At 47.3% G+C, this 143,072-nt stretch overlaps 4 protein-coding genes across 9 annotated transcripts; 2 read left to right on the top strand and 2 right to left on the bottom strand.

The window, feature by feature from the left end:
• Positions 1-57,157: 57,157 nt before the first annotated feature.
• Positions 57,158-67,248, bottom strand: MRPL46 (mitochondrial ribosomal protein L46). 2 transcript variants are annotated; one of them, XM_066355630.1, is made up of 4 exons: positions 66,998-67,248; positions 65,205-65,394; positions 64,449-64,622; positions 57,158-57,543 (listed from the first exon to the last, which is right to left on the bottom strand). In XM_066355630.1, exons 1-4 carry the CDS (start codon positions 67,223-67,225, stop codon positions 57,293-57,295), a joined length of 843 nt encoding a protein of 280 aa, XP_066211727.1. In that variant the 5' UTR covers positions 67,226-67,248; the 3' UTR covers positions 57,158-57,292. The 2 variants fall into 2 exon arrangements, with proteins under 2 accessions (XP_066211727.1, XP_066211728.1); XM_066355631.1 differs by having other exon boundaries at positions 67,157-67,241.
• Positions 67,249-67,330: 82 nt separating this feature from the next.
• Positions 67,331-81,897, top strand: MRPS11 (mitochondrial ribosomal protein S11). 3 transcript variants are annotated; one of them, XM_066355633.1, is made up of 7 exons: positions 67,331-67,371; positions 67,531-67,648; positions 67,778-67,909; positions 76,828-76,926; positions 79,125-79,254; positions 80,545-80,610; positions 81,638-81,897. In XM_066355633.1, the coding sequence occupies exons 2-7, from the start codon at positions 67,584-67,586 to the stop codon at positions 81,743-81,745; spliced, it is 600 nt and encodes a 199-aa protein (XP_066211730.1). In that variant the 5' UTR covers positions 67,331-67,371; positions 67,531-67,583; the 3' UTR covers positions 81,746-81,897. The 3 variants fall into 3 exon arrangements, with proteins under 3 accessions (XP_066211730.1, XP_066211729.1, XP_066211731.1); XM_066355632.1 differs by having other exon boundaries at positions 67,338-67,361; XM_066355634.1 differs by lacking the exon at positions 67,331-67,371 and adding an exon at positions 67,374-67,438.
• An 8-nt stretch (positions 81,898-81,905) lies between these two features.
• DET1 (DET1 partner of COP1 E3 ubiquitin ligase) lies at positions 81,906-128,628 on the bottom strand. Of its 3 annotated transcripts, none has more exons than XM_066355628.1 (5): positions 128,504-128,628; positions 123,128-124,220; positions 118,111-118,298; positions 110,850-111,041; positions 81,906-82,087 (listed from the first exon to the last, which is right to left on the bottom strand). In XM_066355628.1, exons 2-5 carry the CDS (start codon positions 124,208-124,210, stop codon positions 81,913-81,915), a joined length of 1,638 nt encoding a protein of 545 aa, XP_066211725.1. In that variant the 5' UTR covers positions 124,211-124,220; positions 128,504-128,628; the 3' UTR covers positions 81,906-81,912. The 3 variants fall into 3 exon arrangements, with proteins under 3 accessions (XP_066211725.1, XP_066211726.1, XP_066211724.1); XM_066355629.1 differs by lacking the exon at positions 81,906-82,087 and adding an exon at positions 104,132-104,558; XM_066355627.1 differs by lacking the exon at positions 81,906-82,087 and adding an exon at positions 107,692-108,332.
• LOC136384901 (zinc finger and SCAN domain-containing protein 4-like) lies at positions 95,189-96,424 on the top strand. The gene is given in 1 exon segment (XM_066355553.1): positions 95,189-96,424. A coding segment is annotated over 1 exon segment (1,236 nt).
• Positions 128,629-143,072: the final 14,444 nt, after the last annotated feature.

Below are 143,072 nucleotides of genomic sequence, written 5' to 3'. Positions count from 1 at the left end.
AAGACTGCTGGAAGCGGACACCCAGAGCTGGTGCAGCCTCGGGTATCTCGGCAGGGCGGCAGGGGTGGGGCGGGAGAGCCCACCGGCCCTGGCACCGGGCGCAGGGGCTGTCCACCCCTTAGCATCTCCCTCATCACTCACAGCGAGCAGATCTGCCCCCGCAGGTCTGGGCTGGGCCCCCAGCACCTGCATTTTTAACAAGCCCCTCAGGAGATGCTGAGACAGCCAGTGCACCACTGTTTGGGAAGAGGCGGCTGGGTGTACTCCTTTCCTGATAAATGATTAACAGCCTAGAAACACCACGCGATGCAACACTGAGCACCGTGTCCCTCCCCGGCCCCTCTCCTCGTGTCAGGGGTGAGTGGCTCCCAGAGAGGGCACAGAGCTCCCTCCTCAAGTTGTCCCTGGCTGGGCAGGCGATACCCCGTAGAGAGATGGGGCAGGAGCCCCTCTGAAGCCAACCCAGGGTGACTGTGTCCCGGCTTCAATGCTTGGGGACTGTGCCCACTGCAACTCACACCCCCCCCCAAATGAGGAGGGCCTAGTCCAGTGTGAGGCCCCGCACTAGGCAGGGGGAAGGAAAGAGGGGGCCCTGCTAGGCCCTTCCACACTAGGTCTCAGGGAATATGGGACATCCTATGGGGTGGCTACTGTCACCCCCATTTCACAGATGAGGAAACTGAGGTTCTGAGAGACGCAGCAGCTCCCTGGTCATTCATCTGGTATATAGCACTGCCCAGAGCGTCGGACCCCAGGCTGGTGTTCTCAGCTTCTCCCCAAGCCCTGAGTCAGTGGTCAGCATCCTGACTGCAGATGGGGCTACAACGTCAATGTTTTCCTTTAAAGGGACAGCCCCATGGGCTGGGGGACAGCCAAGACAGGGGAAAGAAGGGCCGTGGGCGCTGACCCTAGAAGAGCCAGGGTGGGGCAGAGCCTAGACCACCCCCTCTGCTGTGGCCCTGCCAAGGGAAGGAGAAGGTTTTGCTGGTGTGGTGCTCCTCCCCACATCCGGCAGTGAACCAGGGAACAGACAGAGCCGGCAACCCTGAAGTGCTCAATGAAAGCCCATTAATAAAGCTCTTGGCAAGGCGCGGCCTGGGCAGCGCAGGGTGCACCAGCCATAAATCTCTGCCCGGGCTCAGCCTCTGCACCGCAGCTGTGGGGAGGGTGGCGGACTGAGCAGCCACAGGATAGGCCTGGGGAGGAGTAGGGTGTCCCGGCCCCTCGGAGAGGCCTCAGGGCCTCCGGCACCCCGAGTGCTTCTCTCCGGACTCAGCAGTAGTGACCGTGAGGGACACCTGGGCTGTTCTTACCCAGGGCATCTGGGGAAGCCACACCCCTCTCAGATAAAGACTGTCCCTGGCCTGGAGTGCTGGGACCTGAGGCAGGTGCTAGGCTGCTGTCATTCAGAAAATGGACCTGGTGACAGCTCAGGCCCTCCCGTTCCACCATTCTAGGAGACCCAGGAAAGCCTAATGGTGAGATTCCGCATCCCTCCAAAGAGTAGCAAACATCCCTAGGACAACTGCTGAGATCCGGGCAGCCTGTGTGCTCCACTCCAATGAAGCCCCTGAACAACCCGACCTGGCAAGTCTGATCATGAGCCCCATTTTGCAGAGGTGAATGTGGAGGCCCGCCAAAGTAAAACCATTTCCCCAGAATCACTGCTCTGCTCAGTGACAGACTTAGCTACTCAGATCCTTCTGGAATAAGACAGGATGTAAGTAAATAAAAATAACACAGACAAAGGTGGGAGTCAAACCCAGCGCGGTCCCATAATTTCCTCCTCCACTGCACTGGCTGTCAGAGGGGATGTCTGGCAACGTCTGGAGACAGTTTGGGCCGTCACAGCTGGGGGAAGTGGGATGCAGCTGGCGTCTAGTGGGTAGAAGCCAGGGATGCCGCTGAGCATCCAACAGTAAACAGGACAGCCCCCCACAACAAAGATTCTCTGGCCTGAAATGTAAATGGCGTCGCAGCTGAGACATGCTGACAAGAGCCACTGAAGACCAGACACACGCGTGTCCCCGCTCTCACCGCACAGCACCCCTGCGGCGGGGCCAGGCCAGAGTGTGAGCTGGCGAGGTCCAGAGTGTCCCGTGGGCACACTGGGTCTGCCTGGCGAGGTCCAGAGTGTCCCGTGGGCACACTGGGTCTGCCTGGCGAGGTCCAAAGTGTCCCGTGGGCACACTGGGTCTGCCTGGCGAGGTCCAAAGTGTCCCGTGGGCACACTGGGTCTGCCTGGCGAGGTCCAGAGTGTCCCGTGGGCACACTGGGTCTGCCTGGCGGTGTCCAAAGTGTCCCGTGGGCACACTGGGTCTGCCTGGCGCTGTGGACTGGCATGGAGGGGGTGTGGTTCTTGTTCGTGTAACTTTGGGGAAGAATGGGCTTACCAACACCAAGGTGGCTTCAGTGCAGGCCTCCTCGGCATGTTTATTCGTGGGGTCCATTTTCACAAGTCAACCAGCCTAGACTAAGTCCCCAATTATCCAAGCAAGCACTAATCCAAGTGTGACTGTGTACTGTAGGTATTACATAGATGTGGTTTAAATCCATAATCTGTGTCCTTTAAGTAAGAGAGATCACCCAGCGTGATCTGAGTGGGCTGGCTCCACGGGTCCACGGGGGGTGGGCTGGCTCCATGGGTCCACGGGGGGTGGGCTGGCTCCACGGGTCCACGGGGGGTGGGCTGGCTCCACGGGTCCACGGGGGGTGGGCTGGCTGCACGGGTCCACGGGGGGTGGGCTGGCTGCACGGGTCCACGGGGGGTGGGCTGGCTCCATGGGTCCACGGGGGGTGGGCTGGCTGCACGGGTCCACGGGGGGTGGGCTGGCTGCACGGGTCCACGGGGGGTGGGCTGGCTGCACGGGTCCACGGAGGGTGGGCTGGCTGCATGGGTCCACAGGCCTGAGGAGCAGAGCCCAGGCCCAGGCTTCCCTGAAGAAGGAACTCCGCCTGTGACCTGAACTTCACCTGCCCCCGCTCCGGAGCTCCAGCCCGCCCTCCCTGACGCCTGCCCTCAAGACTTCAGACTGGCCTGGCCAGCCTCCAAAATGTATAAGTTCCTTATGATGAATCTCTGTCCTGCTGGTTCTGTGTCTCGGGTTGAACTCTGCCTTATACAATTTGTATCATGATTCATAATCTCCAAAAGAATATAGCTTTATGACCATTCCTGAAAGGATTCGGTCCGTGGGGCCTTGACGCTGAGGAGCAGCTCATGGGACTTCTGCTGGGTTGATCTCTCTCTCTCTCTCTCTCTTGCTCTCTCTCTCACAAACTTTGATTTAGGAAAACTGGACAAGCTGATCATTAGGGATCATTAGCTCCTGTGACAGTAAGTGTGACCATGTGCTCCCCCTGAGGGTAGAGCGTCCTTACCACTACCATGTCAGCTGCCAGCTGCCGTCTTAGCTGCTCACTAGACATGTCCTCCACGTCATGTCAGGTGGCACTTACTGGGACATCTCTTAGGCCGAGATCCTAGTCTATAAAGCAGAGCTGACAAGGCCCAGCCCTTTGGGGAAGAGATGGTTCATGCAGAGTCCCAGCACACAGAGGGTGGGGGGTGTTCAGGCAGCACCAACCCTCCTCTCTCCTCCCCCAATGACAAGCTGTGCTAAAAGGTGTTCCTACTATCTAAGGTATGAACAATTTTTTAAAACCACTCAAAATGTTCGGCTGTTGCCAAAAGACGCTGTGGCACTCCCCTAGGCCCGTGCCCACACTAACCGTGACGGGCCCGTGTTTACAAACCCAAGTCCACGCAGCTCTGAGGCTCCCACCATATCCCAGCTGTCCTTCTCAAGAACTCCGTTTGGAGAGTCGCTGGCAGCTTCCCTGCCAGCTGGTGCCTCGCAGAGTGTTCACGACACTCAGCCTGGCCCAGGCAGCCACTCGTGGGTGGGAGAGAGGGGGACCCGGGAGACCCTTCTGCTCCCTCTGGACCACTGGGGTCCCAGGCTGCAGGGTTCACGGGGCTCTGAAACATGACGTGTGGGAAACTCTAGCAGCTAAGGAGAGAAGACATGTCTGTCTCTCTCTGGGCCGTGGCTTGTCTGTCTTTCTATCATTCACTCTCTCTTTCTGTATGCGTGCACACTCATGCGCACACGTGCACACACACACACACACCTTCCTAGGACTCAGCAATCTTGTCACAATCCAACCACACTGAACAACAGCTGAGAACCAAGAAGAAACACAAGGCCCCTGACAGAACACAGATCATGGCTGATGCAGGAAGGAGGTGCAGGCATTTGTACGGCAAAGAGCAACTCATCCTTCCTCACTGCCCTGGGTCTCAAACCTTAGGGCCCTGGAACACTGGAGCCGCTGGTGAATAGAAGGCACAGGCCCCGCCCACCCCAGCATTTCCCATTCAGCAGGTCTGGGATGGAGCCCAGGAATTTGCATATCTAACCAGTTCCCTAATGAGGTTGCTGCTGCTGGCCTAGGGGTCTCACTCTAAGGATCATCACTTAACAGTTGAGATAAGTTAACTGACACCCAAGCCATACTTGATCGAAATCCAATCGGGGAGCGTGTGTGCTGGGGGCGAGGCAGATGCTGAGTGCTGAGCCCTGCCAAAGCCAGGCTTTCTGACAGCTGCAGGAAGTGACAGTTGACAGCCCGGTAGCAAAGAGACAGCAAACTATAAAAAGCAGACATAAGAACTCAAAAAGCAAAGCAGTCTGAAGCCATCTCAGTTGGATAAAGTTATTATATACCCCTAAATAAACTCTGAGGAAGCTCTCTCTCGAAGTATCCGATACTCGTGATATTCATGGTGAAGGCCCTGAAATACGCAACTAGCCAGGCTCAGCCTGCTTAAGAGGGCAAGAAAACATAAAATTAATTTTGTAGAAAAAAATCAACATCTAATTGGTTGGCAATAAAATCATCTCGGTGCTCAATGGATTATAAACTTGGCAATCAGGAAAATTCCTCGCTGTGTACTAATTCGTTGCCCAGGGTTTTACTTTGCACGTGCACTTGTGTGTGCGTGCAGCCACACGCACGCGTCCGTACAAATCTTATGCAAATGCTATCCCAGCACCACCAGCTGCTGCCCATTCTCAGCTCTCAACTTAAACATCACCTCCTCCTTGACCCTCCAGTTTAAGTCCCCAGTGAAAGACCCCTTAGATGTAACTACGGCGTCATTCTTGTTCAAACTCCAATTCCTTGTTGGAGTGTGAGCACAGAGTGTGAGGGAACTGGGTTGTGACGGCCTTTTCTCTCGATGTTTCCATTTCCTAACAGAGTAGAGCATAGTAGGCGCTCCGAAAGTGGCGGTTGACTGCATGGATATCCCCGTTTGGGGCACTGTCGCTTCCTGCTCACGCGGAGCCCCACCCCCACCTCCTTTACAAAGACAGAAATGTAGGCCAAGGAACACGGAGCACACGCCTTTAGGCAGCCCCACATTCTGAACGCTTGTGTAACTTGTGCTTATTCCTGCCAGCCAGGGAGCACAGCGGTCCTCTGGAGAGACAGAACGGGGTCCCTCCCAGCGCCAGGGTTTAATCAGGAGTTGCATATTCTGGGTGAAGTGGGATGCAAACTCAATTAGATCGTTCCTCTCCAAGTCTCTCCACCCCTTGACTGTTTCTAATGAAGCCGTCCTCGAGCCCTCTGCCACCTCCCAGACCCCCACACACAGGCCCGTGGCATCCTCTGCTCCAGACTGCAAAGGACAGAGGGCTCAGCACCCCTGGCCCTGACACCAGCTGCTGGAATATGGAGCACAAAACTGACTATGAGGAGAAAACTGTGCTTTCCATAATTGATTCACTTGCCTGTAACTAAAGAGCATTAATGAGAATCAGCCTGAGCTAATCAGCAGCAGGACCCCCCCGTGGGCTGCTGGGGAAGTGGAGAACTGTTCCCTCCCCACGTAAGCGGCTGCATTAGCCACGCAGGATTCAAGGACATCAGAGGCCTCCCTGCCACACTCCCCAGCCTGACCACCCCATCTTCCCCTCCCAGCTTCATCACAGGCTATGAGCACATGAACCCCCTGCCTGAGAGCTCTGCAGGCTCCAGGGGTCAGGAGCTGGTGGAGAACCCCACGAACACAGACACGCGAGTGGGGAAAACCCAGCAGTTGCCTCAGCCCATGAAGATGGTTTTTCTTATTTCTTTTTGGGGCAGATCTAAATGGAGTATGATTATCCCGAAACTTCTAGCCAGAAGGTTTTTCCAAGGGAGAATATCACTTTTTAAGGCAGTAGTTTTCCCTGTTTACCACGAGTATCCCAAAGGCCCACTTCCTTCCTCCTGTATAAACTGGGATGTCCTAGGTTATGCTGTGGTGATCAACTCCCTAAAATCTTGCTGACTCCCACTCACAAAAGACTATTTCCCACTGGTGCTGCATGTCTGTTACAGGACAGTTACAATTCTGCCCCAGAACTTGCTGAAGGAGCGGCCTCCACTAGAGATCGCCAATCATCATGGCGGAAGGACAGGGAACTTGGCATTTACACACACTGACCTTTCCTGCTTCTTTATTGGCTCAAGCAAGTCACATGGCCATGCTCAGGTTCAAAAGGATGGGGATATATAACTCTTTCCCAGGGAAGGGTACTAAAGAAAAGAACATTGAATAGGAGTTGAATAGTTAGACAGCCCACTGTAACCCTTGACTGCCCAGCCTTCCATCATCCTTACAAGTCATCGCCCACACCGCCCACGCCGTCGCCACCCACAGAACCATCACCTTCACCAACCTCCTCACAACCACCTCCACAGCCTCATCAGCAACAGGACGGCGTCATTACTACCTTTCCCGACCCAGGTTCCCTGGGGAAGAGATCCGGCCTGGGAGCTAACGATTTTTGGAGACTGCAATCCCAGGGAAAAGGAGACTGAAGCCGGGAAAGAGGAAGAGCAAACAGAAGGGGATATTAAAGAAGCATGCCATTTTCACAACAAAAGCAACTGACTGTTCAGCATTGCACATTATCTTAAGATTTTTTTTTTAATTTTTATTTATTGATTTTAGGGAGAGAGGAAGAGAGTGAGAGAGAGAGATAGGAACATAGATCTGCCCTGACCAGGGATCAAACCAGCAACCTCTGTGCTTCAGATGATGCTCTAACCAACCAAGCTATCTGGCCAGGGCCATCTTAGGATCTTAATGGCTCACCTTCCGCAACTCGTTCTGGTCCATTTGTGGGAAGAAACGGAGAAGTTACCTGCTGACTCCTTCCTGGCTCCTCTCTCTCATTGGTCCAAGTCAGCTCTGTGGAGCACTGACTCCCTTTGCTCCTCTAAGATGTGTCACCTGATCTCCAGGGACGACCTCTAAAGAAGCCAGAGCTTCTGGAAGTCCAGGACCTGGCGGCCAGTCCCTTGTTATGCAGCATTGTCATCAAGAATCCTCCAATTTAGCGGGAGTGATGACACTGCTAGAGACCTGGCTTTTCTGCGGTGGGAATAACATGGTGAGCTCTTGCTAAGTCTGCTCAGTTGGAGAAAAAAGCAAGTGAGCAAGGCTAAGGCAGAGGGAGGGTGTGGCCACATGGACCTGGGTGGCACACCAATGGAGTCCAGTATAGTCCAACCCTGCACCTTTCAGGTCTACTCATTCCCACTCATATACTACACAAATCTCAGAACAAGACTCCTTCAATTCTTCGAGTCTTCTTCAAGAAGGGAGATGAGCCTAACCAAGCAGTGACACCGTGGATAGAGCATCGAACTAGGACACGGAGGACCCAGGTTTGAAACCCCAAGGTTGCCGGCTTGAGCACAGGCTCATCAGGCTTGAGCACGGGCTCACCAGCTTGAGCACGGGGGTCGCTAGCTTGAGCATGGGATCAAAGACATGACCACATGGTCGCTGGCTTGAGCCCGAAGGTCGCTGGCTTGAAGTCCAAGGTTGCTAGCTTGAACCCAAGGTCACTGGCTAGAGCAAGGGGTTACTTACTCCGCTGTAGCCCCCTGGTCAAGGCACATATGATAAAGCAATCCATGAACAACTAAAGAGCCACAACCAAGAGCTGCAATGAAGAATTGATGCTTCTCATCTCGCTCCCTTCCTGTCTGTCTGTCCCTATCTGTCCCTCTCTCTGTCTCTGTCAAAAAAAAAAAAAGAAGGGACATGAAAATCCAGTTCTTCAAGGTGATGCTTCTATGTATATAAAAACATAACAGTAACAGTTCATCTACCCTTCCCCCCATGCTGTTGTCATAAATTTGCCTTCTACACTATTATTTTCACTCTACAGAATTGTCTTTCAAATATTAAAAAAAAAAATCTTTCTCTCTCCCCTATATTTACCATTTTCAGCATTCTTTATTCCCTTCTGTAAGATTCAAGTGTCCAACAGGCATCGTTTCCTCTTTTCTTTAAGAACTTCAGTGAACATTTCATACAGTGCAGAGCTCTCAGCCTTTATTTATATGATAATACCTTTATTTTTTCCATCATTTAAAATATTTATTTACCCTTCATTTTTGAAAGATTTTTACACTGGATATGAAATTCTAAGTTGATGGGAAAAAAAATTTTTTTTAAGTGAGAGGATGGAAGATAAAGACACAGACTCCTGCATCGGCCCCAACAGGCATCCACCCGGCAGCCCCCATCTGGGGGCAATGTTTGAATCAACTGAGTTTTCCTCAGCACGCTCAAACCAATCAAGCCACTGGCTGTGGGGGACAGGGGTGGGGGAGAGAAGAGAAGGGGGAGAGGGAGGGAAAGAGAAGCAGATGGTTGCTTCTTCTGTGTGCCATGATTGGGAACTGAACCCAGGATGTCCACACACCAGGCTGACGCTCTCTCACTGAGCCAGCATTTTCTAATTTTAAATGTCATTCCATTTTCTTGAAATTTTTTTTGCAAAGCCAGCTGTTATTCTTATCATTAGTCTCCTGTATGTTGCCTTTTCTAGGTATTTTATCGGGCTGCCTCTGAGACTTTTTTCTTATATAAATAACACTTTCATTATTTCAATCATGTGTGATTTGTTTTTCTATTTATCTTCTTTGGGGTCTTGCTATCTTTTTTAGATCTGTAAATTGCTGTTTTGATCAAATTAGAAAATATTTGGTCAATATTTGTTCAAATATTTTTCCCACCCCATGCCCGCCCTTCCTTCCTTCCTCCCTCCCTCCCTCTGTTCCTTCCTTCTTCTTCTTTCTTTTTTTCTTTCTTTCTTTCTTTCTTTCTCTCTTTCTTTCTCTTTTCTTTCTTTCTTTCTTTCTTTCTTTCTTTCTTTTCTTTCTTTCCTCCTTCCCTCCCTCCCTCTTTCTCTTTTTTCTCTTTCTTTCTTTCTTTCTTTCTTTCTTTCTTTCTTTCTTTCTTTCTTTCTTTTTCTGAGACTCTAAGTACATGTATTCTAAATTCTTTATATTCCTTTCAAATGTTATTGACACTCTATTCTTTTATTTCCAACTTTTTTTTCCTCTCTGTTTCAGTTCAGATCATTGCTATTGACCTGTCTTGAAGGTCACTCATCCAATTTTCTGTTAACCTTGTGCAATAGAATTTTTAATTTGAATATTGCATATTTTGTGCGTTAGCATTTCCAATTGGTTTTGTTTTACAGTTTTCATATATCACTTGAAATTCCTCTTCTTCCTCACCCATTATATCATCTTTTCCCATAGACCCTAACATATTCATCACAATTATTTTAAAGTCTTGTCTGCTAAAACTGATATCTGGAGCAATTATAGGTCTGTTTCTGTTTACTTGTTTTTCTCTTGACTATAGGTCCCATTTTCCTGTTTCTTCTCAAGTCTAATAAATTTTTCATTATATGCTGGACATTGTGGTTGATATGTTATAGAGACTCTGGATGCTGTTGTCTTCTTAGAAGAGTATTATTTTTTGTTCCATCAAGTAGTTAAATTACTGACAGAAAACGTTGATCTTATGAAGACTTCATTTTAAGCTTTGTTAATATAGCTCACTTCAGTTTTTTCACTCTCCTAAGGATCAGTACTTAGGATCAGACCTTGTACATGGTCATTATTCCTAGAGTTTGGCCCTTCTGGCATTAAGCTGAGGTATCTGTTAGGCTCTTTAACTTGGCAGTATTTGAACTCTAATTTATGTGTCCATAGATAGCACCGGGAAGTTGCTGAAACATCGGCTTAGTAAGAGCCCTGGAGCTCTTTTCTGGTGTTCCTTGCAGTCTTGCCCTATGTCTTCACAGTTTAGGACTCAGTTATGAATTTGAGGGGAGAAACTATGCAGATTTGGGGTTTCCTTTCACACAAGTCCTTCTTTTTCTAGATATTCCCCTCTTCAATTTTCAGCCATTCTGGAAACCCTGAGCTCCAACCTCTGCCTCCTCAGTCCATTGGGAACTCTGTGTGAGCTATTTCCATACCTTGTGCAGACTGGGTAAATGTGGATCCCGTCTAGGGTGTTTCCCATCTTTCATGGGTTGTAGCCCCTCCATTTTCTATCTGCTTCTGATTACTCTACATGCTTTCAAATAATTACTATTTTTTACTTTTATTTATTTATTTATCTACCTATTTATTTATTCTAATTAAGTGAGAGGCTGGGAGGCAGAGAGACAGACTCCCACACGTGATCTGACCGAGATCCACCTGACAAACCCACTATGGAGTGTTGTTCTGCCTATTGGGGGCCATTGCTCTGTTGCTCAGCAACTAAGCTATTTTTATCACCTGAGGCAAGGCCTGGTGCCATCCTCAGCAGCTGGGCCAACTTGCTCAAATGAGCCATGGCCATGGTAGGGGGAAAGATAAAGAGAAGGAGAGGAAGGGGGAGGGGTGAAGAGAAGCAAGCAGATGTCACTTCTTCTGTGTTCCCTGACCGGGAATCAAACCTGGGACTTCCACATGACGGGCCAATGCTCTACTGCTGAGCCAACCGGCCAGGACCACTATTTTGTATTTTTGTCACGAATTTAAAATTACTGTCATTGGAAGAGTTAGTCTGATATAAGGTCCTCTACAATTATCTGAAACCAGAAATCTCTTAAAATATTTTTATTATACAAATTAAATAACATCCTAGTCAGTTGTCCAAGTATCTCACCACTTGAAACCCAGCCCTCCAGATTTTTGTCATTATTTGGTGAGCAACCCAATTAGCCAAAGCAAGTCCTGTTGTTTATAATCAAGGGCTGGGACTAATACATAGGGTTTATACTGACTGTATGTTGTTCAAATCATGACTTCATGAGTAGCTTCAAAGGCCTTTTGACAACCACTGGCCATCCATGACTCTCCCTTGGTGAAAAATATGACCCAGATGACTAACACCTTCAATTTTTTCACTTTTTAAATTAACTTGACTGAAAGTATTCTAGTTTTATAATGATTCTCTTTCTGCCCAGGGTTAAGTATATTCCTTCCTGATACTGCTAAGTTATTTTACCCCCTGGTCTAAATACTGCTTCACTGGCCTCTTCACTCTGCACCCTAGTGATCAGAATCCCTCTCCTCTACATCAATTCTAAGAATCTGCAACAACCTCACCAAACCATCTGCCTTATTCTCCACCCATGTGCACACATACACATGCTCACATACAAACACACACATCTTCCATAGCCAGTAAAGGCAGATGTTCCAAACTTTTTTTTTATAAATAAATTTTTATTAATTTTAATGGGGTGACATCAATAAATCAGGGTACATATATTCAAAGAAAACATGTCCAAGTTATCTTGTCATTCAATTATGTTGCATACTCATCACCCAAAGTCAGATTGTCCTCCGTCACCTTCTATCTAATTTTCTTTGTGCCCCTCCCCCCCTCTTCCTCCTTCCCTCCCCCCGCCCCTCGTAACCACCACACTCTTGTCCATGTCTCTTAGTCTCATTTTTATGTCCCACCAATGTATGGAATCCTGCAGTTCTTGTTTTTTTCTGATTTACTTATTTCACTCCGTATAATGTTATCAAGATCCCACATTTTTGTTGTAAATGAACTGATGTCATCATTTCTTATGGCTGAATAGTATACCATGGTGTATATGTGCCACATCTTCTTTATCCAGTCTTCTCTCTTTTTTTTTTTTTTTTTACAGTGATTAAAGCCTTTAAGCAAACTCTTGGCCAATACAGCAAGAATCCATAAAAGAGTAGTGTCCTTAACATGTTCACCAAGTCCAAGTTGGCACCAACACCATGCCAAATCCCTGAAAAATGCAACCCAACCCCAGTTAAGTCTGTTAGGAGCTGTCACAAGGAGCAGGAGTCTAGGAAAAGTCCACATCCAGGAAAAGTCCGCATGGCACTGGAATTATTGTCACAATTCTATACTTTGCAGCTCACGTCCAAGTCCCAATGACCGCTGCTTCTAGCTGGTAATGATTCAGGTAGACTGGAAAAGCCATCTACAGTATGTGTGTTCCAAACTTTTATACTCACTCCTCCCACTGACTGACGGAGAAGAATTCCAGACAGTCAGTGAAGGAGAAAGAAGATGTGTACTTAGAACAGGGTGCATGATGCCAGAAATCAGAAGAGAGAATCTTGCAAAAGCAGGAAAGCTGATCTTGGGAATTATATAAAGTCCTCATGAGCTCATTTGGTTGTACATTGCCCAGTTATTTTCAGAATTCCAAACAAAGTGCTGTACTTGTTAATGAGTATCTTAATGAGCCTTTAATTTACTTGGTGAAGACCAATTCATAAAACATTCATGTTCCATTATGCAGGATTTCCTCTGTCTTTTTATGTGAATCATTCTCTCCTGGGAGAGACTAAGAATGGGTATGGGCAAAGTTTTCTACAACTGGGTTCCTGGATTGCTCCTCCCACTAAAGTCAAGAGTGATGAAGAAGAGAATGGATGTTAGTAGTAAACAGACCTAAAGTTAAGCCTTTACTCAGCTTTTCACCAATCTTGTGGCCTTGGGCAAGTCATTCATGAATAATAACAGCTAACACAGAACATTAAAAGGTGTGCATTACTCAAATACTCTAAGTTTTATTTCACTTAATCCTTATAACCACCTATGGAGGTAGACAACAACATTATTACATGTTATCTGAGCCCTGCCGTAGTGAACAGCCTTTATTCGTGGTGTTTGAACCTTGGTTTATGGATGCTGCACATAAGATGGAAGCAGCAGCAGGTTTGCAGCTGTGAGTCTCATTATATGGCTGGGCTGTGTCTATATTCTGGCTTTGCAGCTTTCAAGCTTGGGTCCCAGACCTTTTAGAAATTACATAAGCTTGGCCCTGGCTGGTTGGCTCAGCGGTTGTGTGGAAGTCCCAGTTTTGATTCCCAGTCAGGGCACACAGGAGAAGCATCCATCTGCTTCTCTACCCTTCCCCCTCTCCTTTCTCTCTGTCTCTTTCTTACTCTCCTGCAGCCAAGCCTCCACTGGAGCAAAGTTGGCCCCAAGTGCTGAGAATGGCTCCATGGCCTCTGCCTCAGGAGCTAGAATGGCTCCAGTTGCAACAGAGCAACGGCCCAGATGGGCAGAGCATCGCCTCCTGGTAGGCATGCCAGGTAGATCCCAGTCAGGCGCATGCGGGAGCCTTGTCTCTCTGCCTCCTCGCTTCTCACTTCAGGAAAGCACTCACAAAAATAAATAAATAATAGTAATAATAGATAGAAATTACATAAGCTTGTTGGTACGCTATATTCATTGTCTATTGCTGTGTAATGCATTGCCACTAAGTGGCTTAAAATAGCACACATTTATTATCTCAGAATTTCCAGGCATCAAGAGTCCACCACATTTTAGCTAGGTGTCGGCCAGCAGTATCCTCCACAGGAGGCTTGATTAGAGAAAGATCTACTTCCAATCTCTCTCAGGCTGTTGGCAGAATTAATTTCCCTACAGCCATGTGAGTAAGGTCCTTGTTTCATTAACTGTCAGCTGGGGACCACTACTAGCTCCTGGAGACAGTGTTTAGGTCCTTGTCACATGGCCCACTGTACAACATGGCAGTTTGCTCCTTCCAGGCCAGCAGAAGGGCATCTGCTATTTCTTCTTATATTTTTAAAAGGATAATCTGATTAGGTCAGGCCCACCCATAATAATCCCACTTCTGATTAACTCAGAGTCAACTGATTATGGATCTTAATTACAGTGGCAAAATCCATTTTGCCATATAACATAACATAATCACATGAGTAATAGCCTGTCATAGTCAAAGTTTCTTCCCACACTCAGACAGGGGGATCACACAGGCATACTTACTAAGAAAAGAGGATCTTGGTGAGCAGCTTATAACTCTGTCTACCATGTTGCCAAAGACTGAATGTTCATGTGTCCCCTAAAATTCACATTGAAAACCTATGAAACCGAATCCCTAATGTGATGGTATTTGGAGGTGGAGGCTTTGAGGAGGTGATTAGGTCATGAGGGTGGAGCCCTGATGAATGGGATTAGTGTTTTTATAAAAGAAATTAGAGAGTCCTTTTGCTCCTTTTACCACGTGAGGACACAGTGAAAAGTTCAGTCTATGAACCAGAAAGCAGGTCCCCACTAGATATGGAATCAGCAGGAGCCTTTCTCTTGGACTTTCCAGCCTGCAGAACTATAAGAAATAGTTTCTGTCATTTATAAGCTAGCCTAGTCTGTGGTATTTTTGTTATAGCAGCCTGAGTAGACCAAGACACACATTGACTATTTTAGTTGCTTCATTTGCTCAAACCTGGCAAATGAATTCTGTCATCTGCAGATGAACCCTGAGCAAAATAGTAAGTAATACACAAAGCAATACATCTTTGAGGAAATAAAAATACAGGCCTAATGGGCTGTCTAACCTGATGGGCTAAGGACCCAGTGATCAATAAAGAATGTGATATTTCTAGTTTACAACGTTTAGTAAAAAAAATAATTTCTAAAATATAACCTGTGTCTCCCTAAAATGAAGAGCACGGGATGAAAACTTGGGTGGTCAGAGTGGCAGCAATAATGATAACACATTATCAGTGATGTGCAGAATACAAAAACCGGAGAGGACTAGGATTCATTGCTGCACTGGTGAACCTAGAGAATAAAAATTAAAAGGCCAGGGTTTTAAGTTTTCTGCTTCCAAGTATGTCAGAGAACCAAGGGGTTTCTATGACGACCCAGAAAGAATGAAGCTCTTATCTCAAGCAGGGCTGATGTAACTAAAAATCAAACTCAGAGTCTGCTGTAACTTGTCTAATCACATTGGAGCTTGAACTCAAAGCCCTATCACGTCTTTTGAAAGGGCAGTTGTTAGAATTACAGTAAGGTCTCAAGAACTAGAATAGCAATAAATGCCTGCCCTGGAAAAACAAGAAAAGTTGACACACACCAACAGTGTGACTAAATCACAAGTGCTTTGTGTTGAATGAACAAAGCAAGTCTCAGAAGGCTACATATACTATATGATTTTACATATATGACATTCTCAAAAAGACAAAACTATAATGATAGAGAACAAACAGATCAATGATTTCCGGGAGTTAGGAGTGGGGAAAGGGTATGAATACAAAGGGGCATTACAAGGAAGATTTTGAGCGTGATGAATTATACTGTAATTCGATTCTGGTGGCAATTACATGAATCTGTGTATCTTAAAACTCATAGAACTGCCCTGGCCACTTAGCTCTGTAGGTTAGTGTCATCCCAACACAACAAGGTTGTAGGTTCGACCCCGTCAGGGCACACACAGGAGGCAACCAATAAGTTCACAGGTAAGTGGAATAATGAATGGATGCTTCCCCCCCTTTCTCTCTCAATCTCCCCAAAATCAATCCGTAAATTAAAAAAACAAAAACTCATAGCACTATACGCCAAAAAAAAAAGTCAATTTTGCTGTATGTTAATTTAAATATTTTTTATTTGGAACATGTTTGGGAATGGAGTCTTGTGGACCTGGAACAGGGAGAGAGGAACATGAGTTTAGATCAAATCAAACTTTCAATATATGAATACCTGCCAGAGGTTCTAGATACAAAATATTGACTCAAGTACCTGGGAAGAACTGCATTTATTTGCTTGGTTGATAACCAACATTAGAGTCAACAGTAACCGAAGTGAATTTGAAATGCCAGAAAGAACTTGATAGAATATGGAGGAAAGAATTAAAAAGTAGAGAGATAACACTATACGAGCAGAGCTATCATGTGTTCACATCTTCCACGCCAAAATAATAATAGAGTTCAGAAGATAATCTCGTCACCATGGTATTGAGAAACACGCTGATGATAAGAGGCACCAACATCCTAAGATCAAGTTAGCAGCGATCCACTCCAGGTAGAGTATAACGGTGGGAAATGCTGCCATTATAATGAGTTCCTTGATTTAAGTGACTGATTGAAACTTAGGGGAACAAAGGTCCAGTAGACGTACTCAACGACCAGAGAGAAGGTAGCTGTAGTTATCATAACAGGCAGCAGAGCACAGTAACAAACAGAATGGTTATAGCTATTGGGATCTTTGGAGATAATTAGGCCTCTATGACTGAAATAAATGGGCTATTCCTAAGGTGTTACTTGATGTGCATGATGGCGGGGGGAGGCTTAGTAAACAGAGGAGATTGATTTGAGCCACAATTACAGAGACTCACTGCCCCTCGTGAGATTCCCAGGGCTAACTTAGTTCAAAGAGCCACAGCTTTCTGATTGAAAAGGAGACTGGGTACCCTTTAAAAAAATTATATAGCAACATCACAAGTACGTTACCGTAAAACTTTCACCTGATGGTTACCAAAGAAACATAAAATATAGCTCAGGGTAATTGTACCCTAGGGAAAAAGAGGAATTCCTAGGCCTTTGGGGGATTACGGGGCGCGGGCTCTGAGCTAACATGGGGCGTCACCATGGTGTGCGCCTGAGGCTTGTGGAAGCAGGGTTGGTGGAGCTGAATGTGAGTCCCTCCGGGTGACTCCACAGTTCATGACTGTGTAGCTGAAACAGATCCCACTCGCCCAAAGGCCGCCAGCTTGGTGTGGGGAGCACAGCAAGGGAAGGCCCTGGGGCAGGCCCCAGGTATAGTGCAAAGCTCTGCCAGAGGACTTCACGACTGGGTGGATCTGTGACTAAGAGCAGCATGGAGCCTGAGGCCTGCCCCAGTATGCAAACCACAGCTGAGGCATCTGGGGCTTGGAAACAAGGCCATGCCCTTTCAGTGGGTAAAAGTCCTCAACAAGTCATAGCTCGGACTGTACTGCTTCTCAGTGTCCTATCCAGCCTTTCTGCTCAGACCGGTCACGCTGCTCCGTGACCTGTCTCTGCAGATGAGCACAGCGTGGGCTGGGACTACTGTTGGGCCCTGCAGGTAGGAACTGGGTCTGCCTAGCTCTGAGTGCTGGTGGTGGCAAGCCCTCCCCCTTCTTTGTCACAATCAGATTCCCAGTGGGGGAGCTCTGCTGAGTCCCTTGCAGTTCCCAGGCGTGGCGTGGCGTGAGACTGGCGCGGGGCTCCCAAGAAGCAACCCACAATGGGGTGTTCCCCTCGGGCTCTCTTTTCCCATCTGAGGGAGCACAGGCTCCGGGCCGGCCTGGGGTGTGGTGTCGAGCGGCCTAGGGGTGGGGCAATGCACCCAGCACGGAGCCACACCTCACACCCTTCTTCTGCTGTCTGTCTGTCTGTCTGGGCCTCTGTGCTGCAGGGGGTGCTTCAGACTGACCCCCATGTTCTAGGGCTCTCTGTCTCAGTGGTGTCTTGTCCATGAATACATAAATGTAAGCTGTGCTCATGAGAGAGAGTGAAGCCAGTACCAACCAATGTCACCATCTTGGTGATGTCAACTCAACAGTTGGTGGCTTGTTATTTGCTGGCAGAGACAGGCTGTCCAGCCAGGGGAAGCTGGCGGCCTCGCGACTGAGTTGCCCCTGGTGAACTAGGGGTTGTCAGCCAGCACTAGGGCGTTTCCATAATTAGGTGGAAGTGGTGGGTAATAGACAAACTTAGCTGGTCCAAATCCAATAGACGTAAGAAACTTGCATAACTGATATTCCCAGGGTGTCAGCCCCCCCCCCCTTTCCATCCCTTCTTTAACTCACGCCTATAGCCTTAGAGGAGCTCCCTATGACTAGCTGACTGCAGAGGTGAAAACGAGAGAGCCTGGTTTCTAGGTGCTCTGCACAATATGCTGGCATCGGATGAAAATGGACCACCCCCCACACAGAGGCAGACCTACAGAACAGGGAGGAACAGAACCTCTCCCAGTGGATGGACTTGTAAGGGTGGATCTCGTGCTCCTCCCTGTTTGCCCTGGGGTGTGGATCTTGTAGTACTCGTGGGTTTGATCAGACCTGGAGGTAACAGATTGGAGGACCAGTGGCAAGCAGCACTGGACCAGAGGCATTGGATGGACCTCTCAGAATGGACAGTGTGAGAATGTTCTATGGTTCCCACTAAGGAAGAAGCTCACAATATCCAGGCAGATAAAACAAGCTGTTCTGTGGATTGTCAGGGCCTCTCTTTTCAGCCACCCCTGTGTTTGCTCAGTAGGCTCATAAAAAACATGGTCATAGTGACAGAGATGGACATTATGTTTGAGCTCAACCACAGGAACTTCCCCTGACCGGGCTACGCCGTGGTTAAGCACACAACTTGCCAGTGGTAATAACCACCTCTGATCCCTGGAGGAGTCACAGAGCACTGGGGGACCATCCTCCCACCTACAGGCAGGCTGTGGCATCAGTCCCTTCGCCATGGACGGGGCAGTGTTGTGTCTTACTGGAACAGACATTTGTTATAGGTATGAATTTAACTTCAGTTTTTTATTGAATTGTGTCCCCTCAAAATGTATACATTGGGACACTTACACCTAGTATCTCCAAATATGACTGTATTTGGAGACGGAGCCTTTAAAACAAGGATTAGGGTCAGCCCCTAATCCAACCTGACTGGTGTCACATAAGAAAAGGAAATTTGGACACACAGACAGACACCAGGGATGCATGAGTCTGGAGGGAAGTCCACGTGAAAACACAGCCAGAAGGCGGCCATCCGCAAGCCGAGGAGAGAGACCTCAGAATAAACCAAACTGGATGCCACTTTGATCTTGGACTCCTAATCTCCAAAACTGTGAGAAAATAAATTTCCATTGCTTACACCACCTGGTCTGTGGTATTTCGTTGCAGCAGCCCAAGCAAGCCAACACATCTCCCTTGCCCACGATGCTTCTGAACACCAGATGACTCATGGACTTACTGATGCCATATTCAGAATGTGGCATCTCTCAAAGACTGCTTCTGACCAGGGAATTCATGTCCAGACAGAGAGCTGCAGCGATGGGTGGATGTGTGTAACATTCACTGGTCCCCCCGCGAATTTCATCACCCAAAAGCAACTGGCCTTATAGAGCAGAGGAACAGCCTATTAAAATTATGGCACCAGTCCTGGGTTTGATTCCCAGTCAAGGCACACAGGAGAGGCAAACATCTGCTTCTCCACCCCCCTTTCTCCTTCTCTCTCTCTCTTTCTCTCTTCTCCTCCCACAGCCATGGCTTGATTGGTTCAAGCACATCAGCCCTGGGCACTGAGGATGGCTCCGTGGAGCCTTCGCTTCAGGTGCTAAAAATAGTTCAGTTGTAAGCATGGCCCTAATGGGCAGAGTATCTGCCCCTGACGGGGTTGCCGGGTGGACCCTGGTCGCGGTGCATGCAGGAATCTTTCTCTCTATCTCCCCTCCTCTCACTTGTAAAAGAAGGAAAAAAAATTATGGCACCAGCAAGAAACAAGACCTGGTGAGGTTGAGGTGTTGCCCCACAAAATGTAGGCTATGCTGTGAGATAGCAACTACTAAGCTCAGGGTGGTTCTCAAACCAAACTCACAATGCTACAGAAGGGAAAAAGCATGGATGCTGAGCAGACAGGAACAACAGCTGCTACTAGCCTGGAAGTTCTGGCTCCTCCTTCCTTCAGCTACAAATGGGACAGTGACTGGCACAGTCTGCAGGCTAAGACCCTGATTACTCTGACCTTTTGATCTCAGCAGCACGTTTGGTTTGCAGGACTAAAATTCAGGAGGCCCGGTTTCCAATTCTTCTGGCTGTAAACTTGGGAATCTCCTTGAATTTTTCTGGGCCTCCTTCCCCTTCTTTGCCAAGTAAAGAATTAATAAAACCTACCTTGTGAAGATTCAACAAGATAACATTCATAAAACTGCTTCGAAATCTGTAAAGTACTCCATGAATGTACTGGATCAACTTTATTGCTCCACCAAAAAACCAGGGATAATCTGAGCCTAGCTCCCCCTATTTGCAAATGACAGGGAAACTGACAGAGTCCCACCCCATCGCTTTCTAAGTTACTGCTCACAGTTTTCTGATCTCTTCCCCTTCCCTGGGCAAGAGTGAAAACAGCAGGTGACCTGTGACCACAGTCTTACACTAGAAGTTTGTTTGACACAGGATTCCTCATTGAGAACATTTCCTCTAGGAAAAGAATTGGACAGAAAAGCAAAGATTGGTACCAAAGGAAATTATCATCACGATTATTAGGATAACAAAGGTTTGCAAGTAAAGGCCGTGCAATAAAGGATTGATTATATAATTACACAAATGATGGCATTTATCCCTTCAGTGCCATACAGGAGGTCATGTAAAATGATGATGTGGCTATTATGGAGAATGCTATCCTGGATATAATAGCTGGAAAGAGCATATACAGTATGAGCCTGTTTCTATCAATCAATCACATAGTGTATTCACACTCAGACAAAGGCTGAAAAGACATACAGTGGAGCCGTACCATCCATGCACTTCACTTCTCTGCATCCAACTCTACACACTGCACAAGGGGTGGGGGGAGGACTACCATTGTGCAGATCTGACATGATGTTGCTCAAACATCAGTCTCTCTCAGTCCCATGTGCCTTCCAGAGAGTGAGCATCCTTCCATGCTGAGTGTGACTCTAATGTTTTTCTTTCCTTCCTTCCTTCCTTCCTTCCTTCCTTCCTTCCTTCCTTCCTTCCTTCCTTCCTTCCTTCCTCCCTCCCTCCCTCCCTCCCTCCCTCCCTTCCTTCCTTCCTTCCTTCCTTCTTTCCTTCCTTCCTTTCTTTCTTTCTAGTGAGAGGAAGGAAGACAGTGGGAGAGGCTCCCACATGTGCCCCAACCAGGATCCACCCAGCAACCATGTCTGGGGCCGATGCTCATGTACCAAGCTAGTTTTAGTGCCTGAGGCCAACAGTTGGACCAACCAAGCTATCCTCAGTGCCGGGGGCCAATGCTCAAACCAATCGAGCCACTGGCTACAAGAAGAAAAGAGAGAGAGAAGGGGGAGAAATTAGATGGACTCTTCTCATGTGTGCCCTGACCAGGATCAAAGCCAGGACATCTACATGCTGGGCCAACTTTCTATCCACTGAGCTAACCGGCCAGGGCCAACTATAATGTTTCAAAATGCTCATTTTTCATACTACCTGTCCCCTAAATGCAAGCAGTAGAAAAAGGGGCATGTGGATTGAGAGGTGGTAGATCTGCTCCCAATGTGACACATTCCTGAGGAATTGTCCAGGGTGGTATTTCTCCTCAGGGACCGACTTTAGATCCTGGCATCCATGTCAGGTCCTACCCAATAAAACCTGTAGAGTGGGGATCTTCAAGTGAAGCCGTTTCTCTTTCTCTTTATGATAACCTAAATCTCCAAGTCTCCTAAAATGAACAAGTAGTTTTGTAGTATATTTTTGAAGGTCAGTCCCCCTGTCCGAGCAGGTACCTGACCGAGAGCCCTCCAGGACGCTCCCCGGGAGGTCGGGCTTTGCCGGCCCTCAAAGGCAGCTTTCTGACGGGGCTCTGCGGAGCAGGCTGTCCTTCTGCAGCGGTGTGCAGAGCTGATCTCCCCCCTTCCTCAGCCTTATCGACGAGGATCTCCACGGGTTATAGCATTAGGCCAGGCTGGGCAGCATGGGCGGCTGCAGGGCCCAGGGTGCCAGGCAGCTCCGGGCCATCTCAGCCCATCGCTCCCGGGCTCCATCAACCCTTGTTAATCCTCATTACCAGCCTAAGCCCAGACAGGCTGCCTCCACGCTGGGGCCTTGATTTTTCTATTTTGAGAGGGTTACTCGGGCCAAATCATCAAATCAAGTTATGGCTCTGATGTCTTAGGTTTGCAGCACTCCGACAGTGCCCCATTCCCTGTCCCCATAAGCGAGGGACCATCCCCTGCAGCATGTAAACACTCACAAACCACACACCCACATGCTCACATACACACAAACACTGCCCACAGCGTCACAAACACAATCTTTCACCCCCACTCGTATAAATAAGCATCCTCGATCACAGGGACATAAGCACCCTGCTCCCGGCCCCTCAGAGGTCATGAGAGCCCCAGACCACTTGCAGCCTTGAGGCCTCCAGAATATTAAAGAATGAGGAATTGCTACAACCAAGTCCTCATATTCGCTGCTGTCCTAAATGTTTACATTTAACAAATTATCATCGTGTGTTTTAAATGCAGTTATAATTGTGTTATCCACAAAATAATGACAGGATTTATGAACTGTTAATTCTCGGGGCACTGCAGGCAGCACGCTCCGGTAATGCGATGTGCTTACAGCCGTGTGATGAATGTCTTTTCCTCTCCATCTTGTCAGTGTACCTCAGACTGCGCGTGTAACCACATTTGGAGATAATATCAAGAGCCCATTGTGAGTGTGAGGCCCAGCCGAATGGCTCCTGTCAGTTCCTGAATGCGCACACTGATGCCCGCAGCACCACCCATGCCTGCAGGGGAAAATCCACAGGCCCGTGGCTTGCTGGTCACCTCAGGTACCCCCGGACGGTCCTGGGGATGTCCCAGAGCTGAGAGGGATCCTCTGGGCCCTCTGATCCAGGGCCAGAGGCTTCTCCAGTCACCGCCTGCTAGCTGGCCACCCTGCCTCAACTCAGGCTCTTCGGGCTCATTGCTGACACAGCCCGGACCAGCCCGACTAGGAAGGAGCGTGAGGCCGGCCACTCGGCTACTTCCAGCATCAGCATTCTTCCACCGAGAAGCCCGAGACATGAATCCTTGCCACTCCAGCCAGGGCTTCTGTTCTGTCCCTGCCCCCGTGTCTGGGAAAAGTGCTGCATGCATACGCACACACTTGCTCATACACACAACCACATGCTCACACTCATACATGTGCACACACGCTTTAAAAGACAGCGTGGCGTTAGGGGACGATGCTGGCCTTTAGATGCAAACAAGCCACGGTTTGAAGCTCCCCTCCACCCCTTGGGAGCCGTCACTTTAAAAGTCATTTGTTCTCGCTAAGCCTTGGGTTTCTACGTCTTTGAAGCGGATCTAGGAAAAAACCTGCCTCATAAGCAAGTCATGAGCTGGCTGTCCCTGAGACGTCTGTAAAAGCACCCAGCAAAGTGCTTGTCAGATGATCTTTTCCATCAGTTCCTCTGCTTGGGACTGATGTTAAGAAAGACAACCTCTCTTGGCAGGGGAGGGGGGGGGGGAATGGATGTCCTAAATTCAAAGAAAAACTTGCTGTCTATGCAGTATGGAGCCAAGAGCATCAAAATGGGAATCCAATGTCTGAATTTTGGATTCAGTTCTGCCAAAAATGAGTTGTGTGCAATTGTCTAGGCATTAAATACACTCAGCCTCAGTTTTTCCATCTATGAAATGGGTACGCTGGAGTAAATCCCTTGGGTCCTTTTCAGACTCAGTTTTCAAGATCTCTTCTCCAAGGCAACTCTTTATCCAAAGTACACACCGACTTTCCCAAACTGGATTGCTAAAATTGTTAAATTAGACCTGATGCCCCACGTGTCCAATCCTGCCCATATTTCTAGCCCCTCAGAAAGCCCATGACTCTGTCATGATACAGGAAGCCTATTTCTTTCCATGTCCTGTCCCCTGAGCCAAAAGGAAGCTAGCAGGGGCAAAGGCCAGGGAGCGCTGGGTAGCGTGGGCAGCCAGAGGCAGGGTGGGCTGAGGAAAGAGGGAAGGTCGAGTTTGCAGACTTAGAAATGGGACCATCAGGAGTTGGGACAATCGGGAGTGAGGCAGCATGTGGCATGTGACGTGGCAAGGAAAACGGTTCCAACTGGTTTTAGGAGGTGCTAGCTGCACGGCCCAGGACAAGCCCCAAACTGTGTGTGGGGGGTGGGGGGGGTGTCGGCACAGCCTTGGCCAAGCCTGGGCATGAGCTTAGCTTGGTCTGAAACATACAGGCTGAGGCTGGGAAAGAGGCAGTCTCCCCAGAGCGTAAGAAACAACCCCCAAGAAGGGAGAGTGATGCTGAGTGACAAAACACCAGACCGCCCTCCCCTTGGTGCTTCCACAGAGTCCTGGATGTTTCCCTCTGAAGTCACTCCATTTTTCAAACTGAATTTATTGAGGTGACACTGCTTAACATAATTATACAGGTTTTAAGACTCCACGCTCTTTAAAAGAAAAAACCTTTCAGACTAAATTCCTAAAGGACAGGGACCCTCTCACAGTCTTGATCCCAAGGGAGTGCCTGGCATCTGCAGTCACCCTGTAACTGTCTGCAGAGTGATCATGTGACCAGAAGTTCCACAGGAGGATGATTTGCCAGGGGACCATCCAACCGGCTGATGGGATGAAGCTTATTAGTTTCCTTCTGGGTTCTGAATACAAACTTGTGTGTGCTGGGAATTGCCTAGAAACCTTTTAAAACACAAACCCCTTGGTCTCAGCCCCAGAGATTCTGATTCAAAAGCCAGAGATTCTGCATTTCCAACGCGCTCCCAGCACTGCTGCTGCTGCTGGTCCAGCCGAACTCTGAATAGAACAGCTCGAGAGGACCCACAGGCACAGGGGAGGCCTGAGCACCAGGGAAAGGCGTCGTTCCGGCCAAGAGGCAGGCTACCCTTCATGACACCGCAACTGTATTCAAAACGGTGCTCCAGTGACTGCTATATTAACTGAGCCTTTCAAATGGCTTCGCTCGATGGGGCTCTTTAATGAATGGACTGAAATATTCAGAACTATCTGGTAAAAGATGTATTCAATTAAAGTGATTCAATTTTTAAAGGTATTTGTCCCTTCATGAAAGCAAAGCCATACTTTCCTAATTAAAAGCTAATTATTTGCTAATGTGGTCTGTCTCACTGCATTCAGCACAACGAAGCAGAGGGAGAAGGAGGACCTGCCGGCTGTGCTGGAAACACCGAGAGTTAAGAAAAGACGGGCACTTCTCCCTGCTCCTCAGAGGCCCTGCACAGTGAAGCTTACACCTAGGGTCTTCATTCTTTCCACAAGCATCTTAAGCATTTAAAGAGAGGTTTTAGAATATCTACATAGACTAGACCACATCACTGTCCTGCTTAAGACCCTCCACAGCTCCCAATTGTATGGGGTAAGCATAAATTGTTAGCAGGGCCCTCCCCATCTCTCCAGCCTCATCTCTATGATCTGTCCCCTGACTTGGGGTCCGGCCACACCAGGCTTCTCTCTGTCAGTTCCTTCAGAGCACCAGGGTCTTTCCTGCCTCCGAGCCTCTGCACATGATGTTCCCTCCTTACGGAAAACCCTGCCAGCCTCAGCTGAAACACCTCCTCACACAGGCCTTCCCTGAGCACTCCACCCTCAGTCTGTCCTTCCGTGCACCAGGGTCTTTCCTGCCTCCGAGCCTCTGCACATGATGTTCCCTCCTTACGGAAAACCCTGCCAGCCTCAGCTGAAACACCTCCTCACACAGGCCTTCCCTGATCACTCCACCCTCAGTCTGTCCTTCAGAGAAGCCATCAATAAAACAGATGTCATTTTCTAGAAATATATCCAAATATAAGTGAAAATACAACACATGGTCCTCATGACATTTTGAATCAGTAGAACAAAGAATGCAGTATTCAGTAAATGATGTTGGGATAAACTGTTTCTACCTGGAAAAAGAAAGTTGATCTCAACCTTATTCCTTACACCAAAATAAATTTCTGATAGAAGAAAGGTTCAACTGCGTAAAATAAAACCACAAAAGTACCAGAACTTTTACATTCTTGGAGTGGGGAAGGCCTTTTTCAAAATAAGACACAAATGCAGAAATTATAGTAGAAAATACTGATTATACAACTTCATAATAAGAAGAGTAACAAACTGAGGGAAATATTTACAACATACATCACAGAGAGAAGGTTGATTGCCTCAATATATAAAGAGCTTCAACAACTCCATAAGATCAACAGTCCAATAGGATAATATTGACAAGATAAAATAGTTAACAGTAACTGAAATAAAATGGATTTTAAACATTAAAAATAAGATACTTTTCAGATTGGCCAAGTTGACTAAGCTTAATAACAGATTGTTGGCAAGCGTGTAAAGAAATTGACACACTCATTCTATGCAGTTTTAATGCATGTGGCCTTCCTAGAGGCAATAAACCATAATATTTAAAATGTGCAGTCTTTAATCCAGCAATTCCAACTCCAGAAAATTACCCCACAGATACACTTGCAGATACTTGCACATGTATGAAATGACATTTGTGTGAGAATGTTCATTGCAGCATTGTTAAAAATTCAAAACACTAAAACAAACTAAATACCCTTCACTATCAAACTGGTTACATCAATTACGGTATGATCCATATAATTAAATATTGCACAGCCTTTCAAATGGATGTGGCAGCTCCCGTGAACTGACGTGGAGCAGTCTCAAAGATACATTACTATGTGGGAAAGTGAGTTGTTGCAGGGGGTGCCTACCAAGCGAGAACACGTGTTTAAAAATAAAAGAATGTGCATGCATATACTTATATGTGCATTGATTAACGTTGGAAGGAAACGGGGCTGGTAACCAAGGCTGCCTTCCAGGAAGGGAACTGGGAGGCGGGGGAGACTTCTTTTTCACTGTAACTTTTGAATTTTGTATGCACTATGTATCAGAATGAATTTTCGAGTTAGCATAAATGAATTAAAAGCCATCTCACAGTGGGAAAATACCAAAAAAAGAAGAAAAAAAGGCAGAAACACAATGTTACCAGTGATTGTGCTGTGGTACTAGGAGTCCCTTTCACGGTTTCTTTGTATTTTTCTATATTTAACCCTATTTCTTTAATGAGCTTGTACTGATTTAAAATAAGGGAAAAGATCCTTTTTAAAATGCACCGGCAGAGTCACTAATCACCACCCTCCCCGCTAAGCCACGTGTTCCCGGCTGGAGAGGACATGAAATCCCCCAGCCGCAGCTGTTAATCCTGCGCCTTCCTTGTAAAGACCCTCTGCGCTCTGCATGAGGCTTCTGGGAAACAGGTCATCGGCTGTTTCTCTGGTCCCACTCCAAGCAGGCTGGAGGCGGGGCCCATGCTTAAATGACAGCGGAACTCCACCTCCAAGAGCCACAGCAGGCCCGGCAAACTTGGAAAGACCACAAAAAACAGTTAGCGTGTGAACTGTTTTGGAAGTGATGGGAGTTTGCCAAAAAATATCTCCTGCGACGTATTTGATTCTCACAACGGTCATGCAATATGGCTCTAATTCTTTTCCCTAGCGAAACTGATGTTCTGAGAAAGTGACTAGTCCAGGCTCACACATCAGGTCAGGAGGTCACGTGTTCTGACCCCAGCTTTATCACTTACATTGATGTGGTAGACATTAAAAGTATTCAGCAAAACTAACCTTTTTCCTGGGCACACGTTAGATTATATGTCCCTGCTCTTCTTACAGGTAAGTATGGTCATTGAATTCAGCATTCCTTTTTATTCTGATGTTTTGACATCTGGGACTTTATGACCCTGGGGAAACTGCCCTCCCAGAGTTAGATTTCTAGAGATAGTAAACTCTCCCAAGAGCACGCCTTCCATATGCAAACTAACCAGTCCTTGCCCACACCCAACCCACTTTCTCAGCTTTTACACTGTGGGGACAGGGAACACAATTCCTCTGCCCTAATCACCACGGGGCCAGGCACCAGACAACCAGGGGCAGCCCCTGCCAAGTATTCAGACCCACCCACTCTAAACCAGCACCCCTGCCTCACCTGGTCCTCCCCACTGAAAACGCAGAGAAGACGTCCCTCAGTCCCCTTGGTCCCCTTGCTCTCCCTCCACTTCCTCACTGACCCTGCTGCTTCCCCATGTGGTCACCTCATGGCCTGCCCTCTGGGGAACTCTACGTGACTATCTGGCCAGTGGCAGTTGTTGCCTCATGTACTGGCCTCACCAGTGGAAGGAATGTGATCAGAAGGTTAAGACTTCCAGGGCTAAAAAAAAAAAAGACTTCCAAGGCTGCTCCCTAAGCCCCCTCCCTCCCTCTCTCCCTCCCCCCTCCCTGTTCCCTCCCTCTCCCCCTTCCTCCCTCCCCCGCCCTGTCTATTCGCAGGCTGCCTAGCATCCTGAGCATCCCACCCGTCCCCAGAGTATTCTGAGGTCCTAGGCCCTAGGGGATGGCGGAGCTGCAGAATGGAAGGAGTCTGGCGCTCGAATCACCACATGGAAGGCCACCTGTCAAACACACACATACTGGTATTTGAGCAAAAAATAAACTTCTGCTGTGCTGAGACACTGCAAACTCCAGCTTCTCTGCTACGGCACTTGAACTATTCTGATCAATTCAGTTGCCAAAACGAGTGTTTGGTTTCTCCCCCCCCCCCCCAGCACAGCCAGCCTGCCCCCAGACTCCTGCTGTCCTCTGCTGCTCCCCCAAGGCCCTGAGCTCTGCAGCTCCGTTCAGAAGAGCAGCCTATTACATCAGGTATAGTCTCCCAAATTCAATTCCACAGATGCCTCCTAAGCACCGACCATGAGTCAGGCACAGAACAGGTGTGAGACAAAGGTTGCTGCCCTCCCAATGGAAGGCCTGGGTACCAGCTACAAGGGGTCAGGAGCCAGGCTGAACCCAGGGGACATGGGGCTAAAGCAGAGGACCTGCCACCTCTCACTGCTTGGTATACAAGGTTCAACATCAAGACTAGAAGGAGGAGGAAGAGGAAGAGGAGAGAAGGGGGAAGAGAAGGGGGAGGGGAGGAGGAGGAGGAGGGAAAGGGCAAGAGGAAGGGAGAGGGAAGAGGAGGGGGGAGGAGAGGGAAGCGAACAGGATGATATTAACACTGATAGACTCAAAGAACAGAGACAAGTCCAATTAGAGTCACCAAGGGGGACCAAGAAGCAATTTGATAACCTCAGGTCACAGGAAAGGGGAGGCCTAGAGATTCTAAAAATGTATTTAAAGAACACAAGACCAGCGACAATCCAGCCCACATGGTCTGGGGGACACAAGAGCTATCTGGCATCTGTCCCTGAAACCAAGCCTGCCTTGGGAACATCCCAGAAACAGCCAGCAGCTCCCCCTGCCAGTCCCCCCACCCCCTCGTCCACTCAAAAATCATCTGTGTGACAGCTCTGGTCCTGGGCGCTGGGACTGCTGGACCGCTGAACGCGCCTCCATCTGGGCCATACATGCAGAGTTTGCTGTGAGAAGCTGGGGGTGCAACACGTGCTTGGTTGCAAGAAACAGAAACGCCTCCGCTAGCTCAACGAAGAGTCGAGGTTTTACTGAAGGACTTCGGGGAGACTCAGGAAATGCTGACCAGCAAGTGAAGCAATCCTCACAGGAGCTGGACAGCCATGCAGGGCTTCTTCCTCCCTCTGCGCCTGGGCAGCATGATCACACGTCCGGTTCTCTCTGCAGGATGGCTTTGTCTGGGTACTGTGGTTCTGGTTCTGGTTCACCCATAACCCAGGCTTTCCACGGGCTTCCGGGTGTGGGCTGACTTGGGCTCTGACTCCACAGGGCCGCCCAGCTCGGCGCCCCACAGCTCATCGACTCATCCCCTCAGAGGTTTGAGTTCAAATTCTTGGAAAAGGAACTGGTCAGATTAGGTCATCTGTCCATCCCCGGCCTAATCAGGGAGGAGAGGAAGGACATGAAACAGTGAGCTGCCCCCTCCAGCCCTTTCCTGTGAGATGAGTAAATGGAGTGTAACAGCAGATACAAACTCACCCATATATTCCCTGCAAACTGGTCCTGGCTCTCAAAAACCACCATCTACTCACTGCTACATCTACTACAACATCACTGTCTACTACTATGACTGCCCTCAAGCAGATGCTCCAACAAGGCGATCAGAGGAGTAACAAGTGAGTCCAAAGAAGACAGTCCAAGTGGCGAGTGAGGGGATCAACTGGGTTCCTATGGGAGTGATCCATCCACACTGCACAAGACCCACCCTGTGCCTACCACAGACAGCCTAACATTTGGTCCACCAGAGCCTATGGCCCAGAAAACGTCTCCATCCCCAGCTGGTCCTCAGAACCTCCTGTTGTTCTTATGTGAGCAGAATGCCAGGTCAGAGGCGGCTTTACGACTCGACTGAACACCATCCCGCCCCCTAGGAGCGCAAATGCCAAGACAGACCACACCACTCCAAAAGCATCTAAGACATTACAATGCAAAAACACAGACTATTAAATATATATATATATATATATATACACACACACACACATACATACATATATGGTCACACAGTGGCAGAGAAAGGATTAGAATAGATATGCAGAGATGTGGCTGTTTGTCCTGACCCTGAAACGAGCTCACCAAGTGAAGGTGGACAAGTCACTTCCTCTTCCTGCACCTAGATGACCTCTGCAATCTGCCCTCCGCCTTCTCCGGTTGAGGGACAGACATCTCAGGCAGGGCTAGCATGGTGGTATGTATGGGAAAGATGACTTGTGTGTCCCCTACTTACTCAGAGAAGGTTCCCTGCAGGAGGTCAGGTCCAGAATTGGTTAAAAGAGGGAAGGGAGAGGCAGGAAACAGCAGCCCAGAGTTTGCCAGCCTGGTGCTGCCGGGGAGGAGGAGCCGCGTCACTATCGTGGGGTAGGCGCATCTGGCTGCACAGCAGACTGCGGCCCAAATCCCGCCATTTGTGACAACATGGATGGACCTGGAGAGCATTATGCTAAGTGAAATAAGTCCAAGAAAGACAAATATTCTATGATATCACTTATATGTGGAATTTTAAAAAGCTTCAAGTATAAGGGTGGTTGCCAGGGGCTGGGAGAGTGGGGAAAATGGAAAGATGTTGGTCAAGGGTGCAAACTTGCAGTGATAAGATGAGTAAGTTCTGGGAATATAATATGGTGACTACAGTTAACAGTACTTATCGTGTACTTGGAAGTTGAAAGAGTAGATCTTAAATAGCCTCACCACAACAACCAAAAATATAAAAAGGTAACTATGTAAAGTGATAGATGTGTTAACTAACCTTCTTGTGGTAATCATTTTGCAATATCTATATATATCAAATCATCACATTATATATCTTAAACTTATACAGTGTTATGTCAATTATATCTCAATAAAGCTGGACAAAGACTCGGGTCCTGAGATTGCCTCATGGTCTTCAGTGGGTGTGGGTATGCTGGGGCGAGTGTAGCAGTAGGGGGTAGCCAGGAAACAAAATGGTTTGTTCGTATGGCCTTCTCTGTGGGGTCTCCAATGAACCTTTTGGAGGACTTTTTCTAGGCATCCTGGTGTGAATTAAGAGCATTTCTGTCATGAGGCATGAAAAGTCTACCCAAATTGTTTTAATCCAAAAAAATATTTTTTTTTATCTGAAAAGTTCAGAATAGCACTGACTTCAGGCATGGCTGGATCCAGGCACACAACGAGTATTACCAAAGCCTGGTTCTTTATCTCTAAGGTCAGCTTTCTCTGGATAGGATCCATTCTCAGAAGGGCTCTCCTGACAGAACCACAGATGACTATGCTGGCTCCAACATCGTATAATTCCAGGTTCAAGTTCTGCAATAACGTGTGAGTCTGGTCCGCTCTCCCAATACTCAAAACAAAAATTCTGGTCTGACCAGGCGGTGGCACAATACATAGAGCATTGGCCTAAAACACTGTGGACCCAGGTTCAAAACCCCGAAATTGCTGGCTTGAGCGCAGGCTCACCAGCTTGAGTGTAGGGCGGCTGGATAATAGACATGAGCACAGGATCATAGACATGAGCCCATGCTTGCTGGCTTGAGCCTAAAGGTCATTGATTTGAGCCCAAAAGTTGCTGGTTTGAAGCCCAAGGTCGCTGGCTTGAGCCCAAGGTCACTTGCTGGAGCAAGGGGTCACTCACTGGCTTGGCTGGAGCCCCCTGGTCAAGACACATATGAGAAAGCAATCAATGAACAACTAAGGTGCCACAACAAAGTTGATGCTTCTCATCTCTCTCCCTTCCTGTCTGTCTGTCCCTGTCTGTCCCTCTCTAAATAATGAACAAACAAACAAATTAATTAATTAAATCCTGGACTTAAAGCTCAGAGGCTCTGACTGGCCTGACTGAAGTTGTGTGCTAGGTCCCGAACCCGTCAGCAGGAGGATTCTGCACAGAGTGTGTAAGTCTGAGCCTATGCTCCTCCCCTGGGTCCAGGGATATAAACTCTACTGAAATCACATGGCTGGGGGGGGTGGGGGGGATCCTCAGATGAAAACGGAGGTGGGAGGATAAATACTGTTACCAGAAAAATGGGATATGGATGCTTGAGAGGCAAAAAACACATGACCATGACCACAAGTTATTCTAAACTGGGTATATTGCTAAAAGTGCGTTTCTACTGCAGATGTAAGTCCACGTGACAAGAATTCCATCACAGCTACTTTTGAAAGGGCTGATTCGTATTCATCATTCTGCCCCCTGACGTGCCTAATACAGGCCCCACCTGGTAAACAGCCGCGCTTGATACCTGCTTCCTGGACAGACTTGGATATCCGCAGCGAAGCTAATCACAATTAGCCCCGTATGCGGCACTTTATATAATTCGCCAAGCACTCATGTATCCATCCATTATCTAACTTCATCCTCCCAAAAACTCTAAAAGAAAGGCATTATTAGCCTCATTTTGTAGATTAAAATATATAAATATATGAAGCTCGGTGAAACTAAGTACCTCATCAACTGGTGACTTACCCAGCTGGTGAGTATTGTCAGCCAGGGGCTTTGCAACCCGGAGAATGGGCTCTTTCCTCTCTGCTGTGGCCACCCATGGGAGCAAGGAGGGGTACCTGCTGCCCCAGCCCAAACAGGTGTGGACATAATAAACCACTTCCCACCCACCAAGCTGGCTGGTAGAGTCTCCTTTCTTACAGATCTGGAGACAACCCTGCTGCCATGTCCGTGGCCCGGAGGCAAGAGAAAGTCTTTTTTTTTTTTTTATTTATTCATTTTAGAGAGGGAGAGGGAGAGGGGAGGGGAGGGGAGGGGAGGGGAGGGGAGGGGAGGGGAGGGGAGGGGAGGGGAGGGGAGGAGAGGAGAGGAGAGGAGAGGAGAGGAGAGGAGAGGAGAGGAGAGGAGAGGAGAGGAGAGGAGAGGAGAGGAGAGGAGAGACGGGGGAGGAGCTGGAAACATCAACTCCCATATGTGCCTTGACCAGGCAAGCCCAGGGTTTTGAACCGGCGACTTCAGCATTTCCAGGTTGATGCTTTATCCACTGCGCCACCACAGGTCAGGCAAGAGAAAGTCTTGAGCTGGGCATTGTGGTGCCCCCACCTCCTGCCACCTTCTAGGCCTCTACTGGGGCTGGGCCAGGGGCGGGCTGAGCTATAAACCTCATTTACCGACCTACAAATTCCAAAAGTTTTTTTCACCAATATTCTGGTGTTTTTTTAAATAACGACTAGCCAGTGACAAACAGGCTTCCCATTTGGTGACTGCCTCAGAGAAATGACATGCTTCTGAGCATTTGTTTACTTAATATTTCCAAATTAAATATGAAATTTTCACAGCACTGATATGAAATGTGTGTCACCTACTGTGAACTGTATATAAAAGTGTTTATAAGAACTGTACGCATTTCTGAGTATTTACTTAATCTTCTAAATTAACCTTTGAATTTCTGTAAAGTGCCTCATTAAGCATGTCACTTCTTTCTTTCCTAATGTAGCACATACAAATATTTATAAGAATTGTGTTGTTTTTGAGCATTAATCTGCTTAATCAAAAATGTGTATGTGTTTGTGCATTTATTTAATTGAAGGTTGGCTCAGTGGTAGAGCATCGGCCCGGCATGTGGATGTCCCAGGTTTGATTCCTGGTTATGGCATACAGGAGAAGTGCCTATCTGCTTCTCCACCCCTCTCCCTTCTCTCTCTCTCTCTCTCTCTCTCTCTCTCTCTCTCTCTCTCTCTTCTCCTCCTATCCTATAGCCATGGTTTGATTGGAGCAAGTTAGCCCCAGGCACTGAGGATGGCTCCATGGTTTCTGTCTCAGGTGCTAAGAAGAGCTCAGTTGCTGAGCAACAGAGCAACACCCCAGATGGGCAGAGCATCACCCCCTAGTGGGCTTGTTGGGTAAATCCTGGTTGGGGTGCATGTGTAAGTCTGTCTCTCTGCCTCCCCTCCTCTCACTGAATAAAAAAAAATTAATTGAAGGTTTCAAATCTTCAAGAAGGTCAAAGATGGCTAACCAAATGTTAAGGGCTCAGAAACCACAAAGGAACTACTTATACAACTTTAAAGAAGCAATGAAATAAATTCTAATGTTGAAATGAAACAGTCACAGTAAAGACAAGCAGAAGCCTAAAGGTAGCGAGAAAAGACTAGAAATGAGTGAAAAGGAAAAGCTTCAGAACTGACTAGTCAAGGAAATATTCCAGATATAAATCATCAATAAGTTGTTGTTGATTGAATATCTGTGTCTCCCTAAAATCCATGTCTGGAAGCTCTAAGCCCCAATGTGATGGTATTAGGAAGTAGGGCATTTGGAGATAATTAGGTATAAATGGGGATGAGGATGGAGCCACAATGATGGGATTGGTACTCTAATAAGAGGAGAAAGAGGTCCTGGCCCTGGCCCTGTGGCTCAGAGGATAAAGCTTCATCCTGGTGCACCAAGTTCACGGGTTTGATGCCCAGTCAGGGCATGTATTAGAAATCAGTGAGTACACAACTAAGTGGAACAATAAGTTGATGCCTCTCTCTCTCTCTCTCTCTCAAATGGGAAAAAAAGTTTTTTGAGAGAGAGAGAGAAAGTAATAGGCAGGGACAGACAGGAAGGGAGAGAGATGAGAAGCATCAACTTCTTGGTGCTGTACTTTTAGTTGTTCATTGATTGCTCTCTCATACATGCCTTGACCAGGAGTGGGGGGTTTCCACTGAGCCAATGATCCCTTGCTCGATCCAGTGACCTTTGGGCTCCAGCCAGTGATCATGGGGTCATGTCTATGATCCCACGCTCAAGCTGGTGCCCTGGGGGTTTCGAACCTGGGTCATCAGCATCCCAGGCTGACGCTCTATCCACTGCACCATTACCTAGTCAGGCTGGAATTTTTTTTTTAAAGAATAAGAAGAGAAAGAGACAACAGAGATCTCTCCACCCTATGAAAACACAGTGAGAAGGTGGCCACCTGCAAGCCAGGAAGAGAGGCCACACCAAAAAAATGAATCTTCCAGCACCTTGATCTTGGACTTCCCAGCCTCCAGAACCAGAAGAAACATATGTCTGCTGTTTAAGCCACTCAGTCTCTGTATTTTGCTCTAACAGCCTCTGATATAACCAGCATGGTTGGGTCTACGGTAGGAATGTGTAACAAATGTGAGCCGCACCGTGAACTCACACACTAGTCACTTCTCCCTCCCACTGTTGCCCTCCATAATTAAAGAACTGGTTCCTCAGTTTTTTTCAGTGATCACCTACAAGCCCCAGGGAAATACTTTCCGCAGAACTTCAAATCCTAAAGAATGATGGGCTCTGTCAAGAGTTTCATCTTAGGGCTCATTAAATATTATATTTGAGAAAAATAAGATTAACTTTTCACAATGAGAATGATGAAAAAGTATGAGTTTATTAATAGCAGGTGAGAGCTAGTAGAATAAAGGCTGATAGTTACACCCGGTACGGCTCATTTCCCATCAGCCACAAGGGCTGTTCTCGACTTTTGGGTCCTTCTGACAGACTTCCTGATGCGTGCCCCAAGCCCTCACTGCACTTGGAGAAAAGGCAGCCTTGCATTCTGCCCAAGTCCTTGGGATTATACGCCATGTTGGACTTGGTGATGATCTGGATTCCTAGTTAGACCTACCCAGCTAATTAGTTTCCCCAAGGGACACACACACACACACACACACACACACACACTTAAAACCCTAGCACACTCAGTTCCTACCTTCTCCCCACCAGAGAGCCTAGCCTGTTTGCTCTGAAGGTAGAACGTGCTCCAATCCAAGGACCTAAATGGTTGAAGGGCTGTCGACTATGAGAACCAGTGGTCTTATCAAGCCGATTCCTAACATTTTTCCCATTGTAACACCCATGAGCAACATAAAAACATAAGCATGATAGTCTCCCTAAGTATAAACAGATTTTAACAGCAGCCTCAAACTATTTTTCAGGGAAGTAAGACATTACAATAAGTCATAGCTCTCCCATCAATAATTATTTATTAATCAATAAATAACCTTAGGTCAATCAGGGGGCTACAAACTTACAGCCCACAGGCTAAAAGCAGTCTAGCCCATGCAAGCCTTTCCTTAGTTCTGCATAACATTTTCTTAAATACTGGAATTTTTTACCACCTTGAAAATGAGATGATTTCACACTAAAAAAACAAACATCTGGGCTTCCAGTAATTCTCACCACAACAATGAGAAAATATCAATAAACCACAAGATTATTTTTTGTAAGCTCAATGAAGAGCTAAGGATATAGAGGAATCTAAGTGAACTAAGTTCTAGAGAGAGGCAAGCCTTTGATAAATGAATAGAGACTAGTGGCTGCTGCTGTTCCTGGGCCCGGGGCAGGCGAAAAGCAAACCTGCAATAGACAGGGGTACTTTGGCGAATTAAGAGGAAACTGGATTAATTTATAATGACCACAGGGCTGGCTGATGAACTGCATCCCGACTGAGCCCTCAGGTAGAGAGGGCCAACGCTCCCCCACAGGACGTCTGTCAAGTCCGCGGCAGCATGGGCACCAGGCTGAAAAGCAGAGGGAGTGAGAAAACTCCCATGTAATGAAAATCTGAAAGTAGGAAAGGCAATAAGAGAGGCTCTTTTTTTTTTTTTTTAAGTGAGAGGAAGGGAGATAATGAGACAGACCCCTGCATGCACCCGAGCAGGGATCCACCAGCAATGCCTCAGTCTGTGACCAATGCTCGGACCAACCAAGCTATCCTCAGTGCCTGAGGCCAACACTCAAATCAACTGAGCCACTGGCTGCAAGAGGGAAAGAGAGAGACAAAGGGGGCAGAGATGGGGAGAGAAGCAGATGGTCACTTCTCCTATGTGCCCTGACCAGGGATTGAACCTGGGATGTACACATGCTAGGCAGAAACTCCAGTGAGCCAATTGGCCAGGGCCAAAAGAGCCTCTTAAAATCATTTACTACTTAGATTCCAGGGTGAGGCTTAATCCCATCTTCATGGCATTTGAAGCCAATGAGAATAAACCCAACCACTGAGAAAAGAAAGGACATAATCTGTTAGGGAATAAATATTACCTGCTTCAGTTTTACCATTCATTTTTATATACAATGTCTAGTTTTTCATCCAAAATTACAATAAATGCAATGAAGAATGACAACTCTAATCAAAAGAAAAACAGTCAATAGAAGCAGACCTATGAATGATCTAGATAATGAAATTAAAAGACAAGAACTTCAAAATGGCAATTATAAATTTTTTTTTTACTTGTGGAAATATAAATATAATGGGTAAAAAACCCAAAGAATTTCATCAAAGAAACAAAAACTCTAAAGATAAAACAACGGGCCTGACCAGGAGGTGGCGCAGTGGATAGAGCATTGGGCTAGGATGCGGAAGACCTAGGTTTGAAACCCCAAGGTCACAGGCTTGAGTGCAGGCTCACCAGCTTAAGCGTGAGATCATAGATATGACCCCTTGGTCACTGGCTTGAGCAAGGGGTCACTTGTTCTGCTGTAGTCCCCTCCCCCAGGTCAAGGCACATATGAGAAACCAATCAAGAACAACTAAGATGCCGCAATGAAGATTTGATGCTTCTCTTCTCTCTCCCTTCCTGCTTGTCTGTCCCTATCTGTCCCTCTCTGTCTCTGTCAAAAAAAAAAAAAAAAAGAAAAAAAGAAATGAATGAAAATTTCATACCTAACACAGTAAATAACTGAAATGAAAAGTTACTTAATAATGGACTGGACAAAGCAGAAGAATCAGTAACATAAAAAATAAGTAAAATAACACAACTGGCCTGACCAGTGGTGGCACAGTGGATAGAACATCAACCTGGGACACTGAAGTCCCTGGTTCAAAACCTCAAGGTTGCCGGCATGAGCGTGGGCTCATCCTGCTTGAGCGTTGGGTCACTGGCTTGAGCACAGGATCATAAACATGACCCCATGGTCGCTGGCTTGTGCAAGGGGTCACTGGCTCAGGTGGAGCCCCCAGGTCAAGGCACAAATGAGAAGCAATCAATGAACAACTAAAATGACACAACTACGAGCTGATGCTTCTCATCTCTCTCCCTTCCTGTCTCTGTCACTCTCTGTCTCTCTCACAAAAAAAAAAACAAAAAAACAAAAAACACTCCAGGCATCAAAGAAAGTCCCAGGGAAATGAGAAAATATTTTGAACTGAACAAACAGCATACAGCTAAGTCCTCACTTACTGTCATCGACAGGTTTTTCAATATTAAGCAAAATGATATATAATAAAACCAATTTTACCACAGGTTAATTTGTGCAAACAAAAGTTAAGTCTCGCCTGACCAGGCAGTGGCGCAATGGATAGAGTGTCAGACTGGGATGCGGAAGACCCAGGTTCGAGACCCCGAGGACACCAGCTTGAGCGCAGGCTCATCTGGTTTGAACAAAAAGCTCACCAGCTTGGACCCAAGGTCGCTGGCTCGAGCAAAGGGTTACTTGGTTTGCTGAAGGCTCACGGTCAAGGCACATATGAGAAAGCAATCAATGAACAACTAAGGTGTCGCAACACGCAATGAAAAACTAATGATTGATGCTTCTCATCTCTCCGTTCCTATCTATCCCTCTCTCTGATTCTCTCATTGTCCCTGAAAAAAAGAAAAAGTTAAGTCCCTATGGTACCTCATCAACATTATAATAAAATAATTTTGAATGAAATGACATTATTCTATTCAAGGATCTGCTATACTCAAAATCTGTGGTATGCAGTTAAAGCAATGCTTACAGGAAAATTTATACTTAAAAGTCATCCATTAGGAAAAAATAAAGGTATGAAATGAATAGCCAAAGATTCTATCTCAAAGAGCTAAAAGAAGAACAAATTTAACCCAAAGTAGAAGAAAGAAAATAAAATATAAGAGCAAGAAAAACAAATGAAACAGAAAAGAGAAAAATAAAAGAGAAACCCAGCAAAGCAAAACTTTGTGTTACTTAAACATTAATAAAATTGGCCAATGTCTAATAAGAATAATCAAGGCAAAGGAGATAGAACAATACTAATATTAGAAATAAAAATAAGAATATTATTATAAATCCTAAAGACATTGAAACGATGATAGGGAGGTATGGTGAACTTTACTTTAATAAATTTGACAACTTAAGAGGAAATTAAAAATATCCCTTGAAAAACATCATTTTCTGAAATGGATACAAAAAGAAAGTGGAAATTCTATTTTTGTTAATTGAATTTGTAGTTAAAACTGTATACAAATTAGACTTCAGACCCAGATGTCTCAACTGATGGATTCTACCAAACGTTTAAGGGGAAAAAATATACTGCTCACAAAAATTAGGGAATATTTATGAAGCGGGGATATAAAACATCCCCTAATTTTTGTGAGCAGTATGGTAGCACCACCAAGAGAGCGAAAAGGCAAGCCACAGACTGGGAGAAAATACGTCTTCACAGCACATCTATCTGACAGAGGACTTGTGTTCAAAGAACACAAAGAATAAAGAAATGTAATATATACATATATTACATATTATGTAATAGATACTAAAATAATAATGTCACACCAATTAAAAAAGAGGGCAAGAAATTGAAAAGAAACTTGACCAAAGTTAACACTGAACTGCCAAGAGCTCTACGTGAAGGGGCTCAGTACCAGGGAAATATGGACTGAAACCACAGTGAGGTGCCGCCCCGCTCCCACCAGAATGGCCAACAGGGCAGCTGAGGACGTGGAGCCACTAGAACCCTCACGCATCGCTCGTGGGAATGTAAACTGACATGACCTTTATGCAAAAGTATTTCTAATCAACCTTCATAGGCCTATTTTATGGCCCAGTAATACCACTTGTGTCTATACAGGGTGGGCAGAAGTAATGTTCTTCTTATGGAAAGTAACACATTAATGAATAATAATACAAGAGTCGATTCTGTGTTTCATGTACTCACAACTATAAACCTACTCTTCCCCTACCCTGTATGTTAACAAGAGGGGTGGTCTCTCAGGCTATCTAATCGTCATCATCTTGATGGAGTGTATGATCTCAAATATAGGTTCCAAACTTCAAGGTAAGCACCATATTTCTAATAATGGCTAAAAATTATATCCAGATTTTTGATTCACCTATTTCAGCATCTTTGCTTTGAAAACTCCTCCCCTTTCTTTTTAAGCTCAGTGTCGGAAAGAATAAAAATCACCATGGTGACAACTGCCCCCCCTTAGGACCACATTAAAATTAATGTTGAGCTTTTCCTGACGCTGCTGTGTCTTGCCTGTAAATATGTGTCTTAGAGTCACTCCAAGGTCAAGGGAATTTCTTTATCACTTAAGGTCACCTTTAAGGACACAAAAGAGCAATCTGGAGTTCATGACCTGGAATTGATAAATTTGATAATAACTAATTCTATTATATTTGAGTCAGGCGAGTTATTTACAAGGGGCTCTTACATTTAAAAAGTTGTAGGTGAAAGCCCTGGCTGGTAGGCTCAGTGAATAGAGCGTCAGCCTGGCATACACACATCCCAGGATTCGATCCCTGGTCAGGGTACACATGAGAAGCGACCATATGCTTTCCTCCTCCTCCCTCTCTCCTTGCACTCTCTCTTCCCTTCCCACAGCCAGTGGCTCAAGCGGTTCAAGTGTCAGCCCTAGGCACTGAGGATGGCTTAGCCGACTTAAGCATCAGCCCCAGACGGGAATTGCCAGGTGGATCCCAGTTGGGGCACATGCAGGAGTCTGTCTCTCTGTCTCCCCAACTCTCACATAAAAAATAAAATAAAATAAAATAAAATAATTATAGGTGATATTATGACAAAGAGCCTCGGATAATAAAAATGTATGTATAATACTTTTTTTTTCTTAGAATGTCTGACCAAAACATTCACTGAGCAAGTATCACTTTAGAAAGTTGTCATGCATAATACAGGAGTGAGTAAAAGTAGGTTCACAGTTGTGACTACACGAAACACAGAGTTGATAAAGCTATTATAATAATCCTAACTTTTATGTCTTCTTCCAAACAAAAAAATATGTAAACCTACTTCTGCCCACCCTGTATGTATATACCCAAGGGAAAGGAGTTGCCTATGTCCAGAGGGAAAAAACCTCTACTTGGAGGTTCATTGCAGTTACTCACAATAGCCAAGAGGTAAAAACTATCCAATATCCCTCAACAAAAAGTGTAGGTAAACAAAACTGTGATATTTACTCAGCAATAAAAGGGAATGAATAATTGATCATGGGCAAGATGGATAATCTTCTTAAGACTATTATATAGAACAAGAGAAGCCAGACATAAAAGAATATATATTGTAAGATTTTATTCGTGAGAAGTTCAAGATCAGACAGACTAACTTACGGGTCTAGAAGTCAGCAGTTACCTTTGGTGGGGGTGAGGCAGCCACAGACTTGGAAAGGGGCACAAGGGAAATTTCTGACCCACAGAAATGTTCCCTAACTTTTTATAGATAGTGGTTGCATATAGAAAATATACACATATGTAAAAACTCATTAGGATTTGTGCACTTTATTGTACATAAATTATTCCTCAAAAATATAACTCCACATATATCTTTCTTCTTTTGCAAACATGAGCAAATATGGCAACAGAGGGCCCACATTTGGCTTCAATTAGCTAGGGCAGTGGTTCTCAAACTTTTTGAAGTCGGAGCGCATTTAAAATTCTACAAATAATTGTAGGCGCACTATATGCAAATTTCTGAGAAATATGTTATAATAATTAAGTCAAATATTAAAGAAAAAAATATAAAGTCCAAGCATGCTTTTATGGTAATTAAATGAAATGCATACAACAAAATTAAATTTATTCTGACATTAAAAAACATTTTTATGTTACATTTTTTGAGTTATGCTTTTTAGAATTCCTAAAAAAGAGGGGTTAAAAAATTTTAAAATGACAGAAAAGTTATCTTTTTATATATATAGATACATTCTTAGTAAGATTTAGTAAATTCAGCAGGTCCCAGCACGAATGTGTTTTTTCATTCTTGTGTTTATGAGAAACATGTGCCTGATGTGTCCTAGCAATTTCTTCAATGTTTGGGCATATATTTGAAAGGCAGACTCTTATTTCCTCATCAATATATTGAAGAATTCCTCTCTTTTTCCTCTTAATTGGGTTGAGGGTAGAAAATCCTAATTCACATAAATAGGATGTTGAAAATTGTAGTAAAATGTTCAAAGCTTTTTTAGATATTGCCACAAATTCTTCTTTTATAGACATCCAAAGGCATCAAGAGACAATTCCTTATGTTTAATCATCAATCCAAAACCCCTACCATACATATCAACTTAATTTTACGCCAAACAAAGAATAGAAGAAACTTGCCTCCAGTCTTTCTGGGGAACATGGGGGTAGTGTAAACAATCCAGCACCACAGCTTAACAGCCTTTTGCAACCTAATCAGGCAAGTGAGATGGGGGGTTGGGCAGACTGTCAGCTGACAGCCAATTCCCCACACCTCTGTCCCCCAAAAATCTAAACTCAAAAACCCTTTTGGTTTTTTGGTCCCCAACAGGCACATATTTCTCTGGAATACCATAGGGCACACCTGGAAATCTTCTAGGGCGCACCAGTACGCCCTGGCCCACACTTTGAGAACCATTGAGCTAGGGCAACACACATGCCACCTCACCACAGTCCCCACCACTCTCTAGTGCAGGGGTAAGGAACCTATGGCTCGTGAGCCAGATGTGGCTCTTGTGATGGCTGCATCTGGCTCGCAGACAAATCTTTAATAAAAAAAAAAAAATAACGTTAAAAGTATAAAACATTCTCATGTATTACAATCCATTCATTTCCTGCCGCTCATGTTCATGGTTGCGAGTGGCTGGAGCCAATCACAGCTGTTCTCCGGGACAACACCAAATTTTTATTGGATAATGCGTAATGTACACGGGTCATTGTATGGCTCTCATGGAATTACATTTTAAAATATGTGGCGTTCATGGCTCTCTCAGCCAAAAAGGTTCCCGACCCCTGCTCTAGTGTCACCCCCAACCCACCACACTTACTTCTGCTACCTGCCTGTCTCCCTGCTGCCCCAGATCCAACCACCCTGGCACCTGGGTCAGGCTGGGAGTCCCAAGTGAGGTCGCCACCACCCACGGCCACTGACCCAGACCAGCAGCAAGCAGACTAATCAGATTCTAGTTGTTTTCCTGCCTGCCGTTTGGAAACAGGTCTACTTTCTTCACACTGAGCCAACAATCCAATGTGGCAGGAAGCCTCAAAAGAGAGATCCTGAATAATAAAGACTGCTCAAGCAATTAATTGAAGAAATAAAAGAAATGTGACAGTATTTGCATTCCAAACTGGTGAAGCAGGTCAGACTGATGACATTTTTTAATCATGGAAGCAAATCATGTGCAAACTCTATTTTAACGGAGGCATACACATTCTGTTGTCCCAGTTCGACCTCCATATACAGGGCTCCTCCTCCTTGTCTAGTGCTGTGCTAGGGAACACTCGGAGCATTGGGCCTCCCAGGCAGCTGACAGCGAGGGGCCGGGCAACATGTCCACAAGCCAGGGACACTCAGCCTACTGGCCTGGTAACTCTAGACTACAGACCTGTGATATCCAAGTAATTTATCCATTGGCCTGGCCCAGCCTTGACCGATCACAACTGATACTGGCTGAATCACGAGAGCAGGGTCTTCATACCTCTTAGTTAAAGGACCAGTGGGAGGTCTGGGAAGATCACAGGAGGAAAGGCCAAGGTAACAAAGTAGTAGGAGGACTCTCATGGCAGTGACTATATGGCAACCAGAATAATTTTTTTCAGTATTTATTAAGCAGCCTTATCATACCAGTATTACTGGGCCAGAGCTGAGCTTGAGAGCCAACCGTGAGCACCTCTTCCCAATTCATTTAGTGACATCACAGTGATGGCCTGCAGTCAGCCGCAGTGGGAGTATTTACACCATGGAGATTGGCAAGTGCTACAAAACAGCATTCCCTGCCCACCACCTCTGGTATTGACTAAGTACCAGCTACAACCCCACACCCAGGACAGTCTCTGGACTCAAAAACACTGGTGCCAGGCAATCTTCACACTCATTTAATACTCACAAAAATCCACAAGGTGTGTCCTATTTGCATCTCCATTATGCAGATGAGGAAGTGAGGCACTGAGAGGTCAAGTGACTTGTCCAAGGCCACACAGCTATTAAGAGCTGAGTTCAAACCTGACCATCAGGAGCCAGAGGCCAATGAAATGCTTCACACCTATATGCCACTGCCCTTCTCCCCTTGCCCTTCAGAATCTGCAGTGGCCTCTGGGCTTTCTGTCAGTCATGAAAGCAGAGCCCAAACAACTAGCTACAGAAAACCTGACTTCCTAGGCCTGGGAGACAGGGGAGGCCCAGGGCTTCAGGCGGACACTCCATTGCTCAGGCAGGCTTCTCAAGGAGGACAGGAGATATTTGTATCTCATCTTGAGAAAGATTTCCCTCCTACCACCCCACCCCAGGAATGTGCCTAATGATGCCTTCTAAAACTCAAGGTTGTGTCTTCATTACAAAACCAGGTGGACCGTCCATATGCAGCATTATATGGGCTTCCACATCCCTGCTTGGGCTGCAGCCGCCCTGCCTTGCCCTGCCTTCCTCTCTCAGGTACTGGGGGCAGAAACCCCTCAAGGCCCCCTTGGAAAATCCTGGCCTGGCATCAGACACAAGGAGCACGTCCAACCCTGGCCCCAGCCCTGCTCAGGAGCCTGAGAAGGCCTCCGGGAGGTCCTGGCTAGCAGTGCCAAGACCAGATGGTCAGGGAGCTTACTACAATTTCATTTCCACATAATCCATAAACTTGGATGAGCTGACGTTCCTTCATATGCATTATCTTGTAAGCCAGGGAAAGCCTTGCAGAGCACAGAGCCCGGCTCTCCCGACCCCCACAAGCCCCGATGTGCTGGGTAAGCCCTGCTCCGCTGAGCTGGGGTTATGAAGGCCCAGGAGCCCTGCCAGGGGACCAACAAGAGGCTGTCACCAGCGTTGTGCTGGCCCCTCAGAGCCTAATATTTATGAGCAGGGAGGGAGGTCTCTAAGATTCCAGAGGCTTCCAGAAAGATCTCACACTAGATTCCATATGGCAAAAACCAGGGGCTGGGAGTCAGGACCCACAGGGTCTCCCACTATTGCCTCCGGTTCTGTGTGAGACCTGAGACAAGAGGCTGTCCCTCTCTGGGCCTCCCCCCAACCCCCGGATGTAGAGGAGGTGCGAGCACAGGTGATTCGAGGAGCTCGCCCGCTTCACCTGCTGCCATGTGCAAGTCCGGCCAGCCCCACCTCCCTGTCACATGTCAGGGCCACCATGAAGGAGGTGTCCGCCTTCCTGTTTCCAGTACCGAGGGAGGTCTTTCCTGGCTCATTAAAACCCGGATTGAAGTCCCAGCTCTGCCACTTACTAGGTGTGTGACCAGGACCGTGTCACCTCACTCCTCCAGCTCCTGGCTCCCTTCGTGTGTCAATGAGGGACATTTCCACCACCCTGCTTTCCTCGGGCATATGATAAAGATCATGTAAATCTAGGACACTGGACCACAGGGAGACTCGAGTATATCAGGCTGCTCAAAGTAAAAATATATTCAATTGAATCAAAAATGTGTGAAAATGCTTGGATGTTGGTGTTCCTTTTCTCCTGGCTCTGTCTTCCCTTTCAAAGTGTACCTGTCCCGAGTTCCCACACCCTCTTCACGACTCTGCTTAATCCTATGAGCATTCTAATGCGTTACCAACTCAGGTTGTGACTTCTGCCTTTGATGCACCAGCATGCAGGGAGGCTCTGAGGAAGGGGGAACCTGGGACTTCTGACTCTTCAGTCGTCACAGCTTTGGCAGGCGGTGTTCAGGCGTGAATGCACTTGTGTGTGGTGCCTCCCTGTGGACACCACGTGAACTGCCTGGGACCCACCCTGATTACCAACCCGCCGCAGCCACCAGGAGCATTGTGAATTCAACTTCCTTAAGTTGCCGGTGAGGAAACTGAGATCCACAGAGGGACATATTACGTGTTCAGATCAAACAGTTCTTTAGACATTTTGTAAACAGAAATAAGTGACAGGTAACAGCCCCTCAAATTCTATGATATAAGCACAAATGCTAACACAAAGAGCAGCACACCCACGTCAAGGTCAGAATGAGGAATGCAGATTTGGGGGCCAGTGCTCAGACCACAGGTGCACCCAAGTCACTAGGGGAGGAGAGACACCCCCCATGCTTTCCCATTTGTCTCAGCCATCAAGAGTCCCCTTGCCTCCACAACCACACTGGGCCTACTGGGGCTCCACGATGCTTTTCCACGACTCAGGGTGAGGCTCGCTCACTATCCACTCTCCCCCTGGGCTCTGTCTGAGGGGGCCTGGCCCTCCATGAGGCTGGGCTCACTGCTATCATTTGTGCCACATCTAGAGAGGGCAAAAAATACCCCTGAACCACCTAGTTCAAGAAATATAAGCTGTCCCAGAAAAATCCCGGAACAGGAAGGGGGGTCACTATAATCATCCATTCAATGACCTGCTCTGTACCAGGATATGACCCAACAAAGACCCAAGCACAGCTGGCGGACAGTCTGTTGGTCTGGGATGAGAATGCCATCAGGCGTGGGTGTTAGCTGAGCAGCAGTCAGGGTCCAGTTAGGGAAAAGTCGTCCGTGCCACATAGTTCAAATGAGGCCATTTGTTTATTTATTTGGGGGGGGGGGGGCGATTAACAGACAGACAGGAAGGGAGAGATGAGAAGCATCAACTCAGAGTTGCAGAACCTTAGTTGTTCATTGATTGCTTTCTTATATGTGCCTTGACTGGGGGGCTGCAGCCAAGCCAGTGACCCCTTGCTCAACTCAGAGACCTTTGGGGTCAAGCCAGCGATCATGGGGTCATGTCTATGATCCCACGCTCAGGCCAGCGACCCCATGCTCAAGGTAGTGAGCCCACGCTCAAGCCGGCGACCTCGGGATTTCATGTGTCCTCAGTGTCTCAGGCCAACACTCTATCCACTGCATCACCGCCTCGTCAGGCAGAAGAGGCCATTTAAATACAGGTAAGTAGTTAGAAAAAGTGTTGAAAAGACTGAAAAACAATAATGAGAGATGGTGAAGCAACCCTGAGAGTAGCAACAGTAGAAGCCACCACCACCCCTGGGACTGGGGGGACAGAGGAAGGAGGTGGCGCTGGCAGGAGCCCTGACCAGCCGGCAGGAACTGGAATCCTCAAGAAGTCTGCGAGTGGGCAACAGGCCCGTGGAGGGGACGCTGGAGTGCCGCCGAAGCAGAGAATGAGGAGGGATGCCCAGCGTCTCCCTCCGTCCTCCCATCTCTCACCAGTGCCTCTGCCTGGCCAACCCCCGCTGGAATCGGTGGCAAGAAAGCTTGGAAAATGCAATCATCTGGGCTCAGGAGCCCCCTTGACACCCACACACATGCACGCGTGTGCACGTGCGCGCGCGCACACACACACACACACACACACACACACACAAACATGGCAGAGCTCAGCGGGGGAAGGGTAGAGAGCGGGTCTGAGAGCAACACGCAAACAACCTGAACCATGTGTAATACAAATGCTCTGGAATGCGCCAGTGAAAGGTGTGTGTGTGTAGAATTTACATGTGTGTGTTTCAGTGTGGTGGTCCAAGGGCACATATATATCAGGTGGTGCATGCTTCAAGGGTTTACGTGTGATGTGAACATTCAAGGGTGTGTGTGTGTGATGAGAATATCTGAAGCTCTTGCTATGTGCGCTGTGAATATTCAAGGAGGTGTGTGTGTGATGTGAATGCTAAGAGCCGTGTGTGACGTGAATATTCAGTTGTGTGGCATGATGTTCGAGGATGTGGGGAGGGAGGCTGTGTGAGAAGTGGTGACGGGAAAAGGGAAGCATGCAGAAATGTTCTCTATGAACGTGATAGAAGTGTGGCTGTGTGTCTCCATTGGAGACAGATACACACACAAAACTTTCATTCTCGCATATGCCCCCAAAATGGCTAAGAAGATGCTGTTCAGAGAGGGCTGTATATCAGGCGACTGCAATATTTCTTTAGTAAACATACTTTTTCATCCACACGAGTGTCATTTGCTTCAAAGTAGTCACCTTAAAAAGTTAAATGCGCCTGACCTGTAGTAGCCAGTGAATAGAGGGTCGACCTGGAATGCTGAGGTCGCTGGTTCAAAATCCTGGACTTGCCTGGTCAAGGCACATATGACAAGCATTCAATCAATGAACAACTAAAAGCGAAGCAACTATGAGTTGATACTTCTCACTCCCTGTCTTTCTCTCTCCTTTCTCTGTCAAATCAATAAATAAAATCTTGCCTGGCCTGTGGTGGTGCAGTGGATTTATCATTGACCTGGAAGGCTGGGGTCACAGGTTTGAAGCCCTGGGCATGCCCGGTCAAGGCACATAAAACAAGCCAGCAATGAACTAAAGTGAAGCAACTATGAGTTGATACTTCTCATTCCTCATTCCCCATCCCTTCTTCTCTCTCTGTAAAATTAATAAAATCTTTTAAAAATTATTTTTAAAAAAGTTACTCTCATATTTTATTGAGGCAACCCATGGCTGAATGAGGTTTGTGAACCTGTTTTCAGTTAGTGGACCATACATAAAACCTACAGTTTCTACTATAATCATCATATATTCTTATTGGGTAAGGCCAGAATTACCCAACTTAATCTCTTACTCTCTGACTTGACTTAAGGACTTTTCTAACACTCAAATCTCTCCTCTTTAAAAAAAAAAAAAGTGACAATTTGTCCCCTTTAAGGCCAAGCCTCCTTTGGGTGTGTGGGTTAAAACATTAGCTTTAGTGCTCGATAATTAGCTTCTGCGGGGGGGGGGGGGGGGGGGGCAGCTAGAGAAACAACTGGGACCCAAGTGCATGCCACAGCATCACATCACATGCACATGGGACCGGTATGCATTCAAACTATTGCACTGGGAATTCTACAGGTGGGACTGGTATCCTGTAAGTGGGTATCTGCATCCATGCGGACACGCTTGCTTCTCCCAGGGGCTCCCGCTCGGCAGCGAGCCGGAGACGGGTAAGGCACTCCACCGGGGATCCCGAATGCCTATCTTTGTGTGAGCGTCTCATGGTCCTGAGTTCACAGGCCTTGAATTCCCTTCATACACTCCCAAGCTTCCCTAATTTGGACCTTTCCTGGGGCAACACAGACCTGCAGTCAATTGTCCCTCGGTAAGAGGTATGGGGATCCTAGTGTTTTACACAGCATAGCCCCTAAACCCAAGCCAGTGAGTTAGTCTTGTGCTCAACCAAATACACCAAGATTGGTTCCGTCACGGAGGAAACTGACCATGTTAGAGTTCCCCAACAGGCCGGCGCCACTCACCCAAGTGATGTCTTTCTAAGAGACAGCTGGATGGTAACTTTGAACATGACTGTGACTTATGCATGGGCTTTAGAACCCCCAGGCGAGATGTGGCTCCCCTGCAACAAGAGATCATGGAACTCAATGTCTTGCCTTCAGACACAACAACTCTTAACCTGTCTCAGACAATTAAGAACTTAAAATGCTGTAAAATTCCCACAGGCACCAGGCTTGAGCCCCACAGAACCTCTTTCCGGCCTCACCTTCCTCCTCCCGCTCACTCCCCCTCCTCTCCGGGCGTCAGCTTAGCCCTGACCAGCCCGCCGGACCCCCTGACCGGGCTGGGTGCACAGCACGTGTTCCTAGGGCACACTTCCCCTTTGCTGGTTGATCGGTCTGTTTCCTGTCCCCACCTACAGAGGGCATTGGCCAGAAGTGTTTGGATAACCATTTGCCTCCCCCGTGCTTAGCAGTCAAACCACCTCCTCCACAAATTTTTTGTTGGATGGTAACTGGAATGTTTCAGAAACCCACTTTTATGTTGAATAATCCTAAATGTCAAGGAATTTTTTCCATAATTTCCCAAAGTTCCTCCTACTGCATTTCAAGCTACTGGCTCTGATTGAAACGAGACTTAACTTGCATCCCTTGTGTAAGTAACACACACACCAGAAGACCAGGACTCGCACCATTCCTATTTCCAAGTTCAATAACTTCATTCTCTTCTGACTCGTCATTATCTACTCCAAACCCTCTGCATAGTCTTCCAAATTGCTCCAGTTCAGGACTTTCCAGGAGCCCATGAACCCGCAGTAGACTGCCCTTAATGACAGGTGTGCAAAGTCTGTGACTCAAAGGTGAGCGCCCTGCCCTGGCCAGTTGGTTGCTTAGAGCCTCTTTCTAAAAAGCAGAGTTTGCCAGTTCGATCCCCCATCAGGGCACATAGAGGAACAGAGTGGTGTTCCTGTCTCTCTCTCTCTCTCTCTCTCTCTCTCCTTCTCTCTCTAAAATCAATATATACAAAGGTGAACATCCCAGAAGTGGGAGGCTTTAGAATCACATAGCTGAATTCAAATCCTGGTTCCACCACACATGAGCGACGAGACCGTCAGAGCCTCCACCTCTCCAACCTTGTCTGCTGCTCTACACATGGGAAGAGCGCAAGTCACCACACACACTGCCCTAAGAGCCAAGTGAGGCAGAGTCAGCGAGCATGCCCTACCTGTCCTGGCTGGCTGCATGTCGGCTTCAGGCTGCCCCTCAACCCCACGGGACAGGATGCCGGGGGCTCTGCAGTCTGGGCAGAAACCTGTCCGAGGCAGTGGCCTGAGTAAGGCCAGGTGCAGGGAGGTTGCCCGGGACAAAGTGGTTATCGGGCAGATTCTGCCACCTTGTGGTGCTCGTGCACATGAGCCAGCCCACCAGCCTTGAACCCCTCCGCCTCCACCGGGCCTCTTAGTCTGGGTGTGCCCTCTCTCCTCAGCCCTGTCCACCCAAGGCTTCCTGACCTGGAGGTGTCCTCCCAAACCCCCTTCTCAGAGGGTCCTCAACTTTATCTCCCCTAACAGCACTAGGGCTATTTTTCTCACACTGGGCCATGGGCCAAAGGAGAACTTTGTCCTGGGAATTCTACAGGTGGAGGTGGAGGTGGAGGGATTCAAGGCTGGTGGGCTGGCTCATGTGCACGAGCACCACAAGGTGGCAGAATCTGCCCGATAACCACTTTGTCCCGGGCAACCTCCCTGCACCTGGCCTTACTCAGGCCACTGCCTCGGACAGGTTTCTGCCCAGTCCTCCTCCAGCCACTCAGCAGCTACCTGGGGCCTGAGCACCTGGGTTTTCGGTCATCAGTGGTGTTCCTGTATGGCCAAATCCTCTCAGCAAAGCCTGGTGCTGGCTCTTCGGCTGTCCCCATTTGAGGATGGCCTGGGACAGAGCAGCTGCCGTGTGTGTGTGTGTGTGTGTGTGTGTGTGTGTGTGTGTGTGTGTACACATATGTACACATTTAGTCCTGGCTCTAAGCTAATAATGCCCTCCCTGGCTGTCCCCTTCCCTGACTCAGAGGGGACCTCCCAGTGCCAGCCCCTCAGCTGCAGCAGTGAGCCGGCTCTGGCCCCGCCCAAGCCTTCACGGGGCACCAGCTCCAGACCCCTCTCCGGGAAGCATGGAGCAGAGCTGCTGCCCCCTTCACTGCCTGCGGTCTAAAGAACCAACATCCCGAGGCAAGTGGGAGGGGACGGAGAGCCGGAGCGACTGGCTCTAATCCAGGCTTCTAGGAAATGAAGCAGAGAAGGAAGGGCGGGGCTGAGGCTGCCTGAGGACTTCAGGCAAACAGGCTCTACCTTGCTCTGTGTGCCTGCAGCTCAGAGCTCTTAATAGCTCAGTCACCAACCTTGCAGCAGTGTTCCTGTTCCCCCTGCTGGGGTAATAGAATGGGCCAGCAAGTCTGTTCCGTTTTTAGTGCCCCAGCAGACCAAGCCCAACGCTGCCTCCAGATCTCCTGGCCCAGGGTGGGGCGGAGCTAACATGCCCAACCAGTTGGATGTCATTATGGGACTGACCTGCCACCCACCCATTTTTGAGATGGGCTGATGGAACGAATCACTAATGTCCAAATTACTCGAGTCCCTTATCAAGGTCACAAACTCTTTAGTCGCCACAAAATATAAAACCTGGAAAAGGAAAAGCTAAATATGACACAGCTGAATTCAGGGGAATTTAGGAGTCTACAGATGCTGGAAGGAGGAAAACATTTACTGAGTGTTTTATAACAAGCCATGCACTGTGCTAAGTACTTTCACATAAATTATCACATTATCCGAGAAAGAATATCATCTGTATTGTACAGATGAGAAAGACGAACCTAAGAAAGGTTAAAAACTAGCTTTGGTCTGACCTGTGGTGGCGCAGTGGATAAAGCGTCGACCTGGAAATGCTGAGGTCGCCGGTTTGAAACCCTGGGCTTGCCTGGTCAAGGCACATATGGGAGTTGATGCTTCCTGCTCCTCCCCCCCTTCTCTCTCTGTCTCTCTCCTCTCTCTCTCTCCCTCTCTCTGTCCTTTCTAAAATGAATAAATAAATAAATAAAATTAAAAAAAAAAAAAACTAGCTTTGTAGCCCTGGCCAGTTGGCTCAGTAGTAGAGCATCCACCCGGTGTATGGATGTCTCGGGTTCAATTCCCGGTCAGGGTACATAGAAGAGGCGACTGTTTCTCCTTCCCTCCCCCTTCTTTCCTTCTCTCCCTCTTCCCCCCCACCCCACCACCCCCACAGCCATGGCTCAACTGGTCCAAGTACATTGGCCCCAGGTACTGAGGATGGCTCCATGGAGCCTCTGCTCCAGGCACTAAAAATAGCTTGGTTACAAGCATGACCGCAGAGGGCTAGAGCATCGGCTCCAGACTAGCTTTGTACACAGACTACAGCTCAAATTCTGGTCCCACTACTTACTGGTGAGTTACCTAAGCAAGGTAACTAACCTCTTTCAGCCTATTTTCTCATGTGTTCAATAGGGATGACGATGCCGCCATCGCTACTGGTTTAAATGGAAGAAATACATGTTGCAGGTATGGGCCCTAGCACTCAGGGTCACGCCACTGTTGCTGATAGCACCATAGTTGTAACGTGCCAAAGGTCATAAAACAAATTCAAATCCAGGTTTTCTGACTTCCAAATTCAGTACTCACGGGGAGAAAAACTGATTCACTTAAATATTTTTAGTATGGCCACAAGGAAGGCTCTGGCCAAGGACGTGGAAGTTCAGTTAGGTAGAGAAGCTGAACTAAGAAACAACTCGTTATCCTACCAAGTGCTAAGTGGAGCAGCATGTACATGGTACAGAAATGGCCCAGTACAAGGTATAGAAATGGCCCAGCAGGAGGAAACTCTTGAGGATCAAGTTACCAGGAAAACAAGTTTATTTAGAGTGGCAATATTTTCTCCATAGTACCAGCAATAGTGTGAAACAGTAGTAACCGAAAATCATTTGGGAAGGCAATAGCGGGGGTGGGGTACCCTTCTGGAGGAGCCCTCCAGTGCGTGGGGGAGGGGGTCTGTTTTACATGTTACACACACACACAGCCCAGTGGCATTTCTCAGGGTACACAAATACCTCTAAGCACACCCCCCAGCCCCTCATCACACTCATTACTCCTTTGTCCTCCCGTTTTGAGAGCTCCCATTCCCTAAAACACAGACGACATCACCTTTTGTTCCCTGCCCTTCTTCTCCTAAAGGATATATAATACTAGAAACAATTTTCCGGTCACATCTAGCAGCCAGTGAAAGCTGGCAGACACTCAGACTATAGCCTTTTCTACGTAATGCTGAAAAAAGTACTTATATCCCAAATTCTGCAAAATCACACTCCCAAAAGAATAGGGCTTCTGGGAAAAGGAGATTGGGTCGGACCACCTAAAACCAGTAGCATTTTGTAGCCAGGGCACCAACAAAGCAGAATGAGGCCCACTGATGATGCTACAGCGGTTAGGCTCCTGCCGGCACGTGCACTGGTCCTCTGTGGCCTTACATCCTGAGGCTTCCTTCCTCTGGAGGAGCAGGTCCTACCAGAGACTCGCTCCACTGAAATCTAACATGTGACCCAGGTGGAGCCTCCTCCATCAATTTTGTAAAATAAAGGTGGGGTGGGGTGGGTATCTTTGCAGGGCCGGCCCTCCCAGCCAGTTTCCCAGACAGCCCAATGTCATGGAAAGGCTTGGAGTGATTCTTGAAGCTCCGACACCTGCCCCTGCTCGCAATAATGGAAGGCACGTCTATAAATTTTCAGCTTTTGTCTCATTCAATCCTGTCCCTGATCACTTCAAAATATTATTGCCCTGGGAAAACCTCACAGGAGGGAACCTAATTTCAGGTTACCCTGACACCATTTCTCTGTTTACCAGTTGTATACAAGCTATTTCTTTTTAAAGAAAAACTTTGTAACAAAACAGACCATTTCATGAATAAATGGTCATTCAGGTTCTGGTACCAATTCCTACTTGTGGGTTTCCCCACACACACACTGAGCAATTTTCAGATACCAGGTAACGTCCTACAACTCAACTCAATTCTGACACTACCCAGAGACAGCATCAGATCCCACATGTTAAGGGTTCAGTCCCACAGGACAGCCCCCCACTTCAGATGCCAATCACATGTCTGAGGTATTACCTGTGCTCCCAACCCACTGGCTATAAATCGGGATTCCCATGACCTCCCTCTCCTTGGGTTTGACTAACTTGCTAAAGTAGCTCACAGAACTCAAGAGAAACATTTTACTCATTAGGTCACCAGTTTATTATAAAAGGACATAACTCAGGACCAGCCAGGCAGGAGATGCACAGGGTCAGGTATGGGGAAAGAGAACACAGCTTCCACACCCTCACGGAGCAAACGCCCTCCCCAAATCTCCATGTGCTCGCCAATCCAGCAACTCGCCAAACTTTGTACTTTTTGGTTTCTGTGGAGGCTTCCTATCTAAATATCTAGCCCGGCCCTGACCGGATGGCTCAGTTGGTTAGAGCATCATCCTGAAGAGCAGAGGTTGCCAGTTCCAATCCCAGTCAGGGCACATACGGAACAGATCAATGTTCTTGTCTTTCACTCTCCTTCTCTCTCTCCCTAACTTCCTCTCTATAAAATCAATAAAAATTTTAAATAAATAAGTACCTAGCCCCTTTCTCCTCTCTGGAGGTCAGAGGGCAGGTATAAAAGTTCCATACCCCTGGCCCTGGCCGATTGGCTCAGTGGTAGAGCATCGGCCTGGCGTGCAGGAGTCTCGGGTTCAATTCCCAGCCAGGGCACACAGGAGAGGTGCTCATCTGCTTCTCCACCCCTCCCTCTTTCCTTCCTCTCTGTCTCTCTCTTCCCCTCCCGCAGCCAAGGCTCCATTGGAGCAAAGTTGGCCCGGGCGCTGAGGATGGCTCTGTGGCCTCTGCCTCAGGCGCTAGAATGGCTCTGGTCGCAACAGAACGCCCCAGATGAGCAGAGCATTGCCCCCTGGTGGGCATGCCAGGTGGATCCCAGTCGGGCGCATGCAGGAGTCTGTCTGACTGCCTCTCCATTTCTGGCTTCGAAAAAATCCTAAATAAATAAATAAATAAATAAAAGTTCCAATCCTCTAATCACATGGATGGCTCAAGTCACCTTGTTAACATAAAACACCTTGATCATTCTCAACATTTAGGAAATTTCAAGTGTTCACACACTCTGTGTCAATGAATGGGAACGAAGACCAAATATATTTCTTATTGTCAAGACCAAATATATTTCTCATCGTCAATCAAGGTATCAAGGTATCAATCATGAAGACAGTCAGCACCTCACGCGGGTGATTCCTTCCCTCACAGGTTAGAGGTCCCTGCAGGGAATCTACGGTCTAGTTCAGTGATTTTCAACCTTTTTTTTCATGGCACAAACACACACTAATTACTAAGGTCAGTGCCCCTGACTAAATACAACCATTTTCATTTCATGGCACAAGTAAATAAAGTAGTTACTAAAGAAGAAGAGGTCAGGGCCCCTTTTTCTTTAGTAATTAGTTTATGAGTGCGTGAGAAACAAAGGTTGAAAATCACTGGTCTAGTTCATACACAATTCACTCCAAACCCCAGGCAGAGAAATGCGCTCCTGCTCCTACAGCTGCCCTGACCTTTGCCTACTGTGTCGGTTCACACAAAAAGTGCCACTACCGCACACCAAAGCGGGGAGCCTGAGCTTGAGACATCTAGCTTCAGTAAGGGGGAAAGTGCGCAGGCGGCAGGCACAGGGGAAGAACGGAAGGTCAGTACAGGGCACCTCAGCTTTGAGCACAGAAGGGCACTTCCCTGATCCTGCCTGAGAACGAGGCTGCACCTGACGCAGATGTGGAAATCCCACTTCACAAGCCTGCATCGCACAGGCCAGTCTGTTTAACCCAGACGTCCCAGAGGAAACCGAAGTCTGATGGCATCCGGGCCACAGCCTTGCTACTAGAAGCCCTATTCTGGGTAGACAGAGGCATGTCTGAAACCCGCCCTCCCTTCCACTCATTTAGCAAGTCTTCACCAAGCGCCTTCCACACGCCAGGCACAGGGCCCGGTAGCGACCCCAGCAGTGAGGGATCAAAGCCCCAACCCAGGGAAGGCCTCTCAGCCGAGCCACAGGCCTCTCAGCCGAGCCACAGCCTCCATGACTCCCCATTTGTAAACTGCAAGAAACAAGCTAACCATGCTTATTTCATATGACTGTTTTATAACACATGATTAAATTCTGTTTAAATATAAAATGCTTTAAAAAAAAGGAAAAATCAATAAAATAAGAGAAAGAAATTATCCCCTAGGTTAGACTGATATACTTTCATATATCAAGTACAAAGAGAAGGAATAACAAAAGAGAGAAAAAAAACCCTACCCAGAGCTATTCTTTTCCACAGCCTAGGAGCTTTCACAGAACGCAAGGCTTTTAGAAGTCTGCTTCATTTCCTTCGGTTCTTTCTTCCTGGGCCCAGGAAGCCAGTGGATTCACCAGCGAGTAATGCAATACTTAATTACCAGCTCGGAGCAAAAGGGAGCGGCGCGCGAGGAGCCGGCTCTCTGCACAGGGAGAAGCCAGCACTCTTCAAAGGACAAATCAGCCAGGACCCACACAATGACAAACTCGTTTATTTCTCAGAACTTGGTCTGCTTCTGATGTTCCCTGTAAAGGTGGGGTAACCCCGAAACGTCCTTGAGGCCCCAACCGCAGGCTCGTCCAAGCACTGTCCACAGGAAGCCCAGCCATCAGAGGTCCAACAGAAACCTCCTAACCTGGGCCAGGTATTTCGGTTTCAAATAGTCACCCAGCTCCTCCTTACTGACCCACACATGTTGGCCCTTCTTCCCGGCCTGGGAAAAGTCTCCAGTGAGCAGTAGTGCTTTGAAGAAGAATACTTTGGCCCCAAGGCTACTTTCTGTCCGTACTGCCTGCGGGAACTTGAACTTGTAGTGGCCACAGGGTGCATTTCCCAGGAACTTGGCTTCCATGTTGTTTTCTGAGAAAGGAGTGAAGACAAAATTGGAAGATGAGGACACACCCACCTGTTTCTTCTGGCTCCCAATATCTCAGTGAGAGTGACTTCCCCAATGTGGAAGCAATCCCTGGGAGTGAGGAGGGTCATTCCTGAAGAACCAGTTTACTGGGTCCACTCCATGAGCCAAGCTACTGTCTCAGACTGAAGTCAGCAGTGCCGCTCACACACCACTACCTGGGGGTCAGGCACTGGGCTTCCGGGCTCAGCCCATCACCACCTGTTGGTGAAGGCCAAGTCACCCGGCCACTGTAAAGCAAAATTCACGGAAAGCATGAAAGGATTCCACGTGACTTCTGTAGAGTGAAAACATCACAACCAAAGTTAAAAGACAAAGACAGACTGATACATGATTTCTGCAACATATTAACAAAGGTTGATAACCCCAATCCAGCCTTTCAAAGAATGGGGAAAGGATGGATTAATTACTAAATGGCATTTGGAGACCTGGTGAGCTCATTAAGAAAAATAAAGCTGATCTCCACCCTCAAATAAAAATTCATACCATACAGATCATAGAGTTAACAGAAAATTTTAAATTTCACTAGAAGTTTATTCATTTTGGGTGGTGGTTTTACAGATTTTTAATATTTTTCTGAATTTTTCCATATTTAAAAATTATTCATTACAGGAAAGGACCACAAGAGTACTTTCTGTATCATTTTTAGGAGAGGAAGGACTAACCAAAACACAAAATTTTTAAAAAGCAAAACTTTTGTGTACATAAAAATTAAACCTTTCTCCAAGGATGAAAATGAAGCATAAAAATGTCAGACAAAATGACAAACTAGAAAATATATTTCAACACATTCAACAGAGAAATACCTCAAGGTATAAGAAGTATTTAGAAATCAATGAGGAAAAAACCACAAATCTGAAAGAAAAATGAGCCAAGCATGTGAACAGAAAATTCAAATGAAAATCAGTATCATGACTTACAAACTCATTAAAATATGCTCAAATTTACTCTTTTGTTTAAGTGAGAAGAAGGGAGATAGAGAGACAGACTCCTACATGGCCCCGACCAGGACCCACCTGTCGACTCCTGTCTGGGACCGATGCACTTGTCAATCAGGGGCCATGCTCGCAACTGAGCTATTTTCAGTACCTGAGGAGGTGGCTCCATGGAACCATCCTCAGAGCCCAGGGCTGATGTGCTTGAACCAATCAAGCTATGGCTATGGGAGGGGGAGGGGGAGGGGGAGAGGGAGGGGGAGGGGGAGGGGAGGGGGAGGGGAGGGGAGGGGAGGGGGGAGGGGGAGGGAAGAAAAAAAAGGACGGGAGAGAAGTAGATGGTCACCTCTCCTGTGTGGCCTGACTGGGAATCGAACCCAGGACTTCCACATGCCAGGTCAATGCTCTACTGCTGAGCCAACTGGCCAGGGCTTGCTCAATCTTATTATTAAAGAAACAAAAACTAAAACAACGTATCTAATTACTAAAACTCAGAAGCTGAGTTGCACACTGCTCGTCAAGGCTATGGAGAAATGGGTACTCTCCAATGGATGCAGATTAGTATAACTGTGATATTTGGCAAGAATTTTCATTTTTACTTATACATACCCTCTGATCTAGCAACTGTGCTTCCAGAATTTTACCCTTCCAGTTATATTTATTTGCCCATGTGAGTAAAGATGAGTATAGAAGGATGTTCACTGTATTTGTAAAAGCAACAGAATGGTTAAACAAATGACATTACTTATGCATTATGAAACAGCATACATGTGTTACAAATAAGTGTAAACTTACTTTACACTTAGCACACTTCATGTGAGTATAGAGAGATGAGTAAAGGCTGTATGTAAAAGGGGAAAAAAGGTATGTAACTCTATAGAAATACATTTCAACTGTGTGGAAAAAAGAAACATAAAATATGTGTCCTTGCCATTTCTAAAAGCAAAATGATGGTTGCCTCTAAGAAGGGAAAATTACTTCCTATTCTCTAATACACTTAACTAAATACTGTTTGATAATTTTTTCACCATTTACAAGGCATTGATTTTCTCAATAGTAACAGTACTATATACAATACAAAATGCTGGCAATGGGTTGTGAGTGATGGAATTACATTGATATGTTTCTTTACACCTTTCTGAAATTCCCACTTAGTTCAATGGATACCTATTACTTTCCTATAATTTGGGGAAAATGAATTAAAAATATAATCAAATCAAGAAAACAAAAAATCATTCATTATAAACATGAACAAAGAATCTGCCTGACCTGTGGTGGTACAGTGGACAGAGCGTCAACCTGGAACGCTGAGGTCCCAGGTTCGAAACCCTGGGCTTGCACAGTTAAAGTGCATACAGCAAGTAATCAATGAACAACTAACGTGAAGCAACCACGAGTTAATACTTCCTGCTCTCCCCCTTCCTCTCTCTGTAAAATCAATAAATAAAATCTAAAAAACAGCCTAACCAGGCGGTGGCGCAGTGGGTAGAGAGTCAGACTGGGATGCGGAGGACCCAGGTTCAAGACCCCGAGGTCACCAGCTTCAGCACGGGCTCATCTGGTTTGAGCAAAGCTCACCAGCTTGGACCCAACGTCACTGGCTCGAGCAAGAGGTTACTCGGTCTGCTGAAGGCCCGTGGTCAAGGCACATATGAGAAAGCAATCAATGAACAACTAAGGTGCTGCAATGAAAAACTGATGATTGATGCTTCTCATCTCTCTCTGTTCCTGTCTGTCCCTATCTATCCCTCTTTCTGACTCTCTCTCTGTAAAAAAAATAAATAAATAAAAATTAAAATTAAAAAAAAAAAATCTAAAAAACAAACAAAAAAAAGGATCTAAATAGGCAGTTCACGGAAAAAGAAATACAAACAGCTAATAAACATGAAGCCCTGGCCAGGAAGCTCAGAGGGTTAGAGTGTTGTCCCTATACTACACTAAGGTTGTGGGTTTGATTCCGCCAGGGCACATATAAGATCAACAAGTGAATGCATAAATAAGTGGAACAACATACTGAGTCTCCCCCGTCCCGCCCTTTCTCTCTCTCTCTAGTCAGTAAATTTTTTCAATCTCAGGAAAATGTTAATCCAGAAGTAATGTTTTACTGACTGGACAGGCAAAGATTAGACCCTTTCATGCTGGCTAGGTCTAGGGCAAATGGGCACTCCCTGGCATCACTCAATAACTTAAATGTGTCCCCTGACTGAGAGCTGACCTCTAGGACTCCATCATGCAGAAATACATGAAAGGTGTGGCGCCAACGGGGAGGAAAGGAACGGCCTCTGACTTTCTCCTAAATATACTTTCATACTGCTTGAGCTTTTCTTTGCCATTTTAATAAACTTGCAACAAATCAATATATCTTCCTTTACATGCACCTCTTAAAATACCAACGTATTTTTTGCCTATTTGCCTCACATCGATTGATTACAGTGGCAGGTTAAAGGGGAACAGTGCAGTGCTGAGCTGGAACCCCTTCGCACGGGGCAAGCAGGACGTAGAGCTGAGCAAGCGTCCGTCCTGAATGTTTGACGTGAGGGAAGCAGAGCATCTGAACACAGCGATCCTGGTGAGAAACCCAGCCGGCTACTCTCAGGTGATGGCTGAGGAAACTGAGCTCAAAAAGGCTCCCCACCTATTCCCGTCTGCGGGGCCACTACTCCTGTAGGCCATTCGGGCCTGCGAGGGAAAGGGTCAGGGGCACTCACTGGCTGCCGACGTTCCCTCAGCAGGTACACAAGCTGCAGCAGGGCCAGTAACGTGGCTGAACACTACACTGCCAAATTCATTCTCAGTCAACACTCAGCAAGTACCTCTTCTGCGCCAGGTACTTCGCTGAGAGCCGGGTGACAGGGAGGAACAGAGAATGCACGGATCTTCAAGGGAGTCAGCCTTCTGGCTGGGGAGGGAAATGTGTTCATGAGCGATTACGGGCAATGGGTTAAGTGAAAGAGCGTATTCTCCACTAGAACATAAGCTCCCAGGGAGCAGGAGTAACGTCTTGCTCATCACAGACCCCACGGCTTAGATGGTCTTCAGCAAACAGAAGGCACAAAACACATGTCTGCTGCATACACTGAGTAAGAGCACACACAGTGCCACGGGAGCCTACAGGGAGGAGCCGCTCTCTCTACTCAGAGGCCTGGAGAAGGTTCCACCACGGAAAGTCTAATGAATGAGCTGAGTCTTAAACACTGAGCAGTCAGACCAGAAAGGAGTAAAGCATCCAATCAAGGACCAGCACGCATCAAAGCAGAGATGCAGGAAAGACCACATTACTCACAGAATGTAAAAGGTCTTCCAGGTTAGAAGGTAAATTACACATTAATGAGACGAGACTGAAAGCTCAGGATCAGAGCAAAAAGGATCTGCAGGCCTTGCCTGAGGTCTGAACTATTACGGGAAACTGCAGAAGAATTCTAGGAAGAGAAGTGACAAGGAAGTCCTGTTTCAGCACGCTCCTTCAGCAGCACTGAAGGGTATGACACAAAAGGGGGAATTGTTTGGCGTCTGCTTCAACGGTCCAACGTAGTGGTTCTCAATTACTGTGACTGCACTCCCCTGATATTATTCGGCAATGCCTAGACATTTTTGGTTGTCACACCACAGGGGGTGGGGATGGGTCAGTGCCACTGGAACCTAGTGGGTACAGGCGAGAGATGCTGCTCAATATCCTACAATGCACACAGCAGTGCCCACAAAGAATTCTCTGGCCCAAATATCAATGGTGCCAAGGCTGAGAAACCCTGGTCTAGTGAGAAGGGGTCACAGCCATAGTTGTGGGAATAAAGAGGGGTCTATTTCAAGCGGACTATGTAGGACTCAAGAATTTATGGACATCAGGATGAGGTCGAGGATAACTCTGCAGCTTCTAGGTGGGGGAAGGGTAAGTGGTGGTGTGGAAAAGCAAGAAGAGAGGCAGGCTGAGAGAATGTTAGGGACATCAATTCTGAACATGCAGCTGACGCTTAAACAAGGTGAGGGTTAAGGCCGCCGACCCCCCATGTAGTCGCAAATCCATGTGTAACTTTTGACTCATCCAAAACTTAACTAATAGCCTCCTGTTGACCAGGAGCCTTACTGGTAATATAAACAGTCGATTTAACACACACTTTGCGTGTATGCATATTATATATTGTATTCTTACAATACAGTAAGCTAGAGAAAAGAGTTATTAAGAAAACCATAAGAAATACAATTACAGTACTGTATGTATTTATTGAACAAGATCCACGTATAAGTGGATAGGTGCAATTCAAATCGTGTTGTTCAAGAATCAATGTACTAGCCTGACCAGTCGGTGGTGCAGTAGATAGAGCGTCGGACTGGGATGCGGAGGACCCAGGTTTGAGACCCTGAGGTCGTCAGCTTGAACATGGACTCATCTGGTTTGAGCAAAAGCTCAGCAGCTTGAACCCAAGGTCACTGGCTCGAGCAAGGGGTTACTCGATCAGCTGAAGGCTCGCAGTCAAGGCACATATGAGAAAGCAATCAATGAACAACTAAGGCAGAGGCCCCAAACTGCGGCCCCCTGAGGCCATTTATCCGGCCCGTCGCACTTCTGGAAGGGGCACCTCTTTCATTGGTGGTCAGTGAGAGGAGCATATTGACCATCTCATTAGCCAAAAGCAGGCCCATAGTTCCCATTGATATACTGGTCAGTTTGTTGATTTATATTTACTTTTTCTTTATTTTAAATATTGTATTTGTTCCTGTTTTGTTTTTTTTGGGGGGGGGGTTTGTATTTTTCTGAAGCTGGAAACAGGGAGGCAGACAAACAGACTCCCGCATGCGCCTGACCAGGATCCACCTGGCACGCCCACCAGGGGGCGTCGCTCTGTCGCAACCAGGGCCACTCTAGCGCCTGGGACAGAGGCCAAGGAGCCATCCCCAGCGCCCGGGCCATCTTTTTGCTCAATGGAGCCTCGGCTGCAGGAGGGGAAGAGAGAGACAGAGAGGAAGGAGAAGGGGAGGGGTAGAGAAGCAGATGGGCGCCTCTCCTGTGTGCCCTGGCCGAATCGAACCCGGGACTTCCACACGCCAGGCCGACGCTCTACCACTGAGCCAACCGGCCAGGGCCATGTTTTGTTTTTTTTACTTTAAAATAAGATATGTGCACTGTGCATAGGAATTTGTTCATAGTTTTTTGTTGTTGTTGTTTTTGTTTTGTATTTTTTCTGAAGCTGGGAACGGGGAGAGACAGACAGACTCCCGCATGCACCTGACCGGGATCCACCCGGCACGCCCACCAGGGGCAAAGCTCTGCCCTCCAGGGGGCGATGCTCTGCCCCTCCGGGGCGTCGCTCTGCCGCGACCAGAGCCACTCTAGAGCCTGAGGCAGAGGCCAAGGAGCCATCCCCAGCGCCCGGGCCATCTTTGCTCCAATGGAGCCTTGGCTGCGGGAGGGGAAGAGAGAGACAGAGAAGAAGGGGGGGGAGTGGAGAAGCAAATGGGCGCTTCTCCTATGTGCCCTGGCCGGGAATCGAACCCGGGTCCCCCGCACGCCAGGCCGATGCTCTACCGCTGAGCCAACCGGCCAGGACCTGTTCTTAGTTTTTTTTATAGTCCGGCCCTCCAACAGTCTGAGGGACAGTGAACTGGCTCCCTGTGTAAGTTTGGGGACCCCTGAACTTAGGTGTCGCAACAAAAAACTGATGATTGATGCTTCTCATCTCTCTCCGTTCCTGTCTGTCTGTCCCTATCTATCCCTCTCTCTGACTCTCTCTCTCTATCTCTGTAAAAAAAAAAAAAAAAAAGAGAATCAATGTACTAAATATAAAAATCTCCGTGGGAAAAAGATGGACTCTCACCTGATCTAAGACAAATCCTTACCTTTAAATTGATCCTCACTGTCAGCCTGTAAATCCTTCAGCTAAGTCCAAAGTTAGGTCCCACAGGGTTGGCCAAGAACTCACCTGAGTGTGTGGCCAGGGTTCTCTCAGCAGTCCTCCGGAGAGTCTCCCCAGGCTGCCACGCTGTCTGAGGCAGCATCCACACATCCTCGTCTCCAAGCTTCTCTTTGACCAACAGAACAAGGTTCCTGTCTAGCTTCCGGTTCAGTGAAGTTCGGTCATTCTTTTTATCAGCATCTGCCAAAAAAAATGAGGTCAGAGACAAGATAACTACGATCTACCAAGACCAAAGAGATTAGTGCTTTAGTCTTTCTTTAAGGTACAGCCACAGCCCTTGCTCTCAAAACAACTTATATATCCGTGGTTTCGCTTTTTTTTTTTTAATTGTGTAGCATTCTGAACAGTATGATGAAGTTGCACACCATTCTGCTCCATCCCGCCCCAGACGTGAATCAACCCCCTGCTTTAAGAGGGATTTTAGATAAAGCACAGCAAACTAGTGGGAAAAGATTTCATTTCCCTCTCTCTCAGTCCAAATTAAAAGATAAATTCAGATAACATTCCTAAAGTTTAAGAGAGAAAGAAACTATCCCAACAGCCTTACCTCCTATTCAAAAATAACATAGTCCTTAAAAATTATATTAGGAGCAGATGTGAGAAACAGGGAAATGTTTATTTTTCTTCCACCTGAAAGAAGTTCTGTCATTTGCAATTCTTTGTCACTTAAAACACAAAGCAGGGCTAAGCAACTATCCTTTGTTTGGGAACCAAAATACTCCTCTTTTCCTTTCCTCTTACTGGCCTGAAAAGACCACAAACCTGTTATGCGAGCTCCAGGTTTGAACTGTTGGAATTTCTGCTCCCACATATCTTCCAAATCCTGTACCAGCAATATATTCCGCTCATTATCTTCTTCATGATAGGGGTCAGCTTTCTTCTTCGCCAGTCGCTGAGCTTCATCCAAAGCACGAAGCTCATGGTCTGAATACAGGCTTCTCTCAATCTCAATCTGGGAGAATTAAAACGGAAAAAAAAAAAAAAGGCAGAATAAAACAGAGCCATAGTAGCACACTTGACTCAGAAGTTTACCACCCAGCATAACCAGACATACAATTAAAACACCACAGGGAAAAAAACAAAGGAAAAGGTCACCTGCACATCACCTGCACATTTGCTAAAAGGTTAGAATGTGGACTGAAGGTCGAGGTGGCTAATAACAGAGGACTGGGACAGGCATTGTCTGCCAGTATACCACACTCCGGTCATGTCAGTCTTTGATGAGAAGCTCCCTCACCATGGACTCCCCTGCCTCAAGGAGTTCACAATTTCTGTTCCTTCTCCCTAATTTTACCTCCTGAGTGATTTCCTACTCATCCTTCAGATCTCAATTCAAATACCACTTTCTTGGAGATATTCCCTGACATATCTCAAAAAATCAAAGTTAGATGTCCCTGTTAAATTCTCTGACAGTACTGTGTTTTCATTTACACCACTTACCAGACTCTGCAATTATGTAGCCATGTGACTGTTTACTGATTGGCCCTCCTCTACTACACTGAAGCACTCTGAGAACCAGAGCTTTGCCTGTCTTATGCACACTATATCCCCAGCATTTTAACACAATATTTGTCTGTACAATGTAAGTGCTAAATGATTATCTGTAGACTAACGAAATACTTGCAGAGAAAATTAACACACCAAGTAAAAAGCACTGGAGTAAAGTTTACGGCTCTCAGTAGCCAAGACACAAACATTCCAGATTCTAGAGAAACACCTCATTCTTCAGTAACCATCCGTGGAAACTTAAGACCAGGGGTCCCCAAACTGCGGCCCCCTGAGGCCATTTATCCGGCCCCCACCGCACTTTCGGAAGGGGCACCTCTTTCATTGGTGGTCAGTGAGAGGAGCATAGTCCCCATTGAAATACTGGTCAGTTTGTTGATTTAAATTTACTTGTTCTTTATTTTAAATATTGTATTTGTTCCCGTTTTGGTTTTTTACTTTAAAATAAGATATGTGCAGTGTGCATAGGGATTTGTTCATAGTTTTTTTTATAGTCCGGCCCTCCAATGGTCTGAGTGACAGTGAACTGGCCCCCTGTGTAAAAAGTTTGGGGACCCCTGCTTAAGACCCTCACAACCACTACAAGTTTTTGCCCGCTTGTCTCTCACACAAATAATCCTGGGAGGCAAAGCAGGGCTGACCGTATCACAGGCATCTTACATGGGCCACTGCATTCTCCTAACACATCACATCACAGACTTTCTCCTCTGCAAAATGCCAACTACCTATGGCAGAGATCGAGTCGTCTTGTTTACCACCGCTTCCCTCGTGTGTTGAACCCCAAAAAAAGAGTATAACTCCAAAGAATTGCCTAAGGTGACAATAAAGACGGACCATGAAAACAAACTACCTTTTATTGTAGACCTATGTACCAAATCTAACCAGAAAGGTAGGTACCATTTAGCAGGCACTGAAGTTCTAAGAGATGAAGTAACTTGTCCAAGGTCACCCAGACGAATTAGTACCACAGACGGGACCAAACCCAAGCCCGTGCGCCTCTACTGGTTCCCTAAGTCACCCTGAAGCCGCGAACCGCACCCTAACTCTACCTGCTTTAGTAGAGCCGCCATCTCTTCCTGCAAAGGGGTCAGCGACTTCGAGACCACCGGTGGCCGCTGCAGGCACACCGCACCCAACAGGCGCCATGGAGACCCACTAGTAGAGGATGCGGCCGTAAGGGATAGGCTGCGAGAACCCAGGCTACCCACCCAGAATCCCTCGAACCGCGACCAGCCCCTCATCACTCCTAAGAGCGCGCGCTCCGCCAGCGCCGCCATCTCTGCCCTCCCACAATGCCCCGCGGCCCCCCAGCCAATCCTCTGTTCCCACAAGGCAGCGCGGGGACTGCCTGCCGGGAAGAGCTCAGTGTCCCCCCCCCCCCTCCCCCCGGAACGACCAGAACGAGCCATTTCGGTCTGGAGGGGTGAGCGAAGATCCCGTATTACGTTAGGGGAAACGAAGGAAACTCCTAGTTGCAGATCGCAGCGATGGTTATTACAGGGCATATATATTGGGATAAGAATCTTCAACGGGCCTTAAGAAGAGGAATCAGATAACTTTTCTTCTCTACTCTCCCCCACAGGCGCTCATGGTGCTGGCGCCACAGACGGGAGCACATTGGGTTCAATTCAAGTCATGCAGGCTGTAAGAAACGCGGGGACTCGGTTCTTACCGTCATGGCTTTGGCCATCAGCGAGCGGGTATGAATGATTACCTCCTCCGTGCCCACGGCCACCTTCGGGAGTATGTTCCTGCCCTCGTCCCATGAGCCATCTGGACTACAGTGGCCGTTAGGCCTGCAGACCTCAGTGAGCTTTCTGTCCCTACAGGGTCGTGGCCCGGGCATCAGGCGCCACCATCCACACGGGCGCCCAGCAGTCGCAAGACGCGGCCGCCAAACAGGCAGTTGAGGAGACTCCGGCTGCAGCTCCAGGTCGAGCACCGAGCCGCAGCAGCTTCAGGTGAGGGCCACTTTGGTCCAGCCCTCGGCAGACCGGCACTGCCCTCCAGGGTCTGAGAACCAGTGAATTCCCCACTGTCACTTGTCATCTGTGCGACGTTGTGAATATTAACCTCTAAACCTCCGTTTTTCTCAACTAAAAATGGACATAATGCCGAGGGAGGTTGTGAGAATCAAATGAGATGAGCCTTGGCACAAAGTGGAAGCTTAGTGAACCTATGATGGGTATTTGTCAGAAGTGTATAGTAAATATCAGCTTTCTTCCCCTCTGAGAGGGAGATCGGGTCATACTAACAGACACAAAATGGGAAAGGAGAGGCGATCTATGCTATGATATATTATACCGGTTATAAAGTACCGCACCCAGATTCTTTCCTTTTTTCTTTTTCTTTTTTTTTTTTTACAGGGGCAGAGAGAGAGTCAGAGAGAGGGATAGACAGGATCGGAAAGAGATGAGAAGCATCAATCATCAGTTTTTCGTTGCGACACCTTAGTTCACTGATTGCTTTCTCATATGTGCCTTGACCGTGGGCCTTCAGCAGACCGAGTAACCCCTTGCTTGAGCCAGCGACCTTATGTCCAAGCTGGTAAGCTTTTTGCTCAAGCCAGATGAGCCAGCGCTCAAGCTGGTGACCTCGGGGTCTCGAACCTGGGTCCTTCCGCATCCCAGTCCAACACTCTATCCACTGCGCCACCACCTGGTCAGGCTGCACCCCAGATTCTGAAAGGCACTGTACCTCATTTCATCGAGTTCACGTAGAGACACCCAGTCTAGATAAATTTTGAAGGGTTTTATTAAAGGAGATTTATTAAATATGCTGGCCGCATATGGCTGACGGGGCATCAAACCCCAATCGTGCAGTTCCCAAAAATAGTTCAGGGGCTGCTTATATACCCTTGATCACACATGGGTGGAGGAGAGCATGACATCATGGCACAAGCTGACAACATTTTTTTAGGGCAGTGGTAGTCAACCTGGTCTCTACCGCCCACTAGTGGGCGTTCCAGCTTTCATGGTGGGCGGTAGCGGAGCAACCAAAGTATAAATAAAAAGATTTAACTATAGTAAGTTGTTTTATAAAGATTGATTCTGCCAAACTTAGCAAAAATCCTACATAAAGTACTTGGTAAGTAATTATTATTATATGCTCTAACTTGCCATAACTCTGCTTTATAAATTTTATAAAGTAAAGTTACTTCCCTACTTTATAAATCACCATTACTGTGGAACCGGTGGGTGGTTAGAAAATTTTACTACTAACAGATACAAAAGTGGACGGTAGGTATAAAAAGGTTGACTGACTACCCCTGGTTTAGGGGATACACAGAAACATTAAGACTCCCAAGGTAACACAATCAAAGATGTTTACAAATCTTTCAGGGTTCATCTTCCCTCACTAGCCTAGAGGTATTTTACTCTCAATATTCCAGGAAGGGGGAGAAACTACAGTCAATGCAAAGTGGTATGTAAATTCTGCCTCCTATTGAAAGAGAAGAAGTTTCTAGGTTAACCTATATTTTGGATTTAAAACTGAATGACCCATTGTTCTTGCAAGCCAGAAACTTCTACGTTCTTATCCCTCCCGGAGGGACAGGACAAGAAAGCCTGACCTTTCCTTCCAGAATATCAATATTAATTTGCAGCTTTCTGGTACCTTACAACATACCCTTTTTAGAGTTGGTGTAAGGTCTAGGGAGTTTTGTGGTCAGCCCTAGGGATTGGCATCTTACTTCCCACCACTGCCACCACCTCTGTGCTAAGTGTACTTCACATAAATTTAACAAACATTTATTGAGAACCTACTATGTGCCCACCACCAATACAGGTACAAATATAAAAGATAGTTCCTCCCCACTGTAGTTCACAGTCTCCCAGGGAAGACAAACATGCAAATATCTACCCACCATAATCTGATCAGTAGTATCCTGGAGGTAAGAACTGGTTGCTTGCAAGTATGAAAGAATGAGTATCTAACTCCTGTGGAAATCAGGTAAGATTGGAGAAGAAAATGTGCAGCTGAGAACTGAACTGAATAGGAGTTCAGCTGGACAAGGTGAAAGGGGTTGTTTTGGGCAAAGCTAAGTGTTGGGCACATAAAATATATTATGCTCACTTTGTTAAGGATGGCGCTGCCCACGTGGAAGCCCAGTCGCCCAGGTAATATTAGTTGCCTTTCTTGCTTGGGATGGGCGTGATTATATTAATGTGTGTTGGGGGCGGGCTATGGGCAGGCAGGATCCTTGTAGCCTGGGGCTTGGTTTTAGGACTAAGCCTTTCCCACTCTTTATGATGTGGGGTGGTGCACTCTCATGAGGAATCCCATTATGCCTCAGATAAGTGACTTTGTATCAAAGACTTCTTTGTTTATTGGATTAAAGGTTTTGATTTCTGTACTATGAAGTGAGGCAGCCTGACCAGGTGGTGGCGCAGTGGATAGAGCGTTGGACTAGGATGCAGAGGACCCAGGTTCAATACCCCAAGGTCACCAGCTTGAGCGTGGGCTCATCTGGTTTGAGCAAAAGCCCACCAGCTTAAGCCCAAGGTCGCTGGCTCCAGCAAGGGGTTGCTCAGTCTGCTGAAGGCCCATGGTCAGGGCACATATGAGAGGACAGTCTGACCTGTGATGGCGCAGTGGATAAAGCGTCGACAACCTGGAAATGCTGAGGTTGCTGGTTCGAAACCCTGGGCTTGCCTGGTCAAGGCACATATGGGAGTTGATGCTTCCAGCTCCTCCCCCCTTCTCTCTCTCTGTCTCTCCTCTCTCTCTCTCTCCCTCTGTCTCTCCCTCTCCTCTCTAAAATGAATAAATTTTTTAAAAAAATTAAAGAACATATGAGAGGGCAATCAATGAACAACTAAGGTGTTGCAACGTGCAATGAAAAATTAATGATTGATGCTTCTCATCTCTCTCCATTCCTGTCTGTCTGTCCCTGTCTGTCCCTCTCTCTGACTCACTCTCTGTCTCTGTAAAAATAAATAAATAAATAAATGAATGAATAGAGAGGAGAGCCAAGAAAGACCATGTGGAGGAGGCCAGGAGAAGCAGCCAAGATGGTGGAGTGCTAAGTGAGAAGCCAGTTTGTGCAGGGAGAAGAAAGGAGATGGGGAATGGACGTGAATAAGTCTGGTGAGCTACAAACCTTTGATTTTAGGAAACTCGGATAAGTCAGTAGTTTTGTGAGCACTGAATGAGTGGGTTTTGGAGCCCAGTGTGTGTTTTTACTTGCCTGCTGGGTACAAGCTAGGATTAAAGATGATGGCCCACCAGTTCTTGGCTCCATTGTTTCTTTACCGACTGTCTAAATGCAATGCGAACCTGCATGGGCCGGGCAGCTGTGATGGTGGCCGCGGCCACTGGCTTTACACTAAGTCTGTAAAGGCATGTGGTATGAAGGAACTGGTATGTATACTCAGGTACATGCACGATGGCTGATGAGGTCAGCAAGACAAAGAATCAGAATGCCAAGGGTCTTGTCTAATGGGGTTTTTTACACTCTCCCCACTGTAGGCTTGTGGGGAGCTTCTAAAGGAGGTTAAGATTCTATTTTGTATTTTTTTCTGAAGCTGGAAAAGGAGGCAGTCAGACAGACTCCCGCATGCACCCGACCGGGATCCACCCAGCACACCCACCAGGGGGCGATGCTCTGCCCATCCGGGGCATCACTCTGTTGCGACCAGAGCCACTCTAGCACCTGAGGCAGAGGCCACAGAGCCATCCCCAGCGCCCGAGCCAACTTTGCTCCAATAGAGCCTCGGCTGCGGGAGAGGAAGAGAGAGACAGAGAGGAAGGAGAGGGGGAGGAGTGGAGAAGCAGATGGGCGCTTCTCCTGTGTGCCCTGGCCGGGAATCGAACCTGGGACTTCCGCACGCCAGGCCGACACTCTACCACTGAGCCAACCGGCAAGGGTAAGATTCTATTTTGGTCACTCAGCATTGCTAGGCACTGTTCAAGGTGTTGGGGACACTGGTGACCAAATATACAAAAATATCCCTGCCCCCCATAGAACTTAAATTCTAGTGGATAGGGGACAGCAAAAGTAAAACATAGGAGTGTAACAGATGGTAGGAGTGAGTCCAGTAGCAAGAAGACTACTGTGGAGTGAGGAGTAAAATAGGAGGTGGAAGCGAAGGGGATAGGGGTGTAGCAGGTGCGTAGGGCCACAGGAGGTCATCATCAGGTCTTCAGCTTATACTCTGAGTGAGATGGGAAGCCACTGGAGAATTGTAAAGAGGGTTGACACAATCATGCTTATTACATTTTTAGAGAGTCCCTTTGGCCACTGCTGATGGTGAACTGTAAGGAAGCAAGGAGTCTTCTAAGCAGTTAGAAGACCATTGAAATAAGCTAGGCAAGAGATGATGGTGGCTTGGATCAGAGCGACAGCTGTGAAGGTAGTATGAATGGTCAGACTGATACATGATTTGTTAATGTAAGGTGAGAGAAAGGGAATGAAGGAACACTCCAAAATTTTTGACCCAAACAACTGGAAAGATGGGGTTGTCATCATATGGGGAAGCCTACAGGAGTTTGGAATTGGGTGGCTGAGCTAGGAGAAGCTTAATTAACATCCAAGTGGAAATACAATGTTGCCTGACCAGGTGGTGGCACAGTGGATAGAGAGTCAGACTGGGATGCAGAGGACCCAGGTTTGAGACCCCGAGGTCGCGCACGAGCTCATCTGGTTTGAGCAAAAGCTCACCAGCTTGGAACCAAGGTCGCTGGCTTGAGCAAGGGGTTACTCAGTCTGCTGAAGGCCACAGTCAAGGCACATATGAGAAAGCAATCAATGAACAACTAAGGTGTCACAACAAAAAACTAATGATTGATGCTTCTCATCTCTCACTGTTCCTGTCTGTCTGTCCCTATCTATCCCTCTCTCTGACTCTCTCTCTGTCTCTGTAAAAAAGAAAAAAGAAAAAAGAAATACAATGTTGGCTATTAGAAATGAAATTCAAGGGACACATCTGGACCACACATACACATGTGTAACACATCATAGATGATGACAAGACTACAAGATCAAGAGAGTGAATACAGATAGAGAGGAGAAGGACTGAAGCCTGGAGCCTCTGACATTTAGAGATTTGGCCAATGAGGAAGAATCAGCAAGAGAGACAGAAGAGAAATCATTGGAAAAAAAAAAACCTGGAGAGATTTTTTTAGTGTAGTTCAAGGACAAAGATCAGTTATGTCAAATGCTGCTGATATGACAGGTCGATAGGCTTATGACCTAATTGCCCCTTGCATTTAACATTGTCAGTTGGTCGGTGACCTTGGCTAGAGCATTTTTGATGGAGTGATAGGGACTGTTCTGATTGGAGTGGGTTCAAGTAGAAGACAGGAAGCCACAGCAGGTACAGTCAGTTCTACAAGGGGGTTCTGCTGAAAGGGTCATAGAGAAATAAATGGCAGTAGCTCGGGGAGGCCTTGGGATCGCGAGGTTTTTGTTTGTGTTTAGGTTGAGGACATGACAGCCTGTTTTGCTGATGGGAATAATGCAGTGGAGAGGGTACAGAATGATGATGCCCGAACGAGAACATTGCTGGAGAGCTAACACACAATTGGAGCATCACAGGAGAGACCACAGATTGCGGGCACAGATGTTTGGTAGTGGAGCTGGAAGACATTCTGATTGCTTCTATTTCTCTGTGAAGGTCATCAGCTGTCAGTGAGGAAGCAGGAAGGACTTGGAGGGTTGAGGAGACAAAAGAACGTATAAAATAGTCATCCTGGAGGATAGGTGGATAATTAAACCAGGGATGTGCTGCTGTATGATTGCCACGCTGTGCTGAGGGCCTGCTTAATGTTAGAAGTCACTCAAATAAAGCAGTGGTTCTCAACTGGGGCAATTTTGCCTCCAAGGGGACTTTTAGCAATGTCTGAAGACATTTTTGTTTGTCACATCTTGGGGGACATTAAATAATGGGTAGAAGAGGCCAGGGATATTGCTAAACACTCACAGTGTGCAGGACAGCACCCCACAACAATGTATGACCTTACCCAAAATGTCAATAGTGCTGAGGCTGAGAAACCATGATCTAGAGACCAGTCGGCCGCTGTGTATTTTCCCAGCCAACTGTGCGGGTGCATGCGCAGGCTCAGAGTGGCTGCAGAGATGGGTTTGCCAGGAGAGTACGATGAGAGTTGGCAGGTGTGGGGGGTTGGGGGGGGTTGAGGGTATGTGTAAGGGAGCGGGCAGGTCAGTAAATTCCATTGGGTGTGTAGGAAAGTGAGAAGCTGGTAGGACCAGTGGGACTGAAGGGTTCCCAGTAGGGAAACCAGTGGGGGTGCCGGGAGGTGGTGGCCAGAGTGTGATGCTCTAACCGAGGTTGTGACGATGTTGCAGGTCTGGTAATGACAAGGGCTAATTACCACAGGAGTAAGGAGCCAGGAAGGATAGAGGACACAGGATCATTTGAGAAAAGAAGTCAAGAAACAAAAGCCAAGGGTTAGAACTGGAAATCTCTTACTGAAATCATATATATAATTATGACAGGACTAGTGAGCCATGAGCTATGATCTTTGCATTTTTCTACATTTATCTTCATATCTAAAAAGTGTCTGTAGTTGCAATTAGAAAATGTATTGAAGGCCATGAGGCAGGGCCTTCTCTGAGCTGCAGCTTACCCAGCTGAAATTCCAACATCTGCCACACTTGTGACAGGGCCCATGTAGGTTGGGTTGGCCCAGGGATCAGCAAACTCTCGTGCCTGAAGTACACGCAACAGAAGTGAGCCTTCCTCAGGGACCCTCAGCAGGGGGGAACAGTGGTGACGTCAGTCCTCCACGCCAGCCAGCCGTGCAGAAGTGATGCCACGTGTGCTGGCCCTTCGTGCCTCCCTGCTCTGAGGATGGCAATGCAGAGGCAGCAGTGCCCTTCTGGAAAGCTTTATCTTCCCTTTCCTGGGCTTCTGTGGGGTTGAATCACTTGCTCGTTTCTACACTGGACCTGGGAGGTTTAAAGGCCTGATCTCGTCCCTGCTTTCAATTAGACAGTTCAAGTTCTGAGTCCTTCCTAGTTCAGAAACCTTGCTTTAGTGTATATATATTTATGACATTACACTGCTACATTCAGACTGTAGTCAGCTTAGTTTTATTGACACCCCCCCCCAAGTCAATAGGGGAAATTACCAATCAGAAAGCGATGATTGTTCTAAAGCGATGATTGTTCTAAACAGTACTGTCATCTCAGAGCTTCCTCCACTTTCCATCTCTGCTTAGGCTGATGAGCCCGGAACCTGCAGAGGCGCTGAAACATCTCTTAAGATCAGGCCTAGCAGGAAAGAACACACTGTAACTCTTGAATACCACTGTGGTGGGGTTTGTTTTGTTTTAAATATCTCTAGGAAAGTAGGTAGGGCTGAGGGAGGACTGTTCTCATACTAGTGTATTTTCTAAATCTAAATCCATTGTATTTCAGGTGGCCGTGGGAGGAGGGGTACCAACACTGGTCTGATTTGCACATGTAGGCAGGGTACCACAGTGGGTCTACTCACAGCTCAAATGCTCAGTGACAACTGTGTGTGTTTGAATAAAAGAAAGCACAGCATGATAATAAGCAGAGCTTTGAATGGAGGCAGGTCTGCTAGGCCCAAGGCCTGGCTTCTCAGCTAGCCCTGTTCCCCCTGTTCTTACCAATGTTTCTCCACCGGAAGATGAAGAGTACTGACCTGGGACAGCCAGAGGACAGACTGGGCTGAGATGCAAAAGGTCTTGTCCTCATCACAGTTACCAGTGTCTCAACCCTGGGTTCACCGGGAGCATTTTAGAAATAAGATTCCCAGGCCTACCCAGAAGTCTGGAGTGGTGCTTACCCATCACAGTAACATTCCTGCTGTTCAGAGAGTGAACCATTAGTCTAAGGTGGGGGTTGACAGACTACATCCCATGGGCCAGATCTCACCAGCTGCAATAAAGTTTTATTGGGACAGCCACACCCGTTGATTGACTATTGTCTATGGCCGTTTTTGCACTATGGTCCCAAGTTGTAACAAATCTCGTGGGCAGCAAAGCCTAAAATATTTACTCTGGCCCTGACAGAAAACATCTACTGACCTCTATTCTAGGAGATACTGGGTTTTCTTTTATAGTAATGATATAAGTATTATTAAAAGTTTGTTGTCCTATTTTATAAAGTAGAATCAAAATGTCATCTACTGATGATGAAATAATGGAGGTTTAAATTGCAGAAGGCAGATCCTACAAAGGATTGAAAATACTGATCTGATTACAATAGAAAGGACAAGATACTGTAGGTGGGGTATGAGCTGTATCTCTTTTCTTCTAGCAGAAAGTCACTCGATGTATCTAGAGTCAACAACTCAAGGAACAGCCACATGTACAGTGTTCACAGAGAGGGCGGCAGCACCAGGACAGACAAGGGGTGGAGTGGGCAGCTACTTCAGGAGCACACTGGCAGGGGCTGCTGCTTTTCATTATCAGGTTGTACTATTGGATCATTTTGAACTATGTGATGGATTTGATTTTTTTTTTTTTTTTCATTTTTCCGAAGCTGGAAATGGGGAGGCAGTCAGACAGACTCCCGCATGCACCCGACCGGGATCTACCTGGCATGCCCACCAGGGGGCGATGCTCTGCCCATCCGGGCGTCGCTCTGTTGCATCCAGAGCCATTCTAGCGCCTGAGGCAGAGGCCACAGAGCCATCCCCAGTGCCCGGGCCATCTTTGCTCCAATGGAGCATCGCTGCAGGAGGGGAAGAGAGAGACAGAGAGGAAGGAGAGGGGGAGGGGTGGAGAAGCAAATGGGTGCCTCTCCTGTGTGCCCTGGCCGGGAATCAAACCCGGGACTCCTACACGCCAGGCCAATGCTCTACCGCTGAGCCAACCGGCCAGGGCCTGGATTTGATTTTTAAAAACATAAAGATAATTTTATATAAAATGTTTCTTCTAATTGCAGCATTTACCCTCCAGTTCCAGGACAGGAGAGCTCCCTGAGATGGGCAGGAAAGAAATTTGAGGAGATCCCAATCGCACACATTAAGGCATCCTACAACAAGTAAGTGGGAAGGGAAGCCCCACCCCCCACCCTGAAAGGTCTGGGTGGCCTCTATCCCTCTCGAGTGAGGGCAAGGTGGCCCTGTGTGGGGGAGAAGCTGGGGGGGGGGGGCAAAGTCTGCACAGTGGTGCTGATGCCAATGTTCCCTAGGCCCCTAGTTGTTTTGGAAAACCAACTTCTGTATAACATTAGTTCAGATTTCATGAAAATGTGAACTGGGTCGGGCATGTCATACTGGTAAGATTTGCTTTCCTACAAATGAGTGTCAAGGGAGCTCTCAGCTACGTGTTGGCAACAGAAGTCTTGCTGACATTAGTGACAATTTTGCTGGTCAGCCCTCCCTTGGAGACGGGTCAGTGTTTAGTCACAACCTGCCCATGTAGCAATTTAGAGAACAATACGAGAGACTGCTGGTATTCAGGGATAGAGTGTGGGGCACAGGTGAGGTGGCAGGATTCTCTCCGTAGCCACAGTGGCTGGGATGCAGTCTAGCTCTCTGTGTGGGCTCTCTCAGGGTCCAGCAATTCTCTCATGCTTCTGTTCAGTGTAGAAAACCCAAGAGCCCTGGTGGGAAGTGGCAGCCGTCGCCAGGCTGACAAGCAGATGGCACCAGCCTGACTCCATAAGCACCCTTCACTTCCATCTTCACTGTGGGTCCTCAGGGACTCCTTCAGACCAGAGGACAGGGTGATGATGACCAACGGGAAATGGAAAGCATGTCTAAAGTTACTCTTCATTTTAAATGTTAGAGATGACTAGTAAAAATGTTTCACTTGTTTATAAAATTTGATCATGAAATGAAGTGTCTTAAGCATTAAAATTTATCCAGTATGGGAATATTGCTAACTTTTCTTATGGGGTCTTTTTAAAGAGTCCTTATCTTTTAGAGGTATATACTGAAATATTTTATCTTTTAGAGGTATATACTGAAATATTTTATCTTTTAGAGGTATATAATGAAATATTTACAGATGAAATGATGGGTCTGGCCTTTGTTTCAAAGGCCAATAATTTAATACTAAGGAAAGGGGGGAATGGAAACGGGTTATAGGTGAAGCTACGCCGGATATGAGTTGGTAATTGTTGAAGGTGGGGGATGGGTCCATGGGAGCTCATACACTATTCTGTTCACTTTTGCATATATCTGAAACTTTCCCTAATGGAACGTTTATTTTTAAATTACTTGATGTAAAAGATCTAAGTTTTAGGATAAAACACCCGATGAGGACAGCATACCTAACTTAAACACTGGTATAGGAAAGGCTCTAGAAGAAAATGTGCCACTCTTCCTCTGGGTGACACTTTACCACCCTCAGATTATGGAGGCTGCCATTACAAATACCACAAATTGACTTAAACAACAGACATTCATTTTTTACACTTCTTGAGGCTAGAAGTCCAAGGTCAGGGTGCCAGCAAGCTGGGTCCTGGTGAGGACCCTCTTCAAGGTTACACATGGCCGGCTTCTCACTGTGTCCTCACATGGCAGAAGTGGAGAGGGAGCTCTGGAATACCCTTTGTAAGGGCACTAATCCCATTCATGAGGGCTCTTCCCTCATGACCTCATCAGCTTCTGAAGGCTCCATCTCCAAATGCCATCATATTTGGGGGTAGGATTTCAACATGAATTTTGGAGGAGGCACAAACATTCAGACCATAAAAGAGCTTTCTTTAGATCATTGGTAAAGACCCAATGATTACAGACTCCATAATCTTCATGCAACATCAGGTGGTTAACTCTTTGCGGACCTGCACCAGTCCATGGACCAGTGGTTGAAAAACACTGCTTTAGATCGTATCAGTTTTTAGTGAGGTTTAAGGGGTAATTCTGACCCTTCCAGGCACCTCCTGTAGGAGGTCAAAAACACCTAACTGGTGAGCTCAAGAGGGAGTAGCTTTCTCTTTCTCACTCGGGCTTCCTTTTTTCTTTAAGTTTCTTTTAAAAATTTTATTTATTCATTTCAAAGAGGAGAAAGAGAGAGAGGAGGGGAGGAGAGCAGGAAGCATCAACTCCCATATGTGCCTTGACCGGGCAAGCCCAGGGTTTCGAACCAGCGACCTCAGAGTTCCAAGTTGATGCTATATCCACTGAGCCCCCACAGGCCAGGCCCTCACTCGGGCTTCTAAGGGCATAGGTTAGCGCTCTCTAAAGTCCTGAACAGTCCATTTTATCTTCTCTGCTTCCCCTGCTCTCCCAGCACACAGATCCAGGTTGTCTCCGCCACCAACCAGCCCCTTGCCCTCACTTCCTGCGGCACAGAGGGATTTCGGAACGCCAAGAAGGGCACAGGCATCGCAGCACAGACGGCGGGCATAGCTTGCGCGGCGGTAAGTGTGTGTTCTCTCCGGCCAGCTGTGCGCTGTGCTCCCCTTCTTGCCCGGCCGATTGCTGTGACGACAGTTCTCTATGAACTAGCTCTTCGGAAGCTATGGGGTCTGTAACAACTCCTGTTGGGTATCTGAACACTGGGAGTGGTTTGAAGAGGTCTGTGTGAAAAGGCTTTTCTTCTCCTTGCTTAGCTTCAATAGCAGCAAAACACTTGTTGGTTCGTTCTGGAAGACATAAGAGCTGGGTGCTGCAGGCTTATCAAAACCCCCTTAACTGTAAATGTCAGCGAGGTGGGATTGGTGTAGTCTCTTTGGGAAAATGTGGTATGGCAAAAAGCCTCATGCAATACCAATTTGAGTGTGAATTGTTGCACTCCTTTCTAGAAGCAGTTTGGCTGTGTGCCACTACTGGTGTATTTATTGAGCACTTACTATACACCAGATACTTTATATTGTTTATTTTGACTCTTCCAAGGACCCTGGGTACTGTCCACACAGTTAGAGCCAGCTCAGACGCAGAGTACACGACGTGCTCAGAGCCGGGCAGTCATTTCAGTTCCCTGAACAGAACCCTGCTGCTCTGGACCAGAGCCTGTGTACTGTCGCCAGTAACCAGGCCTTCCAAAGGTTCCCACTGGTTCTGCCAGAGCAGAAGTACTCTATTTCCTGAAGGACACAGACCTTCAAACATAGCTCTGCCCAAAACTACTGATTGCTATGTATTAATGATCCTCAAAATGTGCTGATGTCCACCAAAGGACGGACTATATACACACTTAAAGAAACGTGTCAGTGTTAACAGTGGCTTTGGGTGGGGGGTGGGGGGCTCAGTGACACCTGTGTGTTTCACACTACCTGTCATGATGCCTTTATAATCAAGAAAGAAAGACTTAACTACTGTATTACTAGAGATGTAAAACGATAACACTGTTTAGGTGGGTATTTCAGAGCAGCCTTGAAGTCCAGGGCTCCTCCTCAGGGTCGAACACTGCATTCACCCACCTGAGAAAAATCGGAGCACTATTTAGGAACTTCCATTAGGTGGCAGTGCTGTTCTGGGCGAAAGGGGGTCATAGTTGACTTGAAGTTTGAGATGGACAAGCTCTGTGCGCTCTGCCATGTCTAGCCTGCGCTGTGACCATCTGTCCTGTGCTTCCGTCTCTGGCTCCTGCCGCTGTCCACACGCGCTGCCTTCTCCCTGGAGCTCAGAACCCTGATGCACCTGGTGGGGCAGCAGAGACTAGGGTGTAATTCTCACTAGGGCACTAACCACTTGTTGCTCCTCTCCAGAAAGCCACAGCGAAGGGCGTGACCCACGTCCGCGTGGTGGTGAAAGGCCTGGGGCCAGGGCGCCAGGTAAGTGACAGCGATTCTCCACAGGATGGCCACTTGCTTCTTCAGAAAAATGGGACTTGAAAGCAGGGGAAGGAGAGCGGAAAAGGACCTTACAGTGCAGTGGTCCCCAACCCCCAGGCCGCTGACCAGTACCGGTCCGTGGGCCATTTGGTACTGGTCCACAGAGAAAGAATAAATAACTTAAATTATTTCCGTTTTATTTATATTTAAGTCCTAACGATGTTTATTTTTTAAAAATGACCAGATTCCCTCTGTTACATCCGTCTAAGATTCACCGTCTAAGACTCACTCTTGACGCTTGTCTCGGTCACGTGATACATTTATCCGTCCCACCCTAAAGGCCGGTCCGTGAAAATATTTTCTGACATTAAACCAGTCCGTGGCCCAAAAAAGGTTGGGGACCACTGTTATAGTGGATTCCCATGAGGGATGGAAGTTTCTTTCTGTTCTGATAATCTACTAAGCTTCTCAAAGCAAGATCACATAATTTAATTCCTCAGACATTCACTAAGGGCCTGCTGTGTGCCAGCAGGAATAAAAAGGTGGTCCCTGGGGACTGTCACAAATGGGCCCCATCCAGACCAGCAGTGCCTAGGTGACGTGTGTGCCAGGGTGCTGGGAGCCCACTGGGTATGACCAGGGAAGCTTCCCCAGAGAGACGGCAGTTCTCCTGACTTTTCAAGAATAACACAGTATTGTCCATGTGAGGGGGACACTCCAGACAAACAACTGAAGTAAAACTGCAGAGTGTAACACTTAAGGTGTGTCAGGGTTTACAGGTAGTCTTTGTACTTAGATGGTAAAACACAAGGTGGGAAGCTGCAGGTGGGACTAACGTGGGCAGCGCTGAGCGCCTGGTTAAGGGGTGTGGTTGGGAGACCGCTGTGATTAGAGTGGAGTGGGATTGTAGGTGTCAGTGCCGATGACTCTCTCCGTGCTCCGCCCTGCCCCACCCCCACACTCCCTTCCCAAGCCCTTTTCTGGACACCTGCTAGGTCATCATCACTGTTCCTTCTGTTCCTTCCAGTCTGCCATCAAGGGACTGACCATGGGGGGCCTGGAAGTGATCTCAATCACAGACAACACCCCCATCCCGCACAATGGCTGCCGCCCCAGGAAGGCTCGGAGGCTGTGAAGGGAAGGAAGCCTGCACCAGAACCTGACCTCAGGGCCCCCCCGCCAGACCTCGTAGAAAGCAACTATCAGAAGTCTCTCCAGACGGGCTTGTTGGAGATCCTTCATTCAGTAAGGGACAGCTCTGCCTCCTTCGGTGGTGGCCTTTGGTGTACTTTTGACTGGACATCAGCATGCCCAGAAGTGAGGCCAGCCTGTCTTAGACACAAGGGGAGCAACAGGGACTCCAGATTCCAACCAGTAAATGCTACCCTGCTCTAAAAACAATAAAAGAATACCTCTACCATCTGTCTTGATTGTGAGTTTTGGCTTCCAGATTTGCAAGCAGTAATCCCACTTTCTCCTGAAAAAGAGATTTTGAGTTGAGACAAAATCCTGGATTGAAGGGTCAGTATGTAAATGTGAGCTGCTGTCCACCACTGTCCTCTTTGTTTTCAGACATTTCTTTTTTAGACTATTGGCCAAGGTTTCCAGAGCTCCTTGTAACAATTTTTATTAACAATTTGTAATTTGGCCCCAAATGAGAGCTTTTTGCCTTCTAGCTTGGGAGGATGCCCACGGTGGAAGATTTCACGCTTGGGAGCGTATTTAAAGTTGGCCTAACAATGTGCATGGACTGTCCTCAGCCTGGGTCTTCTAAGAGTGAACAGACTGCCTACAGTGAAGGGACACCATCTCTTACACATCCGGGGCTTCAACAGTCCCAGCACCCAGGACCGAGTTCCCCTGGGGTAGGGAAGGCTCTCTAGAAAGGGCAGACGGAGGGCAAGAGGAGAGCCCAAATTGAAAGGTGCAGAAAGTTGGTGTGGAACCCAGACGGTACCGACACAGGTGGGCTCAGCCCAGGACAGGATGATTGCTCATCAGTTGGGGCCCTGGGGTTCCTGGACACCACACAGCAGCCAAAGGTGAGGGCTTGACACCCGGCCCTCCTTGGACGGAGGGCCCAGGAGGAGAGCATCAGCAGGAGGTGGGAAGGCGTGGGCACGCGCACAAAGCTCCCTCCCTGAGAGGGCAGGAAGGTGCTGACCACCAAGGGAAGGCACTGTGGGTTCCCCTCTGTGCCCAGCCAGGTAAACACAAGTTTGTCTGAACTCTGTAGTTAAGCCACAAAGCCCCTTCTAAATAGGAAAGTGGCTGTTAGGGTTAGAGAAAGGGAAAAGACCATGACCTGGATGTGAATTTTAGAAGGAAGAATGTCTCCCTACTGCCTTCTCTTCCATCCTTAGCAGGACCTATGAAAGTTAACTTGTGAACATTGACTAAAGAAACCCAACTGAAGACTTCCTGAGTGAAGGTCACTGCCGGAAGGAGTTAGGCTGTTTTACCATGAAACTACATGTAAACACGATGCAAAAAAAATTTTTTTTGCCTGACCAGTCAGTGGCGCAGTGGATAGAGCATTGGACTGGGATGTGGAAGGACCCAGGTTCAAGACCCCGAGCTCGCCAGCTTGAGCGCAGGCTCATCTGGTTTGAGCAAAAGCTCACCAGCTTGAACCCAGGGTCTCTGGCTCAAGCAAGGGGTTACTCGGTCTGCTGAAGGCCCGCGGTCAAGGCACATATGAGAAAGCAATCAATGAACAACTAAGAAGTCACAACGCGCAACAAAAAACTAATGATTGATGCTTCTTATCTGTCTCCATTCCTGTCTGTCCCTGTCTATCCCTCTGACTCTCTCTCTGTCTCTGTAAAAAAATAATAATAATAATAAAAAAAAAATAATAATAATAAAATTTTTTTTAATCACAGGACTCTTGAGAATTGCTCTGTGATTTCACATGGTAGGTCGTTATTTGGGTGGACAGAGGGCCTGGAGCAATGGAGCCTGGCAGAGGAATGCAGCCATGCCAAACCAAGGCCTGGCACAGGGAGCCCACACACCCTGACTGGCATTGCTTCTGGTCACGCTCGTGTCCCCAGTGCCTGAGCCCAACAAAAAGCAGGAAGGTTGGGGATCTGGGTGGTGTGGTCCTTCAAGGGTCCACCTTCCAGACTGCAGAATGGACCTAAGGGGCACATGGGGAACAGTGAGCACAGGTGGTTTCTGTCATTCCCAAATGCGAAGTATGGCGGACACTAGTTTTAGGAAGTTATTATACACACGAAGAGTTTTAAAAAGAAAGATCCTGCACAGGGACCCTGGAGGATCAACAGTCTTGGGCCTGGAAGGGGACGCCTGGCACAGACCGCCAGGAGCTACCAGCAGGTGCTGGCGGGCACACATGCTGTACAGCTGTGAGCTCTTGGCACACACTGTGTCCAGACTCATAGTGGCCAGTGAAACTTGTGTTCTCTTAAACTATGACCTCTCAACTATTTGGTCTTGGCCTCACAAAGACTGGACCCTCCTTGGGACGACAGGCACCGCCACCAGAGGCTGACCAGTGAAAGCAGTTCTCGTGTTCCTGAACGACCAGCTACCTGTCCCGTTGCCTTGGCGCTCAGAAGCAGGCCTCCCGGGCCTGAGAACACAGGCGGGCCGCGTGCTCACTCTGCCTGCAGGTAGAGAAGAGGCAGAGCCCAGCACTGGGCCCCGAACAATTGCATGAGCTGAGTGCTGGCATCAGCTCTTGTGACAGGCTTCCTTGTTTCCTGGCAACAGATGCTGGGTTATTTCTAAGTGCATCTGCAGTTTTGCTTCTAGTAGCTCAAAGCTGGTGGCACGGGACTGGCTACATCAGGGAAGCTTCCTCTCTTTTCTCCTCTGCAGACCTAAAGACAAATACCATTTCTTCCCTTTCAGCATGGACACAATGTTTTCTGCTCTTTCAGCCAAGCCACCACCTGATACCAGGATGTACCATCATTGCCAAAATAAGCCTATTTAACACTGAAGTACCTGGATGCTGGCAGAATGTTAGGAGTAGCCATTTTCCAATTGCTTCTGCCTGCGACCTGGCTCTGACACGTCCATATATATATATATTCCTTCCTCCTGGGCTCTTCTTTTCCTCTATTCATTTTATTCCTACTCTGGGTATACACATTGCTTTTTTTAAATCTGAGTATTATCAGCCCAAAGAGATGGAGTGGTCACTGCCACACAGAAATTGTCCATTTGACCAAACTGAGCAAACAGGGTGTTGCACAGACAGGCTGGGCACTGGAGGAACAGATACGACTCCGTCACTACTCCCCATAGGCTCAAGGTCTAAGGAAGCTTGACGTGCATGTGGCTGAATGAGTCAGAGTTCCCTGGAAGTGGTGTGAATGTTATAGGTGTGAATGAAAGAATGACCCACTCGATTTCAGGGACAGAAAGAAAGGCTTTGTGGAGGAGGTGGCAGGTGAGATGACCAAATGGATCAACGGGGGTCCTTAAGGGGCTGGAAATGCCAACCAGGAAGATACTCAACCTTGTTGGTAATCCAGGAAATGGGAATTAAAATGCAGGGACATCATGTCCCCAACGGTGCTAATCAAAGCCACTGTGGGGATGAGACGCTCAGTGAGAAGTAGAGAACGTGGGAAAGATGTGACCGAGTTTTAAATGCACGGAGGACGAGACTGCAGAGGACACAGGGACGGCGATCAGAGACCAGGTGCGGTGTCTCAGAAGCCAATGGGCGAGCACTTCAAGGAAGGGACAAAGTACCGACTGTGGCTGACAGGTCAGCGAGGAGCTCAAGCAAGATGAGAAGCGGGCAGTGCCCACTGAATCTGACAATGTGGAGGTCACCATTCACCACAGGGAGGAGGGTGGAGGGTGGGAAGTGAGGAAATGAAGATTTGGCTGGTCGTCTGGTAAAGGCTGTGTCACAGTGACACGGAATGCATGAGGAGACGGTGCTCTCCTGGAGAGAAGGACAGGCCCTGAGTCGGGGTGTGGGGGAGCCCTGGGTCTCAGGAGAGGCGAGGGAAGCGGCCGAGAACTGCGGAAGGTAGCGAGAGGCCAGGCCTCTGACAGACAGCCATGCGGGGCTCCCTGTGACAAGTGTGCCCGCTTACGTTGGGAACCGCAGTGTCTGACTCAAACAGCGCAATGTGGGCACACCACGGAAACAGAATGTCCTCGCAGTCAGTACACAGGGAACGTTTCTTTTTTCTCCCCAACATTCCATACAACTGTTTTGAAATAAAAGTGCTCTCCCTCTCTGAGCTCTCATGGGGGAAATATAAATAGCGAGAACCTCTTCTGAGGGAAAACGCGGTTTCTGCCAGCACTGCCGACTGCAGACCTCCGGCCGGCTTCACAATTCCCTGCCGGAGCAGCGCTGTCCAGCACGCACCCTGAGCCACACATACGCTCTAGCCCTTCAGCACTGAGATTTACACATAAACAGCAACATGTGGCTGCTGACTGCCATAATGGACAGTGTAGCTTAGATATTCTTTCACATGTGCTGCAAGTATGCAGAGATGTGTATTCACTGGGGCATTGAGGATTACGGTAAAAGACTGGACCCTAACTGTCCATCAACAGGAGGTTAAAGAAATTATGTTCCATCCATACAATGGGATGTTAGCCCGGACACAAGCACAGATGTACTGCTAAGTAAAAATAAAGGGGGGAGGACAACATGCCTAGTACAGTCACTAGTTTTTATAGAAAAGGACAGGATATATGTACATAAAGGTATACACATTGAATATCTGGAAAGACATACCCCAAAATGACATTCTCTCCAGGGAGAGAAAATGAACCACTGGCAAACAGGCAGAAAGACGGCGTAACTTTTTGCCTTTTTCATCTTTAGAAGAGGGTGCTGTGTACATTGTTGTTGCTTAGATTAATTAATGAACCACTTAAAATACAATAAAAATAGAAATAAAGAACTAGCTTATAAAAATGTATGGGAGCTGCAGTCAGGCATTGTGTAAATTATCTACTGAAGTGTGCACGTAACATTTTAATAGAAATTTAACACACAGGGCCCTGCAACACAGTCCCACCCACCCTGCTGGTGGTCCCCTATTTGGGGGCAGACATCTGACCTGGCTCCGGAAATTGGTTCTGGTAATTAACCTGGCTGCTCCCCTTGCCCACCCAGGTTCAAATTAAATTGTGCACATGCTCTGCGATTTAGCATAACTAGTCTCCTCAGAAAAGTCAGCCTTTGGTGTGCTATTGCATGGCTGGAGGGAGGGGTGCTGTTTCCATAGTGCCCTGAGGCAGTTTAACCACCTTGGATTTGCATAATCCCCTTGAACGGAAAGGAAATGTCAACTGGGGCAGCAGGACACCTGCTGTCTAGAACCAGTGGAGCACAGATTCAGCCCTCAGGCTGTGGGGACAGACTTCCCTCCCCCAATGGGACCTCAATTTCCCCCTCAGGACAAAGAGGGGGTAGAGGGGGACGGGGCTCTGGCACCTTAGGGCATACAGCTTATTCATGGCTAGGAGGGAAATCCAGGTCCTGACCTACTAGGGACCAAAGTGGGGCAGACATCAGAAGTGGGACCAAGGTCTGACTGGGTGCCCTGGACATGCAGTTAGTTCTTCTCTGTGCCCTTGCCAGGGCTCCCCCTTGCCACCCATTCCTTCCAGCCTCCTTGGCGGCTGGGGGGGGGGGGGAAGCTGGTGGGCCAGCTCTGCATCAACTGGAACCTCAGCTACTCCCACCCCCACAGGGCTGTCAGAGTCACCCCTTCAGGTAACTGTGCTCCGCTGTATACAGCTGGTGCTCATCTAGGACACCTCTCTCTCTCACATGGCTCCCTGGGGCTCCAGGTGGGGCCCTTGGCTGGGCACATAGTATGAATGCAGACGCATGGCCACCTTGCTGCTATTACTATTATTATTATTATTATTATTATTATTATTATTGAAAGCTCATTTTCCCTGTGATTTTAATCACAAAATGTTATGTCAGAGCCCACCACCCACCCTCCTACACCATTATAGCCAGCCAACTGTAGATTAAACCAGATGGTTAAAATCTGCAGCCAAAAATTAAGTTAAAAAGCCAAATGACTCAAGAATCTATTCGTCAAGAGTCTTTCTCCTCTCCCTCCTTCCTCAAAAATCTATAAATACTCAAATATAATGTGGCCAGAAGTAAAGATGAGGTGACACCTGAGTTCAAAATAAGAGTGTTAAGTCTGACTGATGGTGGGGCAGTGGATAGAGCGTCAACCTGGGACACTGAGGTCCCAAGTTCAAAACCCTGAGGTCACCGGCTTGAGTGCGGGCTCATCAGCTTGAGCTTGGGGTTGACAGCTTGAGCATGGGGTCATCCCAAGGTCGCTGGCTTGAACCCAAGGTCACTGGCTTGAGCAAGGGGTCACTGGCTTGGCTGGAGCCCTCCAGTCACGGCACAAATGAGAAAGCAGTCAATGAACAACTAAAGTACCGCAATTATGAGTTGAAGCTTCTCATCTTTCCATCCTCTTTCTTTCTCTCTCTCTCAAAAAAAAAAAAAAAAAGTAAACGTTAAGAGGCAAATGCGAGGGACCAGGAGGACAATGGGGCAGCTTCTGGAGAAGGGATGGCATGAACAAAGGCAAAGGGCAGATTGCAGCAATAGCACAGTCTGTGCAGTAAAGTACAAACAGCCTAACATGACATCAGGAGGCTGCCTGTGCAGCCCAGAGATATCAGAACCCAAACCTGGAACCTGTACATATCACCTTAAGTGCAAACAGAGTCTTTGCAGATGCGATGAAGTTAAGGACCTTAAAATGGGGAGACTATCCTGGATTATCTGTGGACCCTAAATGAGTCACACACATCTTTATAAAATGGAGGCAGCAGATTTGACTACAGTAACAGAGGCAAAGGTGACCATGTGGCCAGAGACTGGAGTAAAGGAGCCACAAGCCAAAGACCTCCTGGAGCCACAGAAGGGGTAGAGAAATGAATACTCCCGGTGAGATGAAAGGAGACAGAATCAGAGAACAGCGCCTATCAGGACGGTTGGGCAGGGCCTGTCCCAGAGAGGGGTGGGGGCAACACTGCTCTGTCTGGGCTGAAGAGGGCCAGGAAGCACCAACGCTGCCACAGGGAATACCCACAGACAGGCTCGTGGAGCTGCGGCCACCCCATCTCGTCACAGGTGCCCTGCCTCTGAGGGACAGACAGGGCTCCCTTCCTGGGCTTTGCATCCTGGGCCCTCGGGGGGCAGACGTGCCCCAGCCGTTGCAAGGACCCCATGGCTGTGTGAGCTGGGCATAGAGCTCCTTCCTGGGGAGGACAATCAGGGGATCCTGACAGCTCGTCCTGGGAGCAAGCAAAACATATTTTTTTTTGTCCTAGTTGGGACTGGGATAATTGGGGCATTAATGAAAATGCATTTCTCACCATTTTATGTCTGATTGAAAAGTACTTTGTGGTTATTTAGAGCCCTCATACACCCCTATAATCAGTCCTCACTGCTCAGACAGAGGCAGGAAACTGGGTCACCACGTGGGCTCATAGCCTTCCAAGACGCAACAAGCAAAGGGCAGGCCACCGCCTCCTGTGCCACCCTCCCAGGGACATGGGCAGCTCTGTGCAGCCCCTCAGTGAGGGGCAAATTCAGGACACACGCTGAACTTTGGAGTACTAGTGGGATCGACTTTATTTTTCTCTTATCACTTACTCGAGTCAGCTATGTCAGACCACCCTCTCTAGCCCCTCAAACCTCCAACTCAGCAAGAGTGCATGGCTTTCTGGTTACTTTTAGTTGTAAGAATAAATTTCATTTTTATAGTTTCAATGCTCAGGAATCTAAAAGTCCAGTCATGTCTATAATAAAACTTAATTCTCAGAGCCGGGTCGAAGCTTCTCTCTCCCCATCCGCAGGCCCCACCTTCACTCTCCAGGGCTGGGATGGGAGGACGGGACAAGGGGGAAAGTGCAAGGCCTGCCCTCCCGACCTTGGGAGCCCCTTGGCCAATTCTGGCTGTCACACCACTATTATGACAGGCTAGCGCTTGCATGGGCCATGGAGGGCTCTTTGGAGACCACTCCCCACCAACCTATGCAGAGACCTCCGCCCTGGACCTCTCTGTGGTGGACACAAAGTTGTGCTGCCCAGACCCCAATCAAGAAAGAGCCTGTTGCCCAGCTGCTTGGAGCACTGTCAGCCCCAGGCACAGCTGCAGAGAGCTGCCTTGTCCTGGTCACACCTTTCCAATGGTACCCCAATGACTGACGGAGACCCGGGTAAGGGCCTGGCCACTTCAGCCAAACAGGGGCCAACTCTGACAGGCACTTACAACTCCGGCTGAACCCCGTGGGCTGGTTTAGATTGTCAGGCCAGCACGACAGCTCACCCTTTCCCTGCCCAACCCTGCTGCCTCCCCTCCTACAGGCATCGACCCTGGCCATGCTGAATAAACACCAGCACACAGGACTGTCGCAGCATGCCCCCTGAAGAATCCGAACATGACCCCTTTCAGCATTATTGCTATCTTCATGTATCCATGCCCGCCCATGCTCCGTGAGGTACCATCAATGTCCTGCTCCCGAGAACGCTCCCAGCAGACCCTCTGTAGAGGAGGCGTGAGCCTGCTCCAGGTTTCCTGAGCTCAGTACACTTCCAGTCGGGGATGAGACACCTCTCTCCTCTGCTGATTGGTACACCAACTGCTTGTATGATGAGAAAAAGAAAATAGACCCAGAATGTCACCCTAAGCTTAAAAGTGTCAGACAGACTAGAATGGCTCCAGAAGCGCTATTGTCAAAAGAGCTCACTAAGAATCCGAGCACTCCTTACGTCTCTGGTCACTTACCCAAGTATTCCTCTGACCCCAAGTTATGCAAAAAGTTTCTTAGTTGTTCTATTATTTTGAATGCATTTTTGAGAACTGCTTCAAATCCTTTAGGAAATGAGGTGGGGAACAGACAGAAGGGCAGGCAAAACAAATGGAGTCAAGAGACCCAAACCCAGGGGGATACAGAAGACATGAGAGAGAGAGGGAATGGAGAGTATGACAGGAAAGATACCGTCCACTCCAACTACAGACTGTGTCCACCACCCTAGTTTTACATCTTACTTTCTAGAAGGGGGGGTTCTCTGATCATTCGGAAAAGCTCCTTGACCTTGGGCCATGGCGAGGTGGGAGATTCCAGAGCCTTAGTGAGGCCCTGTCACGTCCTGCTGCCATGGGGATAGAGATTAGCAAGCTCTAAGCTTCCAGGGTTCGGAAGCGCTAGAAGGCAGCCAGAAGGGCCCACTGTGCGTCTGCACCCAGTGGCCACTGAGGTTGCTGGGTACACCTAATCCAGCTGTCACCATGCACTCACCCTCCTCTGCAAACAACAGCTGGTCAGGGCTGGGCTCCACAGCGGCCCATCTGCTACCCGCCCTCCCTGGCCAGAGACCCGATGTCTCCAACACGGCCCTTATCCCATGGACCATCTTCCCTCGCCCACGGGGTGGATCTGTGGTTCAGATGGGGATTTTCTGCCCTGCCCACAGGCCGCTGCTGGCAGTGGGAGTCCCAGACGTGCCTTGTGCCCCCTCTATCTCGGGACTCCCCCCAGGCCCCCCACCAGGCTCTGAAGTCCAATTTGAATTCTGGCACCAGCTTTGTGACCGTTGGTAAGTTACTTAGTCTCTCTGTGCCTGAGTTCCTTCTCATGTATAAGATGGAGACAATAATATAGGTCAACAATTTTCAACCTTTTTTTTTTTTTATCTCATGGCACATATCAACTAATTACTAAAATTCTGTGGCACACCAAAAAATACATTTTTTGCTAGTTGAACAAAAAAAAAATAGGTATAATTTTGATTCATTTACACCAGATGGCTATTCTGTTGACTGTGGTCACTTTTTCTTTTAATTTTTTTCATTAATTTAAGAGAGAGAGAAAGGAAGGGAGGGAGGGAGGGAGAAAAAGAGAAAGAGAGAGAGAGAGAGAGAAAGAGAGGGAGAAAAAAAGCATCAACCCATTGTTCCAGTTAGGAGTTGTTCCATTTAGTTGTGCACTCATTGTTTGCTTTTTTTTTTTTTTTTTTTACAGTGACAGAGTGAGAGTCAGAGAGAGGGATAGAAAGACAGGAACGGCCCTGGCCGGTTGGCTCAGTTGTAGAGCGTCGGCCTGGCGTGTAGAAGTCCCGGGTTCGATTCCTGGCCAGGGCACACAGGAGAGGCGCCCATCTGCTTCTCCACCCCTCCCCCTCTCCTTCCTCTCTGTCTCTCTCTTCCCCTCCTGCAGCCAAGGCTCCATTGGAGCAAAGATGGCCCGGGCGCTGGGGATGGCTCCTTGGCCTCTGCCCCAGGCGCTAGAGTAGCTCTGGTCACAACAGAGCGACGCCCCGGAGGGGCAGAGCATCACCCCCTGGTGGGCAGAGCGTCGCCCCCTGGTGGGCTTGCCGGGTGGATCCCGGTTGGGCACATGCGGGAGTCTGTCTGACTGTCTCTCCCCGTTTCCAGCTTCAGAAAAATAAAAAAGAAAGAAAGAAAGAAAGAAAGAAAGAAAGAAAGAAAGAAAGAAAGAAAGAAAGAAAGAAAGAAAGAAAGACAGGAACGGAGAGAAATGAGAAGCATCAATCATTAGTTTTTCGTTGTGACACCTTAGTTGTTCATTGATTGCTTTCTCATATGTGCCTTCACCATGAGGCTGCAGCAGACCAAGTAACCCCTTACTCGAAACAGCGACCTTGGGTCCAAGCTGGAGAGCTTTGCTCAAACCAGATGAGCCCACGCTCAAGCTGGCAACCTCAGGGTCTCAAATCCGGGTCCTCCGCATCCCAGTCCGATGCTCTATCCATTGCGCCACTGCCCGATCAGGCTCATTGATTGCTTCTTATACATGCCCTGACCAGGGAGTGAACCCGTGACCTCCATCACTAAGTCGATGCTTTATCCTTTGAGTACTTGGGGGCCACTGCCCTAGAGAAGGAGCTTCCAAACCACTACTCAGGGCACAGCTGGTTCTGGAAGTCTGGCATGGGCGTGCTGATTGGCAGAGCCTCAGCTGCAATGCCCTACTGGGGGAGCCAGCCTTTGCTCCCTGTTAAAACTCATAAAATGCAGAATCCCATAAACCCAGAAAGAGGTTCAAATGCTGAAAGACAGACAAATGACAATGTTGCTCAGTAGGTATGAAAGGTCTCACTGTGGGGGGTGGAGCCCCCTGACGCCATTGTAAGGGTGAATGAAGACCGTGAACTTGAAACTGTGGGGAGCCTCTGAATTATGTGGCCTCCAACACCCTTCCAAGTCTGTCTCACTGCAGTCAGACTGCCCTCAGCTGTGTGACATCTGCAGCACCAGGTGGCCCGAGCACAGCCACCCTTGTATTTTCCAGAGAAGGTGTGGAGAGGACTCGATCTTCCACGGCCTTCCTCTGCACGGCCACCCTGGGCCAGGCTCCGGATGTGTGGCTCCCACAAAACGAAACACACACACACTAGAAGGTGTCTGCAGGCTGAGACAAGCTGGCCTCTGCCTGCACAGCAGGGGGACAGTGAGTTGGTGGCTTCCTATTTTCACTTCAGTAAGAAGCAGCTGGAATGGAAGCCAGAACGAGGGTCTTCATTTCCCACGGTCTCTCTAAAAACGGGAAAAGCTAGTCCTTCTCGCCATGGGTAGACTGACTTGAAAATGCCAGGTTAACCCTTCTAACACTCACTTGCACCACCCAGACCCAGGGAGAAGTTGCATACGCCATGGGCAGAGCTGCCGGCCGGCACTTGACCAGAGCTTTCTGCCATGTGCACTGACCACTCACTGCCTGTGTGCCCGTCAGGGGCCAGCCATGCGGTCTCTGACTGTCTCTTCACCACCACCATGGAAGTCAGTGTTCTCACGCCCGTGTGCAGAGGGGAAACTGAGACTCAGAGGCAACACAATAGGGCCGGAGACTGAGAGGTATGGAGTCAGAATTCCAGAGAGCACACTCTTAGATACTCACCGGACTTCCTCCCTCAGTGAGGGGTCACTGCTCTCTGTCCCTCCAGCCTCTTCCTGGTTCTGTGCTTCACTCAGGGACTGGTCACTTGAACCCTCGGGCTGGGCTCCTCACCCCCTTCGTTATCCAGCCTGGCCCAGCATGCGCTCCTGAAACCAGCTCCAGCATCAGAATCGGACAGAACTCATTCTCTTGACTTTCCCATTAGCCCTGTGTGTAATTATTTAGGGCAAGCTACGTTTCTGGGCCTCAGTGTGCTTGCCTGAAAACAGGACTGTTACTACCTCTCACAGAGTTGAGCTTTAGATTCGTGGAAACCGACGACAACCACTAGGCTGGAGCCCCGGGGAGCCGGCTACCGAGGTGCCTTGGGAGCAGACCTCGCGGGCTCCGTCCAGCTCTTCCACTCAGGAGCCAAGGGCCAGAAATGTCTATCCCCACTTCCTGGTCTTCGAAGTGCTGACCATAATAGTTCCTGCTTCCTGAGGTTGTTGTGAGGTATTTCAGGAGTTACATTAAAGTGTAAACACCATGCTTGGCGCGCAGTAACTACAGTTGATCTTAGCACAGGGGGTCCTCGAATTACGACACAGTTCCATTCCTATGACAGTGATGTGACCCGAATTTTGGTGTAAGTCAAAACACACCTTAGCCTAACACAAACGGAACACTTGTGCTTTTAACAGTCCAAAATGGCGCAGGTACCATACTTGGGGACGCCAACTTCCTCACTCCTACCCATGTTACTGCGTATTCTTCCGCCACACGCAACCAAACTAGTTCACCACAGAGTCCATACGCATAACTCGAACGGCATAAATCAAAACACTCGCCTGACCTGTGGTGGCGCAGTGGATAATGCGTCGACCTGGAAATGCTGAGGTCGCTGGTTCGAAACCCTGGGCTTGCCTGGTCCAGGCACATATGGGAGTTGATGCTTCCAGCTCCTCCCCCCTCCTCTCTCTCTGTCTCTCTCTCTCTCCCTCTCTCTCCTCTCTAAAAATGAATAAAGAAAAAAAATTAAAAAAATTTTAAAAAACCACTCACGTCTCAATTTTTTAAACTTTTTATGGGAGTGAGCGTCATATACTCAAAAACATCTTATGTCGAGACTGTCATAACCTGAGGAACCCCTGCAATTGTACAATTTCTCCTCAAACAAAACACTCCCCTGGGTGATCTTGGCTCCTCTCCGACTCCTCAACCCTGATCTCCAGGCTAGAGCTGTGGCTCTCCAGACTCATCACCTGCCTCTCCTGTGGATGCCCCCAATGGATGTCACATGAGCACCACCAACTGTGTCTGCTACCGTCCTGTCCCCATCAGCCCACCCTGAGCGCCAGTCTTGGCTGGGCACCCCCTTCCCCACTGCCTCGTCCTAACCTCTGTTCTCCTCTCATTCCCCCGCACACAGCTCACCTCCTCTCCACCTCTCCCCTCCAATATTATCTTCAAAATATCTGACCAGATCAGAGCAACCCAGTGCACACACAGCCAATCTGCAGCTCAGCCTTTGGTCCTGGATTGCCCACTCTGAAAAGTTCCATCTTCTCAGGGAGGAGTTCGAGAACTGAATTCTGGAAGTTCAGTCTCTGAGACATAGTGCTGAGACTGAATGGAGACCTCACAGCCTCATTTCTGTCAGAACCATGCAGGGATGAAAATCGGTACTGAAACCCAGCCAAAGAGAAGGAGAAGGGTGGTCTCTGGCTCCCAGAGCAATGATCTCAGCTCATTTCAAAAGAATAAGAACTTGTGTGCGAGACAGGAACTGCAAGGACTCTATAAGTCACTTCACGTGTGGCTGCAGCCAGAAAAACACAGCAAGGATGAGATTATTTCTTACTTGGTGCTGGAACAGTTTCTGATCAACAGGCACTACAGTGACAGGTCGACGTTGAAGGAGAAATGGGAATCAAGTGGCAGAAACTTGGAGACATTCATGGAAGACCTGAGTGATGACTGCATGAAGCCACCTGGTTGGGTCCATGTACACATGCAGGGACAGGAAGCCCTCTTTTCTGAGAATATGCCCTTAAGAGAAGTCACTATTTATCTAACAAAACAGTTGTCAGCAGAGTTCCCCAAAGAGGCAAACACGGGGCGGGGGCGTACTCCCCAAGATTCTTCTCTGCAAAAAGGATAAAGAGATGAAGAGAAAGAAAATGATGTCAACATTTCTTTGACAACTGCTGAAGTCAATGACAGTATTACTGGTCGAGGCCATCAAATGCGTTCCCTACTCATTCTCCCGGAAGAGAACTGTCCTGGGCTTGAAGAAGAAGGCGTTTCTTTGGAGAATCCACTCAGCCTCAGAAGAGCACGTCGAGGCAGCTGAAGGTCCCAGGAAGGGTCCCAGAAAAGACCCTCTCATCAAGATGTCCTTGTGGAGGTGGGCCCAGCGGTTCTCTCCAGGCAGAACCGGGTCAACCCTGAGCCTGGCGCTACCCACCAGAGCCATGCGGGCAGCTCCACATGTGGAGAACACCGAGAAACAGTCTGCAGAGCCCAGAAGTCACACACGTGTGAGAAATGTTCCAAGGTCTTTTGGTATTTCTCTCGGTTAAAAGTCCATCAGAGAAAACACAGGAATGAGAGGACATGCTTTTGTGTCATGTGTAGCAAAGGGTTCTCCCAGACCTCAGACCTACGTGTACATCAGAGGATTCACGCTGGAAAGTAGCCTCACAAGTGCAGCACGGGTACCAAGCCCTTCAGCCACAGAAGCAATCTTCTGGCTCATGAGAGGATCCACGTGGGGGAGAAGCCCTATGTGTGCTCCCTGTGCCAGACGCGCTACCGCCAGTCATCCACCTACCACCGCCACCTGAGGACGCACCAGAGACCTGTCCTGAGACGTGCTTCCTCCGCACAAGAAGGTTCCTCGATGTAGTGCATCTGAACGTGTCTGCGAGTATGTATATTTCTACGGTACTTCCTAATTAGAACATATTTGATAACTTCCCCAGTTTATTTTTCATTCATTGTCTTCACTGGAATGTAAGTTTAAAGAGGTCAAGGGCCCTGGCCAGTGGCTTAGTGGATAGAGTGTCGGCCATCATGGACATCCCAGTTTGATTCTCAGTCAGGGCTCACAGGAGAGGCAACCATTTGCTTATCTTCCCCTTCCTCTTTTCCTTTCTCTCCTTCCCCTCTGCCTCAGGCATGGTCCCAGGTACTGAGGATAACTCCCTGTTGGACTGCATCAGCCTCAGGCACTAAATATAGCTTGGTACTGAAGCATCAGCCCTTGATGGGGTTTCCGGGTGGATCCCGGTCAGGGTGCATGCCAGAGTCTGCCTCACTGTCTCACCTCCTCTCACCTAAAAAAAGTGTGTGTGGGGGGAAATCTATGATTTGTTCACCAAAGTATCTCAAATGCCTAGAAAGTGGCTAACACATTTCAGATGACCAATAAATAAATACCTGTTGAAGAAATGAAAAAGAAAAAATCTGACCATATTTTATAGATCTTCCAAACTCTCCATGTCCTAGCCATTGCCAAGTGCCCAGCACTCCAGTCTGGTCCTCACAAGCCGCAGGGCACTGTGACCTAGGTTGGGATGACCACAGGCAATGGTGCCCAGCACTGAGGACACCATCTGAGACGCAGCAGGCTGGAGAGAAGAAGCCAAGTCCTCAGCCCACCTGTTGTCTGACATTCGCTGTCACTGAACAGTGCTCCGTGCCAGCACCAGGCCAACCCCCCACGCAGAGTACAGATGCCAGTGGCCAGCTCCGAGGAGCCGGTCTGGGTGGGAGAAGGCAGAAGTGTGGGCAGGGGAGCCGTGAGAGCGCAGGCTGCATGCAGAGGCAGGAGCCCTCTCTACACCTACAAAGGCGGGTCCGTGGGAGGGAGGAGCTCAGAGGCCTCGGCACACAGGTGTTTCACTTCCTGTGTCAGCACAACAGCCTCTCTGCGAGCCCCTCCCTGCTTCCCAGGCTCGGCAAACTCTTGGCCTCCTGCCTCTGGGTGGTGCCCCTTCTCTTCCCCTTCCCTTTCCTCTCCGCTTGTATCACCAGGCAAAGTCCTCTCCTTCAGAATGCCACTCATCTCTGCCAGAAGCCTCCACGGCCCCACCGGTCAGCCAGGCGCCCAGGGTCCCGACTCCCTGGCCCTGTGCACTGTCTAGCACCTGCTCAGTGAGCCCCCGCCCGTTTCCTTGTCTGCTCCCCCATCTGGTCCATAACTCAGGACTTGAAAAGACATACCTTATTGGTCCTTTCAATACTTTCTGATACTCAGAAGAAACTCAAGAAATGTTTGAAACAAACGACTGAGTAAATACAAGGGGAGTCCTGCAGATGCAGCCTCGCTCACCACTGTGGACATAGAAGGGGGCAGGGGCCACAAGTCAGTCAGGCCCCCAGGTGGCTGAGGTGGGCTATGCAAGCCGGAGGCACACAGTCTCAGTCCAAAGGGACCCAACCGTGGGATTCCGGGCCTCCTCACAGCAACATAAAAAAAAGGGACATTTTACAAATCTTCAGAACTTTAAAATCACCATGCATGCCCAACAGAGCATGCCACTGAGCTTTGTCATCTCAAAGTATCCAGCTTGCAACCTCTGCAGAAGCAGCATTTGGAAAGAACAGGGTCTGAGTCTGGTCCCTGAGCAGCTACCGCTCAGAGCCGCTGAGTAATGGCACGTCGGGGGGGTGGCTGCTGCTGACATTTTCCTCCCCTCTCCCTCGTCCCAAAGTCCCCGGAAGCCCAGAGTAGTCAGCGGCCCACTCGAAATAAGGCTTTTGGCCCTGGCCAGATAGCTCAGTTGATTAGAGCAGCGGTCCCCAACCCCCGGGCCATGGACCAGTACCGGTCCGTGGGCCATTTGGCACCGGTCTGCAGCGAAAGAATAAATAACTTACATTATTTCCATTTTATTTATATTTAAGTCTGAACGATGTTTTATTTTTAAAAAATGACCAGATTCCTTCTGTTACATCCATCCAAGACTCACTCTTGACGCTTGTGTCAGTCACGTGATACATTTATCTGTCCCACCCTAAAGGCCGGTCCGTGAAAATATTTTCTGACATTAAACCGGTCTGTGGCCCAAAAAAGGTTGGGACCACTGGATTAGAGCATCGACCTGAAACACAGAGGTTGCCGATTCGATCCACAGTCAGGGCACATAGAGGAACAGATCGAAGTTCCTGTCTCTCTCCCCCACCTTCTCTCTCGCTAAAATCAATAAATAAAAATTTTAAAATTTTAAAAATAAAGGAAATAAGTCCTTCCTTTCCCTTTGCCCAAGACAGGGTGGTCCTAGGACCCCCACATACACCCTCTTTCTGAAAGACAGTCTACCTACTGCGGGGTGAGACTTCATCAGCTGCTCTTCCCAGTCGCAGAGGACTTTTCTAGACCATGTTGCTCTGTGCTGGTGACATGCTTTCTGCCTACTCTGATCATTTACTTTAGGAGAGGGGTGGGGAATGTAGTTCAAGGGTCAAGAGATTTCAGCACCGTACCTGGCTCTGCAGGAGTAACAGGTTCAGATCACTCAGTTTCTTTGGAAAATTAGCCCTAAACCCAGGGTCCCACCCCCACCCCTGCCCCTAGCTGTGACAGCAGGTGGACCAGTCACCCCCTGTCTGAAGAGACGCAATCAGATGTGAGTGCTGTATGTTGCTAGGAAGCAACTGGCAACAGCTGGCTGAGAAATAAGTCGTGTCCTTGGGAAAGCATGTTCCTGGCTACTAATTAAATGTTGCTGAAGCGTCTCTTCCTTCAGGGAGCTATAGAAATGTGCCAAATTAATGCAGGCAGGAGCAGGCAGGGAACAGCAGGTTCACAAGCCTGCTAAGGCCCCTCCTGCCTGAGCAGTGGAAAGGCTCAGGGGGCAGGAATGAAATTGCTAAGCCCCCAGGAGGCTGGTAAAGTAAAAAACATGGCCTCAGACTACTCAGCTCAACTAGCGCACAGAGTGTCTACTTAATGCCACCTCTGCTGCGACAGGTGAATGCACTGGTTAAATACTGTTTAAAAAGCTCATTAAAGCCCACTCCTGGGTATGCAGCCAAGAGATCTGAAAGAAGGATCTCAAGGAAATATTTGTACACTCATGTTCACAGAAACACAATTCACAATAGCCAAGAAGTGGAAGCAACCAAAATGTCCTGATGAATGAATGGGTAAACAAAATATGGTATCTACACACAGTGAACTATTATTCAGCCTTAAAAAGAAAGGAAATTCTGACACATTATAAATGGATGAACCTTGAGGACATTATGCTAAGTGAGATAAACTAGACAAAAGAAGACAAATACTATATGATTCCACTTAAATGAGGTATCTAAAGTAGTCAAATGCATAGAAACAGAAGGTAGAGTGGTAGTTCCCAGGAGCTGGGTTGAGAGGCAAATGAGGAATGGTTTAATGAGTGTAGAATTTTAGTTTTTCATGATAAAAACACTATAGAGATTGGTTGTATAACAATGAATATATTTAACACTACTGAACTATACACTTAGAAATAGAGGAGAAAGTTTATTTTTACCACAATTACAAATCAAAAAAAGAAAAACCTTACTAAAAAATTGTAAGCAATACATATTTATGGTTAAAGAATGACAAAGAGAAAGGGGATAAGCTAAAAAGCAAATGGTCACCCCCTCTTCTCTCCAGTCCACTCTCCAAAAGTAACTACTGTTAACATCTTCTGTATGCTCTCAAAAGTGTTCTGTGGCCCTAGATGGTTGGTTCAGTGGGTAGAGCATCAGCCTGGTGTGTGGACGTCCTGGGTTCAATCCCCGGTCAGGGAACACATGAAAAGCGATCATCTGCTTCTCTCCCCCTCCCCCTCCCCCTTCTCTCTCTCTTCTCCCACAGCCAGTGGGACAATGGTCCAAGCATTGTCCTCAGGCACTGAGGAGAGCTTGGCTGATTTGAGTATCGGCCCCAAACAGGGGTTGCCGGGTGGATCCCAGTCGGAATGCATGCGGGAGTCTATCTCCCCTCCTCTCATTTAAAAGGAAAAAATAGCCTGACCAGGCAGTGGCACAGTGGATAGAGCGTCAGACTGGGATGCAAAGGACCCAGGTTCGAGACCTCGAGGTTGCCAGCTTGAGCACGGGCTCATCTGGTTTGAGCAAAGCTGTCCAGCCTGGACCCAAGGTCACTGGCTTGAGCAAGGGGTTACTCAGTCTGCTGAAGGCCCACAGTCAAGGCACATATGAGAAAGCAATCAATGAACAACTAAGGAGTCGCAACAAAAAACTGATGATTGATGCTTCTCATCTCTCTCCGTTCCTGTCTGTCTGTCCCTATCTATCCCTCTCTCTGACTCTCTCTCTGTCTCTGGAAAAAAATAAAAGAAAAAAGGAAAGAAAAGAAAAAATATTCTGTGATGTATGTATTTATATTTATACTGCTCACAAGAATTAGGGGATATTTTATAGCTTCATATTCACTTTGAAATATCCCCTAATTTTTGTGAGCAGTATACGTTGGCTTCAATTTCAGTACACAGTATAGTCTTTTTCTGGTTTTTTCTTTATTTTTACAAAATACAGTATCACACTAAACACAGTTGTTCAATTACAATGTCTCACAGAGCTTTCCAAATCAATATGTACACATCTGCCTCGTTATTCTTAACCGCTGTCCCAGATCCCATGTTATGTCCATTTCATAATTTAGTTAGCCTGCCTTCTACTGTAGTTTCCACTTTTTCATAATGAAAAAGTTACAAGAGCCTTGTACATGTTTTGCTCACATATGCAAATTTTTGGCCTTAATACACAGAATTTATCTGGGTTAAAATATATGCTATTTATTAATATATTCCTCTTTGTCTTTCAAGAAACAAGAATTAACTTACTCTCCCACCAACAAAACTGAGTGAAAGCACCCTACTTTTTTTTTAATGTTTACTTTATTGATTTTAGAGAGAGGAACGAAGAGAGCAGGAGAGAGACAGGAACATCTGCTCCTGTATGTGCCCTGACCGGGGGTCAAACCAGCAACCTCTACACTTCCGGACAATGCTCTAACAGTTAACCAACCAAGCTATCAGGCCAGGGCGCACCCTACATTTTTAACAAAGCTGGGTTATCAAACATTTTTAACCTTTTAGTAGGAATGCAGGACCTCTCTCATCTTTCAACAATTAATTAAAGCTAAGGTACAGTCTCTTCTTCTAACTCTGGAAAGTTAATTACTAAGCTTGGGAGGGAACAGTAGTTGGAGACCAGATTGCTGGTCTCCAGAAGCTGAGTGGGACCAAGAAGAGCAGCCTGACCTGCAGCAGGGCCTGGGAACCCCACTCTGCTGCTAGTAAACATGGGCTACATCGCAGGCACGTCTCCTGGGCGCTGCAGATGCTCCCCGCAGGGGACATACCTTCATCATCAGCATTAATGGAACATTCCATGAAGAGTGGGCTCCCACAGAAAAGCAGTCCACCACTCAGCTCTTTCCTCCTAACGCCATACTCACAGATGGAACGACTGGGAGCTTTACTGACGGCGGGGTGGGAGAGCCGGAGAAAGAGCAAGTACCAAAACCAAGCATGAGCTTTCTGAAGATATCATAAGCAGCATGGACATTTAACACATATGGCCATACAACAATGCATATTACTCAACAGGAAGGATGACAATATGAAGGGCACACTCAGTTTGCACATGCACAAGCAATGGAGCAGTGATGTCACGACTGCGCCTGGCTGACACTGAGAAGGTGCCAGTCTTACATATACTCCAATTCTGCAGATGCGTCTCAGAATTGATGAACTGACATAAATATCTTCCTACATAAGGTGCTTAGCATAGCTCCTGGCCCATCATAATCTCATAATAAATGTTCACAGTCAGCAATAACAAATGCTCAGCAAACAAAGCTCCTTTTAGCCAGTGTGTTTGACTATGAAGAGAATTAGGGATGTTCTGGTGTTCTCAGACCTGGGTATGCTGGGGACAGTGGCTTTGGCAGGATAGCACCACCTCAGGGGCCACCACTGGTCTTTGGTGGGTGAGTCGGGACTGGGCTTGGGGAAGGGACAACCTGATGATGCCTCGTCATCAGGAAATAGAGGGGGACTTCAAGGCCTGGGTGCACTCTCTGTGACACTAAAGAGGCCAAGAGATTGAGAGAGAAGATTGAGAGAGAAGGAGAAGGCAGCTAGCATTTATTGTTTCCTGTATTTATTGGGTTTTTTTGTGGGTTTTTTAAAATATTTTTCTGAAGCTAGAAACGGGGAGAGACAGTCAGACAGACTCCCGCATGTGCCCAACGGGGATCCACCCGGCACGTCCACCAGGGGGCGACGCTCTGCCCACCAGGGGGCAATGCTCTGCCCCTCCGGGGCGTCGCTCTGCCGCAACCAGAGCCACTCTAGCGCCTGAGGCAGAGGCCAAGGAGCCATCCCCAGCGCCCGGGCCGTCTTTCGCCTGGGCTGTCTTTGCTTCAATGGAGCCTCGGCTGCGGGAGGGGAAGAAAGAGACAGAGAGGAAGGAGAGGAGGAGGGGTGGAGAAGCAGATGGGCGCTTCTCCTGTGTGCCCTGGCCGGGAATCGAACCCGGGACTTCTGCACGCCAGGCCGACGCTCTACCACTGAGCCAACCGGCCAGGGCTGAGTGTTTCCTGTATTTACAAGCTTTAATTAATACTCGTCTAGTACTCACATCAACCCTGCATAGTAGAGGTTGTCCCCATTTTACAGAGGAGAAACTGACTCTCAGTCAAGTTCTTATTACATGGTTGGGAGGTGACAGGGACAGGGACAGGCTGGTACCAGGGCTCACCCGCAGCCCTGAGCTGGTCCCATGGTTCTATCAGGACACCGCGGGTAAGGACTCAGTCCTGCTCTGTGTCTCTCTGCCTCCTATGTCGTCTCTACCTCTGGTAATCAAATGCCATACGATGGAGCCTTCTGAATTTTTTTTATAAAACAACAGAGGGTTATAGCTATAAAGAACATACACTGAGCTGATTAATGTTGTAAACCAAATTGCCCCTGGAACATCAAAATCACTTAATATGCTCAATTGCTTTCGAAGCACGCATTGCCAAGAACCGTTATGCTGATTACCAATAATTATAATCTACTCATTAAGGAAAGTCCCAAAGGGCTTCTACAAAGCAACACTCATAGCTGAGATGGAGTTACTCTGTGTACTTGAAAATAATGAAGCTGCCGTTCTTTTAAAAATTATCTAATTTAGGTTTTTCACTGATTTATACTGTGCTTCTCTGCAAGGACTCTGAATGAAAGGGCTTTTGATGAATTTAAACGGAACCTTTCTCTCAAAGGCCCAGGGTAGCTCCACACGGACCATTGACATGTCATGTCCCTGAAGAGTAGGGATGAGCAGAGAGAGGTTCAGGGAAGAATTTAGATCTGAAAGATCTATTCACCCTAACTTACTGCTTCTGTTAAACATTTTGGTTCCAAAGATTCCTAAGGTTCACTGGATGTTTGTGGAGAGAAGGCACTAGATTTACTGAAAGCAAGCAGCCCTAAGTCCTTTAGAAACAAAGTTAATATAAACTCATGGGAGCTGAGAACTTAATATGGGTCAAGTACTCAACAGGCTGAGTGCTTTTGCTCCTATTTTAGTTAAGTCCTTTTAGGACAAGAAACATCCAAGCTAGCTCAAGCATGACCACAGAGAATACAGGAGAGTCAGAATCTTGGGGAAGTCCAAGAATGAGAACTCAAGAACAGAAATCAAAACTGGGTCTCATGAACACTGGAAATGGATTGGTGTCCAGCCAGGAGAAATTTCAAGACTGAAAGTCCTCCACAGGGGGACCTTCCTTTCTCTTTGCACCTATTAATTTGCTTTCAACTGCAAGAAACACAAAACCTAATTCAAAATGGCTTAATGGTCTCACAGAACCCGAAACCCAGAAGCATGGTGGGCCTCAAGGTTGTAACTGTCAGTCGTGTCACCTGTGATGCAGGCTCTTTCTTCTTCATTGTGCCACCCAGTCAGCTGCATCCGCAGGCGCACACCTTCTGAAGATGACCACAGGGAGCTGGACAGGGGAAGCACTGCGTGTTTCCGCACTGCCACTGCAAAAGAAAATGTTGCCGCCTAACCAGGTGGTGGCGCAGTGGATAGAGCGTCGGACTGGGATGCCGAGGACCCAGGTTCGAGACCCCGAGGTCACCAGCTTGAGCGCAGTCTCATCTGGTTTGAGCAAAAAGTTCACCAGCTTGGACCCAAGGTCGCTGGCTCCAGCAAGGGGTTACTCGGTCTGCTGAAGGTCCACGGTCAAGGCACATATGAGAAAGCAATCAATGAACAACTAAGGTGTCGATATGTGCAACGAAAAACTAATGATTGATGCTTCTCATCTCTCCGTTCCTGTCTGTCTGTCTCTGTCTATCCCTCTCTCTGACTCTCTGTCTCTGTAAAAAAAAAAAAGAAAAAGAAAAAGAAAGAAAATGTTCCCCCCAAAGTCCCAGAAACATGGTAGCACTGACCTGAATTAAGGCACATGGTCCGTAAACCCCTTATGGTGACTGGCTTTGGCCTACTTCTAATTCTAGTCTCTAACAGAGTACAGGACCATCATAACTGCTTTGGACTGCTCAGGGCACCTCCCCAGAGTGAAGTCAGATGTGTGGGTGGTAGAGGGAAAGGAGACAGGGTGGGAAAAGGAAAACAGAAGAATAATTCCTAAGTTTTTGGTTCAAGTAACTCGGTAGATACTGAAGCCATACGGGAAATCTTAGAGGGAAAACAGGTCAGAGATGGGAGGGGAATCAGGAGCATAGTTCTGGACACACCAGTTTTGAAATGCCTCTTAGAATCCAAACTGAGATGCCAAGTAAGCCTTGGATATGACTCTAGAGCTCAAGGAAGGGGTCAGGACGGGAGGTAGAACTTTGAGAGTGATTCACAGGTAGCTGGGAATGGGGACATCACCTAAAGAAAGAATATACAGGTGAGAATCTAAGGCCGAGGGCTGGGACACTCCCAACACCTACAGGTAGAGCAGAAGAGGAGGAGAAGCCAGCAAAGGGACCAAGAAGCAACAATCAGTCAGGCAGGAAGAAAACCAGAAACATGTCTTGTTTTAAAAACTGAGAGAAGCAAACATTTCTTGATATAGAGAGAAATCAATCATGTTCTATGTTGGGAGCTGAGTAAGAAAGGAACAAGAGGCGAGGACTGTACTGGCAACATGGAATCCTGGTCACCCGGACAACTGCAGTTTCAGGGGAGCGGTGGGGACAGAAACCCACCTGGAGGGGGTTGAGGAAATGCTATGTAGGGAAGCGAAAACATTTAATTTAGACAACTCTTCCAAAAAGTTTTTCTGTAAAGGGTAACAGAGAAATGGGCAGTAACTAAAGGGGCCAAAGCAGGAGTTTTTACTTAAAGAAGGAAGATCCTTGAGCACATGTCTGTGCAAATGGGAATGGCAGGAGAGAGAAAATAATTGCAGGAGCAAAGACCTTGAGAAGTCAAAAGGACATGAGTAGACCAAACAGGAGGAGAAAGGACTGGCCTTTCATAGAAGCAAGAATACGTCACCAAGGAGGAAAAGCAGATTGTGAGCATGGACAGATGCCCACCACGTGGCTGATATCGTAAAGAAAACAAAGGTTAGTTCAGTCCCACAAACACATGAGTACTTTGGGACCCTGCTCTTGTCATGACCTATAAAGAACCTAGGAAAAGGCCTTGGTTGCCCATGCCCTCCCATTCTCCTTTGGATTACCACCACTGACTTATCTAGCCTCCCTACCTCTACTCTCAATTCCCTCCAAGCCCCTTTCCAGATGGCTGAAAGTAATCTGTGTGAAATTCACATTTTGCCCAACACTGCGTAAAATCCTCCCACTGTGCCCAAGACTTCTTTTCCTGTCCCCCCCACCCCCGTTTATATTGTAACCATTATCCCACTGTTTGCCATTGCACAACCTTGACAGCGCTTTTCATGTTTCTATGCCCTTCAACAGGCTGGATCTCTGCTCGACATGTCCTCTGTCCTAGTTTGCACATCACACCCTGTTTATCCAGCACTGGTGTTCCTTCCCTGTAGAGCTCTCCTTCTCTGCCTCTCCTTCCTCCCTCTCCATTGTTCCTAGATATAGGGTACTGAGCTTTACTGTTTTGCATCATAATTCCCTTCATTTGCCTATTTCTCTCCTCATCCTTAACATCTTGACACAGCATCTACCTGACTCATAATAGGTCAACACAGGTGGTCAAATCTTGTGTTGAATGCTAAATGAGAATGAATTGAGCTGCTCAATATTGAAGATGAAATTAGCCAAAGTGTTTTGACAGGGCTCATCTCCCATTTCTTAGGTTCCCCAGGGAAGTCAGTCCAGCTGTTGAAGGATCTGGGATCCAGCTGTCAGCGGCCAGGTTGCTTTTACAGCCTGCTTGGAAACCCAGCATTTCTAAGCTGCCTTCAAAGTCAGATGTTACTCAACAAGCTTATTACTTCCAGGGGTCTCCAAACTTTTTACACAGGGGGCCAGTTCACTGTCCCTCAGACCATTGGAGGGCTGCCAAATACAGTGGTCCTCTCACTGACCACCAATGAAAGAGGTGCCCCTTCCAGAAGTGCAGTGGGGGCTGGATAAATGGCCTCAGGGGGCCGCATTGCGGCCCACGGGCCGTAGTTTGGGGATGCCTGATTAAACGGTGGGTATACTGTGAAGATAAAACAGCCCAACAAGCCCTCTGGAGGGGACCAGCTGAGAATATGACAGAAGAAGGTTGGCTGGGGGCCCACGGGTGTCTATAGGACAGCTGCAACGACTCAGCCATACAGGAGCAACCAGTCTGAGCTCTTTAGGGACACCTGGACCTTGCCAGCTCCCGCCACCCAAACTGCAGTACGTGCTAAACAGTGTTTGTTCCTGCTGTGGCCAGGGAGCTGCCCACTCTTCCACCTGCATGACACACCGCACAGATGGGAGCATGCTTCCACACAAGGCTCTGCAATTACGGCCAGCTCCTCCAGCTGCAACAGTTAGCAGGAGAAAACCCGAGGGAGGGAAACAGTCCTGGCAGATAACTGCCTTCCACGCTGGCTCACACCACTGACTCTCCCCAGGGCAGCTGCGGGATCCACGGCCTCTAGTCCCTTTCAGTCCTTCCCAGAACCCACATCTTTGAAAAGCATTTGGTGAGATCATAACATAAGTCAGTCAGCGAACAGGAGATACTTAAGTAAGAAAATATCAAGGCTTTATTTTGTTTTCTTATAAAGATGGCCCTGCTTGTTGGCTAAGTAGAAAGGATGTACACAACTCTCATGAGTAAACAAGATTTACCTGCTACAGAATTCATACCATAATGCCAAAGAAGTGATCCAAAGGGGGGGAGGGGTAATGCTCTCATCTTAATAGCAATAAAATGCAAAATAAAACAAAAAGTAAATGAACTTAATTAGTGCTGGACAGTCCCACAGGGAAAAAGCCAGAGGACTTGAGATCAGGTGCTTTTGTATACAATAATGAAGTCCATTAAGCTGAGCTGTCCTCACTCCACTCCCCAGCGCTCCCCATCGAGGTACACCAACCCGTCAGGACCCCATAGAGCTGGCTGGCCATCAGGAGCTTTTGCCTTCGAGTCCGTGAGATAAGGGGACAGTCTTGGAGGGCCATAAAACCTGGCCTTGGTGAGGCACCTACGTGCAGCAGTGTCGCATGTGGAAGTTGACAACATACTCAGCATTAGTCCTCTGCACAGAAATAGCAAAGGGCTCAAAGGGGTGAAAGGTAAAGGCAACAAGGCGTCGCACTTGGTGGTTGATAGGGCGGCCCAGTAAGCCTGCCTGGATCTCAAACTTGAGCAGACCAGAGTCCCGGGCATAGAACCTAAACAGAATGAGAGAGAGAGGACGGTAGAGATACTCACCACCATCTTGAACTCTGCACAGCAGGGAAACGTGGCAACTTTTGTTCCTGGACCTTATAATGAAATCCCCTCTGATGTCAGCCCCGGGTTATCAGAACCGCAAAATCACCTTCGTCTTATTGGTCCATTTTAGGGCCAGAGTGATTAAGAATTTTACTGTTGTCCTAAGTCACTGGGTCATCTCTCCTTCCCAAGACAGCCCCCAGTTATTGCCTTAATGATAGCCTCCCATGTTCTAGAAGCTACCTGCCCCCAAACTGTCTAGTCCAGGGCTAGACCTGAAATGTGAGCCATGTGTGCAATTTAAAATTGTCAGGTAGCCACATTAAAACAAACCTTTAAGGTGAAATTAGCTTTAATCATATACTTTGTTTAATCCAATATTGGTATCCAAAATATCCTTTCAATCTACAGTCAATATAAAATCTATTAATGAGATTGCTCGCATATTTTGTACTAACATTTGAAATTCGATATGCCTTTTGACACGAGCACATTTCACCTTCAACAGGCCACATTTTTAGTGCTCAACAGTTACCTGTGGCAAGTGGCTACCATAGAGGACAGTGCAGATCTGGACTCATATTTGAGGGAGGTTTTTGTTTATTTTTTCATTTTTAAGAATAAAATTTTTTGGCAGGTTCTTTTCACACACAAAAACAACATACTAAGCAGTTTTTAATTTTTATCTACTATAGTAAGACTAAAGATGCTTCCAACCATCCCAGGACTTAAATACCCATAATTCAGAATAAGCGTCCTCTGGTACTAAAAACTATAGATGATCAGGAAGGTTGGGATAAACTGGGGGAAGGTCTATAAAATAAAAAACTCGATTAAAGAACTCTATAATTTCCCATTTGAAAAGCAAATATATAATAGACATAAGGATATTCATACCCTTTGACTCAACAATCCCATTTCCAAGGATTTATAGCAAGGAATTTAATTTAAATGAAGTAAATAGTGACATGAATAAAGATGGCTACTACAGCATTTGCACTAATGACACAGTGCAGAAAGAGAATGAGGGCTCAGTAACAGCGGTTTGATTATGCAAAGGATGGTATCTCTATTGATGGAATAAGATGTGTCATTAGGACCCTAACTGTGTAACAATATGAAAACATGTTTATAAAATAAAAGAAGGCTACAAAGTATCATGCTAACCACCAATACAGCTGTGTGGTGTAACCATGCATCCTGACAGAGACTGGAATGGAATATGCAATAGAGGTGTTAAAGTAATAACATTACCGCCCTGACCAGGTGGTGGCGCAGTGGATAGAGTGTCGGAGTGGGATGCAGAAGGACCCAGGTTTGAGACCCCAGGATTGCCAGCTTGAGCACAGGCTCATTTGGCTTGAGAAAAGCTCACTAGCATGGACCCAAGGTCACTGGCTCGAGCAAGGGGTTACTCAGTCTGCTGAAGGTCCCCAGTCATGGCACATATGAGAAAGCAATCAATGAACAACTAAGATGTCGCAACGAAAAACTGATGATTGATGCTTCTCATCTCTCTCTGTTCCTGTCTTTCTGTCCCTATCTATCCCTCTATCTGACTCTCTCTCTGTCCCTGTAAAAAAATTAAAAGTTAAAATTATAAAAAAAAAGTAATAACATTACCTTTTCATATGTCTTTAATAACCTTATATTTCCCATTCTAAATTATAAATATGTAAAACTTACGAGAAATAAACCCTTGTTTTCTAATCTTGCCAGGTTAGAAAGGCAAGTCAGAAAGGGGAGCAGCCTGACCAGGCGGTGGCGCAGTGGATAGAGCATCGGACTGGGATGTGGAGGACCCAGGATCAAGACCCTGAGGTCAAGAGCTTGAGCGCGAGCTCATCTGGTTTGAGCAAGGCTCACCAGCTTGAGCCCAAGGTTGCTGGCTTGAGCAAAGGGTCACTCGGTCTGTTGTAGCCCCCTGGTCAAAGCACATATGAGAAATCAATGAACAACTAAGGAACCATAACGAAGAATTGATGTTTCTCATTTCTCTCCCTTCCTGTCTGTCTGTCCCTATCTGTCCCTCTCTCTGACTCTCTGTCTCTCTAAATTAAAAAAAAAAAAAGGTGGGGGGCAAAGGGCTTATAATTTAAGACAATTATAGTGAATTGTCTGAATAATTTGAGCTAGATAAAATTAGAAGACTGAACCATAAACATTATTATAAAATAGGGTTAGCTTACTAAATTAAAAAGTATGATTTCCTTCCCTGGCTAACTTTAAAAATAAATAACACTTACCTGAATTGGATGTTTTGATGATAAGCAAAGAGTAGAAGTTGTTAATTTATGAGACTAGTGCTTAAATGATCAAAGTACCCACCACACAGAGAAGCAGCCTGACCTTTCAATTCAACCCATGAGGACAAAGGGGACACAACCACAGTACAATGATGTGCAGGAAGAAGAGGAAGAAAGCTGGCACGTGCAGCCCTTTGGCAGTTTACAGCTGAAGCAGAGATGGTGTACCTGATCGGGTGATCTCCGCAAGTCTTGGGCCGCTCCATGACTGACACCCACTTGTCATCGTAGCTGAAGAGAGACAGATCAAGGTAGGGGCTGCCACTGTAAGACTGGGCGCTGATGGGGAGCTGCCCCAGCAGCCGGCGCACTGCCTCCGTGTGCCCTCCATACTTGGCATTTACAATAGTGTCTTTAAACCTAAAATAAAGTACCAGTGATGAAGGGAGTGTAGGTGAACACACATTTTAAATTGACAAACACATGTTAAAAACAGTTCATTTTGTAAGTAAAAGGCCAGATATTGAGTGGAGTCAGAACTCACACACCTAACAAGTTTGGCTAGCTTCAAATACTCTCAAAATGCAGAAAACAGAATTAGAAGTGGGGACTATGACTTTAGTAAAGTTTTAAAAAAGACTACAAACAAGCTTAAAATGAGTATAAGCTATGACAACTATTTCTACTTGAACTTGCTCTCCCCAAATAACAGCCTTAGACTGGATTATGAGTGAGTTAAGGAAAGCAGAGGATCCTGAATAGAGCAGCCTCTCTCTAACTGTTCTTAGTATCTACTATAAGTCAACTTTTTCACAAATTACTCATTCTTTGTCTGTTTAAATAAAACTTTGAGAGCTGGCTACCTATCCTGCAGAAACATCAGTTTCTAGAAGAGTCATATATCTGACTTATCTTTAATAATAAATAATGGAGCAGTTATTTCTCACAATTGTAACAAATACTAAATTTAAAACCCTTTGACCAACTATTTTATTCCTTTGGAAATTTAGCCTAAAAGAACAATCCTATATGCAGAAAGCTCTCCATGCACATTTACTACAACATTAGTTACAAGAATGAAAAATTGAAGGAAAAAATGAAAGACTAAATGGAAGACTAACTTTCAAATATTTTATAGTAACAAGAGAAATATTTACCATGTTGTTAAATAAAATAAGTAGGCTATGTTCCACCTATACAGTATGATTAAAAACACAAAGAAAACAAAAATTTAGCCCTGTCCAGTCAGCTCAGTGGTAGAGCACTGGCCCGACATGTGGATGTCCAGGGTTCGATTTCCAGTCAGGGCACAAAAAAGAAGCAACCATCTGCTTCTCCATCCCTCCCCCTCTCCCTCCCCTCTCTCTCTCTCCCCCTCCTACAGGCATGGCTCAATTGGTTGGAGCACATTGGCCCCAGGCACTGAGGATGGCTCAGTGGAGCCTGACCTCAGGCACTAAAAAATAGCTCAGTTGCCGAGCAACAGCCTTAGATGGGCAGAGCATCATCCGTAGGGGGCTTGCTGGGTGGATCCTGGTTGGGGAGCATGCAGGAGTCTGTCTATCTCCCCCCCCCTCACACTTAAAAAAATTTTTTTTTAAAAAACCAAAAATTTCTACCTAAAAAAATGACTGGTAGAAATACGTCAAAATGTTAATGGTTTATGTAATGACATGTTGAATTTCTTCCTTTTCAATTTCCTATAGCTTCTTAGAAAGAATGCCAACTATCAATATATATTTTTTAAAAATTCCTGTATATTATACAGTTTAACCTTCAAAGAAAAAGAATTTTCTTAATCTGGGAAGGGGCAGAAAAATACAGTATCTCATCCCTGAAACTAACTGAAGAAAAATGAATAAAATAAAAAATTGAATGTTCCTAAATTTGACAAGACCAGAAAGACTGATTAGATAATCATTGTTAACCTGTAGTGCTAGATGGACATTACATGTCCCGGGTTCCCCCAGGGAAAGCCTTGCTATCAACCCAGCCTTTCTTTTTTTTTCTAAGTGATTTGATGTGTGTGTGTGTGTGTGTGTGTGTGAGAGAGAGAGAGAGAGAGAGAGAAACACTGATTTGCTGTTCTACTTCTTTATGCATTCATTCATTGATTCTTGTATGTACCCTGACCAGGGACCGAACCCACAACCTTGGCATTCTGGACGCTCTACCAACTGACCTACCCAGCCAGAGCAACACTGCTTTTCCACTACTCCTCTTGACAGTCATTTTTACAGTCTCAGTATAATTCATAAAATTAAACCTTGGGCCAAACAGAACTTACTTCTTTCCCTTTATTGTAAGCTGGAATCAAAGATCCTGGGCTCTCTGGTTTTCAGCCCTTTTTCAGCAAAGATCTAGTACTGCATGTCATCATCCACACTCCAACCTGCCTGGCTCACTGGCTTCAAAAGCTAAAATGATGGGGCCAGCCATGCTTTGTGATGATCACAAATCTAAGCTTCCATGAAAGTGTACAGGGTGAAGCAGTTCCTATTCCCCAATAGCATACCTCCACTCCCCAGGCTCTCCACTAACAGAAGAAGCCGGCATCTCTGACTCTTCACCCATTAGCTCCTGGCTCACTGTCACACTTAATTTGTAGTGATTTCAAAATTCTCAGAGATGAGTCTTCCAACATCATGGCCTCTTGCTTCCTGACCCTCCTCTCTGTCTCAGCCACCCACTACCAAGGTCATATCCTCAACCTCACCATTGCCGATGACTGCAACCTCCCCCTCCCCCAACCTCAGGATGGTGCAGCAGCCTCTCCAACCATCTTCTATCTTTCCAGCTCACTCCCTCCACTCATTCTGGCTTCAATAATCCTTCAACCCCAACTGGTTGAATGGAACAATTCTACCAACTTTTTGCCGCCCTACACCCTCATCATGTCCTCTCTTCCTTCGTTAGCCAGCTTAAATTCCAGTCACTTCCAGAGTCACTCCATTGCATTCATCCTCAACAACCCTGTCTTCTCTCGCTTTGTGGTGCTTGCAGAAAAACTACAACTCTCAGTTTGACTCTCTCTATTCCATGCCTATATCCACTCAGTTATTACTGTGGCTGGAGAAAATCATACAACAATGCTCACTTTAAATTTTTAACCATGACCTTCATGTGGGCCTTAATGCGGCAGGGAACTCATTCTACATTCCCATAGCCCAGTCTCTCCCATGCTCTTCAGTGACTAGTTCATCCTCCTCCTCCATGCTCACCTTAACCTAATGGTATTGCTTACTTTGTTAATGACAAATATAAGTAATGGGAAGAGAACTTTTTTTCTTTTTTTGCGACAGAGAGAGGAACAGATAGGGACAGACAGACAGGAAGGAAGAAAGATGAGAAGCATCAATTCTTTGTTGGGGCATCTTAGTTGTGCATTGATTGCTTTCTCGTATGTGCCTTGATGGGGGGGGGGCTACAGCAGAGCGAGTGACCCCTTGCTCAACTCAGAGACTTCTGGGCTCAAGCCAGCGACCATGGGGTCGTGGCTATGATCTCACGCTCAAGCCAGTGACCCTGCACTCTAGCTGGTGAACTCGTGCTCAAACCAGATAAGCCCACACTCAAGCCGGTGACCTCGGGGGTTTTGAACCTGGGTCCTCTGCATTCCAGTCCAATGCTCTATTTCTGCGCTACCACCTGGTCAGGGGGAAGAGAACTTTTCAAGCTCTCCTCAGCACCCCTGTACCTATCTACATATCTGTGCTCCCGTTAGGCCAATCCCTCCACTTGGCCTCTAGAGTCCCTCCCCTCTCATATACTTAACCAAATCTTTCCCTCACTTGCCCCAAACCACTGGCTTCCCACCCACAAGATCAGTCCTGTTTATATAAAACAGCCATTTCCCCCTGCCATTTAAAAAGGAGCAAAGCAAAACTCTGACACCATTTGCTCCCCCAGGTAATGCATCATTTTCCAGCTCTCCTTTACAACGAAACTCCTCGGAACACTTTTTGGTACTGTCTCCAATTCTCCTCCTCCCATTCTTTTTTAAACCCATCCCAACCTGACTTTCACCCACACCGTCTCATTGAAACTGCTCTCATTAAGGTCACCAGTGACCTCCAGGTTGCAAAGTCCAAGAGTTGACTATCAGTCCTCATGGTACTCGACCTGTCAGGAGAAGCCGACACTCCTTCCATGGAGAAGCTATGAGACTACTCCACTCAGAACTTCGGATCTCCCCTACGTGGGCTCCACACAAGCTCTGCCATCGCAGTTTAATGGAAACTCTCTCTCTTGCAAGCTGATTACGCCAAGACTCTTAGAATCACCTTTGTGCTCTTTCACAGCTCATATCCCATCCTCCACTTTTAGCCAATCTTTTAGGCTCTATCTTCAAAATACGTTGAGAATACAATCACTTTTGGCTGGGTAATTCTGTTGGTACAAGTGTCACCCCGATACGCTAAGGTTGCAGGTTTGATGTCCGTCAGGGCACATATAAGAATCAACCAATGAATGCATAAATAAGTGGAACAACAAATTGATGTCTCTTTCTCTCCCTTCCTCTCTCTCTAAAAATCAGTAAATAAAAATAAAAATTTTTAATGAATATTTTTCAAAAAAAGAAATACAATTACTTCTCACTCTAATGTTACTAACCTGACCCAAGCCACCATTATTCAATAACAAAGAACTGCTGATAGCCTAGTATGTGCTAGGTGCTCTTCTAGGTGCTTCGGATATTGTAAGTGAATAAAAAAGAACTTAAATCCAACTGACAAGGCAGTGGCGCAGTGGATAGAGCATCGGCCCGGGATGCAGAGACCCAGGTTCAAAACCTTGAGGTTGCCAGCTTGAGCGTGGGGTCACTGCCTTGTGCATGGTATCATAGATATGACCCCATGGTCGCTGGCTTGAACCCAAAGGTCGCTGGCTTGAGCCCAAGCTTGCTGGCTTGAGCAAAAAATCACTGGCTTGGCTGGAGCCCCCAGTCAAGGCACATATGAGAAAACAATCATTAAACAACTAAGGTGCCACAATAAAGAAGTGATGCTTCTCATCTCTCTCCCATACTGTCTCTGTCTCTGTCTTTCTCTCCGTCCCTCCCCCCCCAAAAAAAAACAAAAAGAAAAGAGCTTAAATCCTACGCATAGGCAACAAAATGCAGTAATTTTATTTATTGGATCATTGCAATGGTCTCCTAACTGGTGTCCCTGCTTCCACTTCCCTACAGCCTTCTGCTAAGACAGCAACCACAGTGATCCTGGTAAAACATGAGCCAGACCACGTAGGTCCTCCAGTCAAACACTATAAGATCTTGCCTGACCAGGCGGTGGCGCAGTGGATAGAGCTCGGACTGGGATACGGAGGACCCAGGTTCGAGACCCTGAGGTCACCAGCTTGAGCGTGGGCTGTAGCCCCCCCCCCCCCCCGTCAAGGCACATAAGAGAAAGCAATCAATGAACAACTCAAGTACTACAACGAAAAACTGATGATTGATGCTTCTCATCTCTCTGTGTTCCTGTCTGTCTGTCCCTGTCTATCCCTCTCTCTGACTCTTGCTCTGTCTCTGTAAAAAACAATAACAACAACAGAAAACAACAACAACAAAACCCAACCCAGATGGATCCCAGAGTTCGAGAATTTAAAAAAAAAAAAAATTAAAAAAACAAACAAACAAACAAAAACCACTACAAGATCTCATCTACAGTTAAAGTCAAAGCCTTAGACTGGTCTGATGTGCCTGGTCCCATCTCTAAATACTCTGCCTCCTGCTCACTCCACCCAGACACTATGGCCTCCCTGGTGTTCCTCAAATGCACGAGACCCACCTTTAGATTTATATTCCCTTTTCTTGGTATACCCTTCCTCCTTATGTCCACACAGCTTGCTCCCTGACCTCCTTCAAAAGCTGTGCTCAAATATCACTTCCCCGGTGAGGCCTGTGTTGATTGACCCTACTAGAACAGAACTGACGATCTCTTGTTAACACACCAAAACCACCAAATGTTCTGATGATTTTCATATTCCCTGGGGTACATCCTTCTTAGAAACCTCCACCCACCGCTTCAGCTTATCTGGCCCACAGTCTGTCATCCTAGAACACCCCTTTACCATCACCCTTCGAATTCTCTCTGCTTTTCTCCAGTGTCAAACTAGTTCCTGTACCGTTCTTTTGTGCTTATTGGTAAAATACATCTTCCAGATGCTTCCTTAGAAAAGATACATAGGAGGTAATTTTTTGAAATAGCATGTCTGAAAATGTCTTTGTTCCACCAATTATTTGAACATAGAATTTTATATTAGAAGTCATTTCTTTCCAGACGTCTGAGGACATAATTTCAATGGCTTCAAGCTTTCAACGTTCTTATTGGTAAGTCCAATGCTGATAACTTATTTTTTATATGTGAGATGTATATTTTTTCTGCAAATTTTTATAATTTTCTATTTATCCCCAATGTTTCTAAATTTCATGATGACATACCTTAGTATGGGTCTGTTTTTCTCTGACTGTACTAGACACTCAATGGATCCAGTAATGTGCTAATGAAGGTTTAATAATTATTTTTTCAAAAGAAAAAAAGTAAAAAAAAAAAAAAAAGAAAAAAAGTCATGATTTGCAGCACTTGCAAATTTCTGTGGTGTACCTCCTCCTGCTGTGGTCAGTTTCCCACAAAGTCCCAATGTAACATCATGAATGTGGAGCTGGCAAGAGATAAGCTATATAGCACATCACTATACAGTATGTTCACCATATACATATAACAGATACAAATACTCTCAAGAGCATAAATAATAATGAAATAACTAGAGAATAATTATTTTTTTAATGACGGCTATATTTCACAATCAGCTTTAAAAAATTCATTAAAGTTTAAGTTCATTAAACGAACCAGTACAAGCCAGCCCAAGCGCACCATTAGGTTGTCCTGCCAGTCTGGAAATGTATGTATTGGGAAACTGTCTTAGATTATTTCCTGCCCTTATTATTTATTTTTTACCAAAAGATATTGAAGACTATAGGATGTGAGGGCGATCTGGCTGCGACATCTGTCACCCCATTGATCGCCAGGGTTGATCTGGCTGGCTAGGCGGGTGTCCCCTTGCTCCCTCACCGCTCCATGTGCGTCCCTCCCGAAGCTGCACGCTCAGTCGAAGAGGACGACCTTCCCCGCTAGAGGAGAGGACCGTTCTTTGGTCAAGGGTATACGAGTAGCTGCGTTCCCCTGCTAGAACCTCCAAACAAGTCTCAAGATATTGAAGACTATAAAATTGAGCATTGAGAGCCATGTGTTCCCAAGAAATAAAAAGTAGTTTTAATTTATATATGCATTATATTTTCAATGCAACAAAATATAAGATGGCTAATAAAATATGTTACCTTAGGATACAATTCTGGGGGAAGATGGAATAGGTGTGTGAATCGGAGAATAAGATTGTAGTATGGTTTCCTGAAGTATAGGACTACTGGCCTAACCCCAATTAAGAAACTTTAAGACAAATTAAGCCTGTCGATCTTGGTGAGACGGCTTACCTGCGCTGGATCTGCCTTGCAAAATTGTTGCTGGAAGCAGAGCAGGGAAACTGGACTTCACTGTGCAGGGTAGCGTTACGGAAGAGATCACAGAAGTTCTCAAAGAGCTCCAAAAGCTCATCTGACGTGTTCTCAAACACAGCGATCACCTCTGTTGTCACCATATTGTACACCACAAAGAAAGATGCCTGCGGAAGAACAGAGAGCTAAGGGACAGCTGGGTATAACGCCATGTCTAACAAACTTACCCCTTAGCTGAACATTCAAGCTACCCAAGGGAAGCACGCAAACCCTTCCACCCCAGCTCTAGGGCTAAAACGTGGCTCCAAGCAGTTCCGGGAAAGAACGAGGCCGTGGTGGGCTTTATTAATCAAAGGGCTGGGTGTTGCCAGGTTTCCCACCGTATCTGTGCTGCCAGAATTACCAAACTGGTCAGCATATACTACATGTATAACAGGCTTTCAATGTTTCATTTCAAACTGTGCAAATTCAATATATTTCCTTCCAGCTGTTCATTCCCCACCCACCCAGAGATAAAAAATATTTTTTTTAAAATGCCAGATTTAATTTTCCTTCCTGCTGAGAAAGTGATTTGCAGCCTGGAATTACCTGTTACAAATTATTTTCTCTTGTATATGTACAGTTGAAAGTTCAATTTAGGGGTATTTATTTCTCCTCTTAATGTTTCTAACATGCAGAAAGCCGCTGTAAGTACACTGTGTCCTAACACTGCCCAGGAGGTTGTAACCACGCAGGGTACTGCTGCCGAACAAATGAAAAATCAGAGATGCAGTTCCATTGCTTTCTTCATAAATGGTCTTTCAGCCGAGGGCATCTGTAAGATACAGATGTATAGCAAACCCCAGGGGAGGACTTGAAAAGCATTCAAATGCCACAGGTGGCGAGTGACCACTTTTTCTGAATGGGGCCCTGGGTAACCAGCCCTCTTCCTTTAAACCCCCAGTGCTCTGCTTGGCCTGACAGGGAAGCACCAGGAATGCAGTTTTTGTCACAGTGAATGTGACAGTGTAAATTAATCCGCAAGCTTCCAACAGGGCTCTAGAAGTTTTCAGAACACTGAGATTAGTATTCCCCCTCCTAGGATTAAGTTTAAACCTCCCTTACCAACTTCTGGAGCCATTTGGCCCACCTGTTTTACAAGTAATTAGTCCTTCCCAGAGCTTGTATTACATGACCTTTGGGAACCCCTGGAAATTAAATTTGGCTGTAAATTAAAGAGGCTGGAGGGTAACCTGAGACTAATACCCCTAATATTAGCGAGGCTTTGTTTTGGATGCACTTTTCACTCATTAATCTTATTGGAACCTATCAAATTAAACTGAGGAAGGAGGGAAAGACAAGTAGGGCAGAGAGACTGGGTTTAAAGTTACAACCTCTGTTAAGCAAAGCACAAAACCATAGTAACATTTCTGGCTACAAGTTATTATAGCTATCAGACCTCTACCAGTCATGTTTTAGCAAAGGAAAAAAGGATCATCTCAAATGCAGCAATCACAGACACCTTGTTCCCTCCAAAACAAAAAGGTAATTACAGATCAAACCTAAATAAAAGATTGACTCATGGCCTTTCTATAGACCTGGATAACACCTTGATCCTATCAGGGCTCCACCAGGACTCATCGTAACTAGGAGAATATAGAATTACACAGACATCTATTAAGCTTCCCTCCAGGACAGATTGGAAAATACAGGACAGGCGGGTACAGAAGACAAGGGCTTCACCGCCAATCTCCCATGACACACAGGATGAACTAGACACTTACCCTTGATGGCTCCATGGGTGACTTCATCACTGACAGGTAAGAAAAAGAATCCAGAAAAAAATTATCTCTAAACCACAGTACCCCCACTTTTTAAAAGACATCATAAATTACGACTCAGAAGAAAAATGTCAGAAAACCTTTTACCACAGATGGTTGGTAAGGTGTTAGGAGACAATGCCCTGTACAATCTCTCTTAATGGTAGAATCGGCTGCAGGTCACTAAGGGATACCAAACTCAGATGACTTGGTGGCTTATTGGTTAGCTCTCTATCCAGAATTTCACCACTAGCATCTAAGGAGACAATATGGAAACAGGAGAATGGGGGCAAAGGCACAGAAAGGTGGGCTCTTCCTCAGGCTACACTGAAATGGAGAACCCAGATTACTCTGGATTTCAACACGATGTTTCAATCCTCGAGTCTTAGAGGTTTCCATGTTCTCACCAACATCTTATCCCCATCTGAGAAATGCCTCTCTCCCCTACCAACATCATTCACCCCATCTAAAAACACCTCAGGACCTGATGATTCAAAATTGGGCTTCCTATTGACCTTTTCCTGTTCTATAATCTACCTTTCAGCACGTGGACAAGGTCAAGGTAAACTCATAAAACTTAACTCTGTCAAATGAAATTGACTATTAGTTTTTGTTGTTGTTGTTTTACTATTTAATTTATTAATTTTAGAGAGGAGAGAGAGAGAGAGAGAGAAAGGATGGTGGGGGGGAGCAGGAAGCATCACCTTGCTTCTTGTATGTGCCTTGACTGGGCAAGTCTAGGGTCTTGAACAGGTGACCTCAGCATTTCCAGGTCGACGCTTTATCCACTGTGCCACCACAGGTCAGGCATCCTATTAGTTATATTTTAAAGAAGCCTTTCTGAAGTACATTGACATGGACCATTTAAGCAGAAAAGAGAGGCTAGGTTTTTAGAGGACTTTCTTTTTTTTTATGGTGGGCCCATTCTTTTTTTTTTTTTTTTTTTTTTTTTTTTAAATAAATTTTTATTAATGGTAATGGGATGACATTAATAAATCAGGGTACATATATTCAAAGAAAACATGTCTAGGTTATTTTGTCATTAAATTATGTTGCATACCCCTCGCCCAAAGTCAGATTGTCCTTCGCCACCCTCTATCTAGTTCTCTGTGCCCCTCCCCCTCCCCCTAACTCTCCCCCTGTCCTCCCTCCCCCCACCCCTGGTAACCACCACACTCTTGTCCATGTCTCTTAGTCTCATTTTTATGTTCCACCAATGTATGGAATCATGTAGTTCTTGTTTTTTTCTGATTTACTTATTTCACTCCTTATAATGTTATCAAGATCCCACCATTTTGCTGTAAATGATCTGATGTCATCGTTTCTTATGGCTGAGTAGTATTCCATAGTGTATATGTGCCACATCTTCTTTATCCAGTCTTCTATTGAAGGGCTTTTTGGTTGTTTCCATGTCTTGGCCACTGTGAACAGTGCTGCAATGAACATGGGGCTACATGTGTCTTCACGTATCAATGTTTCTGAGGTTTTGGGGTATATACCCAGTAGAGGGATTGCTGGGTCATAAGGTAGTTCTATTTGCAGTTTTTTGAGGAACCACCATACTTTCCTCCATAATGGTTGTACTACTTTACAGTCCCACCAACAGTGAATGAGGGTTCCTTTTTCTCCACAGCCTCTCCAACATTTGCTATTACCCGTCTTGTTGATCATAGCTAATCTAACAGGGGTGAGGTGGTATCTCATTGTAGTTTTGATTTGCATTTCCCTAATAACTAATGAAGCTGAGCATTTTTTCATATATCTGTTGGCCATTTGTATCTCTTCCTGGGAGAAGTGTCTATTCATGTCTTCTTCCCATTTTTTTATTGGATTGTTTGTTTGTTTGTTGTTGAGTTTTATGAGTTCTTTGTAAATTTTGGAAATTAGGCCCTTATCTGAGCTGTTGTTTGAAAATATCATTTCCCATTTAGTTGGCTGTCTGTTTATTTTTATATCAGTTTCTCTTGCTGAGCAAAAACTTTTTATTCTGATGTAGTCCCATTCATTTATCTTTGCCTTCACTTCTCTTGCCATTGGAGTCAAGTTCATAAAATGTTCTTTAAAACCCAGGTCCATGAGTTTAGTACCTATGTCTTCTTCTATGTACTTTATTGTTTCAGGTCTTATATTTAGGTCTTTGATCCATTTTGAATTAATTTTAGTACACGGGGACAGGCTGTAGTCGAGTTTCATTCTTTTGCATGTGGCTTTCCAGTTTTCCCAACACCATTTGTTGAAGAGGCTTTCTTTTCTCCATTGTGTGTTGTTGGCCCCTTTATCAAAGATTATTTGACCATATATATGTGGTTTTATTTCTGGGCTTTCTATTCTGTTCCATTGGTCTGAGTGTCTATTTTTCTGCCAATACCATGCTGTTTTGATTATTGTGGCCCTATAATATAGTTTAAAGTCAGGTATTGTAATGCCCCCAGCTTCATTCTTTTTCTTTAGGATTGTTTTGGCTATTCGGGGTTTTTTATAGTTCCATATAAATCTGATGATTTTTTGTTCCATTTCTTTAAAAAATCTCATAGGAATTTTGATGGGAATTGCATTAAATTTGTATATTGCTTTGGGTAATATGGCCATTTTGATTATATTTATTCTTCCTATCCAAGAACAAGGAATATTTTTCCATCTCATTGTATCTTTTTCGATTTCCCTTAACAATGCTTTGTAATTTTCATTATATAGGTCCTTTACATTCTTTGTTATGTTTATTCCTAGGTATTTTATTTTTTTTTGTTGCAATCGTGAAGGGGATTATTAGAAAACGAACTCAAAAAAATAATCCCCTTCACGATTGGGCCCATTCTTATTGGCAGAACTAAACAGGACAACAAGCAGTCTTACAAAACCAAGGCAGGATTATCCATAGGGAATCCACAACCGGACCTTGTGGCATTTGGGCTTCCACCTCAAGGGTCCTCAAAGTGTTCTGCAGAAGGCAGAGGGTAATAATCACAGAGGTGACTATCTACAAGTCAATAGCTTGAGATTTAGCTCCCATTTATCCAAATAAATATATGTGACCAGAGAAAAATGGTGCTGTTTTAAGTTCGACTGAGCCCTAGAATAACAAAAGCTTAAGACTACATAAAATGTGTATTTCTGAGAGGTTGGCTAATATGCAGGAAGAAAAACCGTCACCTTCCGCCAAGGAGAGTGGAGGGGCCGGGCAGGGGAGCGCCTCGTACCTGTGACGGATCTGTGACCCTCAGGGTCACCACGTCCTCACTGGTGTACTTGATGAACAGATGGTTCTCGTCCAGGAGCTGCATCTTCCACATGCGCAGCTGCCGCAGCTGGTCAAAATACTGGAAGAAGCGCCTCTTGGCCATCGCGCTCCCATCCTGCTCTGCCCGGCGCCACAAGTACACGAGCAGCCGGTGCTTCAGGGAGTTGATGAAGGGGTCCCTGAAAGGGTTCGCCATGCCCGTCTGGCTGTCCCGCTGGACCTCAGGGAAGACAGCTGACACGGTGAGCAGGTCATCCTCGTAGCAGAAGCGGCCGATGGTCCTCACGTCAATGAACGTGCCTTCCGGAGTCACCTGGAAGACATGGATAGTCTGCTGCTGCACTGACAAGATGGCCAGGATGTTTTTGTACAGGTACAGCCCTTGGTTGTGTGACAGGACCACCTTATCACACTTGAAGGTGCGTGTATCACATAAGCGGCCAGTGTGAAGGTCAATGATGTGCAGGGAATAGTCCTCCAGAGGGGACCGCGGGTTGGGGGTCACAGATTCACTGTTCCGATAGACCTCGTAAAAAGGAGGGTGAGGCTCGTCCGGGAGGTAGGCAGCCGAGCCCACGATGACACAGCGGCAGTCGTCAGTGAAGAGGCTACACTCCCGGTTCAGGTGCTCACCATTGGCTGCTACGTTGGTGATATGCAGCAGGACAAAAAACCGCTCAAAGAGCCGGCCGCGGATGTTAACAGACCTCTGGTCATTGCCATTGGACAGGATCTCCCCCTCGTAGCCCTGCAGGAGGTCCTCAGCTGCTTGGCAGCCCTGGTACTCATAGATTTCAAGAGATGTCTGGTCCGAAGAGAAAGCAATAAAGTAGCGTCCGTCCGGTGAGAATTTACGCAAGAAACAAGGCGGCTTTTCAACGTTGACAACTGTGAAGTTGGGGAAGACATTCTGGTGGAACACTCGGACCTGATGCCAGTGGGTGCCCGCCTTGCCTGAACTGATCCGCCGGCGTTCCAAGCGGTGAATGACATTTTGGTTCTGGATTCTTCGAGGTTTAATAGTGGAAACATGATGATCCATTATCACATCTCTACAAAGCAAAGTCAAGAAGAAGAAAATAAAACAAGTCACCAAAACATATACAAGTCAAACAGATTTCCCTCCTTCAACCCTGAACCTAGAAGCTCACAAGATGACCACGATCAACATTTCTTTTTCGCAGATTATAATCAGGAAGTGGACCCCACTCTTCCAAGAGTAGAAACTAGTTTATGAGAAGTTTACCTAATTTTACCTAATTCAACTGGAATATCTTCAAAGCATGCTTAACTGTTGGGAATAATCAACAGAAAAAACCTAGAACTGCATCATCTTTGTTCAATGTAAGAGTCACATTCAATGCATATTCATTAAAAATATATACACTTATTGGTCTGTTAAAATGTCCATACTACCCAAAGCAGTCTACATACTCAATGTAACCCATATCAAGATCGAAAAGCTTTTTTTTGCAAAAATAGAAAAATGCATCCTAAAATACACGTCATCTCAAGAAATCCCAAAAGACCAGTTTTGTAAAAGAATGAAGATGGAGGACACACACATCCTGATTTCAAAGTATATTATAAAGCTGCAGTAATCTAAAAGTGTGGTACTGGCTAAAGATAGACAACATACCAATGGAATAGAATAGGGAGTAAACCTATTTTTTTTTTTTTTTTTGTATTTTTCTGAATCTGGAAACCAGGAGAGACAGTCAGACAGACTCCCGCATGTGCCCGACCGGGATCCACCCGGCACGCCCACCAGGGAGCGATGCTCTGCCCACCAGGGGGCGATGCTCTGCCCCTCTGGGCATCGCTCTACCGCGACCAGAGCCACTCTAGCGCCTGGGGCAGAGGCCAAGGAGCCATCCCCAGCACCCGGGCCATCTTTGCTCCAATGGAACCTCGCTGCGGGAGGGGAAGAGAGAGACAGAGAGGAAGGAGAGGGGGAGGGGTGGAGAGGCAGATGGGTGCCTCTCCTGTGTGCCCGGGCCGGGAATCGAACCCGGGACCTCTGCACGCCAGGCCGATGCTCTAACACTGAGCCAACCGGCCAGGGCCTAAACCTATTTTTTATAAGCCTGAGATTCAAGAAGTTCAGAAGTAAACCTTCATTTTTATAAGCCTGAGATTCAAGAAGTTCAGAAAACTCCAAACATAATAAATCCAAAGAAATCCATGCCCAAACACATTATTGTCAAACAGTGGAAAACTAAAACACAAAGTAAAAATCTTGAAAGCAACCAAGTAATACATTACTTACAGGGAACAACAAATGCTTGTGGATTTCTCACCAGACACAATGGACGCCAGAAGGAAGTGGGTCAAGATTTTTAAAGTGTTGAAAGAGCTGCCTGTTTCATCATTCAAATCTCAGGTAAAGTAGCAACTCTTCAGAACTCTTTCCCTGTCTTACCAAAAGTAGTGCATTTTTCCATCCACATTAATCTATCATTTTACCGTTTTACTTTCCTCAGCCCTTATCACTTTCTGAAATTAACTTATTTGTTTACCTAGTCTAATTCCTTGCTGCATCCCCAAGCACCTAGGGCAGTGCCTGAGGCACAGTAAGTACTCATCAATATGCTAAATGAAAGCTGGAAGCAACATTTGACATGGGTCTTGAAGGATAAAGAATGTGTTAGCAAAGTAAAAGAGGAAATTTTCAAAAAGAAGATAATCTACGGCCCTGGCCGGTTGGCTCAGTGGTAGAGCGTTGGCCTGGCGTGCAGGAGTTCCGGGTTCAATTCCCGGCCAGGGCAACAGGAGAAGCGCCTATCTGCTTCTCCATCCCTCCCCCTCTCCTTCCTCTCTGTCTTTCTCTCGTCCCCTCCCACAGCCAAAGCTCCACAGGAGCAGGGTTGGCCAGGGCACTGAGGATGGCTCTGTGGCCTCTGCCTCAAGTGCTAGAATGGCTCTGATTGTGGCAGAGCGACGCCCCAAGATGGGCAGAGCATCGCCCCTTGGTGGGCATGCCGGGTGGATCCCGGTTGGGCGCATGTGGGAGTCTGTCTGATTGCCTCCCCGATTCCAGCTTCGGAAAAGTACAAAAAAAAAAAAAAGATAATCTAAAAAATACCTTAGAAAGAAAGAATAGAGCATGACACATTTGGGAATCAGAATAATTCTAAGTAGTCAGAGCACATAAGAGTGAATGGTGAGCGAAACGTAGAAAAGCAGATTAGAGCCAGATTGGAAAAGACTTTGCATGTCATGCCACACAAGCTACTACAGGCTGTGAGCAGAGAGTTACTGGACCCAACCTGTATTTTAGAAATAAAAACATACACACAATGGGGTGTTTACAGTATTTAATTCTGTCTCCTTCGAAGATTTGTTTTAAATGTCTTATATAAGAATATATTCTATATAATCCCATTAAAAATATGCATACCTCTATGATGAGTAAATCACACTCATCATTTTAAGCAAAGTAAATGTTTAATTCTAAGAAAATTCATGCCTGGCTTGTGGTGGTGCAGTGGATAAAGTGTTGACCTGGAATGCTGAGATCGCCAGTTTGAAACCCTGGGCTTGTCTGGTCAAGGCACATATGGGAGTTGATGCTTCCTGCTTCTCGCCCCCTTCTCTCTCTCTCTCTCTCAAGTGAATAAATAAAAAAATATTGGTGTCCATTTCACCTCTACATTACTGGTCTCCCTAAATCCACTCTTGTCCACCGCCAATCCATTCAACAGCCAGACAGATCTTTTTAAAATGCTTTTGTAGTCACATTCTCTCCAAAATGTATTAAAACAGGTCAGTAGGCCCTGGCCAGTTGGCTCAGCGGTAGAGCGTCGGCCTGGGGTGTAGGAGTCCTTGGTTTGATTCCCCACCAGGGCACACAGGAGAAGCGCCCATCTGCTTCTCCACCCCTCCCCCTCTCCTTCCTCTCTGTCTCTCTCTTCCCCTCCCGCAGCCGAGGCTCCACTGGAGCAAAAGATGGCCCGGGCGCTGGGGATGGCTCTGTGGCCTCTGCCTCAGGCGCTAGAATTGCTCTGGTCGCGACAGAGCGACGCCCCGGAGGGGCAGAGCATCGCCCCCTGGTGGGCGTGCCGGGTGAATTCCGGTCGGGCGCATGCGGGAGTCTGTCTGACTGCCTCCCCGTTTCCAGCTTCGGAAAAAAGAAAAGAAAAGAAAAGAAAAAAAACAGGTCAGTATCTGCCCATTGCTCCTGACGACAAGATCAAAATCCTTAACGTGACAACCAGATCGCAGCTCTGCCTCTCCAGCCTCATTTGCCATTTTACTCTAACCATTTCTTCAACAGATGTCCACCTCCTGCCTCAGAACCTTGGCACTTGCCATTAACCTCAACCTAAAAAAGCTCTTCACCCTTTTCTGAGTTAACTTCTATTTCTGATACCAGCTTAACCATCCCTGCTCGGAGAAGTCTTCCTTCACCTTCCCATTAGATAAAACAAATATCCCAGCCATACCTCCCCTTCCTACCACTTACCACGCTTGCAACTCTGCCTTTTATTTATGTCTATGGCATAAGTGCTGAGTGCGTTCCTGCCCGGTCCACAACGTTACATTCTGTATTCCCATCACAGTACCGACCCATCCTAAGCCTCCCTTCCTGAACCCTGGACCTGCGTCAGGCCAAGTTCTTTCCCGACTCGAGTATCCACGGAGGCTGTTCCCTCTGCCTAGGATGGGCTTCCTCAGGCCTTCACCATAATTCCTCAAGTTGCAGCTTAAGTGTTTGTCTCCTTCAAGCAGTCTTCTGGGACCGCCCGACCTAACACTGGCCTCCCGTTCTAGTCTTTTGTGTCTGTCTTCTCCCCAGCAATGGTCACAGTCTGAATCTGTATTCACTTGCATGGTTCTGTGCTTACTGTTGGGCCCCCCGACTACACCGTCCTCTCCAGACAGGAAGTCACCATGCCTACTGACGTCGTCTGAAAGTCCTCTCAGTTCCCGCAGAGCTCAGCGCTGGGCTGGCCTACAGTATGCGTTCTGTACGTTATTGACGGCACGAAAGCAAGCCTGGCTCGGCCGGGCCGCTCATTTCGCGGTACTAAGCGAGTCCTCTGCCCTTGGCTGGGTCTCAGTTTCCCCAAGGGGGCAGGTGCACACATCCCTCAACTGCTTGGGACGGCTTCCAAAATGGGCAGGATAGAGATGTGGGTACAGCCCCCCCCCCAAGGGGGCGCCCCCGGAAAGAAAAGCCCGGGGCGGAGCCTAAGGGGAAGGGACATCTGAGGGAGGGCGAGGGCCGCGGAGCCTCAGTCCTGCGGGGACAGCCCCAGAGCGGTAACCTGAGGAGGCCTCGGGGAGGGCCTGACGGCCTTGGAGGCTGGGCTTAGGAAAGAGAAATCCTCACCTGGCGGTCCGGCTCAAAGGGCCGGGGCTAGGGACGCCCCAGCCGACACTGCGCGCGCCTCCCCCAGCCCCGCCCCCGCCATGCCTCTGGACCCCGCGCCCGTCACCTCAGGCCCCGGCTTCCGCTAGCCACCGGAAGTGAGGCACAGCGATACGCGACCTGGGAACAGCGCGGCACCGTCCGGCCGGTCCTCAGAGCTGTAACAGCGCACCCTGGTGTCCGGAGGGGCAGCAAAGCCATAGAGGCCCAGTGACTGCGAAGGAAAAAATTAACTCGGCGCCCTAACCAGCGCAAGTCGGTGAGCTCCTCTGGCAATGTCTCTGCGCCTTGCTGGACACATTTGCAAAAACAGATATAAAAATTATTTTTTCATCTCTTGATTAGATGCGCCATTTCAATAGATGAGAAACTATCTGTTGTCTCTCTCTAGACAGTGAGCACTTTAAGGGCTGTACTGACCCCCGCACTCTCAGTGCCTAATACATTTCCCAATACACACAGTGGGCGTGCAGTAAAATCTTCTTGCACTAAATAACCTTTACTTTTCCTTACGTTATTCATTCAGTCTCTTACAACCCCGTTCCTCCCTTGAAACCTCTGCTTTGTCCTATTTCTGGATAGCCTGCCTGCCCCCCAATCTTTCCGTCAGCTTCCAGAGCATTCAGGGCTCAGCACAAATGTCATCTTTTCAATGGCCTTTCTTGCCGGCTGTCCTTCCACTGTCATCACACTACTTCTCCATAGCACTCATCACCATCCGATTTTATTTGTTTTACGCCTTCAATTCGGAATGAAATCAAGAGCCAAGGGCAGGGGATGGAGATTTGACATGAGGTGGTAAAAATACAATACAATATACAGATTATATATTATAGAATTGTACACCTAAAATCTGTATAATTTTATTAACCAAGGTCACCCCAATAAATTCAATAATTTTTTTACAGGGGGGGAGGGTAGAAGGCGTTATATTGAGTGGGACGCTTGAAACCATGTTAACACAATAAATTTAAAATTATTCTTTTTTTAAATAAAAGAGCCCAGGGTTGGCTTTGAGCAGAGGAATAAGGTAAGAAGACTCATGCTTTATTTTATTTAAGTTTATTTATTGATTTTAGAGATAGAAAAGCAGAAAGGGAGATAGAGAGTGAGAAAGAGAAACATTGCTGTTGTTATGCATTCATTGGTTGATTTTTTTTTTTATTTTTTTTAAATTTATTTATTCATTTTAGAGAGGAGAGAGAGAGGGAGAGAGAGAAGGGGGAGGAGCTGGAAGCATCAACTCCCATATGTGCCTTGACCAGGCAAGCCCAGGGTTTCGAACCGGCGACCTCAGCATTTCCAGGTCGACGCTTTATCCACTGCGCCACCACAGGTCAGGCTCATTGGTTGATTTTTTATTTTTTAATTTTTTTAGCAAGAGAGAGAGGAAGAGAGAGAGAGGGACAGACAGGAAGGGAGACAGATTAGAAGCATCAATTCTTCATTGCAGTTCCTTAGTTATTCATTGATTACTTTCTCATATGTGCCTTAACCCGGGGGCTCCAGCCGTGCCAATGACCCCTCGCTCAAGCCAAAGACCTTGGGCTCAAGCCGGCGACCATGGGGTCATATCTAAGATCCCATGCTCAAGCCAGCAACCCTACGCTCAAGCTGGTGAGTCTGTGCTCAAGCCAGAAGAGCCCATGCTCAAGCTGGCAACCTCAGGGTTTCAAACTTGCGTCCTTGGCGTCCCAGGCCAACGTTCCTTTCATTGTGCCACCACCTGGTCAGGCTCATTGTATGTGCCCTGACCAGGGATCAAACCCACAACCTTGGCATGTCTGGATGATGCTCTAACCAACTGAGCTATCCCATCAGGCAGACTCATGTTTTAGAAGGTTTACTGTGGCTGCCACAGGGAGAGGGTACTATTGAAAGACCAGCCAGGAACCTACTGCAATAGTTCAGGCAAGAGATGATGGTGGCCTGGATTGGAGTGAGAGAGGTGGAGGCGGTGAGAAGTGGTCAGATTTCAAATATATACTGAAGGTGGAGTCAACAGGACTTGCTAATGAATTGGATAAGCAGTGTGACAGAAAGAAGGAGAAGAGGCAAAGATATCCCAAGATATTTGGCCTAAGTAACTGTGAATGCTTTTGTTCAAAAAATAATAGGATATTTGGATTGGGCTACATTTGAAATCAGCTCCACAAGGCCAGGGACCATTTCTATATTGCAACTATTGATCCTCAAGGGGTTTTTTTTTCTTCTTCTTTTTCAAGTGAGAGAAGGGGAGATACAGAGACAGATTCCCACATGTGCCCCAACCGGGATCCATGTGGCAACCTTCCGCTGGGGCCAATGCTCTGCCCATCTGGGCCCATGCTCACAACCAAGCTATTTTTAGCACCTGAGGCAGAGGCTCCACAGAGCCATCCTCAGTGCCAAGGGCTGATGCGCTCAAACCAATCAAGCCATGGCTGCAGGAGGAGAAGAAAGAGAAAGAGGGGGATGGGAAGAGTGGAGAAGCAGATGGACCCTTCTCCTGTGTGCCCTGACTGGGAATCGAGCTTGGGACATCCACACGCCAGGCTGATGCTCTACCACTGAGCCAACCATCCAGGGCCAATTCTCAAGGGTTAACACAGTGTCAGGCACATAGGGGCTCAATAAAGCTTTGTTGAATGCTGAAGACAGTCTTTTGCACACACAGGGCAGCGCCTCCGTAATGTAATCGTCAAGCAGACCAGATGCTGCATTTTATTTCCACGGCCCTCTGGCCCTCCTCTCTCAGATGTTCCCGTTCCTAATTCCCTGCCACTCCCCCCACCGTCCTCTCACCGTGGGAAGAACACTGAGTCCTGCGCTGCCTGCCCCGGCACCCCCATGCTCCTGCCCCCTCTGTCCCTCTTAGGAGGCCCCGCGTACACCGGGTCCCCGAGTGAGTGGATGATGGAGTGATCGGGTGAGACCTGAAGGGTTTGAGAGCTTTCTCTCCACTCCCTCCCGTCCTCCCTGGCTCTGCTGCCAAGGCTTTTAGCAGCTCTGCCCACTATCCGCATTAGCCACAGGGGGAGGAAATGGGGAATAGCAGCATGAGAAGCTCTTGTTCTTTCCCCGTTTCTAGAAGAGGCCGGCCAAGCTCTTTTCACTTCTGTATCGTGCAGACATTTCTTGCCTTAAGTATTCCACCACCACCACTACCCCAACATTATCATCGTCGTCATCATCACCATTCTGTTCATCCAAACAATGACAATCGCCTTGCATACCTATTCACTGTAAGCCAGACCCTATGCCAACTATTTCACCTGCGTTACCTCATTTCACGTGAATTAGGTAACAGTCCCACTTTACAGATGCCGATACTGAGGCTCGGGTTCACTTGACGGCCTCCACCCTATATTTGCTTTATAAGGTTCACTTCATTTTTTTTTTTAAAGCACCACATTTTTTAAAAAAACAACTTTTTTTCCATTGATTTGAGAGAGAGAGAGGAAGGGAGAGAGAGGAGCATCAACCCACTGTTCCACCTAGTTATGCACCCATTGATTGCTTCTCATATGTGTCCCAACTGAGGCTCAAACCGGTGACCTCGGGGTCCAGCAGGTGCCCTCGGGGATCAGGACGGTGTCTCTGGGATAGAGCCGGCGACGCCCGGATTGAACCAGCAGCCTCAGGACTCCAGGATAACACCCTGTCCACTGTGCCACCGGCTAGGGCTTTTTATTTTTTATTGAATTGGGGGGGGTGACATTGGTTAATAAAATTATATAGGCTTCAAGTGTACAATTCTATAACACACCAGCTGTATGTTGTATTATGTGTTCACCACCCAAGCCAAGTGCCCTTCCATCACTGCCTATCCCCCATATTCCCTCTTCTGCCTCCCCCACCCCCCTTTTCCCTTTGCAATTACCATACTGCTGTCTGTGTCTGTGAGGGGTTTTTCTCTTTGCTTGATCCCGTCCCATTTTTCACTCAGCCCCCAAGGCTCACTTCATAACAAGCCCTTGATTGCTATTTGCAGAAAATGCTGTTTCTGTTTGCTGTTCTTCAGGCCTTCAGATTTCAAACCCAAATTTATTTTTAATTTTTTTTAATTGCCTGACCAGGTGGTGGTGCAGTGGATAGAACGTTGGCCTGGGACACTGAGGACCCAGGTTCAAAACCCCGAGGTTGCCAGCTTGAGCGTGGAATCATCCGGCTTAAGCAGGGGCTCACCAGCTTAAGCGCAGGGTCACAGCTCGAGGATGGGATCACAGACGTGATCCTATTGTTGCTGACTTGAGCCCAAAGATCACGGCTTGAAGCCCAAGGTTGCTGGCTTGAGCAAGGGGTCACTGGCTCAGCTGAATCCCCCTGGTCAAGGCACATATGAGAAAGCAATCAATGAACAACTAAAGTGCTATAACTATAAGTTGATGCTTTTTATCTCTCTTCCTTCCTGTCTGTCTCTCTCTCAAAAAAATAATTTTTTTAATTTATTGATTAGAGAGAGAGAAAGAGAGAGATCCGTTTATTGTTCCACTTATTTTTGCACTCACTGATTGATTCTTGTGTGTGCCCTGACTGGGGATTGAACCGGCAACCTGGGCATATCTGAACTGCACTCTGACCAACTGAGCTACCCAGCCAGGGCTTCAAACCTAAATTCTTATCAACTTTCTGCAGATATACCTTCCCTGCATGCTCTTGGCTAAGTGCTCCCTGCTCCAGGAGTGGTTTCTTTTATGTTTGATGACCCTGCAGCCTCCGGTCTTTCTTGGACAACCTTGCCGCTGGCGCCTATGACTTAGTGCTCAAGCAAGAGGATGACTTTTGTTCCACTTGATTTCAGATGGAAAGAATAACTTCTGGATTTGTGTCAAGAGAAACATGGCAGCGGCTCTTTGGGGCTTTTACTGTTTTACCTATTTGTCAAAAATCACTCACACATACACACATACATAGCTTTCTCTTGGCTTGAAAATGTTCACATGGTAGAGAAGAAAAGTCTGGGCTTCGGAATGAGACTGACTTGGCTTTTAAACAGGCCACTCCTTGCTGTGCCCGAGCTGGCATGCCCGGAGAGCATGATCGGGTTGCAATCTAGTTCCGCTGGCTCAGCCAGGCCCTGGGACCCTGGCACGGGGCTGCTTAAGCCTGGGAAGGAGGCTCTCTTTTTCTCTGATTGCAAGTCCACCCAGAGGACTTGCAATCAATCCACTCAGAAAGGGACCCTTGTTCTAATTTTCACAAAGGTGTCTTATGGTAGCAGAAAATGATCTGAATCTCACTGTGGCCCTCACCTATCTATCCTGTTCATCAGCCAGTCTTTTCAGAACACAGGCTCTGTGCTGGGTGTGACAGGGCCAAGGCGAATATATTGTGATTCCTGCCTCAGAGAAGACTGCAGTCTAGTGGGAAAGACACAAACAGCTTGTTTCAATGTGATGCGGCGAGCACTCAGGTGGAGGTCTGTGCATGGTGGGTGGACGGGCTTGGCCCAGCATTTTGAGAAGAGATACTATGGAAGATGCTGAAGGGAAGGTCAGGACAGTGTTCCAGGCAGTAGGGACCGCATCGGCAAAGCTATAAGATGTGAAACAACATGGCGTCTACAGGCAACAAAACAGTCTGGCAGGCCCTGGCCGGTTGGCTCAGCGGTAGAGCGTCGGCCTGGCGTGCGGGGGACCCGGGTTCGATTCCCGGCCAGGGCACATAGGAGAAGCGCCCATATGCTTCTCCACCCCCCCCCCTTCCTCTCTGTCTCTCTCTTCCCCTCCCGCAGCCCGGGCTCCATTGGAGCAAAGATGGCCCGGGCGCTGGGGATGGCTCCTTGGCCTCTGCCCCAGGCGCTAGAGTGGCTCTGGTCGCGGCAGAGCAACGCCCCGGAGGGGCAGAGCATCGCCCCCTGGTGGGCAGAGCGTCGCCCCCTGGTGGGCGTGCCGGGTGGATCCCGGTCGGGCGCATGCGGGAGACTGTCTGACTGTCTCTCCCCGTTTCCAGCTTCAGAAAAATACAAAAAAAAAAAAAAAAAACCAGTCTGGCATACGAGTCAGATGGGCAGTGACAGCAGAGAGGGCTAAAGGCTCTGAGGCTCACTTTTCTCATCTCTGAAACAGGGATAATGGGCTACCTCCAACAATACCAGATTCGACCAGGCAGTTAATCAACGATCATTTCCATATCAAAGCAGATTTGAAACTTCTTAAAGGCAGCTACCATGTCTGAAAATGATATCCATGTTCATACCTCACCTGGGCACTGGGAAGAATAAAGTCTGCTTGAAATAAGTCAGTTGCCCTGGCAGGTTGGCTCAGTGGTAGAGTGTCGGCCCAGTATGTGGATGTGCCAGGTTCAATTTCTGGTCAGGGCACACAGGAGAAGTGACCATCTGCTTCTCCACCCCTTCCCCTCCCCTTTTCTCTCCCCCTCTTTCTCTCTCTTCCTCTCCTGCAGCTATGGCTCAATATGTTCCAGCACATCGACCCCGGGTACTAAGAATGGCTCCATGGATTGCTCAGTTGCAAGCATGGGCCCAGATGGGGGTTGCCAGTTGGATCCTGGTTGGGGCACATGCAGGAGTCTATCTCTCTATATCTTCTCTTCTCACTTGGAAAAGAAGAAGAAAAAAAAAAGAAGAGAAAATAAGTAAGTCGGTTTTAGGTGTGTAGTGCCTAGCGCATATTAGAGGCCTAATGTGTATTTGTTGAATGAATGAATGAATGAATGAATGAGTTAAGTCAAACCCGATGTCTAGTGCTCTCTTCCTTCTAGATGTGCCTGAGATATGGGGCAGGAGGAAGGAGAGGCTGGAGAGGTAGGGAACGCACCAGCACTGTCCTTCCTGTGGCCACAGCTGAGCCTGTGGACACATCTCTTAAGCCAAAGGTCCATTGGGTGCTTCGGGGGCCACCTTGTTCCACCTTCCACTCTCAGGGGCAGGAGAATGGCTGCAAATAAAAGGGAGAGGCTGGGGGCCAAGGAGGCAAAGCCCAGGGAACATAAAAAAATCTTAACTGCAGGAAAAAGCACTTTTCTTCCTGTGAAAGCAATTAAATTAGAGGTAATTGTGAGACACAGAGATTCGATCAAACCAGGGAGGCACTCAGGTGAGGGGGGCCAGGGCCGGCTGGGGAGCTGGAACAGCTGGTCCTCCCCTCCAGTGCCAGCCATCGCCCTCTGTCATGACGACTGAACAAACAGTCCTGCTGGCCCCGCACCCACACTGCCCTCTAATGGGGCAGCTGGAGCAGCTGGGGTGGCCTGGCCACCGGCCAGGCACGAGCCTCCTCGGAACCACTGTCCTGTGCCCTGGGACCTGCTCTGAGAGCAGGAGGCTAACAAGGGTGGCTCAGCTAGGATTGGCCTCCTGTCTAACCATTAGTCACAGGCCACCAGAGAGCCTGGGAGAAGCCCAGGGGCAACCCGTGGGGCACAGACAGGGTATCTTTTCCTTTCCTTTTCTCATCGTCCTTCCTTTCCTCCACTGAGAACTCACACCGTAAAACGGAGAGTGGGGGTGCAGAAAGTGCTGGTTAGGGAAGCACAGCATCTGGTGGGTATACATAGCAGGGGACAGCTAGCTCAGGGGTTCCTTAGTTAGAGAAGATCTTCAAGAAGAGGTGATGCCTAATCAGGTCTGATACACAGCCTTGAGGGAGGGAGGCAGCAGAAGGGATGGTAAATGGGACAGCATGAGGCAAGGAAAACCTTCTAGAAAATGCATTGCAGTCTGACCAGGCAGTGGCACAGTGGGTAGAGCATTTGCCTGGGATGCTGAGAACCCAGGTTTGAAACCCCAAGGTCACCAGCTTGAGCGTGGGATCATAGACATGACCCCATGGTTGCTGGCTTGAAGCCCAAGGTCACTGGCTTGAGCAAAGGGTCACCGGCTCGGCTGGAGCCTCCCCCCACCATTAAGGCACATATGAGAAAGCCATCAATGAACAACTAAAGTGCTGCAACTATGATTTGATGCTTCTCATCTTTCTCCCTTACTGTCTGTTTCTGTCTGTCTGTCTCTCTCTCTCTCTCTCATGTGCGCGCTTAAAAAAAAGAAAAAGAAAATGCATTTCCCTTTGGGAGGCAGGTTTTGAAGGAGTTTGCTGAAGTGATAGAACCATGATAAGCAACTTGGTGGAGAGCAGCATCACCCTCACCAGGAATTACAATTACAGATCTTAGGGCAATTGAAATATCTACACCCGAATGTTCAGTACAACCAAAATGTCCTACGGCGGAAGAATAACCGGAAAACTTTGGATAGCCCCTCCACATATATTAAGCAGCTTTCAAGGTCAATGGTGATGACAAGTAAGTGACAATTATTTTATAAGTTTGTAATGAAATAAGTATCAGTGGGACTCAAACTGTGTACACACCAAGTCTAAAATATTTTCACAAAAACATATGGGATAAACAATGCCTGGAGGGAAATATGACAAAACGATTGTGGGAAACAGGTAATGGGGGACGTTTCTTTTGTTCACATTTTTTCCCATAAATTATTTGTATGATTTACATTTTTCACGTTAGTTTAATAAACTAAAAATGTTAGAGCTGAAGTCAGGAACAAGGGAACCATCCATACCAAGAGGGACTCTGGTTAAATAAAGGATGGTGGGCTAGCAGACAGGAATCTAAAGAGAGCATCATGTAGAGCAGGGGTCCCCAAACTTTTTACACAGGGGGCCAGTTCACTGTCCCTCAGACCATTGGAGGGCCGGACTATAAAAAAAACTATGAACAAATCCCTATGCACACTGCACATATCATATTTTAAAGTAAAAAAAACAAAACGGGAACAAATATAACATTTAAAATAAAGAACAAGTAAATTTAAATCAACAAACTGACCAGTATTTCAATGGGAACTATGCTCCTCTCACTGACCACCAAGGAAAGAGGTGCCCCTTCTGGAAGTGCGGTGGGGGCCGGATAAATGGCCTCAGGGGGCCGCATGTGGCCCGCGGGGGGCATAGTTTGGGGACCCCTGATGTAGAGTGTGGGCCCTTCACTTAAAGGGAAGCGTTGACATGAGTGATAAAAAGTCAGCAAGTTAATACATTGATTTGCTGACAGTGGTTATCCCTGGGAGAAGTAAACAGGAAGAGACTCACTTTCTCTCTTTATTTTTAATGTTTATTTTGTTGATTTTGAGAGAGGAAGGGAGAGATCAAGAGACAGACAGGAACATTGATCTGTTCCTATATATGCCCTGACTGAGGATCGAACCAACCACCCCCGCACTTCAGGACGATGCTCTAACCAACCGAGCTATCCAGCCAGGGATAAAATAAGCATGTTTTATCTTAATGATTGACGAAATCAGCACAGATATTTATGCTTAAAATATTAAGTGCACCCCTATGTTCATCGCAGCATTATTCACAATAGTCAAGACACGGAAGCAACCTAAGCATTCACCAACAGATGAATGGATAAAGAAGATGTGGTACATCTATACAATGGGGTATTACTGAGTATTACTCAGCCACAAAAAAGATGAAATCCTGCTATGAATAGACTCTGAGGGCATTAAGCTAAGTGAAATAAGTCAGGCAAAAAAGACAAATACTGTATGATCTCACTTATATGTGGAATAAAAATAGAAAGGAAAGAAACCAGTTCATAGGTACAGAGAAAAGACGTGATAGCAAGGCGCTGGGAAGAGGTGGGGGCAGACTGAGTGAAGAAAGTCAAAAGGTACAAACGTCCAATTATAAAATAAGTAAATCCTGGGGATGACACGTACCGCGGCAACTATGGTTAATAATGGTGTATTGCAGCCTAACCTGTGGTGGCGCAGTGGATAAAGCGTCGACCTGAAACACTGAGGTCGCTGGTTCAAATCCCTGGGCTTGCCGGGTCAAGGCACACACAGGAAGCAACTAGTGTGAGTAGATGCTTCCTGCTTCTTCCCACTCTTTCTCACTTTCCCTCTCTTTCTCTCTTTCCCTTCTCTCCAAAAATCAATAAATAAAAAATCTAAAACAACAATAGTGTACTGCATAGTTGAAAGTTGCTAAGAAAGTAACTCTTAAACGTTCTCATCACAAGAAGAAAATATTCGGGGCCCTGGCTGGTTGGCTAAGCAGTAGAGTGTTGGCCCGGCGTGTGGAAGTCCCAGGTTCGATTCTCGGCCAGGGCACACAGGAGAAGCGCCCATCTGCTTCTCCACCCCTCCCCCTCTCCTTCCTCTCTGTCTCTCTCTTCCCCTCCCACAGCCAAGGCTCCATGGGAGCAAACTTGCCCCAGGCACTGAGGATGGCTCCATGGCCTCCACCTCAGGCACTAGAATGGCTCTGGATGCAGCAGAGCAACGCCCTAGATGGGCAGAGCATTGCCCCCTGGTGGGCATGCTGGGTGGATCCTGGTCAGGCGCATGTGGGAGTCTGTCTGTCTGCCTTCCCCCACTTCTCACTTTGGAAAAATACAAAAAAAAAAAAAAAAAAAGGAAGAAAATATTCGGTAAGTCTGTGTGGTGACAAATGTTAAGTAGACCCACTGTGGAAATCATCTACAATAGAAACAAGTATCAAATCATTATGTTGAGCACCTGACACTAATAAATATAATGTTGCATGTTGATTATACCTATTTTTTAAAGTATTTAAAATAAAACATAAATAACAGGAAAAAATGGTAAGTTGAGAAAAATGCTCAGTTTTCTAACTTCTTATAATTCAATTTGCCGTCAGTGACCAGAGCATGTCGTGGAGGACAGTTTCCTTCGGTCTAGCCCAGCACTGCACTCTGCTAAGCTCAGTTCAGCTCGAGGAGCCCTTTATGTGAGCATTCTCTATGCACAAGTCACCTGGTTAGATGCAGAAGGGTGGGGGACACAGGGAGGGGCCACAAGAACAAGATGAGACCCTGTCTTCAGTTTGAAGAGGATAAGATTGAAGGAGGAAATTCAGTTAGAAAGAAAAGCCTGGGGGTCTGACCAGGCGGTGGCATAATGGATAGAGCGTCCATCTGGGACACTGGGGACCCAGCTTCAAAACCCCGAGGTCGTCAGCTTGAGCGTGGGCTCACCAGCTTGAGTGTGGGGTCACCAGTTTGAGCCCAAAGGTCGCTGGCTTGAGCCCAAGGTCACTAGCTTGAGCAAGGGGTCACTGGCTCAGCTGGAGCCCCCTTATCAAGGCACATATGAGAAAGCAATCAATGAACAACTAAGGTGCTGCAACTATGAGTTCATGCTTCTCATCTCTCTCCCTTCCTGTCTGTCTGTTTCTGTCTCTCTCTCAAAAGGAAGGAAGGGAGGGAGGGAGGGAGGGAAGAAGGAAGGAAGGAAGGAAGGAAAGAAGGAAGGAAAGAAGGAAGGAAGGAAGGAAGGAAGGAAGGAAGGAAGGAAGGAAGGAAAGGAGGGAAGAAAGGAAGGAAGGAAGGAAGGAAGGAAGGAAGGAAGGAAGGAAGGAAGGAAGGAAGGAAGGAAGGGAAGGAGGGAAGAAAGGAAGGAAGGAAGGAAAGGAGGGAGGGAGGAAAGGAAGGAGGGAGGGAGGAAAGGAAGGAGGGAGGGAGGAAAGGAAGGAAGGAAGGAAGGAAGGAAGGAAGGAAGGAAGGAAGGAAGGAAGGAAGGAGCTAAGAACCTCTGGAGGGCCTTCTCACCCACATGGAGCAGGAGCCGGGAGAGGGCAGAGAGGAGTGAGGACACCTTCACAGAACATCACTGTCCGCTGGGGGCTGGGCCCCTTGTGCATCTGATAAGGTTGTCAAATCAGCTAGAACACCTGCCCTGCCATCTGGCACTCTCATCCTCTGGACAGGGCCACCCAGGCCTCCTTGCCCACCTTCTCAAAGTCAGTGGGCTACAGGGGTCCCAAATATTTTCCAGAAAGAATGAAATCCTCCAAAGTACCAAGGGCTGTAAGGCAGATTTCTCTGTCTGCAGGCGATCCTTGAGAAATACTTCTTTGACTTTGTGAAGAGATGGGCCTCTAGCCATGACGTGTGCCTGGGTAGGGCCCTCTCTGAGGCTCCTGGTACTTTAAACACGGGGTCATTCTGACCTCACGGAGATAACAGAGCAGCTTAGTGGGGGATGGGGCGCTGGAACAGGGAGAGTTTAAACAAGGCTGCTCCCTCTTCATATCAGCGGCCCAGAGACCATCAGTCATTGCCAATGCTGGGCTTCAGGAGTTTATCAGCTGTGCAATCGCCTCCCTGCCTCTCCTGGCCTCTGGAAACCATAGCACGTGGGGAGAAAACATAGTCCCTACGTTAGTAAATCTTGTTAGGCCCTGTCTAGCAGCACGTGATCATTAATGTATACATTTAGCTGTTCCAATAGAGTTCTGATTTGTGTTAAGAAAAGCACAATCGGGGTTGCCAGAAATGTTCTGTTCGCTGGCCTGGGTGATGATTACACGGTTTGCATGCGCACAATGTCACCTGGCTGTACGTTTAATTATCCTTTATGCACGTACACTCTCTACATCATCCCCTCACTTACAAATTTAAAAGAAAAATCTATGTGAGAGAAAGGAAATGCATAACTGAGTGCTTCTAAGCTCTCGGGTTTAAGCACTCCACCCACAACCGTGGGGCCCTGACTGTGTGAGCACAGTTGTACAGGACGCCTGCTCTGGGGCTGGGGTGGGTGGCAGCAAGGTGGAAAGAAATAGAATTCGGAGAGGGCTCATCTGTGTTTGAATCTCTCTCTCTCTCTCTCTCTCTCGGGACCACTGAGCTTTCAAAACAGCTGCCTCATGATGGGCCCACCTTTGCTTCCCTCTGCTGCCAACTAGAACCAACGCAAACCTGTCTCCGCACTCCCAGCCTCCAAATACTTAAAGATAACCAGGTCTCCATCCTCAAAAGGAGCCTTCTCCAGATGAAAGGCCCTCCTATCCTGCCTGGCCAGGTGGTGGCGCAGTGGATAGAGGGTTGGACTGGGATACAGAGGACCCAGGTTCGAGACCTCGAGGTCGCCTGCTTGAGCGCGGGCTCATCTGGCTTGAGCACGGGTTCACCAGCTTAATTGCAGGGTTGCTGGCTTGACAGTGTGATCATAGATATGACCCCACGGTCGCTAGCTTGAGCCCAAAGGTCGCTGGCTTGAAGCCCAAGGTCACTGGCTTGAGTCCAAGGTCACTGACTTGAGCAAGGGGTTACTTGCTCTGCTGTAATCCCCCTCACCCCCCCATCAAGGCACATATGAGAAATCAGTCAATGAACAGCTAAGGAGCCACAACGAAGAATTGATGCTTCTCATCTCTCTCCCTTCCTGTCTGTCTGTCCCTATCTGTCCCTCTCTCTGTCTCTGTCTCTGTCTCTGTCTCTGTCACACACAGACCCCCTATCCCTTCAACAGGAGCTCAGACACGTGCCTGAAGAGTTCAGTCCCTGCTATGCCCTCCCTGCTTCCATGCTGGAGGCGGTAAGGGGTAAAATTAAGAAATGATGGCTATTTGCACACCATCCTGCCACCCCCGCTCCCAACCCCTATGATTGATTCTCGGTTCACACTAATTAGGCCTTGCTTGGCCAGTGACGAGAACAGAGTTTTACCATTTTCTTTAAGGAAACTGTGTGAGAGGCCGACCTGCTGGTGGTTGCCAAGCAACCTTGATGATCCTACAGGCAAGGCAAACTCGAGAGAGGCCAGGGCCAGAGCCTAGTTAGCAGCTATTGAATGTGAGTCTCTGCTGCACCGAGAGGTGCGAGAAAGGCCAGCTGCCTTTTTAGACGGAGTGTGTGTGTGTGTGTGTGTGTGTGTGTGTGTGTGTGTGTGTGTGTGTTGGGGGTGCAGATGCAAAGTGAGCAGGAAATAAAAAAAGATAGATTTTAACCTTTTTTTTTTTTTTTTTTTTTTACAGAGACAGAGAGTCAGAGAGAGGGATAGACAGGGGCAGACAGGAACAGAGAGATGAGAAGTATCAATCATTAGTTTTTCGTTGCACATTGCGACACCTTAGTTGTTCATTGATTGCTTTCTCATATGTGCCTTGACCATGGGCCTTCAGCAGACCGAGTAACCCCTTGCTCGAACCAGCGAACTTGGGTCCAAGCTGGTGAGCTTTTGCTCAAACCAGATGAGCCTGCACTCAAGCTGGCGACCTCGGGGTCTTGAACCTGGGTCCTCAGCATCCCAGTCCGATGCTCTATCCACTGCGCCACCACCTGGTCAGGCAAAAAAAGTTAGTCTTTAGAGTGCAATCATAATAACATACCAGGGCAAGATAATTTATGAAATTACACTTTATCCGTTTATCCTTTAATTTTCCTTCCTGCCTCCTCGATTCTAGAGGCTGAGCAGGACATGCAATTTCTTACCTTGGAACAGGACAGAAAGCAGAAGGCCTTTCCTCTCTTGTAACATACTAAGCCACAGAGCAAGGGATAATGTGATGAGTCTTGGAAGGGGCAGAGCCATGTGTGACACTGGGGAAGAGGGATTGCCAGGGGTCCGGGCAGGAGACAGAGGTCTGTGTCACTCTATTATTATTCCAGGACTTGGACACACTCTCCAGCAGTGTCCCTAAGGTGATGATCAGGTTTCAGGTGGGTCTGGGCACCCGGGTTGCCAATTTCACCAGAGAGTACTCGAACACACAGGCGGCCCAGCAGCTCTTGACAAGAAGGAACCACACAGGGA

This window comes from Saccopteryx leptura, chromosome 13 (genome assembly GCF_036850995.1).
Source record: "Saccopteryx leptura isolate mSacLep1 chromosome 13, mSacLep1_pri_phased_curated, whole genome shotgun sequence".
Lineage (NCBI taxonomy): Eukaryota > Metazoa > Chordata > Mammalia > Chiroptera > Emballonuridae > Saccopteryx > Saccopteryx leptura.
The sequence above is the reverse complement of the archived record's forward strand: the minus strand, read 5'-3'. Positions and strand labels throughout refer to the sequence as shown.

Coding starts and splice junctions, on each gene's coding strand:
- DET1 (XM_066355627.1), bottom strand. CDS start 124,210: ATGGATCATCATGTTTCCACTATTAAACCTCGAAGAATCCAGAACCAA. Junction 118,299..123,127: donor GGGTCACAGATCCGTCACAG/GTACGAGGCGCT, acceptor GTTCTTCCGCAG/GCATCTTTCTTTGTGGTGTA. Junction 111,042..118,110: donor GCAAGGCAGATCCAGCGCAG/GTAAGCCGTCTC, acceptor ACTTTATTTTAG/GTTTAAAGACACTATTGTAA.
- MRPL46 (XM_066355630.1), bottom strand. CDS start 67,225: ATGGCGGCGCTGGCGGAGCGCGCGCTCTTAGGAGTGATGAGGGGCTGG. Junction 65,395..66,997: donor TGGCGGCTCTACTAAAGCAG/GTAGAGTTAGGG, acceptor TAATTCTCCCAG/ATTGAGATTGAGAGAAGCCT. Junction 57,544..64,448: donor AACCCTGGCCACACACTCAG/GTGAGTTCTTGG, acceptor CTCCTTTCTCAG/AAAACAACATGGAAGCCAAG.
- MRPS11 (XM_066355633.1), top strand. CDS start 67,584: ATGCAGGCTGTAAGAAACGCGGGGACTCGGTTCTTACCGTCATGGCTT. Junction 67,649..67,777: donor CTTTGGCCATCAGCGAGCGG/GTATGAATGATT, acceptor CTGTCCCTACAG/GGTCGTGGCCCGGGCATCAG. Junction 76,927..79,124: donor ATTAAGGCATCCTACAACAA/GTAAGTGGGAAG, acceptor CTGCTCTCCCAG/CACACAGATCCAGGTTGTCT.